Raw genomic sequence first — 121587 nt, forward strand, 5'->3', positions numbered from 1 at the left:
AACTAGGCTCATTAGATCCGGCTCGCAAAGTTACATCCATCTATAAAAAATTTTACAAATAAATTTCATTTAGTACTCCATGCATCCAAGATTTTTTTTCGTAAAATTAACCAAACATGGCGCTGATATCAATTGGCCCAAAAAGTAACAAAACTGGATATCATGATGACGTGTGCAAAAGTGAGGAGGAGGCCCTCTAGAACTTTAGACCTTTCCGTTGATATTGTTCTCCCAAAAGAGGTACTACCACTAGCTTTCTTTAAAAAAAAAGGGGGCACGCGTGTCGAGCCCGCCCGCACGCGAAGATGATTCTACAGTCAACCGTGAGTTTCTAAACTCACGGTCGACTCCACGGTCGACTCCAAGTGATCCGACTCCTCCTTCCTCGTCTCTTTTTTTTTTTCCCACCACTCGCTGCTCCTTCTCCTCTTCCTTTTTTTTTCTCTTCACTTCTCCTCCCCGCGCGCCTGCCGCCTGGGCTCGGCCGCCCCCGCCGCACGCCGCCTGGGCCCGGCCGCCCCCGCCGCACCCTCCCCAACCTCCGCGCGCCGCCCCTCCTGCCTCCCTCCGGCGGCACGACGGCCGGCTCTGCAGCGGCGCCGGATCCGCGCCGGAGCGGTGCTCCCGGGCGGGGCCGCGGTGGCGGAGCATGCGAGCGGCGCGCGGCGGGGGAAGCGGCGCCGGATCCGTGCAGGAGCGGTGCTCCCGGGCGGGGGCCGCGGTGGCGGAGCATGCGGAGCGGCGCGCGGCGGTTGAAGCGACGGCAGATCCGCGGCGGCGGTAGCTGCGGAGCGGCCGGCGACGCTGGATCTGCGGCGGCGGTAGCGGGGGAGCGGCGTGCGGCGACCGGCGACGGCAGATCCGCGCCGCTCCGGAGGCGCGCGGCGGATCCGCCGTCGCCATCACTAGTTTTTTTCTTTTTTCTGATACAAGTTTTTTACCTGAGCTTTTTAATTTTTTTTTCTTTTTTTAAATATTTTTATGTAAAATTTTTTCCTCAAATTTTTCTCTCTAAAATTTTTCTCTCTAAAATTTTTCTCGTCAAATTTTTTTTTCTCAAAATTTTTTTATTGTAAAAATTTCTTGAAATCAGAAAACGACAAAAAACTTACTAAAATAGAAAAAAACCAACAGTCGGGAAATCGACCACACGGAGCTCCTCCGTGTGGTTGACTGTAAACTAGCGACACCCCCGCCCGCATCGGAGCATCATGACGAGCAGAGGCCCGGAAAGGCAAGGCCGCGGCATCAGTCGTGGCTTCTGATTGGACCTCAACGATCACGGATCTCTCCAACACTGACCGACCGCCCCTTTCTATTGACCCCCCGTGCTGTGTCGGGGGCCATTATTTAGGGATCGTGCGTCGCGGCAGCATTGCAGCGAACGAGCGCAGCAACTAGAAAGTAATGTTCGTGCACCAATATTTATAGTAGTGAATACACATTTAACTTGCTTTGGTAGGAAACACACCCTTGGCAGTACCTTAATTAATTCATCTCTAGTTCTGTGCTCAGGCTTCTACTCTTTCTTCTACTTTATTCTTTTCTCTCTTTCGGGACAGCGGGTGTGTGGGTGAGTGAATGGGTGGGGGGTTTCACATCCATATGCATGTAGAACTAATAAAACTGAGAAATAAAAATAAAAATATAATAAGATTTAATAAAAAAGGAAGATGTGAAACAATTCTTTAGTTTCATAATATAGGAGGATAAATAAAAAATAGATTGGCTATCGTTCTCTAACGTAGAATAAATTGCATCTTCATTCACATAATCGAATGGTAATACCTCAAAAAATTGAAAATGAGAAAAATTATAACCCTTTTGCTCAACTTATATAATCGGTTTAAAAAAACAGAAAGATATGCATTGAAAAACTTGCATGCATGTTTGGTATTTTTTGTTTCTACAAGGGTGTCATACTTTTTGTTGCATGGGTATGTCAATAGATAGTAGGATATGCATTCATACATGGTTCTGTCAGTAGGTAGTAGAATATGCATTCAGGCAGTGGTTTTGCATCTTCCTTAGGAAAAAGATATTTGTATTCAAAATACTGTTGTACATAAAAAAAATTGGAAATAAAAAGAAAAAGAGAATGCAAATGCACTATGAATATTGGAGCTTTGTATTTCTAAATATAAAACCTTGTTATTTTACACTGTATGTTTAGATACAAAAATATTTACAATTTCTAGTCCTTTAAATCTAAAAAATTAACTTTATACTAGCACATTAATAACTTTGTAGTTGTAAAGAACTTTCAAATCTGAAAATTGCGAAACTTTGTACTGGCACGTTAATAACTTTGTAGTTCTAAGAAACTATCAAATCTAAAAAATTATAAACTTTGTACTACAATAATAATTTATTGGTTCCAAATCTTTCGAACCTGATGCTATGAACTTTCAATATCACATTAATAAACTTTATTAGCTCCAAAAATCTGCTATTATTCCATTTTAAATTTTGTACTCCCAAATCCAAAACTTTAATTCAAATCTTGCACTCTAAAATTCAGAAACTTTCTACTAATATATTTTCAAACTTTCTACACCGGACTCCATAACTTTGTAAATCCAAAACTTCGTACACTAAATTTTAGAACTTTTTACAATTAAATTTAAAAAACTATACTACTAGATACAAAACTTTATACATAGATGTTTGAAACCTTTTACAAATAGATATAGAACTTTCTACATAAAAACTTTCTACTGAAATAAAAATTAACACTAAGTTCGATAACTTTGGTCTTTTCAAAAATATTTTAGTAAAATAAACTCTGAACTTTGCAACCCAAATTAGAAAACTCTCTACTAGCATGTTATAAACTTTGTACTCTCGTGAATCCAACTTTACTCTTCAAAAAATCTAGAACTTTGTGATAAAACATTTTTGTACTTTTGGATTTAATCCTCATAATTAAAAAACTTTGCATTCCCATGTTGGGAACTTTATCATAGCCTATCATAAACTTTGTATCTCTTGGTTCTAAAACTTTATTTGAAAAAACTTTACATCCTTGAACATTAGAACATCTGAACTTCAGAAATATAACATTCTAATTTTATACTCTAAACTCTAAAATTTTGTAATTCGGACCGTCCACTCCGTTCACGACTCGATCATGTAGATCCTTACAAATTAACACACGGGCACCAATACGTATATGATATTTATACCAACTTTATCTGTAGCAATGCATGAGCATAATTGCCTAGTTACAATAAATTTAACATCTAAATTTAGGAACTTCATACCATTGTATTTTGAAACACATATGTATATAATTTTTTCACAGCAATCAATGTGTCTTGATCTCACCTGAATGCTTATGAAGTGTTGTGGTCAAAAGTCTTGTTTCAGAGCTATCAATGAACCTTGGCCAAACCTGTGCAAAATGGGAGTTTAGTAAGCTTCTTGTTAATGTGGACACATCATGGTCACAAAACTCACAAAAATGAATTCACCATGGTTTAGTCAAAACAAAAAAGACCCACTGTTAGTGTTTAACTGCCAAGCTCTCTGATGTATACCCCGAGGAGATTGATTGTAGGCAGAGACTCGTCGGGATCAGAACGCGTTGGTGCAAGGAACACAAAGATTTAGACAGACCACTGGAGCGTAATACCTTACGTCCTGTGTGGTGGTTTGTATTGCCTTAAGTGTTGTTCGATATGTATTGTCTGCTTTGGAGGGGTCCCTGCCCGCCCTTATATAAAAAAGTTAATTATTCTTAACTTTCAAGATATATGCATGAGACTTTATAATTGGATCTAAAAAGCTAAAATGGCAATTAAATATTAGGATATTCAAAAAATCCTAAATGAAAACCATTTATACTTGAAACTAAAAGGAACCTCATATCTTTCAATCAACATATCAAACACTTTGTACATGGAACTAGAACTTTGTACACATCTAGCTTTCGAATTCACATATTGAAAATATTTAGACTTAAAGTTAAAAAACATTCAAATTATGTTTAAAACTTCTAACAATCCAACTTTCAAAGTCGCATGTCAAATTTTATGCTCCAAAAACTTGAAAATCATATAATTTTAAAATTTTGTACATATCGACTTTCAAGTAGCATTCTAAAATCTTTATATTTGGAAGTGAAAAAAATTTAAACTATATTTTCAAAGCTTTATAGATATCCAGATTTTAAAATTGCATGTCATAAAATTGCATTCCAAAAATTAAACAAATGAACATTTTTAGAAACAAGCCCGGAATTTTGGACTCAAAATTTAGGGAGTTCTTACTAGCATATTTCAAACATGGTATTTCAAAGATGCACACTTTGTAATTTAAAACTTTGCACACCAAATTTATAAACTTTGTACACCAAGCTCCGAATTCCAAACTTTGCAAACTTTGTGTGACCACATTTCAAATTTATACTCCTAGATCAAAAACTTTAAGTCAGACATTAATATCTATTAATTTTATACCAACAGATTACTTCTAGACACAGAACTTTGTTCTCCAAAACCAGAAAATTTTTAACTAAAAATTTTGCATTCTGAAACTGGGAACTTTGTACTAGCCTATTATAAACTTTTTAATCTCATATCTATAACTTTGAATACACATATAGAAACTCTCATATTGCAGACTAGCAAGAAATAAAATGTGTGCCTAGCGTCGTTGGTGGGTGTTGGAGAAAATGAAATGGATAATGGAAAAGAAAGAAGAGAAACGAGCTTATCTATTAGTTGACGCGTGTCCGTTCGCTGCTAATTGCTAGCAGCGCATGCGCGCCCAATAAGAAAACTGTGCTGTGTCGCTTGCGAATCACACACACACTGCATCTCAGCGGCTTTACTGCAAAGTAGAAGCGGCGCTGCTGGCTGATGCGCTAGCTGGGCGGAGCTAGCTGAACACGGGGATGGATCATGGATGGATGTGGCGTGGCCTGCGGTTAGCTCGATGCGTGTACGACGGCACTGCAGCCGACCGAAGGAAAGATTTGGGCCGGCCCCGGATCGCATGCCATGCACAGTTCTCCGAAGGAGATGGCCACTGTTAGCGGCGGATCACGTCGTTCTCCGGGGGATCTCGTACGTATCGCCGGGCAGGCAGGATTTCCGCGTCAGGAAATCCCGAGAAAACGATCGCACGTACTGCGTGAGGATCCCACGCAGAGATTCTTGGGTGACGGCCTGATCCTGATGGGGAGTGGAGTGAAGGTGGAGGGGCGAAAGGAGACGGGGTCGAATCGACCTCCATGGCTCCATCCAGTAGCACTTGCACACAGCACACCCGAGAGATCTTACGAGGACATGGAGCGCACGCGCCACGCAGCTTTCGGACCGATGGGTACTGTAACATAGCATACACTTGCTCCCTCGTCCTCTTCCCAGCATCCGGTGGCCCGGTCGTCACTTGAACAGAGAAGAGTCACGGCCGTGTATTCAAGGGACAGGCTTCTCCGCCACTCGGCGGCGACGTGGGTCCGTGCCGAGACCCTGACCCTGTGGAGGTGCGTGCGTGTGTCCATGATCCGCCGTGCTCAGGAGTGGCGGTCGAGAGTCCAGGCGGGGGACAGATGGCCGCTCGCTGGCGCCACCCGGCGGCACCCCGTGGGGATCGGAGGAGCGCGGTATTCGGCGAGCCGAACAAATTCCAAATCTGCGATGCTGGCTGGCGCTTGGCAGGGGGGGACGGGTGTGGGGCAGGGGCTTGAGCGCCGGGAGATCTCGGCGAGATCCTCGATGGAGCGGAGCGGGCTGGATGGTCCGGGGCGGCCGTCCTGCGCGCGCGGAACGCGGACACGTCGTCACGGGCCTCGTCGATTCGCTCGCTTCTGGTCGTCTCTGTCTTCTCGCGCGCGCGCTCGCCGGACCACTAGGGACCAACCCCGGCCGCCGAGGTTTCCCTCTCGCGTCACGGGGGCTCAGCGGTCAGTTTCCAGGTTGGACCCCGGCCCGGTCGTCGGATCGTAGCCAAGCAAAGGTCGCCCACCCTCGTCTTCTAGAATGGGCGCGACGTGAGGCGTGTTGATGCTGGCTCTCGGCTTAGTGACTTGTTACTGGGCAGTACTCCAGTTATTGTGCGTGCCTAATCAACGGTGCGGGCGACAAGGAGTACTGCAAGCAAAACTGTTACCGGTAGTACTCCTCCGCTGGCGGCTCAAACTTTGAGGCCCCGGTTCTGGTCTGACACAAGGAGTACTGCAAGCAAGCTGCATGTCACTTCCTCCCCCCGTGTGTCAGACCAAAACCGTGCCGTGCCGTGTGCCGCCCGGCCGCGGCGTACCCCCCCCCCCCCCCCCCCCCCCGGCGGCGGAGGAAGCCGAGGCCAGCCGGCTGCTTCACCCCGACCACCGCGCCCGCCCGTTCCGGCCCTCGGAAGAGCACGTACGCGGGAGCACGGTTCCCGCCATCAACCGCAACCGCGAGCAGGTACGCGTGCACGGCGCAGGCCAGCGCCTCGGAAGAGCACGTACGCGGGCGCACGGTTCCCGCCATCAACCGCAACCGCGAGCAGGTACGCGTGCACGGCGCAGGCCAGCGCCTCGGAAGAGCACGTACGCGGGCGCACGGTTCCCGCCATCAACCGCAACCGCGAGCAGGTACGCGTGCACGGCGCAGGCCAGCGCCTCGGAAGAGCACGTACGCGGGCGCACGGTTCCCGCCATCAACCGCAACCGCGAGCAGGTACGCGTGCACGGCGCCGGCCAGCGCCGCGCCGGCCGTGCTCGCGGCGACCATAGCGGCCGGATGGAGAGGCGGCCGTTCCCGTTACCCGCGCCGGATCCCCTGGCCGGTCGATCCTCTCCTGCAGATGTGCCCCCAGGGCCAGGCGGCCAGGCCACGCGCGCGCATTGAAGCGCCAAAAAAAGGGGTCTCGGGTGGGCCACCGACTGCCCGGGATCCGGCGGTACGGTCCGGCCGGCGTCGACCAGCGTACGGTCGCGGGGGGCGTACGCGTACAGGCACAAGCAGCCAGAGCGCTGGGGGCGACCAGACCAGACCAGCGTACGAGCGGGCACGGAAGCGGAGGTTGGGTGGGGGTGGGTCGGCGCGTCGTGGTCGGGCGGATCCCCGAGGCGATCCGAGGGCAGGCGCACGCATCGGATCCGTGACGCGTGCGGGCACGGTGGCGCGCGCGCGGCAGCTTTGTTGGGTTCTCCTCCCTGCGCCCTTGGCCTGCTGCTCCGGGCATGGGGTCCACGAGATCTACTTGGCAGAATAATGGCAGTACGGACCTGGCGAAGCGATGGCGCAACGAGCATGGGAACCTGCGCGGTGAAGTTCAGTGCAGTGGTGCCCGGCGGCCTGCATCCATCGATCGCGTCAACATGCGCGGCAGTGGTGCCCCGCTCCACTTCATTGATGTCGCCCGGCCAGTCGCGCGCAGGATATCCGGCGAGAGATCGCCAATTCAAGTAAAAAAAAGCTGCCAATGAGGCAACGAAGGGCATCTCAAAAGGAGAGAGAGATGTTTTACATATTTACCATTATAACAGATGTCACTTATCAGAATATCACTCTTACGATGACATCTAAAAATTTACCATTCTTATCTCGCGCCTCTTACATTTTTACCACATTTACCTATGTGGCACGCCACGGCAGCCTGACACGCTAGCGTACAGTCTGAAATGTCGTGATTGCCCTCGATCTTCTCCTCTCTTCTCCCTTCTCCACAGGTGGGTCCCACAGCTTCTCTCACTATGGGCCCCATCTGGCAGTGAGAGAAGCTGTGGGACCCACCTGTCGGGAAGGGAGAGGAGAAGATCATGAGCAATCACGATAGTTCGCATGCGTTGCTGATGGTACGCCAGCGTGTTAGGCCGCCGTGGCGTGCCACATAGCCAAATATAGTAAAAATATAAGAGGCGTGAGATAAGAATGGTAAATTTATAGGTGTTATCGTAAGAGTGATATTCCGATGAGTGACCTCTGTTATAATGATAAATGATAAATATGTAAAAAATCTCTCTCTCTCATTTTGAGATGCCCTTCGTTGCCTCATTGGCAGCTTTTTTTACTTGAATTGGCGATCTCTCGCCGGATATCCTGCGCGCGACTGGCCGGGCGACATCAATGAAGTGGAGCGGGGCACCACTGCCGCGCATGTTGACGCGATCGATGGATGCAGGCCGCCGGGCACCACTGCACTGAACTTCACCGCGCAGGTTCCCATGCTCGATACGGCACTGCTAAGATTTTGCCCTTAAAAAGATGTATACCCGGGTGCACGGCGTGAGTCTTCCCTCTCTCTTTTTGAAACAAAAATAAGACACAAAACACATCGTGATCCAGCACTGAATCTTGGGATTAATTGAAAACATCGACATTATCATCAAAAGTGGATGATAAAGTGCCCTTGCTTTTTTTTCTGATCTGGGGTGTGTTTAGATCTCACAAAAACTCCAAACTTTCCATCACATCGAAATCACATCGAAACATTAAATATAGCAAATGACTCATGCATGGAGTACTAAATATAAGTAATTAAAAAAACTAATTGTATAGTTTTGATGTACGTTGCGAGACGAATCTTTTGAGCCTAGTTAGGTCATGATAGGACAATATTTACCACAAACAAACGAAATGTGCTACAATGTCCGATGTGACTTTTTCTACCCGTTTTCCAGGGATCTAAGACTGACTTCAACGGAGCTCATGCAAATGGATATGCAGCTATATAATATAATAAAATGCATGGCGCTCGTAACTTTGCATTGCCAAATCGTTCTCCAACAGAGAATGCATATCTGACACACATTTTGCACTTGCGGAGAGAGGAAATGTAAAAATACGTTCTCTCTCTCCTCAAACGTATCTCTGCTCGCACGAACCGTCAAGAAGCAGAAGGCGACTCCGGCCTGGCGAAGTGAGTGAAGCTAGTTCGCTCCGAGGAGACTAGGAAGTACGGCGCGGTTGTCCGATGGCCGGCGACGAGATCAACCACCAGTGCAGCTGCTGCAGCTTCGGCGGATCTTGAAGAACACAGGTACACTGCTTTCGATTCCCAATCATGGAGCAAAATAGATCCATGGGTTGCAGGCATGTGCATGTCGAATCGTATTTGGGGAAGGACGGAAGTAGGATTTAGGGGACCAGAAAGATATGTCGCTAGATTTCCTATTATTTCAGTTCGCCATTGTTTTAGATCTAGACACTCATTTTTTTTGTGTGTGTGATTTGAGGATTGGTTAATGGTGCTGCTTTTCCTGCAATATCGAGCATGACAGAGCGCTTCTATTGCTGCTTCTGCAACTTTAGTACTTGTTTAGTACTTAAAATCTTAATTGTGTCCCAACTGATGTTTCTGCATATATGTAATTTACAGTATGGAACGTCAGTATCTCAATTTCGGAGGACAAAGCTCTCAGAGACAACCGTTTTATGTTTCTGATCAATTTCTACATCAGTTTGCTACATCCCAACAGAATTATGAGTACCCTAGCAGTCAGGAGGTGCAAAATTCTTCACAGTACAATTTTGTTATGCCAACACAACCATTGCCATCCCCTACACAAGCATATTCTAGGACTACTGGAGGTGATGATCAGGACATAGAGGAAGTTCGCCGTCCAACAACCAAAAGAAAGGGCAAGGAGAAGGAAGTTCCTCGGAGGGGTAGTAATTTTTCCAAGGAAGAGGATGTTGTCTTATGCTCTGCATGGCTGAACGTCAGCATAGATCCCATAATAGGTGACATTATTAGTTTATTTAATAAATCTTCCTAATTGATTTTGTACCTAACAAGTAACGTCTTTGAATGAGCAGGAGCTGGACAGAGTCAAGGAGGTTTCTACAAAAGGATGCATGAGTACTTCAATGCGAACAAGCCACAAGGTAGCACAAGAAGTCAAAATGCTATACAAAACAGATGGCTGTTGATCCAGAAATGTGTTAACAAGTTCTGTGGCATAAAGTCTGCTATTGATCGGAGGCATGAGAGTGGTAAGAACGAGGCAGACAGGGTATGTGACTCATTTCCCAAATGTAAACAATTTTCCAACGAGTTCTTTTTATTTTTGTGACCTATGAAATTTTGGACCTTGAATGTATTTTTAGATTGAGGATGCAATCAACATGTACGAAAGGAAGGAACCATTCCAGTTCCTTCACTGCTTGAAAATTTTGAGAGACCAAGCAAAATGGAACGACAAGCTACTGGAGCTCAACAATAATGGAGGGAAAAACAATGAAGACAATGTGGCTGAACTAGGTTGCGAGGGCGAACTTCCATCTGAAAACAATGTGCATGATAGGCCAGAGGGTCGAGATACTGCCAAACGTAGAAGCAGAAGGGATTCTAAATCATCTGCCAGCACTGCATTTGAAGTCCTACAGTGCATACATGACAACAGGGAGAAGAGCCAGCTGAAAGAAGAGGAACAACTACAACAAATTTTGAATAGGAAAGATGAGAAGTTGAACCTACAAAGAGCGGTGCTCAAAGTCCAGATGGACGCCATAGAGTTGAAAAAGCAAGCAAGAGAGGAGGGCGTGGAACGAAGTAATCAGCCATTAATCTTTTGTCTGCCCCAGCTCTGTCACGTTTATATACTCTGTGTCCCGGAACAGAGCCTCCCCACTTGCGCTTTCGTGCAACCAGCGACAGAGCAACGGCGGCGGAGATCTCATCGTCATCATCCCTTGGATCAGCATTACTTCCATAACACGAAAGGCGAATGTACCTCGAGGCCATCCCTGAGACAACCTAAGTAAAAAACATTTGTTTGATCCTATGCTTAAGATAATGACCTATTGCCGGGACTAATCTGATGGAGGGAGTCTATGGGACTAACTTGCTGCACGCTATGTTGTATCGTTGCCGGAGCTAATGACTTGTTGGGACTGCGAGCAGTTCGCCGGAGCCCACTTTTGTCGTCGCAGCTGGTTGGAGAGGGGACGGGGATGTTCGTGCACGCAGGTCAAAGCATAGAGATATATCGGAAAGTGCACGAGCGCCGGGTCAATTTTCCCGCTATTCTATATTTACTTCGCCCACTTCCCGCCAATCAACCAGGGTGAGTTTATTTTTATGCGGGAGTCAACTGTCGGAGCCTATGCATGTCTGGATGCGTGCTTCCGTTGGAGTATCTCATTTTTACATGCCTCATGCAACCACTGTACACGGTGCGCACAGTGCCTTTTGCAAATGCATTTGCATGAGCTCCGTTGAAGTCAGTCTAAACACAGCCCTGATTTACGGCGCTTGACAGCCTTTTCCTTTGCACTAGGTGTGATCGATCTTTTGCCGGATGGCTTTGAGCACCAGGGAAGAGGCGTACGTACATGGCGGCAGTTGGCGGTGTCAATGAAGGTTGGTAGCTGCTGCTGCTGGCTGCGCGACCGCTAGCACCAGGACGCGCGCGGCCGGTGAACTTGCTGGCTCACCATTTCATCTGTACTGTGCGTTTGTAATTAAGTGAGATTTGCCCAGCATAATTATGCTACAGGTTATTCATTAAAAAAATATGAAACTGGTTAGTTTATCTGCACAACGCCAGCCGGGTTAGTAGTATTCACTTGCGAAACAGTGGTTTTGTTTGTAGGTTGTTCATTACAGTACTCGACTAACATCATTTGAAGAAAGATTGCTAGGTAAAGGCTCTGTTTAATGTTTGGAAGTAGTCCCGGTTGCTACTTGACTTGCTAGTACTCTACTATTTGTTAGTGCTGCAGCCTAGTGCGGCTAGGGAAGGTTCTTTTGCTTGGTTGTCTGCCCTGGCGTGGAAGGCAAGGCAAGCAAGCAAAGCAATGCGCTGCCTCCCGGTAGTACCAAGTTATCAGAAATCTTCTCACAGAGCAGATGCACTCACGTCTCACGGCCACGTAGAAGCTAGCAACACAAATGCCCACTTTTCACATGAGAGAGAGAACAAGGCCACAGACAATACCAAAGCTCAAACATTCTCCGCAGACACAGAATCTAACTCGACAGTGTAAACTACTAAAGTGATGAAGATTGAAGAGCATCCCATTGAGAAAAAGTTGCCATTATTAGTGCCATTGGCATGCTGATGCACTCCACAGACACAGAGAGAAGAAGAGAAAGAAAATAAAAACAAAAGGGCATGGTCCACCGACAGCGATGGGTTTCTAAAAAAAAAGCGGGCTTTTCTGGCAGCAGGTGAGACACCACATGCCGGGATACACAGGGGAAGCAAGCATCATGGTGTCTCCCTTGCCACTGCTCGCACCCTTTCTGTTCGCGTCTGGGGGCTGCCTCGTGCCCTCGCATGGGCCACTGCCGTGTGAGCCAGACGATGTTTGGGTTGTTAGGTCGGGGTAGATGCCACCGCCGTCGCCGTCGAAGGATCCCGGCGAATTTCCGGGGATCCCGGTGATCTTTAGAGATCGTGGGCATGTGACAGCAACAAATACGATGTCGTCTCTCGCCGGCACGCGGACAGCCGATCCGTTCGCCCTGGCCCTGCAAGCAACGGCGTTTTCGTGACAGATAAGGTTTCAGACTTTCAGTTTCGACCTGCGTGACGACGACTGCATGTTTCTACTTGGAAATCAACATGCTAAATTTGACAACTGCGCATCAAAGAAGTGTCATCCAGGCTATTTGCACGAGGTAACAAATTTGACGCTGACGTAAAGTTCAGAATTCAGTGCCCTCTGCTGAAGAAGTTACGAGTGCGTTGGAGGACTACTGCTGAAAAATTCAGTGAGCACGCACCGCAAAAGTCCGCTTAATAGCCGATCGGGTGTCAGCTCTTTACAGCGGACGCAATCTTGTTCGGTGATTTAAAGAATTCTGAGTGCTCCAGAAGAGGCAAAAGGACGAACAAACGGATTACGCTGGATCCGTCCCCGACAACAGCGTAATTTTTTTCCCGTGCCTACAGTAGAATAATGGACGGCATGGATGTGCTCGTGTTGTCTCTCATAGTTTGCTTGTTCTTCTCTACATTCGTGGCTGAAACGATGAATGTTGGTCTATGTTGTTTTGGCACTTTCAGCCCATTAAGCCTTCCGATCTTTCTTCTGAAAGAAAAGGAGAGAAAAGAAACGCCAATATCAGTTGCCCACTTCCACTTGTGTTTCTTCGGGGGAAAAAAAATCAGCTGACCACTTGTCCCTCAAACCACTGATATTGTTCTCCAAGCCACAAGCTCCCAAAGCATGCAGATCGTTTCTTTTCTCTCCTTTTTCTCTGCATTATATTCTTCTCCACTGGAACGTACTATGCAAAGGGGGGGGGGGGGGGGGGAGGGAGATCCTTTAGACCTTTCCATTGATAGTTCTCCACAAAAAGGTGCCCTAAACCTAATAGATGGCACATGGACGCTGCGTGCATGCGTGCCAAGAGCCCTGCTGCATCGGGGCATCATAACGAGCAGGCACGTACAGGACCTAAAAGGGCACCTCTGTCCTCTGCGACTGCAGAGCATCGAAGCCTTTGCCGCTTTTGAGATCTCGCCGTTTGACCCGAGCACAATCTGCAGAGATCTCGAAACTGACCCTGACCGACCCCTCCTTCTTTCGACCAACGTCGATTGTGAAACCTGACGTGCTGCAACGACTATACGCTGGTGGATGGGTTTGATGAGGCTGAACGGGAAGCATAGGATGCAACGGCGATTGGTAGCAGCCTCTAAGAGTGATGGTGGCACGCACTGGGCTATATTCCTTACTAGTACTTGGAAATTTACAACGGGGCTTTCAGAGTTGAGAGTTTCGGATCAGCGGAACAAGGTGGCGTGGACGCCGGGCGCCGGCACACTGCCCCGCATCCGCGGCCGTGCCCATATCCGCCGTCACGTAGGCGGCAGCGGGCGCACGGCTCGCCCATAAAAACCTCGGCCACGTACGCGCGCGTACTGGTCGGCGGCACCGCACGGGCCGTGGCGCCGCCGTGCGCGCGGCGACCAGGCAGAGCCCGCAGGGCAGGGGGGGCGGGAGCCCGGGACGCCGGGTGGAGAGCGCATTGAAGCGCCGGAAAAAACGGTCGGGGGTGAGGGCCATCTTTACTCTCCCCGGGATCCGGCGCTGCGACGGCACGCGACGCTGACCGGCGGCCGGCAGCGGCAGGGCCGGCGGGGGGCGTAGCGGCTGCGGGGGAGGTTGCCGCGTCCGGTCCGGGTCGCCGGATCCCCCGGCGCCGGGCGGATCGCGAGAAGGATCCGGCGGCGATCTACCTGCTTGGGGCCGGGGCGGCACTGCGACGGTTCAGCTTTGTGGGGGTCCACAGGATCTACTCGCAGGATGGGGATGGCAGTTCCTCCTTTTCCTTTTTCTTCACAGGCCACGATCTTTCGCCGGATCCTGCAACCGCGGCGCCGGCAGGCGCGCCGTGGCGATCGATGATGCAATGGCCGTGCTGGCCGTGGCCGAGACGCTCAGCAGGCGCGCGCAGCATCAGGCCGACGATCCCGCGACCGGCTGGGTGATCGAAAGAAGCAAGCGCTCAGCGCTGCGCGGCACGGGGTGGGGTGGGGTACCACCGAGACCGTACGCTCATCCTTGTTCGTACGCTCGCCATGGAGTAAGTATTTTTCTACCGCGGCTGATGCATGAAGGGCCCGGAAGCTTTTTACTGGCAATACTTTTTTTTTGTTTGTTTCGGAAACTACTCCAGACCTCCAGTTACATCGTGGTCGAGCACTTGACCTCGAGGTAAACATTTTGGACATTCAGGTGCCGGTACACGGTTATGATTGTCATGTAATAAAAGAGTAGAATTGCAAAGAATATAGCTCTGTTTGTCATATAGAACAATATATTGAAATATATATTTTTAACCAAAAAAAAGTGTTGGTCAAGGTAGGTTGGATGTAATTATAGTTTTGAATGGTGGAAATGTACTAATGATAACGATCCCTAGAAAAATCCTAATAACATACTCAATATATTCAGCAGAACTTTGAAGGAAATGCACTAATGATTTTTTAAACAAAGAAATGTACTAATGGTAACGATCCCTAGGAAAATCCTGCAGTAGGTTCAAACTGGAAGTGAGGAGAAAGGGCGTGTTTAGTTCCATTTTCCAAAAAATTTGGAAACAGAATCTTGCCATTTAGAAGTACTAAATGAAATCTATTTATAAAACTTTTTACACGGATGGGACGAAGCGTTAGACTACTTTAAAATCTATAAAGCTGAAGTTGAGAATCAACTAAAGAGAAAGATCAAGCGTCTAAGGTCAGATCGTGGTGGCGAGTATTTTCCCAAAATAATTGATGAATTCTGTGAGGAGTACGGAATTATTCATGAGAGGACGCCTCCCTATTCTCCCGAATCAAACGGGATTGCCGAGAGGAAAAACCGCACGATGACTGACTTGGTTAACTCCATGTTAGACACTGCTGGTCTTTCTAAGGTATGGTGGGGGGAGGCTGTATTGACTTCGTGTCATGTCTTGAATAAAGTTCCAAACAAGAATCAAGATCAAACTCCATATGAGATGTGGAATGGGAAAAAACCATCACTTTCTTATCTGCGCACGTGGGGGTGCTTAGCGAAAGTTAATGTGTCTATTCCAAATAAGCGCAAGTTGGGACCTAAGACAGTGGATTGTGTCTTTCTAGGATATGCTCAGAGGAGCATTGCTTATAGATTCTTAGTGGTTAAATCTGAGATACCAGATGTGCATATTGATACTATTATGGAATCTCGTGATGCAATATTATTTGAAGATATTTTTCCTATGAAAGATATGCATAGCAATTCTAGAGAAGGATCCGATGAACATGAGCATGTCCTAGAGAAGGATGACAGTGAAACTCCTAGAAGGAGCAAGAGACAAAGGATTGTAAAATCTTTTGGTGACGATTTCACTGTGTACCTTGTGGACAATACTCCTACGTCCATTGCAGAGGCATATGCATCTTCAGATACAGATGATTGGAAAGAAGCAGTCCAAAGTGAGATGGACTCGATTCTTTCTAATGGAACATGGGAGCTCACTGAACGCCCATATGGTTGCAAGCCAGTAGGATGTAAGTGGATATTCAAGAAGAAGCTTAAGCCTGACGGTACTATTGACAAGTACAAGGCACGGCTTGTTGCTAAAGGGTACGCACAAAAGGAAGGCGAAGACTTCTTTGATACTTATTCACCTGTCGCTAGATTGACCACTATTCGAGCATTAATTTCCTTGGCTGCCTCATATGGTCTTATCATTCATCAGATGGATGTTAAGACAGCTTTCCTAAATGGAGAGTTGGATGAGGAGATCTACATGGATCAGCCTGATGGATTTGTAATGAAAGGTCAAGAAAACAAGGTGTGTAAGCTTTTGAAGTCTTTGTATGGGTTGAAATAAGCACCTAAGCAATGGCATGAGAAGTTCGACAGAACTTTAAATTCTGCGGGCTTTGTCATTAATGAGGCTGATAGATGTGTGTACTATCGCTATGGTGGGGGTGGAGGAGTGATATTATGCTTGTATGTGGACGACATACTGATCTTTGGCACAAACATTGATGTGATCAATGAGGTCAAGTCCTTTCTTTCAAAGAGCTTTGATATGAAGGATCTAGGAGAAGCTGATGTTATCCTTAACATCAAGCTTATTAAGGTTGAGAATGTGATTACTCTTTCACAATCCCATTATGTGGAAAAGGTCTTGAGCCGTTTTGACTATATCGACAGCAACCATTCTCCAACACCTTATGACCCTAGTGTGATGTTGAGAAAGAACAGAAAAATTGCCAAAGATCAACTGAGATATTCGCAGATTATTGGTTCACTCATGTACTTAGCTAGCGCAACGAGACCCGACATATCTTTTGCTGTGAGCAAATTGAGCAGGTTCATGTCAAACCCGGGTACTGATCATTGGCATGCACTTGAAAGGGTTATGCGCTATCTAGCGGGTACTATGAGTTATGGGATTCACTATTCTGGGCACCCTGCTGTGCTTGAGGGATATAGTGATTCAAACTGGATATCTGACGCTGATGAGCTATATGCCACGAGTGGGTATGTGTTTACCCTTAGAGGTGGTGCGATATCATGGAGGTCTTGCAAACAGACCATTTTGACGCGGTCAACCATGGAAGCAGAACTTACTGCTTTGGATACAACCACTGTTGAGGCAGAGTGGCTGCGTGAGCTCTTGATGGACTTGCCTGTGGTTGAGAAACTGCAGAGTCATAAGTGTGACTTATATTCAAACAGACAAAAACCTGGCACATCCCTTTACAAAAGAATTATCATGGAATGTGATAGATAGTGCATCAAGGGAGATGGGTATGAGACCCGTATAAGTTGCCACAGTGGTAACCCAATGTGAATTAGGACTTGGGGAGAACAAGCTGATGGTGAACTGAGGAGAGTAATGGTTAAACCCTCTCTAAGAAAAGATGCAATACTCTCAGTTGCTGTAAGGCAGGTTGGGTATTTGCCTTAATGTGTTTTTGTTGGCTCTAATGAGCAAAGGTGCTGTCCTACAGAGCATTCTTGAAAGAACACACCTATATGAGTCTGACTGTCTAACGTCGCAGTCTGTGAGATTTGGGTGATCTCTAGTAAGCTCATGAAGAGAACAGGGAGTACGACGTATATGCTCCACCCGCGGAGAAGGCTATTGGCAGCCATGTACTGGTTATGACTTTGAGTGAAACTTGTTCGCACCAAACTTGCAATTCAAGGCGTAGTCTATTGTTCAAATTATGGATAAGTGTAGCTTGGAGCTCTAGGTGAGAGTTCAACTTAACAGTCCTCGCTAAAACACTGGTATATCAACACAGTAGTGAGAAACAGGCAAAATCTATAAATGAGTATTTGAGATCTGGTGGGGGTTGTTAGATTTATGGGCTTGGCCCATATAAATAATCCTAATAAATCTCAAAGGCCCATTAGCGCTAAGAGGAGGTACACCATCTATTAGTCTCATATTGCTAATGGACGAGGGTGTAAGGGGTTTTTCTCCCTTAAATACGGACCACCTCCATCATGAAAAAAGTGCATTATAGATCGTTATACGTGGTGTCCCCTAGGTTTGGGAATTCATAAGACGTTGTAATCGAGTTAGGGTTTTGCCTCTCCTCGCTGCTGCGCCGCCTTCGTAGTTGCTCCATCCCGAACGCCGGCGTGCACCGGCGAACGGGAGAGCAGGTCTCCGGAACCGCTCACTCTTGTGATCCTGCACCGGGAGAGGGCGAATAAGGTTTTTGGGAAGCGCCAAGCGCGACTGCTCATCTTCTTCGTCACGACTCGTCATCTGTCCAAGTCAGGAGCTGCGGCATACCGTCGTCTGCATCGCCGGTTGCTGCGCTCCGTTCGAAGGACCATCTTCGTCTCGTCTGCGCCTTTCGTCTTCCCGGCGGCTCCCGCACAGTACGTATTTTGTGATCAGATCTCTTTCATAATCATGTTTTCTGAGATCATGTTTATGATATACGTACTGTCTAGTATGTTAGAGTCATGCATGCTAAGTTTAATTCTCGTCATGATAAATCTAGTTCGGAATTTAAACTTACACAATTGTCTATTTCTCCAACCGTTCCGATCCTTCGCATGCCGTTGATAACCAGGTTAACCTCTCCAGTGTAACACCCCGGGTGTTTACACAGTATTTTAATTTGGTACCTGCACAGTAATGGTGTAGGTTTGCTATGCATCATGTGCTTGAATTACTTAAAAAGGATCTTTTTGTAATTATGAAAGGTTATATGTGTAATTATGATTTTATGCAAGATCCTTTATATAGTTAATTGTGTTTATAGCTTTTATGGAGGGTGTTTGTGCAAAATTTCAGTGCATTTATTGCATGGCAACCAATTTTGCTTGTAAGTCTATGTTTGTAGTGAATTTACGTTGAAAAAGACAAATTTCCTAGATTTCAAAATCCCTTCAATGATTTTAATTTTATCTCTTGAATCTTTGGCCAAATAAATTTTTGCACAACATCAAAGTTGTAGATCTTGAAAAGTTGAACAACTTTCATGTTGGGCACTTTTTCATTTGAGCTTTAGTTCAAAAGTTATTGCTTGTTTACAGAAAGGTCCCTGGAACTTTTGGAAATTGCAAAATCGTCCTTATGACCATCTCCCCTCCCTGCTCTGCTTCTCGCCGCCGGCCACCGACAGCGCCGCCCGCCGATGATTTCCCGGCCTTCCCGGCCATCAATTCGCCGCGCGCTGGCGCCCACGCGTCGCGGACGAGCTCCTCCCCCGCCTGTTGCCTCGCGCTGGCGCCTCCACCCCTCGCCACGCCGCCCCGCCGCGCCCAGAACCTCCCCGCGGGCTGCCACCTCGCCGCCGCCGTGGAGAGCCCAAACCAGAGGCCCAGCTCTCGATCTTTCGCGCGCCTGAGCACTACAAGAAGCCCCGCGCTCTTTTCCCCTCATCTTTTCGCCAGTTCCCTAACCCCACGCCCCAGAACGCCGCCGCCGCTCACCCCGAACGCCGGTGAGCTTCACCCCGCCGCGGAGCCGCCACCCCAGACCCGCTCCACCCCTACAGCCCCCACCTTTAGCACCGCCTCGACCTCGCTCAGCTCCCAGGCCACTTCCCCTCGCCTGAACCTCACCGGAGCACCCTCGCCGTCGCTTGCCTCCGCCGCCGACCCGCCCTGCTCCGCCGAGCCGCCGCTTCCGAGCCCCTCCGCGCAACCCTAGGCCACCCAGAGGTGCGCCTTGCACCCGTGAAGCTCACGCACCCCTCCACTCTCGCCGCCGGTGAGCCCCTCGCCGGGAAACGGCCGGTCAACCGCCGCCTCCCCTCTCTGACCCGGCCCAGGGACCTCGGGTTGAAAGGAAAGAAAACCCAGGGGGTTATTTGCATAGGCATAGACTCAGATGAATAGTGCCAGTAGGGGCTGCTTTGTAATATTTTCAGTGAACTTTGAAATTCTAGATCAATTCGTAGAAAATTCGTAAAATAGCAAATCTTGATGTTTTGGAATCCTCTTGAAGAGCTCTATGCAGTAGAACCAGAATATGTTAGGCCTTAGTTGCAAGTTTTTGCTGTAGATGTTGTTTTGTGTTACTAGGTGTATAACTACTTGTTCTTTAATCTTTTTCTTAACTGATGCTTGAAAGCTTGTATTGCTTTGAAATTTTGGTGGTAGTTTACTCATGTTACACTAGCTTTGCTATAAAAATATCATGATCAGTTCTTTGTTGTAGCTATTTATTTGATTTAATCTTTGTTTAATAGACTTTATTCATGGTAAATAGTTTCTGTTCTTAATAAATCATGAAAATATTCATGAGTGTTCTTCTGGAGTATGTTAGCTTGTCCAGGAAGTTTGAGCTTTAGTTCATGTCTAGAACAGGAGCAAAAATTAAATCTTGCTAAACTGATGTCTGTTTAGTTTAATTTATCTGAATTAATTCCTTGCAGATAAAATCATGAAAAATTCACAGTAGCTAGATCATCCCTGTTTAGATCTCATGTTAAATTTTGAGCTTCTGATCTTCTTTAGTTTGACCTGTGTAATTCTTGCTTGTTCTAGATGTTATCTGAGTAAATGATTTATTGTGATTAAATGATTACATGTATTGACATGATTTTTGTAGGGTAGATTACTTTATTCATGTTCTGTTTAGAGTAATTTTGGTAGATTTTATTACTGTTTGTACTTTGATTTGTTGATTTATTTACAAACCATGACTTATTTGTATAGGAAATCGCCACCACTCTTTTTATGAAGTTAGTTAACTTCTTTTGTGCTTTTGATCATGATGCCTTGTGTAGTTAAATTTGTTATTTAACTACTCTATAAACGATTGCCCATGTTTGTTTATAATGTTGTTCTTGCATTACATATAGATACGACTACTTTGTCAGACGGGACGTACGAGTTGATTCCGGAGTCTGACGGAGGTGATCTCGAAGCTCAAGTGAACACTGCGGAACTAACTGAAGCCCCGAACCAAAGTTCGGAAGAGCCTAGCGCTGAAATAGTTAGCAATTACCGAGAAGGCAAGCCCTGGACATAACCTATATTTCAAATTATTATCATTTACTGTTATTACTTACTTGTGCATTTACAGTTCTTAGGATTTGAATTGAAACCCTAGATGCATGATCCTAGGAACCTATGTACTGAACACTAGACCTGAGTTCGACTATCTGCTAAGCTTATAGGAACGGTAAAAGTCGAGTGATTGCCTGTCACTCGCGAGCTTTATAGGAATTGCTTGTTTACTTTCTGTTAACAATATAAGGACGACGGACGGGGTTGTGTTCGATATCATGTCCTATGTGAGACCCCGTCTGTGTTGATGAACTTGCTAAGGTCGCGGTGTGTGGTAGTGCTGGTTAAGTTTTTGAAAGTACTAGTCACATGCCGTAAATATGGTACGCGGCAAGCCTAGTAGCCGATTGGACCGGGGAGTGGATATACCTCCCACTCTCTCAGTAGGGATAGGTTTTATTTTATGTTGCGCAACACTACGACTTCTAGGGACAAGGTTCGGCCTTGGAGCCCTGTAGTCGGGGAGAGTGGCACTATCCACAAGCCGGAAAGAAAGGTTAACGGTTGTTTGGGAATGACCCGACGGTATTCCAGACGTGTGTGCTAGGTTACCCTTGCAAGGTTGAATTTCGATTCAGAATCGTCCGCCTCTCACGATGAAATGAGACTGCTTGATCTCTTTGCCACACAGAGTAATAAGAGCAACAATATTCTTATTAATCTTGATGTTTGCTTAGAAGTTTCACCATGAATGGTTAGTAGATGCTTACATAGAATGGTTAATCAACTAGAATCTTGCAGCTGAAACTTGAAAGTAAGGACCTACTCTTTATTGCTTTTCAGCAAAGGAAAACCAGAGCCTTACAAAGCCTTGCATAGTCTAGCTAAGGTGGGCTGCTTATACCCGTTGTCGGTTAAGTCTTGCTGAGTATTAGAATACTCAGCCTTGCTGTTGAAACCCTTTTTCAGGTATGACTTTTGAGGATCAGGTCGCTAGCTTGACCTATCCTTGCTCGTTGCCTCCTGGCTGGTCCGTAGAATGGGATACGTCTTCGGTCGGCAATGACTATGACGAGTGATACCCGGCTTGGGCTAGCTTGGTATACTTTTGGCGACGTGTTGTAGAGATCGTGTTTCATCTTCCGCTGTTTAGACTCTGAACTTATAATCATGGCTTGTATAACTGTTTTACTTAAGTTGGTTTTGTAATAATGGTTTGAACTATTTTGTAATCACTACTGAACTTGCCTGTGTTGTAAATTTTGTGGTTGTAATATCTCTGGACTCGCCTTCGTGCGAGGTATGCTTGTTCGATCCGAGAATCGGTGGTTGTATCGGGACGTTACCCGACAGACCAAAAATTGTTCCGTTTGAAGTGCGTTTAAGCTAATGTTGCCTTTATGGTGATGGTTTACGCACTTGAGCCGGGATAATTTAGGCGGTTCTGCCACAGCTGGCATCAGAGCTACAAGCATATACCAGAGGTGTTGGAACCTTAAAAATCGATTTCCATATAAAATTGGAACCATAAAGAATTTCGGAAAACTACGTTGGATTCGTTAAGAGTTGTGCTTAGAACGTAAAGTCCTAGGGAATTTATGGGAATTACTAGGTGGTTATTTCTGTATGGTTTATGTTTTCTGACTTCCAGCACTTTACATTTTGTCAAACCATACTCACAAGCAACTCTTATTATTGTAACGACGCACCTACGTGAGGTAAGATGGTAAGGATCCTCAGTCAGCTGAGAGAGTCTGACCTTTCCGTCGGTGATGCGAGCCGAACGCTGCCCTCAGGCAGTGGCTTACTTGAGGTGCTCCCAATATACCAACGATTAGTTGACTATATTGGAAGTAAAGTGTGCTCAGTCAGCTGAGGGAGTCTGACCTTCCCGTCGGTGATGCGAACCGAACACTGCGCTCAAGCAGTGACTTACTTGAGCTGCTGCCAATATACCGATCTCGGTCGACTATATTGGGAGTAAAGGAACTCGTGAATACGCCACTAAGTAGCGTATGTTAACGTTGGCCATACGGCGGAAATTGTATGGCTGCCGCTTCTATAGTGAGCGGTAATGTCTGGGAACGCTTTCATGAGTGCTGGCATGAAAGGTTCATTGGATATATATATATATATATGTTTTGTCAATCTTCTGCAGGTACACTAACCACGATTCGATAAGTTAAGAACGGTTAGAATGTATCGACTAGTTATATAGGGAGAGCCGTATTTATGTATGCCACCGTGCTAACCACGTAAGTCCAACGATAGTTGGCAATTGTTTATCTTGTGAGGACGGTTAGGACGTGCATGCATATTGGTTGATGTTTACTTTGGTTCCTAGTCTGTGAAGTTGATACATAAGCTTTGTAAGGAATTTCTAGTATGAATCCTCCTAGATAAGTGTTAGTGTGCTTAAAACATGAGTGAGTGAAACTCTGATTTTAGTAGCATGTTTGTAAAATGCTTAGGTTTCCTTAGATGAAAAATATGGTTTCGAGTCATGCCTTCCTCCTAAGCCCCATCTTGTTGTTATAAGGATCTTTTCATTCCTTAGAATCTCAAATGATGAACCAGTACCGATTGTGGTTTATTATTCTTTGAGTTTCGAATCATATCATCTTGTGAATTAGAATCACATTTGTTTTACCGCAGTCTTCTTAAAGCTTTAATTGAGAAGTCTTGAGATAATTGTATTACTCACATTTGAATCCTTTTTGATTCAGATGGCGACTTGTTCCCAGATCTTTTGGGATGAGGAGGGAAATGCTCATACCGATTGTCTGTACTGGGAGGGTTTTCCGAGGATTCTTTGGGATTCACTTCGTATCTTCCACTACCCAGATCCACCCCAGTACACGGGACGCCAGTTCTCGGAGGATGGAATTAAGAAGAACAGAGTTAAGATGACCATTCCTCAGCACCCCACCTTGGAGTGGCCACCGATTGAGATCGAGGTGATTGGGTATCGTCTTGTGGATGCGTTTGAGAAAGCAGCTCTCAACGCTATCACCACTTTTTGTGAGCACCATCCCGAGGAGGTAGCAGCATATCCTATTGGTTTGTTTCCAGCAGTCAGTGCTGGCAATGCAGAGTGGCTGTTCAGGGTCACACATTTTGGGCACTTGATTGGTGATGTAGCGGATGAGACTATCGAGGCAGTAGTCAGATATATGAATGCCCAGTCTCACTACCAGATACTTCAGCAACGACACATGGACCAGGTGATAGACTTGGCCCAGAGTTTTCAGCGAGGCCTTCGTCTGAAGGATATTCAGATTGGGGGACTTCAGGATGCCGTTGCTGGGAGGGACACTGCTATTGCACAGTTTGAGCATCAGGCTATGGAGTATGGTGCTGAGATAGAGCAGCGCAACACAGTTATCGGTTTTCTTCAGGCGCAGGTGAATGAGTTGCAAGCAGATTGGGCTGATGCTTTAGCACATGTTGGTATGCTCCAGGAGCAACTAGATGCCCCAGCTGAGCCGGCAGCAGCAGAGGAAGACCCAGAGGAGATTGAGGGAGTATCTGACTTAGATTCAGAGCACGCACTTGCTGAGCCTAACTCTCAGCCGGACGACTCTTCTTCCGGCAGTGCCTCTTCTGTGGGCAACCTCGACGACTTCTAGGCGTCTTAGACTTGTCCTAGATAGTTGTGTTCTCTTGTTGTATCATATGTATATAGGGAAGATGTTATTGTAAAATAGCCTTAGGGAGGAGTACCACTTGCTGTATTATATGTGGTAAGGTTAAGCGATGTTAGGTTGTAAGAACAAGGCTGCTTTGATGTAATATAAGTAGCGACTACCAGTTTGGAAATCATAATCTTTCTACTTAGCAAATCTCTTTATTTGTGCATCTTCACGCCGTTTGATGAATACAAGAGGTTGCAAATTTTGTGGCATATGTGCTCATCAAATGTTAGCATGTTGAATCTGTGAGACTAAATTTTAGTCCAACCCCTTCTATGATCTCTGTTGTTTAGCAACATAGTACATAGCGATGAAGGGCGAATTGATAGATTATTTTCTTTACTCTTTGCTCTCAGCATGGAGTCTCTATACGATGAAGCATGAAGCTATCTAGCCGCTGACCAGTTTTGAATTTTTGTGGGTTGCACATTTATGTGTTGTGCACATTGTGCTACACCGCATCTAGTCACATTTTTGCTGATTTTGTTTTATCCAAATGTATGATCATTATGCGTACCATTGATTTTGGAAGCGAGAAATATGTATCTAATGGATGTCTTCCATGATTACAGATGGTTGGTCATACACGCGGAACTCCTGATGGCTTCGGTTGTGAAAATGGCAGTGGATCTCAGCAACCACCGCCACCCCCGTCAAATCTGGCCGAGTTAATGGCCATGCAAACAGAACTGCTTCGCCAGCTAGTCCATGGGCAACAAAATCAGCCACGCCAACAGTATGGAGGAAGGGAGGCACAACCAGCGGGTTACCAGGAATTCTTTGGTACCCAACCTCCACTTTTCAGCAAAGCTGATGACCCATTGGATGCCGATGCTTGGCTTCGTACAATCAATTCCAAGTTTGCTTTGTTAGCGGTACCATGTATTGATGCGAACAAGGCCCCCTTTGCCGCCCAACAGCTTCGCGGTCCTGCACGTATATGGTGGGATAATTATTGTGAAATGCAGCCTGCTGAACATATCATATCTTGGGAGGAATTCAGAACTGCATTCAGATCACATCATATTCCGGATGGACTAATGGAAAGAAAGTTGAATGAATTCTTGGCTCTAGATCAGGGAACCCGCACTGTTCTTCAATATGCACAGACCTTCAATCATCTGTGCCAATATGCGGGTCATCATGCTGATACTGATGCCAAGAAACGTGATCGTTTCCGTCGTGGCCTCAATACTAAGCTCAAAGAACGTTTAAACTTGGTTCAGCCCAATACCTATAATGAGCTGGTTAATATGGCCATTACACAGGAAGATTGTATTGCTGCACATCGTGCTGAGAAAAAGCGGAAGGCACCAACAGGACCCTCGAGTGCCCAGCCACCGAGGTATCGCTTGGTACAAAATACTCCACCTAGGCCTCCCCAAAGAAATGCCCCAGTGGGTAGGTTTGTCTTTAGGCCGCCTCAGCAACAAGGAGGATTCAGACCTCCAGTGCCCCAGCAACAGCAACAGCAGCAGTTTAGCCCAAGGTCGAATGCCCCACAGTTCAATAGTGGGAATAGTAATAATCGATGCTTCAACTGCGGCAGTGCTTCTCATTTTGCCAAGAATTGTCCACAACCCAGAAGGAATAATCCAGGGCAAAACTCTAATCAGAACAACAACAACAACAACAACAACAACAAGGGCAAGGGCAAGAGGCAAATGGTGCAAGTCCGGCAAGGGCGAGTTAATTTCACTACTCTTGCAGACCTTCCAGCAGGAGCACCAGTAATGACGGGTACTTTCTCTATCCACAATAAACCCGCAGTCATATTATTTGATTCTGGTGCAACGCATAGTTTTATAAGTGCCAAATTTGGAGCAAGATTAGGATTGGATTTTTGTCATACTAAGGGATCTTTTATGATAACAACCCCTGGTGGGAAGATAGCTTCCAATCAAATCACTAGATGTGTGCCAATTAAGCTGGGTAGCAAATTGATAAAGACAGACTTGATCTTGCTGAATTTAGAAGGCATGGATGTTATTCTAGGTGTGAATTGGATGACTACACATAAAGTACTACTAGATATCTCTTCCCGAGCTATCGAGATAGATTCACCACATCAAGGAGCCACCATACTCTATCTGCCGCAACGAGAGTGCATTAACTCTTGTGCTTATGCCACAAAAGAAATTAAACTTGAAGATATCCCTATCGTGTGGGAGTATGCGGATGTATTTCCAGATGATTTACCTGGAATGCCTCCTGATAGAGACATCGAGTTTGTTATCGAACTTCAACCCGGTACCGCCCCTATTTCTAAGAGGTCGTACCGAATGCCTCCAAATGAATTAGCAGAATTGAAAGTCCAACTCCAAGACCTTCTTGACAAAGGTTTTATACGTCCAAGTTCTTCACCCTGGGGATGTCCAGCCCTGTTTGTGAAGAAGAAAGACGATAGTTTGAGGCTATGTGTTGATTATCGACCACTCAATGCGGTCACTATTAAAAACAAGTATCCTCTTCCCCGCATTGATATTCTGTTTGATCAGTTAGCTGGAGCTAAGGTTTTCTCTAAGATTGATCTTCGTTCTGGCTACCATCAAATAAAGATCAAGCCTTGTGATATTCCAAAGACTGCTTTCTCTACCAGATATGGACTATATGAATATTTGGTTATGTCTTTTGGTCTTACCAACGCCCCAGCATATTTTATGTACTTGATGAATTCAGTCTTCATGCCGGAGCTGGATAAATTCGTCGTGGTTTTCATTGACGATATCTTAATCTACTCCAAGAATGAAGAAGATCATGCTGAACATTTGCGTATCGTTCTTCAACGATTACGAGATCATCATCTTTATGCCAAATTCTCCAAGTGTGAATTTTGGTTGGACAGTGTGAAATTCTTAGGTCACACTATCTCCAGTGATGGTATATCTGTTGATCCAACTAAAGTACAAGAAGTGATGGATTGGGAATCTCCTATTTCAGTTCATCAAATTCGCAGTTTTCTTGGTTTAGCTGGATATTATCGTCGATTCATTACTGATTTCTCCAGAATAGCCAAGCCTATGATGGAGTTATTGAAGAAGGGAGTAAAGTTTGTTTGGAATGATAAGTGTGAAGAAGCTTTCCAAACCCTCAAAGCAAGATTAACTACCACTCCAGTATTGTCTACACCGGACAGTACCAAACCTTTTGATGTATATTGTGATGCTTCGGGTACGGGACTTGATTGTGTGCTTATGCAGGACAACCGGGTTATCTCTTATGCATCAAGAGCTCTCCGGGATCATGAGAAGAATTATCCAACCCATGATCTGGAATTAGCAGCTGTCATTCACGCTCTTAAGATTTGGAGACAATATCTTATGGGAACTCACTGTAATATTTACACTGACCATAAGAGCCTCAAATATATCTTTACTCAAGCTGATCTCAACATGAGGCAGAGACGCTGGCTAGAGTTGATAAAGGATTATGATTTAGAAGTGCACTATCATCCAGGAAAGGCTAATGTGGTTGCGGATGCACTCAGCCGCAAGTCACAATGCCATTGTCTATCTGTAGAACCATTCAATAAAACTCTATGCCAGGAAATGATGAAGTTAAACCTAGAAATGGTACCTCAAGGAAGTTTGAACCATATATCCCTTGAGCCTACACTTCATGATAGCATCATCATGTGGCAATTACATGATGAGGGTATCAAGGTCATCAAGGAAAAGTTATCACAAGGTGAAGCAAAGTATAAATGTTTTAGAGTGGATCATAGAGGAGTTTTATGGTTTGAATCTCGACTAGTTGTACCCAAGAATCATGAGCTTAGAAAGCAAATCCTTGATGAAGCACATCTTTCGAAATTTTCAATTCATCCCGGTGGCACCAAGATGTACCATGATCTCAAACAAAATTTCTGGTGGACTCGAATGAAAAGAGAGATCGCCAGATATGTTTCTGAGTGTGATGTCTGTCAAAGAGTTAAAGCTAGTCATTTGAAAGTAGCTGGTACTCTCCAACCTTTATCTATTCCATCCTGGAAATGGGAGGACATCAGTATGGATTTTATCGTTGGTTTACCCACTACTCCTCATAAGCATGATTCTGTTTGGGTAGTCGTTGATAGACTCACCAAGACCGCTCATTTTATTCCAGTACACACCACTTATTCTGCCAAGAAGTACGCAGAAATTTATCTCGATCAGATTGTTCGTTTACATGGCATTCCAAAGACGATTATTTCTGATCGTGGGCCTCAGTTTATAGCACGTTTCTGGGAGCAAATGCAAGAATCCCTTGGAACAAAACTGATTCGTAGTTCAGCTTATCATCCACAAACAGATGGGCAAACTGAACGAATCAATCAAATCCTTGAAGACATGTTGAGGGCATGTGTTATTCAATATGGCAAGAATTGGGTTAAGTGCTTAGCACTGGCAGAGTTTTCATACAATAACAGTTATCAATCTAGCTTGCAAATGGCCCCATTTGAAGCATTATACGGTCGAAGGTGTCGAACTCCTTTGAATTGGTCGCAAGCTGGGGAACGCAAAATTTTTGGGCCAGATTTAGTCTCTGAGGCAGAGGAGCAAGTCAGAGTTATCCAGGTTAATCTTAAAGCAGCCCAATCAAGACAGAAAAGTTATGCAGACAAAAGAAGAGATCCTTTACAATTCGAGGTAGGAGACTTTGTATATTTGCGAGTATCTCCTACTAAAGGTGTTCAACGCTTTGGCTTAAAAGGGAAATTAGCACCCCGATATATCGGACCATTTGAAATTATCGAAACTTGTGGACCTGTTGCCTACCGACTCCGTCTTTCATCTCAATTGGCCGCCGTTCATGATGTCTTCCATGTCTCACAACTTCGGAAGTGCACCAGGGTACCTACTGAAATCCTTGAACCACAAGATATCGAAATTGAATCCGATCTATCTTATACGGAGTATCCAATCAAGATTCTTGACACAAAAGAAAGAAGTACTAGAAGGGAGAAAGTTAAAATGTACAAAATCCAGTGGAATCAGCATACGGTAGAAGAAGCTACTTGGGAAACTGAAAATTTTCTCCAAAGAAACTTTCCCGACTTTCTTAGAACCAATCCAGGTACCAAATCGTTGCACCCTTTTCTTTCTATAATCTCGGGACGAGATTCCTTTTAGGGGGGAAGGCTGTAACACCCCGGGTGTTTACACAGTATTTTAATTTGGTACCTGCACAGTAATGGTGTAGGTTTGCTATGCATCATGTGCTTGAATTACTTAAAAAGGATCTTTTTGTAATTATGAAAGGTTATATGTGTAATTATGATTTTATGCAAGATCCTTTATATAGTTAATTGTGTTTATAGCTTTTATGGAGGGTGTTTGTGCAAAATTTCAGTGCATTTATTGCATGGCAACCAATTTTGCTTGTAAGTCTATGTTTGTAGTGAATTTACGTTGAAAAAGACAAATTTCCTAGATTTCAAAATCCCTTCAATGATTTTAATTTTATCTCTTGAATCTTTGTCAAATAAATTTTTGCACAACATCAAAGTTGTAGATCTTGAAAAGTTGAACAACTTTCATGTTGGGCACTTTTTCATTTGAGCTTTAGTTCAAAAGTTATTGCTTGTTTACAGAAAGGTCCCTGGAACTTTTGGAAATTGCAAAATCGTCCTTATGACCATCTCCCCTCCCTGCTCTGCTTCTCGCCGCCGGCCACCGACAGCGCCGCCCGCCGACGATTTCCCGGCCTTCCCGGCCATCAATTCGCCGCGCGCTGGCGCCCACGCGTCGCGGACGAGCTCCTCCCCCGCCTGTTGCCTCGCGCTGGCGCCTCCACCCCTCGCCACGCCGCCCCGCCGCGCCCAGAACCTCCCCGCCGGCTGCCACCTCGCCGCCGCCGTGGAGAGCCCAAACCAGAGGCCCAGCTCTCGATCTTTCGCGCGCCTGAGCACTACAAGAAGCCCCGCGCTCTTTTCCCCTCATCTTTTCGCCAGTTCCCTAACCCCACGCCCCAGAACGCCGCCGCCGCTCACCCCGAACGCCGGTGAGCTTCACCCCGCCGCGGAGCCGCCACCCCAGACCCGCTCCACCCCTACAGCCCCCACCTTTAGCACCGCCTCGACCTCGCTCAGCTCCCAGGCCACTTCCCCTCGCCTGAACCTCACCGGAGCACCCTCGCCGTCGCTTGCCTCCGCCGCCGACCCGCCCTGCTCCGCCGAGCCGCCGCTTCCGAGCCCCTCCGCGCAACCCTAGGCCACCCAGAGGTGCGCCTTGCACCCGTGAAGCTCACGCACCCCTCCACTCTCGCCGCCGGTGAGCCCCTCGCCGGGAAACGGCCGGTCAACCGCCGCCTCCCCTCTCTGACCCGGCCCAGGGACCTCGGGTTGAAAGGAAAGAAAACCCAGGGGGTTATTTGCATAGGCATAGACTCAGATGAATAGTGCCAGTAGGGGCTGCTTTGTAATATTTTCAGTGAACTTTGAAATTCTAGATCAATTCGTAGAAAATTCGTAAAATAGCAAATCTTGATGTTTTGGAATCCTCTTGAAGAGCTCTATGCAGTAGAACCAGAATATGTTAGGCCTTAGTTGCAAGTTTTTGCTGTAGATGTTGTTTTGTGTTACTAGGTGTATAACTACTTGTTCTTTAATCTTTTTCTTAACTGATGCTTGAAAGCTTGTATTGCTTTGAAATTTTGGTGGTAGTTTACTCATGTTACACTAGCTTTGCTATAAAAATTTCATGATCAGTTCTTTGTTGTAGCTATTTATTTGATTTAATCTTTGTTTAATAGACTTTATTCATGGTAAATAGTTTCTGTTCTTAATAAATCATGAAAATATTCATGAGTGTTCTTCTGGAGTATGTTAGCTTGTCCAGGAAGTTTGAGCTTTAGTTCATGTCTAGAACAGGAGCAAAAATTAAATCTTGCTAAACTGATGTCTGTTTAGTTTAATTTATCTGAATTAATTCCGTGCAGATAAAATCATGAAAAATTCACAGTAGCTAGATCATCCCTGTTTAGATCTCATGTTAAATTTTGAGCTTCTGATCTTCTTTAGTTTGACCTGTGTAATTCTTGCTTGTTCTAGATGTTATCTGAGTAAATGATTTATTGTGATTAAATGATTACATGTATTGACATGATTTTTGTAGGGTAGATTACTTTATTCATGTTCTGTTTAGAGTAATTTTGGTAGATTTTATTACTGTTTGTACTTTGATTTGTTGATTTATTTACAAACCATGACTTATTTGTATAGGAAATCGCCACCACTCTTTTTATGAAGTTAGTTAACTTCTTTTGTGCTTTTGATCATGATGCCTTGTGTAGTTAAATTTGTTATTTAACTACTCTATAAACGATTGCCCATGTTTGTTTATAATGTTGTTCTTGCATTACATATAGATACGACTACTTTGTCAGACGGGACGTACGAGTTGATTCCGGAGTCTGACGGAGGTGATCTCGAAGCTCAAGTGAACACTGCGGAACTAACTGAAGCCCCGAACCAAAGTTCGGAAGAGCCTAGCGCTGAAATAGTTAGCAATTACCGAGAAGGCAAGCCCTGGACATAACCTATATTTCAAATTATTATCATTTACTGTTATTACTTACTTGTGCATTTACAGTTCTTAGGATTTGAATTGAAACCCTAGATGCATGATCCTAGGAACCTATGTACTGAACACTAGACCTGAGTTCGACTATCTGCTAAGCTTATAGGAACGGTAAAAGTCGAGTGATTGCCTGTCACTCGCGAGCTTTATAGGAATTGCTTGTTTACTTTCTGTTAACAATATAAGGACGACGGACGGGGTTGTGTTCGATATCATGTCCTATGTGAGACCCCGTCTGTGTTGATGAACTTGCTAAGGTCGCGGTGTGTGGTAGTGCTGGTTAAGTTTTTGAAAGTACTAGTCACATGCCGTAAATATGGTACGCGGCAAGCCTAGTAGCCGATTGGACCGGGGAGTGGATATACCTCCCACTCTCTCAGTAGGGATAGGTTTTATTTTATGTTGCGCAACACTACGACTTCTAGGGACAAGGTTCGGCCTTGGAGCCCTGTAGTCGGGGAGAGTGGCACTATCCACAAGCCGGAAAGAAAGGTTAACGGTTGTTTGGGAATGACCCGACGGTATTCCAGACGTGTGTGCTAGGTTACCCTTGCAAGGTTGAATTTCGATTCAGAATCGTCCGCCTCTCACGATGAAATGAGACTGCTTGATCTCTTTGCCACACAGAGTAATAAGAGCAACAATATTCTTATTAATCTTGATGTTTGCTTAGAAGTTTCACCATGAATGGTTAGTAGATGCTTACATAGAATGGTTAATCAACTAGAATCTTGCAGCTGAAACTTGAAAGTAAGGACCTACTCTTTATTGCTTTTCAGCAAAGGAAAACCAGAGCCTTACAAAGCCTTGCATAGTCTAGCTAAGGTGGGCTGCTTATACCCGTTGTCGGTTAAGTCTTGCTGAGTATTAGAATACTCAGCCTTGCTGTTGAAACCCTTTTTCAGGTATGACTTTTGAGGATCAGGTCGCTAGCTTGACCTATCCTTGCTCGTTGCCTCCTGGCTGGTCCGTAGAATGGGATACGTCTTCGGTCGGCAATGACTATGACGAGTGATACCCGGCTTGGGCTAGCTTGGTATACTTTTGGCGACGTGTTGTAGAGATCGTGTTTCATCTTCCGCTGTTTAGACTCTGAACTTATAATCATGGCTTGTATAACTGTTTTACTTAAGTTGGTTTTGTAATAATGGTTTGAACTATTTTGTAATCACTACTGAACTTGCCTGTGTTGTAAATTTTGTGGTTGTAATATCTCTGGACTCGCCTTCGTGCGAGGTATGCTTGTTCGATCCGAGAATCGGTGGTTGTATCGGGACGTTACCCGACAGACCAAAAATTGTTCCGTTTGAAGTGCGTTTAAGCTAATGTTGCCTTTATGGTGATGGTTTACGCACTTGAGCCGGGATAATTTAGGCGGTTCTGCCACATCCAGCACGTGCATGCATGGCCCGTGTTGCCCGGCCGGTCTTCTTCTACGAGGTTGTGTTCACTTCCAAAATTTCTCTCTCCAAATTTCACTATTCACTTACCACATCAAATCTTTTACCTCATGCATGGAGTATTAATTATAGATAAACAAGAAAACTAATTGTATAATTTTGATGTACACGACGAGACGAATCTTTTAAGCCTAGTTAGGTCGTGGTAGGACAACAATTACCACAAACAAATGAAAAGTGTTACAGTGTGCCACAGTGTCCGATATGACCCTTTTTACCCGTATTTTACGGATCTAAACAACCCCGAGTAGGGGAAACGTATTACTAGTAGTACTCCCTGCAATGCAGTGACGCTCTCGGCCTAAACTCGCCTTTACTTCCTGTCACCTGCACACGCGCAGTGAACGGTCTTGGTAATCAGACGATACGGTCAGCAATGAAGGAGCAGAAAACAAAAATCGTACGTGTACGATGGTAGTACGCGGAGGTCGTGCACTTGCGAGCTCGTCTTCCTCCGGTGGCTGGCGCGAATCAAACTCTCAGTGGAACCACTGAACCAGCTACACTCCTCCCCTGTCACGCCGCCAATGGACGCGTCCGAGTCGCCGCCGGATCCCGCTTGCCATTCGCGAGGAGGATCCGGCGATCCGTGGACAGCAGGCGCACTACCAGGCCCGTGTTTAGATGTAAAAAATCAAAATTTCAAAAAAAATTTCCGGCACTTGCATGGAGACTTAAATCTAGACAAAATAAAAAACACATTGCGACTGCTGCCTGTAAATCGCGAGACGAATCTAATGAACCTAATTAAGCTGTAATCAGACGCTAAATTGCTACAGTAAATAAACTCTAATGACAGATTAATTAGGCTCATTAGATTCGTCTCACGATTTACAGGCGAGTTCTGTAATTATTTTTGTGATTAGTCTATATTTAGTACTTCAAATGTAGAAAGATGTCTTTTTAAAATTTTTACAACGTGCAATCAAACGGGGCCCAGGCCGCTGGGCTGCTGCTAGGCCCAGCACGGCGCTGCAGACTGGGATCCGGTTCCTCTGAAGTAATTTACAGCTACCTCAGAGAGACGTAAATGGAAAAAATACTGTAGCACGACGTTGTCGAATCACGACCTAATTAGGTTTAAAAGATTCGTCTCGAAATTACACTTGGGGTTATGAAATGGATTTTGTCAGTTATCCACACTTAAGACTTCTGATTAGTAGTCAAACATGCCGCCGGAAATTTTGTGGAATTTTAAAGAGAACTAAACAGGGCCAAAGTGGAAAAGGAGTAATAATATCCTACTGACCAGATGCTCCTGATAGGGCCTATGCATGGGTATCAGCTCCTGATAGGGCCTATGCATGGGTATCAGCTCCAACTCGAGGACAACAAACTACCCTGCCGGATCTTTTGCTTGGTTGTTGTCTGCCCTCGCGTGGAAGGCAAGCAGAGCAATGCTGCCGCCTCCCTGATATATCAACATATCATCCGCGAAAATCTTCTCAACGTGATGTGAGCCTGACCCAATGGGCACAAAACATGGTCAAAGGTCAGAGCCTCTCTAGACACTACAAGTTTCTCATGCTGGTGCGTTCCGGATAAGAGAAAAAGAAAAAAAAAGTAAAAAAAAAAACAGAGGAAAGGCATGGCCATGATGGGTTTCTCGGCGAAAAAGATGGTATTTTGGCAGGCGAGATACCGCATGCCGGAATATACAGTAGCAGCATCATGGCGTCGTCTACGGTCTGCCCCTGCCACTGTTCCCAGCCCCCATTCCTGCCCGTGTCCTGGGCCACTGGCATGTGGGGCCGCGTGTTGCTGTGGAATGTGGTGGTTGGATCGGTGGGTGCCCGTGCCACCGCCGTCGCTGTCGACGGATCCCGGCGAATTCCCGGGGATCTTGAGAGAGATTGTGGTCATGTGACAGCAACAAATACGATGTTTCTTGCCCGCCTTGTGGACAGGGACAGCCGATCCGCAAGCAACGACATTTTTTGGGACAGATGTCTTCCATCTACCCTCTGTACGGACACGCTTGCATCTTTTCTTTCTTTTTTTTTGAAAAACTACGCCTGCATTTTTAGTCTCTGTTTAGCTGAAACGCAAATTTTTTTTTCGAAAGAATCTTACTAATTTGAAGTACTAAATGAAATCTATTTATAAAACTTTTTGTACAGATGGATTGTAAATCGCGAGACGAATCTAATGATGCTAATTAATCCATAATTAGCTAATGGTTACTATAGCATCACTGTTGCAAATCATAGATTAAGTAGGCTCATTAGATTCGTCTCGCGATTTACAGCCCATCTATGCAAAAAAAATTGTAAATAGACTTCATTTAGTATTCCATGTATGTGTCAAAACATTTGATGTGATGTTTTTTTTATATTTACGGGATTTATGGGGCGGGAACTAAACAAGGCATTACTAGCTTGCAAAAAGACATGTTCACATACGCACAACAAAGAAGTAAACAGAGGAGAAATCGAAAATATGTGCACAAGAGAACAAATTTTACAGTGAGTCAGTGATAGATGACTGATGGCTGCATAGCACACGAAAGGAACAGCTGAACACAACATTAGAGTACACTGCAGGATTTTTGTTTGAAGTTCCACGCCGGCGTGAACAACAAACATCCACTCAATTGCTGATTGGGTAATCCACACAATAGTTACACTTACACAGCTAGCTAGTACAGGCCAGCAACTACAACTACAAGGCAGCAGCAAACAAAACATGACGCTGAACGCCTTCCTCAATGTGACTTGTGGAGATCTGCGAGCGGTCCATGAGTATGCTCTGGAATGAAACCGTGCCCCGTCAGGATTCCAATGCAAACAATGGGAGGTCTCTGTAATGCAAAAGAAAGAAATTAGTTACAGGCACAGATTTATTTGTCAGAAAGCATGAATAAGTTATGCAACAAACTCAAGAGAATGCCCAGCGCTGCAATGTTTTGGTCACTGGAGTAAGACGTGGAGGAAGGGAGCTCACCTCTGGGATCTTCGGCACAACCAAGTGACCAACACGGTGCCTTCATCCTCATGTTCTCGAAAAGGAGGTCATTCTTCGTAACCACTGCGTATGCTTGAGGTATCTTGTTCTTGGATGAAATCTCTGCAGCACGAAGCCAGCTCCCACTGTTTTTTCACCGTCTCATTCACGAAGCCCTTGCCCTTCAGCGAAACAGCACGGCACGGCACCATTGCTGCTGCTCAGGGTCAGGGCTCAGGCGCATCACAGGGAGAGCGAGCGGCCGCCGCCGGACGACCATCTGTGCAGGATCTGGCCCAGGCACAGCACGGCGCACACCAGCAGGACGAGCTTGACGAGCAGCGGCAAGTACTGCGAGAGCTCCACGCTCGACGAGTGCAGGACCTGCAGCGACAGCAGCAAAGCGCATGATGAAGATTTTGCCTTCTCGATTTTCTTCTGCAAGTGCGGGCGCCGGTGGCGGCGTACGTACCATCGCGACTCCGGCGAAATGTCCCCGCCGCACCGACGCCGACGCGGCGGCGGCGTGGTGTTGGTCGGAGGGCGGCGGCGGCGGCGGCGGCATTGGCGTCGTCCTCTTGGCCACGGCCTCGCGCGGCGCGGAGCCCTTGTTGGGCCTGGCGGTGGAGCAGCTCCGGAGGCGCTGCACGTCCTTGCTCTGCAGGGGCTTCACGATGAAGTCCTCGGCGCCGGCGTTCAAGCATCTGTTGTTGTCAGTAACAGAGAGTTAAGAGCTCGCCACGATCAAGCATCGCCGGCCGGGTTGTATCACAAAATCAATGGTCAAGATTCTGTATGAATGCACAAATGAGAACTCGTAATTAGAGAAATGCAGGCCCAGGACTGCAGTCAGGGGCTGACTGAATTTTGTACATCTGATGATGTATCACTGCCAAGATTACTGCCGAGCGTTTTTCAAGCAGGCATTCAGAGAGAACAGAAAGGCGGCTTTTTCCTCTCTGTTTAACCGCATCAACTCTGCACAAAAACAGGTACTGAAAAAAAAAGAGAAAGAAATTGAAAAGGAAGGGCACCTGCTGATCCGCTGGGGCTCGTTCTCTGACGACATGACGACCACCGGTATCGGCTTCAGGGGGGTCAGCGCCTGGAAAACACCCATGAAATTTGCCGCGTGAGGATGACTGGATGAGACGAGATGAAATACAAGCGCAAATGAACTGACCGACGCGTGTCAGAAAATGCAGCGGTTGGTATTGTATGCAGGTGTGGTGGTGTACCTTGATGGCCTTGAGCAGGTCGTAGCCGGTCATCTCGGGCATGGAGTAGTCGGTGAGCACCATGTCGACGGCCTGCCCCTGCGAAAAACGCCCGGTATTTTAAACCACCGTTGGAAGCACTGGCACTGAAGTAGAGGGGACGCAGAAAAGAAAAACGGAGAAGAACAGGATCCCGTTGGAGCCTACAGCACTGTCCCTTACTAGTTACTCTACTCCCCCATCCGGTGCTGAGCTTTTGCAGGACATGGAGGCGAGATGCTACTGAGGCACTAATGACCCAGGCCAGCTCCCCCTAATGCAGCACTAACACTATCTTAGTCATGACAATTTTTTTTACTACTATATATTAGGGCAGTGGTGCTACGCTGGAGGCTGGACAGCTTTTCTCAGGCTGCTGTGAGACGGCCCCTTTTGGACGCCATGAAAAGTGGCGACCAGTGTGTGTGGGAGAGAGAGAAGTGGTGAACAGAAGCCGTCACGCGTACGGTACGGCGAGGCACCATGCGCTCGCTCATCAGTGTGTGGCGTGGAGTGAACTGTAAACCAGCACGGGATGCCATGCTTGCTGCAAGTCACAGCACGGCTGAATTCCTTATTCCTCCTCGCATCAGCTAGAGAGAGATGCATGATCCCCGAAACTTGGCAGTGATGAGAGGAGGGGCCTTTACCTGGCCGCCCTTGAGGCCGAGGAACTCCATGGCCTTCTTCGCGCTGTCGACGGCGATCACTGGAACAAAATCGGAGCTAGTCAGACCTCAGCAGCAGCAGCAGCAGCGTGAACAAGATAATTCGATCGGCTCTGTAGTCTGGGATCAGAGTCAGAGAAGAGCAAGGAAAAGTAGCGGAGTGCCACCGCGAGGTTCGTGCTGACCGTGGAAGGAGCCTGCGCAGGAGCCGCCGCTGAGCAGGAGCTGCGCCACCCGGCGGTCGACGGGGGAGTCGTCCACCACCAGCACCCTCGTCACCCCCTCCGCCGCCCCCGCTCCACCAACAACCTCCATGGCTCTCTTTCTCGGTTATCTAGTATACAATCGAAGCGGGCAAGCGGCGGCGGAAAAAGCTTCTAGTCGTCGTGGTAGAGAAAGAGGGGTCGCCGGCCGGTTGCTCTTCTTATAAGCGCGCGCGACGCCGCGCCAGCGCCACCAAGGCATGAAGAAGGAAAGGCGAGGAAGGAGGAGGACGGGAGCGTGCGGGCCCCACACCCGGGGGAACAGGACCCTCTGAACACACAAGTCGCCGTGACGTCCTCTCACCGACAACAGGGCCCACAGGTGGGGGCCCGCATGTCGGCTGCGGCGGGACGTCTCGCGTGCGTGGCACGGAGAGGGGAAGTGTGCCTTTTGCTCTAAATTTTGCTGTCGGGGAATCTCCTCCCGAGTCCACGCTTTCAAATCATTCTCGTCTCCTTTCTTTTCTTTTCTTCGGTATCGCCAACAAACAGGAAAAAAAATTCGAATGTTAATTGAATATAAAACTAGCTGACGGTGAGTGAGTACTGCCTGCAGGGATTCCGGGGAATCCCCGTTTAGAGATTTGGCTAGGGGTGTAACACGCAGCGAGATCTTCCTGTGGGAAGGTTTGTAAGAAGGTGGTTTAGACAGATTAAGGCCGCCGTTCGAGGCGTAATACTCTACGTCATGTGTTCTTGAGTTCTTGGGATTATTATTCTTGCTCCTGTGTGTTCGATATTTGGGATTAGGAGCCGATCCCCTTACATGTCGTGGGTCCTTCCTATTTATAGAATACAACCGGTACTGGGCATATTTTCCCTTGGGTGTGAACGCTCCACGCCTGGGGCGGGTGCCGTCCACCAACTTGTTCCGCTTCTTGTCAGCCGGGAGGCCAGTCTGTCGGGCCCACCTAGAACCGTCCGGGGTGCACCCCGGAGAGACGCGGCACCCCGAGAGCCCCGGGGTGTGGCTCGAGGCGTCGCGGGCGTCCCGGGGTGGCCTTCTCCTGACCTGTGCTGGGCCCGCCTTTCACTCGGGGTGACCTGAGTCAACCCCGGGCAGGCGGCCGGGGTCGAGCGAGGAGTTACCACGACGGGACGCGTAGTAAATGGGGCGAGCTCCAGCCACCGCCCACTTACCCTTGATGTGACACAGCTCAGAGATAAGCCTATCCAGCCGGCTCACCGCTGCACGGCTCCTCCGTAATCATGATGTTTTTACGGGGAAGTCGCACCCTCCTTCGGGCTTCGTGCAGGTGCGGTGCTGTAATCCAGAGGGGTGCCCGCACGGTAAAATTTTTTCTACCGGGTGGGTGTCTTCGTCGAGAAGGAAAAGGATCCTTCGCGGACCGCCACGAGAGGCTCGGGCTCGATCCAGCCCGAGCGGACGTGGGGTCCGCCTGGAAGACCCGCTCGGGCTCCTCATTGTGTGTTTTTTCCCGGCGAGTGAGACCCCCCATCCCACTGACACTGACTGAATATAAAACTAATTGCATAAATTGTAATTGATATAAAACTAATTGCATAAGTTGTAATTGGGCTCTAAACAAATATATTAAGTATAATTAATGCACATCTAGTGGACGGTTACTGTAGCAATTAATGGTCAAATTATAGATTAATTAGACTTAATAGATTCGTCTCGTGATTAAGTCACGGTTTATGAAATTAGTTTTGTAATAAATCTATATTTAAATGTGTAAACATGTGATGTGACGGAAGTTAGACTTAAACCGGAAAAAAATCAAACAAGACCTTCATATTCTCTGCACTAATGATGCCACATGCCGGGGCCGCATCAAAGCCGCACTGCACAGGAACAGGGCCCGAAAAGGCTCTCCGATCCGCAAAGGTTCGTTCCACTGCTTTGAGATCGAGCGAGAACAGCGTTGCAGATCTCCCCAACACCGACTCTGACCCTCCCTTGGACCGGACCCCGTCGATTGATCAGAATCTCCACAGCCCACACAGTGACCGGCCGCCGTACGATCAGCCCTGTTGCTTGAGAATCACACCACATCTCGTGGCTTTAATGAAAAAGAAAGAAAAACCATGGCCTGAAGGGTTCTTTCTTTCTCTGATGATGATTGCGAGGGGGGGGGGGGGGGGGGGGGTTGGAAGAACGCGTGGGCGGCTGGGCCTGGGCGGGTGTCATCGTCACCAGGGGTGGGGTCTGGGCTGGGCTAAACGCCGGCCGGCAGTGGCGAAGCCACATCTTGTCATTGGGGTCAGTCGATCCCGACAAAAGTCCAGCAATTCCATATAAATTCACTGTTCATCACTGTTTTTTATGTTAATGACCCCGTTGCAAAAAACTAAAGACCCCGGTGACCATCATCGCTAGCTTCGCCCCGGCCGGCCGGGAGGTCTCGGCAAGATCCTCGATGGAATAGTAATGGAGCTGGTTGGAGTCCGGGCAGCGTGGATGGCGGACACGTCGTCACGGATTGGATGGATCTGCCTGTTCCGATCCTTCGCATGCCGTTGATAACCAGGTTAAGCTCTCCAGCACGTGCATGCATGGCCCGTGTTGGCCGGCCGGTCTTCTTCTACGAGTAGGGAAAACGTATTACTTATAGTTTTCCATCAGGCCCATGGGCCGTGGGCCGGCCCGAAGCACGAGAATTGGGCCCGGTACACGGCCCGGCCCGGCACGGAGGTAAACGGGCCCGGGCCGGCCCGGCACGGGCGTCGTGCCGTGCCTGGGCCGCGCCGCAGGCACGTGGGCCGGCCCGGCCCGGCACGGTTAGCGGCCGGCCCGACTCGGCACGTGGGCCGGCCCGTGAGCACGAAGCCCACGAAGCCCGCCAGCACGAGTCGGCCGGCCACATAAGGGGGAGGGGGCGGCCGCGGGCGCCGTTAACCCTAGCCCCCCTCCATTCCCCGCCCTGGCTCCTCCGCGGCTCCGCCTCGTCTCCTCCTCCGCCCTCCGCCTCCCCCGCTCCTCGCCAGATCCGCTCCACGCGGCCACGCCTTCACCCCGAGTCCCCGACCTCCACCGTCCACCCCACCTCTCCGGCCCCTCCATTCCCGCCCGCCTGGCCGCCGCCTCGTCTCCTCCGCCTCCCCCGCTCCTCGCCAGATCCGCTCCACCCCGACCTCCACCACACCTCTCCGGCGTAGATCCGCCGCTCTCCGACCTCCTCCTGTCGCACGGATCGCCGGTAACCCTAGCCCCCTCCATTCCCCGCCCGCCTGGCCGCCGCCTCGTCTCCTCCGCCTCCCCCGCTCCTCGCCAGATCCGCTCCACCCCGACCTGCACCCCACCTGTCCGGCGTAGATCTGCCGCTCTCCGACCTCCTCCGCCTTTCCTCGGCCAGATCCGCCGCTCCAGTGGACCTCCTCCGACTCTGCTCGGTCAGATCCGCCGCTCCCCTCAGGCCCTCACCTCCTTCCCTCTCCTTTCTTCTACTTCTTCCTCACGAATCCTCCTGTCCCCTCTTTGCGAGTCTGTGTGGCCTGCAACTCCGGTGAGGGCGTCGACGGCAACTTCGGTCTTCGGTGCTCCGGCAAAAGGTAAGTCAGAACTCGCCTTTCTTCTCATTCTTCCTCACGAATCCCCCTCACAGTCTCTCCTCCTTGTGCAGGCCGTGAGGGACCGAAGATCGGCGATGGCCGCCGACGACTCCTACAACAATGAGTTGCGGTCGATGGGCTTTCGCGGAGATGATGAGGATGACCTGTCTGCGGATGCCGCTGAGTTGTTTGGGAGCAATGCTGCCATCGACCTGGATCCAGAAGGACTTCCTCAGGGGACGGCCGCTGGATCTGGCACTGGCAGCGCGAGCACCGCCGCTGCCACTGAATCTGGCTCGACCAGGAAGAGGAGGGCGTCCACCTCCAAGGTCTGGAAAGACTTTGATGAGATCTATGAGGTAATTGATGGTAAGGAACGTCGAACTGGTGCTAGATGCAAGCATTGCAAGAAAAACCTCACTGGTAAATCAACCCATGGTACTGGTCACTTGAAGCGGCACATTCCTATATGCCCTGTTTTGAAATCTCGTAATGCCATGACTCAAACTCAACTTAAGTTTAATCCTGATGGCTCTGTGCACCTTTGGGAGTACAAACCAGAAGTAGCTCGTACTGAGTTGTGTAGGTTAATTGCTCGTCTTGACCTGCCTATTTGCATTGGTGAGTCTGATGCTTTTGAAGAGTACATTACTACTGCTCATAATCCTAAATTTGCTAAGGTGTCTAGGCAAACAACCACTAGAGATTTTGCCAAGTACTTCACTGAACGTCGTGCTCAGCTTGTTGAGTGCTTGAAGTCTGTATCCTCTGTTGCTCTTACTTCTGATATCTGGTCTGGCAATGCTAAGGAGGATTACCTTAGTGTGGTTGCTCATTTTGTGAATGCTGATTGGCAACTAGAGAAAAGGATCTTAGGTCTCAGGTTGATTGATGTGTCTCACAATGCTGAGAATATTGCTGAGCGTATTACTTCTGTTATTGCTGATTATGGGTTAACTGATAAAATCTTTGCTGTTACACTGGACAATGCTGCTGCTAACACTAGGGCTATTAATCAACTTAATCATGTTTTGTCTGGTTATGTTGGTAGCTTGTTCCTGCATCAAAGATGTGCTTGTCATATCATAAATCTTATTGTTAAGGCTGGTCTTGAAGTGTTTAAGCCAATGCTTGGTGCATTTAGATCTGCTATATCATTTCTAAACTCATCTAACCAGCGCATTGCTGCATATAAGTCATATTGCATTGCTGTTGGTGAAAGACCTCGCAAGTTTGGCTTGGATATGGATGTGAGATGGAATTCTACCTATCTTATGTTAAAACATCTCCTGCCCCATAAGGCCACATTCTCTGTTTTCATCACTACTCAGCATCCTTTGGTTGATGGTCAGCCACTCCTGACAGACCAGCATTGGTATGTTGCTGAAAAAAATTTTGAATTCCTTGAACAGTTCTATGATTCCACTGTTGTTATGTCTGGTGTTTATTACCCCACATCTCCATTAATATTGCATCATGTTCTTGAGATAGCTAGCCATCTAAATAATTATGAAAATGATAGAGACTTAAGATCAGTTGTGGTTCCTATGAAAGATAAGTTCTTGCAATACTGGTGTGACATACCCATGCTCTACTCCTTTGCATTTATACTAGACCCTAGGGCTAAGCTGAAAGGTTTCACCAATGTTCTTAGACTTCTATCTCAGCTTAATGGTAATGATTACTCATGCTACTTGACTGAGGTAAGGGCTGAGTTGTCTGTTATTTTTGCTAAGTATGATGAGAAGTTTGGTGGTGTAAGGTTGCAAAGGGCTGCCCAACCAGGCCCTACAGGTAAGAGAAAAACTGCTTGGGGAAGAATCTTTGGTGGTGAGTCTTCTTCTTCTGGTTCTAGTTTGTCTGGTACTACTCTTGGTTCTGTTACTAGTCTTGGTTCTGGTTCTACTTCCTCCTTGCATAGAAGAACCTCTGCTAGTGCTCTGTTGCAAGCTGCAACTTCTGGTGCTTCTCTATCATCTGGTTCTGAATTGTCTGCCTACCTGGACAGTGATACTGTTAACCAGTATGATGATGATTTCAATATCTTGAACTGGTGGCATGAGCATAAGCTATCATATCCTGTTCTTTCAATTCTAGCTAGAGATGTAATGACTGTTCCTGTTTCAACAATATCATCAGAATCTGCATTTAGTATGACTGGCAGGATTATCGAGGAGCGACGACGCCGTCTGGGCCCTGAGGTCGTGGAGATGTTGGCTCTGATCAAGGACTGGGAGCAAGCCGATGCAAGACTTCAGCATCTCATAGAGGATGAAGAACTTGAAGAATCATTTGAAAACTTATATCTAGATGTTGAATCTGTATAACTATGTAGTGTGGACTGTGGACTGTGGACTTGAACTTGTGATGAACATTTGAACATTTAGAGCTGGCTGTACTCTTTTCCTTTGTAGGGTTTTGTCCTCACGAGGTGTGGGGTTTTACCTACAAAGGTTTTTAACGAGGCAGCACCCAAAACAGCTCAATAAATTTGTTATCATGAAATGTGCTTCTGTTTTGTGATCTTTTGTGAATTTGAATCTTAGATTTGAAATCTTGAAATCATTCTGAGTTGAGGGAGTGGCAGCCTGGTGCAGATGGCTAGCCGGGCTCGGGCTGGCACGGCCCACGAAGCCCGCCTGGCATATCGGGCCGGCCCGGCACGCCAAACAGGCCCCCGTGCCGTGCTCGTGCACAGAGCTGGGCACGTGGGCCGGCCCGGCCCGGCACGATTAGTTATCCGGGCTAATCGTGCCGGGCCGGATCGTGCCGGGCCGGATCGGGCCCGTGCCGGGTCGGGCCGGGCTCGGCCCATTGGACATCTATAGTATTACTAGTAGTACTCCCTGCAATGCAGTGACGCTCTCGGCCTAAACTCGCCTTTACTTCCTGTCACCTGCACACGCGCAGTGAACGGTCTTGGTAATCAGACGATACGGTCAGCAATGAAGGAGCAGAAAACAAAAATCGTACGTGTACGATGGTAGTACGCGGAGGTCGTGCACTTGCGAGCTCGTCTTCCTCCGGTGGCTGGCGCGAATCAAACTCTCAGTCTCAGGGGAACCACTGAACCAGCTACACTCCTCCCCTGTCACGCCGCCAATGGACGCGTCCGAGTCGCCGCCGGATCCCGCTTGCCAGGCGGGGCGGATCGCGAGGAGGATCCGGCGATCCGTGGACAGCAGGCGCACTACCAGGCCGCTGGCTGCTGCTAGGCGCTGCAGACTGGGATCCGGTTCCTCTGAAGTAATTTACAGCTACCTCAGAGAGACGTAAATGGCTCCTGACCACACATTCAGCATCCAACGGCATATCTGACAAACAAGGGATTTGGTCCAAGCCCATGTTGGTTATCGGCCCATAAAGAGACAGCCCAAACTGCTATTCGAGTCTGTTTGCTACAAAAAAAAAAATGATGCTGATGCTAGGTGTCTTCTCGCCGCCGCCACAACACCTAGCTCCCTCGCCGCCGCCACAACACCTAGCTCCCTCGCCGCCGTCCACCGTTGCGGAGCGACGCACCCTGCTCTTCGCGGTTCATGGACGCCCAGTGCTGCAGCTCTCACTCCTATTGTTCGATCCCGCCATCCGTCATCGCGAAATGGTTAGGAACTGATACGCCGCCGCCGCCGCCGCCGCCGCGAAGAAGCTCGTACACGGCCGGAGCCCGGAGGGGGTTTGCCTGCCCAGGTTCCGTACCACCAACAGGAGCACATCCGGTGCTGCCATTTCCCACCATCGCAAGAGGAAGGCAACCCTTTGCACATGACCTGTCTCACTCTGCAAGGAAAAAACAAAAGTTCAGAAGCCAAGCTTCAGAGTAGCAGGAAACAATAGCATCACACGTTATACGAAAGTTCAGAAGCCAGTCTTCAGAGTAGCAGGAAGCCAACCTTTGCTCCACGAGTATTTTGCTTGCAAAATGACTATGCTCCAGAACTGAACATTTGGTTGCTTGCTTGGAAACCCATAAAGCAGTAGAAAGGCTACAAAAGCTGCTTGCTTGCAAAATGGCAAAATTTCAGCTAAACACATATATCCATTTCTTCATGATCTGTTATACCAAAAGTGAAGTCCCACAACTTCAGAGATTGCAAAAGGTCTGCTTGCATACTGCTTCTTTTGTTGCTCACCAAAAACATAAGAACTTCACCTGACCCAAAAACTGAAGTACTTCACCCAAACCGAGTGAAGACATCATCAGTCAATGGTTCCTGTAAATTAAATAAATAAGTTTTTTATAAAAAAATCATCAATAAATTCTCAATTATATCATCTCGAGATTAAATAAAGAAGTAGGTTACCATCAACATTTGAGTGAAACTAATATTGTCCTTGTAACCTTGAGACTCCTTGACTTTGTCCCTAGAAACAATATCATGTGCAACTTGTTCTTGTGCTTGTGCACCACCACTGTCTGCCTCTTCCCAAACCTGTGGTGTAGCTGTATTTTGTCTCTTTTTCCTAAACTTCTTTTTCTTATCGAGCCAGGTTCTTGTTCTTTTTGAACTTCTGGTTTCAACCTCTTTTTTCTTTAGGTGGGCAGTACTCAAGGAGTCATTTAATGGACTAGTATTTGTGGGAGCTGTACATGGATAACTAGAGGTGCTTGCACATGCATTGATTTTCTCTTCAATTTGCTTACCAAGGATGTCAAGTGTGTTGTCTACTAACATGGTGCATTCTGGAAAATTTGCTGCTCGCTGTGCCAAATTGAGAAATTTGTGAGACATATACCTGCAGCGAAGTATAGCATCCATATTTGGATTTTTGATTATATTTCTTCCCCGGTGGTCTTGTATAGTTCCACTCCGTGCTTCTCGTGTCCATCGCTTTAACACATATTGTGGCGGTAGTAACTTAATATTCATCAAATCAAGAACTTTAAGAGCATGGCCACATAATATCCCAATTCTATCAAATTGTTGGCAGATGCACTCAACTGTTTGCTTCAAAGGATCACCTGTAACTTTATACTCCTCTTCGAAGATAAAATCGCCTACAAGATACTCATTATTACCATCCAATGGCTTGATCCATGCTGCCAAGGATGTTTCATATTCACCTTGAAAAGCATCAAATATAGGCGGTGTATACAATTTGCCAGCCTGCATCAACATATGTGGTGGGGTCCTCATAAAGATTTTAGGCAACTTTTTTCTTGAATCAAATTCTGAATCCAACTTTTTTCTTGAATCAAATTCAATTTGTATATACTATCCAGCCAAGTTTGCTTGGTCACTTTTTGCCTGATGAGGTTAAAATTTGACTCAAATTCTGCAATTTCTTCATACTCAAACATGCATGCACTAAAATCAGATAGAATACTTGCATCTTCATATTCCTCTTCATTGATCTCCTTGCTTCATCAAACACTTCTCCGACTGCCTTTCCCATTGCAGCATCTTGATCTGTATAAAATGTTTTAGGCTGCTGTCAATTATGAGCTTTTAGAAAGGTCTCAAACAACCACTTGAAGGAATCAAAAGTTTTATCATACAAGAGAGCAGCACCAAACACTACAGTTTCTCTAAAATGGTTGAATTCAACAAAGACACCAAAAGGCCTCCTCTCCTTGTTTGTTCCAAAAGTAGTGTCAAAACTAACAACATCACCAAAATGTGCATAATCCATGATCATTTTGGCATCAGCCCAGAATATGGTTGCAATTTGTTCATCACAATCCATTTGCAATGCATATTGAAACGATGGGTTTTCAGCAATTGTATCTTGAAAATACTTAAGCATGCTCCCAGCTTGGCCATATCCCATCTTTCGTTGCCGCTTGGAATGCAAATAGTTCTTGTGATCACGAAGGGTGTAGCTAAGATTGAGTGGTCCACCAACTTGACGACTAGCCAACTCATGCGCAGCTTTTGGCCCAATTCCCGCATCATCTGCCGTTTCAATTTCAAAAGCTTGTAAATCTGTAATTTTCCTTTGGGAGACCATTAAGTGCAATGTTTCTGGTAAGTGTAGTCCGTGGTTGTGTTCCAAAACCAGCTCTGACACTTTCAGGATTTCTTTCTTCCGATCCATTTTAAGATTCATGTAGACCTGACTTTCAGTTCTAGTTTCAGCTCGAGGGCACTTTGTTAAATGATCCCTTTTGTCCTGCGATCGACGACCCTCTTTTGCACAAATAAATCTGCATGATGTTATTTTACTATCAGATGCCCTTTTGTTTGTATACTTTTTTCTAACCTCGAATCCTTTCTGTCCACCATAGCCAAGCCAAAATGCCCAAGCCTCATCTGATGTTCTAAATTCCATGCCAACTTGAGGTACCAAAGCAAGCAGTATAGTTCTGCAATTGGAACATAACATGAGCAGGGGACTCATGCAAGTGCAGAGAAAATATTGGACTAAAATCCATATTAAGTCACGTGAGATTAATAAGGTGGGTTGTATTACTTACGTATTGGAGTCATGGTGTGCATTGCTGGCCTCTTGTTTGTTAGCCTCTTCTTCCATTTCAGAAGTATTGAAAAAAAATTTCATCAGGTAGCTTCTTCCATGAGAAAAGGGGAAGGTTGAGCGGGAATAAAAACAGCCTGACAGCGACAAAATGAGCCATGAGAAAAGGGATCCGAGAAAATATGCCTCACAGGAGAAGAAGATAACTCAGACTTACACACGAGATTGAAGTGCAGAGAAGTCCGGCGAGGTGTCCGGCGGGGCGTCCGGCGAGGCGACAGGCGCTCCTCCCGCCCTTTTCCGTCACTCTCGCGCCAGTTTGGTCGTCCTGCCGCGTTTTCCATTAGTCTCGCGCGAATTTACCCGCCGGATTGATCAGCAAACGGGCCAAAGCAAGCAGGCCGAACATCTTGCTTCTGGGCCAAACTGGTGCAGAGCTCCTTCGTGTGTGCTGCCGTTGGATGCAGATTGAATGGTTCTGCAACGCCGACGTGCCCCTGAGGTAGATGTTGCAACTTCAGAGGAACCGGATCCGCAGACTGGGAGTCCGCCGAGATTTAATTGGCACCGGTGGGCAGTTTCTATCTTTGTCTTTGAAGAGCAAGGTTAATAATCTAGTCGGCTGTTGGCTATAATTTTTTTTTAGCTTTTTCTCAGCTCATTGATATAGTAGTTGGGCTCTACACTGTTAATGAATGGTCCACTTATCCCTCTCACAAATTTTTTTAATTCTTTTGCATAAACAGACTATAAAATTGTAGTCCACCTCTATTTTTTTCCTCTCTTCACTCCTCCACCTCAGTATTTTGAGCTCGTCCGAGCAGCAGGCGTACTCCAACAATTCCCACGCGGCGGGCCTCGATCGATCAAGAGTAGGATACGGTGTTCGGTCGGGGATCGATGGCAGGACCGCTGCCCACAGGAGTAGGAGGAAACACAACGGCTTTTAAACAACTTTTGTCAAGAGAAATCACGTCCCTCCTCTAACCGCTTTTTTTTTAAAAAAAAATACATACATAGACACTCACGAACAACGGACTCACCTCTATAAATACACATACGCAATCCTATCTCTTATAAGCACCTCCAAAAACTTAATCGGTAGATCCTTGAGATTGACGAAGTCACCACTGTTGCCTCGCTATCGACAGGCACATCGTCCCACCATTGAAAGAATAGCGCACTGCTGTCGAGTCAAGGACTCAAACCCTGGTGGGCAGATTCCACCACAAGAAACCTTACCAGCTGAGCTACGCTCAATTCACCCCTCCACAGTCTTTTGGCCATGTTTATTTCCTATTATAATCAGCAGCTTGTTGGTGGAAATAAGTGATAATTCTACCTATTTTCACTTTTTGTTGTGATCGACTTTAGATATTTAAACTACAAGAAGCGGAGAAAATCTCGCTTAGCTTATAATCCAAGTGTGTCTGAAAAAACGAAAACAAATAGGGTCTTATCTTGTGCTACTACCGCCCCTTCCCCCTAGATAAGATCATGTTGTTAATCCCGTCTACAAGAGGATTGAGGGGAATTAGAAGGGATTTTGACTTATTGGGGATTTAATTCTGCCAACTCCCTGTAACCTCTTCAATTCCCTTATAACTGAACAAGGCCTAAAACGTTGTGGTGTCGGTTGCTGAAGAGCAAAATATTTTGTAGTAATTATTTTTAAAAATTTAGTTAAATAGAATAAAAATCGAGTTCTCATAATCAGCTATTTCATGGTATCACAGTGCAAAACGGTAAAGAAAGTGCTTTTCACGACTAAGCTAATGCTGCCGTCGTCATCACCTTCTTCATTTTTTTTCCTTAAAAAAACTTTATGATGGTAGCATCAGGGGGCCACAGATAGTATTACGTTGAACTAAACTTTTACGCAGTCAATAGTCTTATAGTCATGTAGGGTTATATATGTGGTACAACACTAAGAAAGTACGAATAACAAATAATCGCTTTTTTTGATGTGGAACAATCTTGTGAAATTTACTTTTGCAAATAAAAACTCGCGGCATCACTAAAAGTTGGGTTTCAGTGGAAGAACTTAAACCGTTTTTTTTAAAGGAAGTGTAGTACTCATAATCTCATATACTTCCTTCATGTAGGAAATAGATGATGTTTTGGACAAGATTTGAGTTAAACATTGAGAATATAAATCATGAATAATTTTTAAGTCATTGAGTTTGAAAAAGTGAAAATTATATGAATAGATTTGTCTCAAAAAATATTTTCATAAAAATATAAAAATATCACTTTTCAATAAATATTTTTGTAAAAATAAACAGTCAAATCTATGTTTTGAAGACCGTGTCGCTATCCTAAATATCATCTATTTTCTATATAGAGGGAGTATAGTGTTTCCTAAATTCCTAGCTAGTATAGTACTCCCTCTATTCACTTTTGATAGCTATATTTTAAAAACTTAAATGTTCAAAAATGATAGCTATATTTACTATTAGCATGGGTATTGGCAATAAATAGCACTAGTTACAAGGAGTTCCTAGTTAAAACATTGGAGGACCAACAAAAAAGTATGTGACATTTATTAGATTGATAAGCACACTTGTGGTGTCCTTGGTCATTGTGTCATATGAAAATATATCTATCAAAACTGAATGTAGGGAGTAGATTTCTAGCACAGTAGTGTTTGGTTGCTACCTCCTAGTTTCTACAAGACTACAACTAGGCTAGGAGGTCAGCTCTAGGACAAGAAACAGCAAGGATCTTTTGCTTGCCTCCTGCCCTCGCGTGAAAGGCAAGGCAAAGGATTTTATGTTGCCTCCATATGAACATGTCATCATCAACAAAAATCTTCTCGCAGAGTAGCTGCAGACATGCTGGTGTGGTGTAGGATGTTGGAGCTTACTGGGCAGTCTCAGGCTCTCAGCATGATGCCCTAGTCCTGTTTGCTCACATGGGCTGTAACCATGCAACTGAACCAGCAGCCATCAGCCCATAACACAAAGGCACAATGGATACAGAGCAAACCAAATCAAAGCCCAAAAAGTCACTGCAGAGACAAAATCTCCATCCAATAATTAAAAACTACTGGAGTCTGGAGCTGATTAAGAGTTTGTAATCGGCATGCTTTGCAAGATGCAACCCACACAGAAAACACCAAATAAGGACATGGCTGGTCCATGACGAAAGGCGAGTGATGAGTTTCTCCAAAAAAAAAAAACCGGCATTTTGGGCAGCTGAGACGCCACGTGCCAGAATATACATGGGCAGCATCATGGTGCCCACCTGTCACTGTCCTCAGGCCCCCATTCTGTTCGAGTCCTGGGCCACTGGCATGTGGGCCCGCGTGATTGCTTTCGTAGTCGATAGATACTGTAGGTAGGAGCCACCGGCGTCGCTGTGGAAGGATCCTGGCGAATTTCCGGGGATCTTGAGAGATCGGAGACGTGATAACAACAAATACATGTCTCTCGCCGGCATGTCGACAGCCGATCCGTTTGCTCAACATGCAACAGCATTTTTGTGACAGATACTTTAACTCTGGAGATCAACGTGTCAGTTAACATGCACAACGAAGTACTTAAACTCTGAATTTTGTGCACAAAAAAGACTAACAGAATTTGACAGAGTTCGTCTTAAAAAAAAAGAATTTGACAGAGTTGTAAGGGGGCAGAACAAAGGAAGGGCCGGTCCTCAGCTCCGTGCAGGAGCGTGAGAAGCACACAGCTATATTGCCAGGTTATTGTTGAAAATCTACAATTGATGGGCTGCAAAAATCCATTCAATTGCTGGTGTGGGGGATCAGCTCTTTACAACGAAAACAATATTATTCCACGGTTTTAAGATTTTGGAGTACTCTGTAATAAATACAAAAGGGCAAACAAAATGCCAGTTGGGGGCACCAAATTGCACAAGGCAGCTTTCTCTGCATACAGCTAAGCTACAAGGCAAGAAATAGCAAACAAACATCAACTGAATACTTGCTCAGTGTGACTTGTGGAGATTCGGGAACAGCTCGTGAATGTGCTCCGGCATGAAATCGTGCCTCGTCAGGATTCCAACGATAGGTGGTCTCTGCAATGATACAATATTGAAATTAGTTACCGGCGCAAGTTTGACGAAAAAATGTGACGGGTTGTGCTACAGCATGGACACAAATGTCACGCCCTTCCAATTTTTGGCAGTCAAGAGTGAAGCTTAAGAGAAAGAGAGCTCACCCCTGGGGTCTTTGGCACAACCAACAGGTGTCTCAATCCTAGTGCCCTAAAAAGGACCGCAGCCTTCGCAAGTGACATGGTCTCAACCACTGTGTACGGCGAGGTATTTGTAATTGGATGGAGATCAACATACATATCCATTTCCTCATCTGTGAAATCCAGGTCCTCAATCTTCGGACCTTTTCCAGACCCAGCCTTGGCAAAATCAAAGGCACCAAACTTTTTCAGCACGAAGCTACCACTGGTTTTCACCTTATCTTTCATGAAGCCCTTGCCTTTCAGTAGGACCAGCAGATGGGACCTAAGCACGAGTCCAACGAGCTCTGGAGCCTCTGATAGAGGTGGTTCATCCACCACTGGAAATCCATTGTGGCCTGTGATCCTCAACGCCTGAACAATGTTCCCCACTCTCTCAACGCCTGAAAAGGAGATCAGTGGCCCAGATACAACATCACCAGCAACCAAGTGCCTCATGTATGGTTCGGCATGAGCCTCCAGGAACGGCATGCCTTTCATCACTATGATCTGGTCATAAACTCCTTTGTTGAAGCTGTCGGCTATAGTCTTCGATATTAGAAGAACGAGCATGACCAATGGGAGCATAAGGAGGTCATTTGTGAGCTCTAGAAGTATCACGCAAACTGAGACGGTCATCCTCATTGTTCCACCAAGGAAAGATGCCGCACCGAGAAGTGCAAAGAGTCCAGGATCAAGGTCTGATATTGGACCAAGCAGTGTCCCCACTATGCGCCCATATGTAGCCCCAGCAAGTATAACAGGGATGAAAAGACCGGATGGGACAGCAATACCGTATGTCACAAGACCAAGGCAGTAAATGGCAGTGAAAAATACAAAAAGAGTGGACATGTGGAATTCTTTCTCGGTACCACTGCTGAACAGATTGCGGATGGCATCATCATTTGTGTTGAAGAAAAGTGATGCAAGACCATTGTAGTGACCTGGTGGGCACTGAAAATTCTTATAATTCCCAGAGCGTCCGATGGTTGGGCATTGCTCCACGGCATCAGCTGGGCATGGAGTGCATGGAGCGAGCCAAGGGAGCCCATAGGAGCATGCTGATGTGATAATCGATATTGTGATTGTAAGAAGGATCTTGTATGGAGCACCTTTCCTGCAGGCAGACAAGCAGTGAGAATAATGTAAATGAATAATGTAAATGACATTGCATCTTGAAGGAAAATTTGAGAGTGTAGACTAAATGCACACGATGGATCCATACTCATTGATAAAACTGTAGGCGCGGAGAATCCTATCCAAGAGAAAGTTGAACAGGCCTCCAAAGACCCCTCCAATGATCCCAAGAACAATAATTGCAACGATATCTTGGGTACTGTAACTAGGTATGGTTGCGCTAAGATCAAACATAATCAACCCCCCTTGACCAAAGAGACCACATTTTCCACTACGGCAGAACCCGATCAAGCCCCTCAATACAACAGCAACAACAGCAGTTGTAAAGAATGTTCTCCACAGGAGAGCACTTCGCCACCTGAAAAATGGAGGAGAAAGCCCTTTAGACAAGGGGAAAAGCTGGATAAGAAAATGCAGCAAAATAATATCCACATCACCCATCTACTGCAGTTGCAAACAGATTCATCCATTCTCAAACAGTTCTCCAGTCACTGTATTAACCCAATGTAATCTATGATGATTCCTACCTAGAAGAGTAGAAGATGTGCCAATATAGTGGAAGTCATATCTAAGGGATACAGCTACTGCATTTGTGATCAAGATCTGCATTTTTTTTCTTGGTCCTCGGTCAGTGATGAGGTTCTTATAAATCCAAGGAATATTATAGTTCCTGCTAAAATATGAGTTAACAGTTCCAACAAGAGAAAAGAGGTTATACCATGATGCTGCTTCCTCAAGAGCAAAGAGCACACCACCAACAGGTGCACGGAATGCTGCTGCAACACCAGCAGCAGACCCACAAGTAATCAAATCCCGCCTATCTCTGTCATTCTTAAAATATCTAAGCCAGTTACATGTAAGATGATACTTGCGTGACCCCCCCTGACCAAGCAAGTTGGCAATGCATGCTCCTGTATGTACCATCGGACCTTCCTTTCCAAGTACAAATCCAGCTGAAACTCCAAGTATTGAACCAAATATCTGCAGAGCAATAGAAGTTTTCAGAAACTAGTTCTATTCTAACAACAATTAGAAAACCATGGGCTCATGACTCATCATAGAACTAGTACGTGTCACCTACAAACACAATAATCTGAAGACGCTATCAGGCATAAACACTACAAGCTGTCCTAAATTCTAATTGAAAATTTTCGGCCTAAGCATAACAAAATAGTTAACTGTCCCAAGTAACAGAGTCCATTTGGCAACACATATCTAAAGAAATACTAACAGTGACACTCTTTTGAATTTGTTGTAGCTCAAGGTAGTATGGCTGCTCTCCAAGGAAAAAATAATTTTCCTGTCGATTCAGCTTCATAATGGCCTAGTAGTCCTTGAATTGGGAGTTCTACAATATCTTTCAAGGGCGCTTCAGGTGATATAATGCGAATGATAGAAAATAGTAATTCAAGTTTGCCCTAAAAGTTAATATAGGAAAGAAATGATCAGAGATTAAGAAATCAAACACAAATGATTAGAGAGTAAGGAATCAAACATTGTTTCCATGTAAAAAATGTCCAACATGGCTGCATGTATTTCATGCTGAGTTGGGCTTTACCTTCACAAAGAGTGTACTAGGAGCTAGTATAGCGTAAGCATCAATTCCATTAAGGTATGCTTTAACTTCAGGGATACCAGACCCAGCAGCAGCAGGAGCTATGTAAGCGCAGATTGCTGCAGCACTGGCCGCCAAGACTAAATTGCAGCCTCCATATGCCAAAAAGGCTGTGAAGTACCTGCACTGGAAGCAACAAACAGTTCACGCTTCACATTATTTAAATGAACCCCTTATTTATTAATATAAATCTGGCAAATCTCCTGCCATACGTTTCCAAAAAACATATGATGTAAGCCAGATAAACCTTATGCAAATTGGTCACTGTGTTTTGCATTGAATTGGTGACAAGTTATGTAGAGCAGATGGGGGAACCAACTAACTTTTTTTTTCAGCGATCAAATTAACTTCTAGTAAAATGTAAAATGCAAAAGCACCAGAGTGAAGCTTTACCTCTTCTGGAGCATTAGATCACCTGTGAGCAACAGTTTGAACCCAGCAATGTTTTCAACTGCAAGGTTGTTGAAGAAGCCAACAAGTCCCGTACACAAGCCAATGAGAAGAACTAAGGACCATTTCAGAACAATATACTGGAATATTTGCTTCTTCTTTCTTGATCGCCAATCTTGCTTGATAAGGTCGTTTTCCACAATTCTAAAACATGCAGTTGAAAGAACTCTAGATGGTAAGTAATAATCTTGCTAAAGTTTAGACTTCTTCTAGGAAGCTACAGTCTGCAATTTGAACTTTTGCCAGTTATAAACCGAGGAACTTTAGCAGTCGACATCTTCTCAATTTATTACTCCCTCCATCCTAAATTATTAGTCGTTTTAATTTTTCTAAATCCATAGACTTTGCTACACACCTAAACATAATATATATATACTCTAGATACATAGCAAAAGCTATGAATCTAGAAAAGCCACGACGACTAATGATTTGGGACCACGGGAGTAGCAGATATCCTACTTATGCATGCTGCAGCCCGATCTAAAAGCATATAAGCTCTTTAATACTAATTCATACCGTATACCACATGATTGAAACGTGTTGTTTGTGTGTATATTTGTCGAAATTCAAAAACCACTGGAGCAGAGCACGGTTCATAACCCAAATAGTTAGTTTATTTCTTCGTCAAAAATCCCAGATTACAGAACGTGGGCGTGCCAAACAATAAATTAAGAGTACTCGTAAATTAATAACAACGATCCCTCATCAAGATCACCACCATGGTCCACGAAACAATCTGGAAAGGTCTAGAGGAGCCGAGAATAGGAACGGAAGGGGATACAGAGAGGAGAGAGTTTGCGGGGGTAATGAACGTACTCGTAGTCGAGGCTCTCGATGGGGCAGACGTTGGCGCCGACGATGGCGATCTGGGAGGTAGTGTTCGTGGTGCGCTTCCGCAGCAGCGGCTCCCGCGTGCCGTCGTCGTCATACCGCATCAGCGCCTCCGACGCCGTGTGCGCGCCGCGCCATGCGGCGTCCGTGCTCTCGATGTCGTAGTTGAAGCTGCCGCGCCGCTCCGGCTGCGCCGGCGGCGATTGGTGGGAGGGCGGCAAGTGGTGGCCGTCCATTACTGCCGTCCGCGTGGGTGGTGGCGTCGCTAACGCTACCTCTTCCTTCTCCTGCGCCTATGCCTGCAGTACGTTAGGTGTGCAGAGGAAACCAAAATGGTCAGGAAACAAGTTAGACGAATAAAAAAAGGAAATGGGAAATGGAATCACGTCGAATTGTTTGAGCACAAATTACCCTTGCCACAGCAGTGAACAATTACTTGATTTTTTTAATAAAGAGTTACTTGCCTAGTTATGGGGCGGTTTGCATCTAATCATCAGGATTCAATCCTAACTTAATTTGAATCGTCAATACAGTGCAAATCTAATTTGACATAACCTTTTCTGAATTCTTGGAGTCGTGTTAGTAAGCATTTCTAGCTCTAGAGCTGTTAACTCATCAAGCACCTATAGGGATCAAAACACGGGTGGAACTGCTCAACTGCATGAAGTTTTTGTGGCGAACTGGCATTCGTTCGAGTTTCAGACACCCCAGAGGGGACCGGAGTAGAAGAATCCGGAAACCGGGAGCAAAGTTTTTGTGGCGAACTGGCATGAAGATGCGTCAACGCGACAATCAGAGCGCGCTAGCGCACCCGTGCGGGGTCGACCCCCGCCTACCACCTGCCGCCACTTGTCACAGTCAGGCCACTGAGCGGGCGTGGACTTTCGCTTCCAGTGGTCGCAAAGCGAAGGGAGGGAGTCGATTGCCTTCTGCGACCGCGAGAACAGCCGTGACCGTGAGCTTTTCGCGTGCACCCCCGGGTTGCCATGCTCCCCTGCCCTTATGTACATCACTTTCATGAAGGTACTGGGTACACGTTCACTTTTATTCCGACCAGAATACCCCCACCCCCACCACCACAAGGTGTTCTCCGGAAAGTGAGAAACAAAACAGAATGTCTGACGCCTCCGGACCGTCGTCGCCGGCGGAAATGGTGCCTGATTAGTGGTGGCCTGGTGGGAGACTGGGAGTGGGGCAGAGCGAGCCCGGCGCCGCTTTTTTGCAGGCTCCTGATCGGGAAACGTTTGGGGGCGGCACAGAGATGTGGTACAGTGCCGGACCCCGCGTATTTCACGTGCCTTGTCGAGTTGTCGTGATGCCAGCGGCCGCAGTGATCATGGATGGAAAGAGCAGTGACGCGGACGCGCACGTCTCAGCTGAGAATCAGTAGCATGGCGCGGCGGAGGAACCTGCAACCCTCTTCCCTCCGCTTCTTGCCAAGGCAAAAGGCAAATTGCTTTGGTCCAGCGCGGCAGCGCCTACACATTTAGACTGATTCCAACAAGGCGTTGCAATTTTGAATGGCAAAATTTGCCTCGCGTGCACAGTCGAGCGGAGCGAAGGCAAAAAAATGCTGTCTCCAACAGACGATGTTTTTCCCCTTTTCCCCACCTCCCGCTCGCCGCACCGCTGTTCGCCGTCCTCGTCCCACTCCCTCTCCTCCGGTCCTCCCTCAGCGGCAGCGACCGACGGCGGCGCGGGGCAGCTCCGCGGCGGGAGAGGGCGCCGAGGGCGGCGGCAGCGGTTGGCGCGGCCGCAGCGGAGGGGCAGGCGATGCGACGGCCAGCTCCCTGCTCGGCCCGCGGCTTGCCTCTGCTCCCCAGCCGGCGGGACCTCCTCGTGGCGGCGGAGGACGGCGAGCCTGGGCGAGCAGGGCGCAGATCGATCGCCGCCATCGCTGGCCTCTGCTCCCCAGCCTGGTGCGCCCCCTCCCGCCCTGGCCGGCGGGACCTCCTCGTGGCCGGCCTCGCCCCTCCTCCCTCTCCCTCCCATGCGGCGGTCTCGAGCTCGGAGGCGGCGGACCTCAGACCCGCTGCCGATGGCCGCTCCTCACCTGGCCCCGCAGGCTCGTATGCCTTCAAGGAGAGAGGCGATGCAATTTTGCATCCCCTCTCTCCTCCAAAGACAATCTGCCTTGCCCTTTGCCTCCAATGTTGGAGGATGAACCACGGTGGCGCAGTAGCGAACGGGAGGTAAAAATGCTTTTGCCTCCCTGTTGAAGTCAGCCTTACCGTGCAACAACTGGACCAAATCCTCCGTTGATTCTAGCCCAAACCACCCGCGGCTTTCCGGCGCCGGCAGCTCGCCCTCATCCACCGAATTAAAAAAAAAAATTGATTCGAAACGCAACCCCGGCACTCCGCAACCACTCCCCGGTCCCCGCCCAATCCGATGATCCGGACCACGTGTAAAGTCGATGGATTCCTCACGCTCCCGCGGGACAACTAATCCGAGAGCCCACATGGCGCGGCGGCAGGCAGCCTCCCGTCCGCCTCCACGGCCACTTTTGCCGGTGCCATTTCCCTCACGGCTCGTCGTCGCTGGCCTGATCCTGAACCCGATCCCACTTGGCTTTTCGATTAGTAGTAGTAGTACTAAATAAATTAGCTTGGCCTCTCGGAAAGGGCCTATTAATTCGGACTCCCATGACTAATCGGCCAGCTGATCTTCTCCTTCCCACAAGTGGGCTAGAGGACAAGAGCGGAGGGCTGCCGCGGGGAAAAGGGCACCTCCTAGTTTGCTCCAGAAAATGGTTTAGGCCGTGTTTGGTTAAAATTCACGAAATTACTGTAGCACCTTTGACCACTAATTTAGAGCAGTAAACGAAGTCTAATTACAAAACCACCTCCACAACCCCCGTGTAAATCGCGAGACGAATCTAATGAGGCCTTTGACCGCGTGATTTAAGGATGGTTACTGTAGCAAATCATCGATTAATTACCGTCATTAGATTCGTCTCGGAAAGTTACACTCATCCCTGAAAAGGTTTTGCAAATAGACTTCATTTAGTACTCCATGCATGCGAGATTCTCTTCTCGGGAATCGTGCCAGTAAAAAACCAAACACGGCCTTATTTATCACGCCCGACGCCAGGCCACGTGCTATCTCTTCTTCCATCCCTCCCGGCTCCCTCCCTCTTTCTCTCTCTCCAGTCACCACCAGGGTTCACCAAACTGGTGGGAACCGGTCCGATTTGACCGATTACCGGTTAAACCGGTCCGGCCCGATTTCGGTTTAGACCGGTAACAAATTGGCCCAAATTCAAAATTCAAATTTAAATTTAAAAATAAAAAATTTCCAAAAAATTCCTAAAAATACTTCAAGGTGCGACGAATCTAATGATGTCAAATTTTCTCAAAAATTCGTTCGTTTAGTATAGTTTGCGGGGATTTGAAGTTAAACAAAAAAACGTGCATATAAAAGTATACAAATACAATGTAAAAGTAGTACAAAAGAGGGTTGGAAGGTTCATTTAAACTAAAATATGTTATACAAATATTTATTTAGTATACTTTGCGGGCATTTGAATTTAAACCAAAAAAGAAAAAAATTTGAATTTGACCGGTTACCAGTCAAACCGACCGGTAAACCGGTCACACCGACCGATAAGCCGGTCGGAACCGGTTGAACATGTGATTTTGAATTTGAATTTAACTAGTTTCCACCGGTTTCCGACCAAACCGGTCCAGTATACCAGTACTGGAGCCCGCCGGTTTGACCGGACCGGTCGTTAACGTAAACCCTGGTCACCACTGGTTTTCGGGTGTGATCAGTGAGATGCTACTCGGATCAGAACGCGAGCATGATCCCTTGCCCTTTCCCTGGTGTGATAGCAGTGCCCGTGCCGTCTCACGTTTCCGCACCAACTCACATGAACGCCATGAGGCGGCGAAGGGAAACCAACCCAACCGAACCCAGTTTTTTTTTTTTTTTTGATGATGATGATGAAAGGCAGCCAGACCTGGTTAGTTGCTCAGCAAATCAACATTTCACTAGTTACCTCCTTATTCCTTAATGACGTTGGCGATAGACCCAGTTGTTCAGCAAATCAACATTTCACTAGTTGTTCAGCAAACCCAGTTGGCCGCTGTGCATGATTGCCAATAGCCTGTGCGCACCTCGGGTCCAGCGCTCCAGCTTGGCCTGTTTGCGGCCTGCCTGCCGGGAACGATCGAAACAGCAGGAAATGGAAGGGGACGGGAGGTGCTGCACTCAAAATCTGGCTACCTTATCACTTGATTTTTTCTCTCTAAATTATCAGGTTAGGAATTCACTAATCCATTTCCACGACTGCAGCATCAAGTTCAGCGCCTTCCCAATTGTATATTCCACCGCCCTAGTTAAGGTCAACTAGTAGTACTCTACAGCATGGTCGTCTGAGTTTTGGAAAGGAAAATGAAAATTGGCTGCGATAATCCTGCCGCTACACGAACAGAACAGCATGCAGGCCGAAACAAGCGCGCGCGAGCGGCTCGGAGCGGTGATTTCGAACGATGGAGCAGCGGGAGTTGAGCGCGCACCTTAGCAGCGGCGGCGATCCCGGCTCGACGGACGAACTGGCCCGGCCGCCACGGGCATGGAGGGAGGGAGGTCGAGGGATCAACCAACCACCCGGCCCCGGCCGCGCGCGCGCGGGCGGCTCCTCGCTCCCCGGGCGACTTCCCCCGATCGATCCGGTAGCTCCGCCACCCGCTCGCCCGGCCCGCTCCCGGCTCCTCCTCCGGTCGAGCCCGCGCGGCGGCGCCTCGTGACCAGGGCGCGGCGCGCGGGGCTTGGCCTGAAACCGCCTGGCCCGGGGCGGGTGGAGAAGCTTCCAAAGCGAAGGGGGAGAGGGGGGAAGAAGCGGACGAGTGGTTGGAGAGACGGGGGCCGAGGCCGCCCACGCCTCCCTCGCATTAAATGAGCCGACGACGCGACGCCCCCCCCCCCCAATCCGGCCTCGAGCACGTCTCGTCTCATCTCGTCTGGCCCTTGGGCCGGACGGCGGGGTCACGCGCCCAGGCCCACCTGCCAGCGGGACGTGCGCGCGCCAGCGGGCTACTGATGGCGACGAGGCCACGCGTGGCTCCGGACCGGGGGGGACACGTGGGGCGCGCCAGGTGACATTGCCAATCGGACGGCAGCCGTGACAGCAACGGCGAACCAGCTGGTTTCTCCTCTTCTTGTTTTTTTTTTCTTTTTGTCTGTCCAGCGCTTCTTATCCCAACGACTAACTACTGGTAGGGATAAAAGGGGAAAAACACACGCTTCTTTTAGTTTATCGGTTCATTTTTTTTTGCGACTGGCCGGATGGGATACCACGGTAGCTCGATCAAAGATCATGCGCTCTTTTTTTTTTTTGATGGCAAGATCATGCGCTTGATCGCCCCTGTGCTGGCCAGCCAGCCGACCCCACCCGATCCTTAGACGAGGGGCGGCATCATTCGACGTGCATCATGTGATCCTGATGCAAGGCGCGGCAGCGTGCATCCCGGGGAGGCTTCAACTGTCCGAGCTGGCGCTGACAGCGACGACTCCTGAACGGCGAAAAGAAATGATGAGTGGGTGTGTTATAAAGGGATCTACCGTGGCACGCATGGTGTGGATGTTCAACGCTCTAACGAGGTAATCCGAGGCGAACCAATCACCGCAGAAGATACCGGATACCGACATGAGCGTTAGATAATGGCGGAGCCACACATCTTGACATCAGTTAAACAAATATGATTCTTCCTTCAACGATGCTGTTATATATGAGAGGTACGGCTAACTATAATAATGATGATGCTTCGGTGTCCTCGTTCCCCTGACACACAACGATTATTGGCAGCGGATGCTGTTACCGGTTCCATGAAGAAGAAGAAGAAGAAAAATCTTCTGAGGAACAAGGTGCTTGGGTTAGATCCATGTGGTGCAGATGGCAAGATGGTTGACGGACTTATTAGATATGTCTCGAATACGCAGGAGATCTACGCATCATTGTACTAAGAAGAAGATAAATAAAAAGTTTGCAATACAATCAGGGCGCGGAGACAAGGGGAGCGGGCAGGGGCCTGGCCCCCCTAATGATTCCGTAGCACCATTATAGCACTATTATCAAAAGTGGAACTTACCCCTGCGGCAGCCTGCGGCGAGACTGTTGGCCCCCCAATCACTGCTTGCCCCCCATCAAATCCTGGCTCCGACCCTGAATACAATTCGCGGAGCCATGTCTCACGCGGACACATTAGGCACAAAGATGCACTAAGAGCAAACAAGACAGGACAAGATGACACTCAAACTTACTACTCGCGTCTAAGACAACCTAGCCGTAGAGCCCCAGCTTCAATCCATAGGGAAAGCGTCAACCTTTGCGCGCGGGCCATAAGCTCGAGCAACTAGCTTGAATGGCCATCAAAGAGCCTTGCGTTCCGTTCCTTTCAGAGTACCCAGATTATAAGCATGAACAGCGAATCCTGACCCTTCCTCCGTTCCTTGGGGTTGATGTGCGTTTTGAAGTGAGCTTCTTTTTATAGCAGTGTATCTTGGGGCATATCTGAAGTTTTCCGATAGGAGGATTCCCGTGTGCCAATGGCATTCTGCATTGTCTCCTCCGAGGCACCATGGAAGAGGTTCTAACAGATTATTATTACATAAAGAGTCTCCAAAGTTTTTCTAACGGATTTTCTTTTATTTTTTTCGGCTTATTCTTCATATAATCCAAGAAGAATATTAATTTATGTCTAACAGAACTCTCTTCCATTCGGTTATAAAAAGAACACAGCTACACAAATCTCACTCCATTGTCCGAGACCGTGCCGGGCGCAGGGCCTCGATGGCGCGGCGCGCGCAGGTGCATGGAGAGCTGAACAGGGACAGGGTGCGCCGCTGCACATGGGCCCGTCCGTAGATGGGCCTTGTTTGATTAGGGGTGCCCCTTGACCACTGATTAGAGGTCTTAAATGAAATCTAATTATAAAACAACTTTCACAATTATGATACTGTAATATGTGCTGTAGCTAAGAAGGTCTTTGACCACATGATTAGAGGATGATTAGGGACGGTTACGATTACTGTAGCATCACTATAGCCAATTATGGTGGAACTTGACTCATTAGATTCGTCTCGAAAAGTTATACCCATCCGTAAAAAAATTTCACAAATAAATTCCATTTAGTACTCTATTTATACATTCATCTTTTGTGAAAAAATTTTAGGGCCTAACCAAACACAGCCGTAGCTGCTGCACCACCCCCGACGCCTGCTAGGCGATCCCAGATCCATCGGCATCGGCACATGACTACATGAGACGCCCATGTGACGTGACGCCCAAGATGCGCGCGCGTACGCACTCCTAGGATCCTACTAGCTGATTTGACCAGCTTGTTGCAGTTGCAAGTAAACGTGCGCCGGTTGATCATGTTACTAGCAACTAGCTATAGGTCTTGTTTAGATTCAAATTTCAAAATTCCAAAAAATTTATAAAATATCTGCATGATGTACCAAATATAGTTGAAAAAATCGCATTACATAAATGGACTGTAAATCGCGAGACGAATCTAATGAACCTAATTAGGTCGTGATTAGACACTAAATTGCTACAGTAAAGCTACAATAAACATATGCTAATGACAGATTAATTAGACTCATTAGATTCGTCTCGTAATTTATAGATGAGTTCTGTAATTAATTTTTTAATTAGTCTATATTTAATACTTCAAATGTGAAAAGATTTTTTTTTCAAAATTTCAAAAGAGAGGAACTAAACACACCCATAGTATCTACACACATGTTCTTTGTTTGGGTTTTTCTTTCTCTTTTATTATCCCCTTTGAACCGGAGCTTTTGGAAGGCCGGAGAAGTTGGTATATATCGAGCACGGTAATTCACTCTGCGAAATTGTTACCGAGAGTTTCGAGGAAATTGTTGGAGAAACAAAAATGATACAAAGACGTGCCACGTGTCTCCGTAGTTGTGGTCGTGCGTTTCTTCTCTAGCAACCAAAGCCCACAAGATGTTTCGAGGCGCCATCAAGGCCCAAGCTATATTACTACTAGGCTTCTGGTGGGCCCGGATCAGCTTTGGACGTGGTTAACGTTCCAAACGGACACCGGGTTTTATTATACAGGCACCATGTGTAATTAGTCCCGTATCGGACGCTGAACAACCAACGGGGTGGACGCGCTGGCCATATATGCAACCCATGGTGCGGCGTTGAAACATACTTACCTGGACGGGGTCTATGGGCGATCAAGGAGGCTCATGGCCTAGATCAATGGCTTGCATTGCACTTGGCAGGCGTGTTGGTCTACCATCTCCCCAAGCGGAAGAGTGGACGTCATAATTTGTGGAAGAGGGGTACGCGTTCGCGCGGCCTCTACCTATTCAATTCAAATTTAAAATAAAATAATAAATTTTAATTATTAATTGTTAATTATTGTTAATTATTAATTTTACACATGCACAATATACAAAATACAATACAATATTTAGGATTTGTTGAAAGTTAGATATTGCTGGTCCCTCGTTTTGGGGCTCCAGTCGAGCAGGAATATCCCACGAGTGCATGACCATGGAATATGGAGGGCCATATGTGCGTGTTGTTAAACAAGGATATATGTACAAAGGATGTCTTGGTGAAGGTTGAGTGTCATGCACGATCTCTCTGTGCCATATTGCAACCGAAAAAATGATAACATTAATCCTACAGATGTGTGTATAGATACCATTGTCATTCTGTCGTCTGACCCGGTGCCTCCAGAGGATAAGGTAAGCTTCCGTTTGGAGAGGCGGGATAAGTTAAAAGATCTAGAATTCTAGATAACTTTTCCATTGCAAGAAAAAGAAAGAAAACAAAACAATGATTGGTTGTCATGTGTTGTGCTAAGTGCTAACTTGCAAGGCTGGCGCGGGCCGAGGGCTGACCAGGCGCTATTTCGTGTGCCACCGCGGTTGGGCCGGCGCACCCAAACCGCAGCGGAACAGCCGAACAGGAGCTCACAACCACGCGCTCCTGTGGCAGCCGGAGTACCACACCATCTCTGACACTGACAAGGACCGGATCCTGATGTTTTTGCCAAATCCAGGATCTCCGTGCAGCAGATGATCAGGATAATGGAGCTGGAGAAGTGTGTCGAGCTCGGGAACCTGCCTTTCACCGAGAAGCGAGAAGGATGTGAAGTGTGAACGAACCTCACGCAGTCCTTCAGGAAGGTCGATCATGAGGACGACGACAGCGTCGATCTGCTTGGGATGTGCAAGAATTTCAAGTTTGAATCCACCAAAGACGCAAACAATCATCTGCGGGACATTATATTGCCCGGACGAATGCGGCTTCGGTTCAGTCCTACAAGATATTTGGTGATGTCGTTGCGATTGACACCACTCATCGGTTATCTTCAACTGCAATCGACATGTCCCCCCAGCAATCGACAACAATCCAACCACGGAATGCCTTTCTTCTTTGTTTGCGTGCTTCGAAGAGAATTAGGAATCATTCGAACGGGAATTTTAGATAAGAGTTCAGGCTGAAAACTCAAGTGTTTGGCCGCTGTCGTTGCTTCTCGGGCGGATGCTTAGCCGCCGTTTTCCGTGCTTTTAGGTCTTAGACGGATGCTTTGCCGTCTAGGTGGATGCTTTGCCACCTTAGTTGTAGTTTGGTCGTTTAGTAATTCGCCGTAGACATTCAAGATCACGATGTATCTTTTTTGTAGGGATGAATGTTGGTCATTTCTAGGTTCGTTAGGTTGGGTGGCTTCCCTTCCTTTTCTTTCTTTCTTTTTGCTTTAGCTCACTTTCGGTCGTTGCCACTTGCTTGATGGTCTTGTATGCCTGCGCTACGAGGGTTCTCTTGTAGCAGCGTCGTTGTAATTCTCCTCCTCTTAATGAAATACGTGCTCAGGCATGTTCACGAAAAAAAACTCAAGTGTTTGGCACCTAGCACTGCTTCCCGAACCCGAGATGGGGACGAGCGGCCCGGTGAAAACGAGAAGATGCTCATAGGAGTATGTTTTGCGTATGTGAGTTCATATGGGTGAGCGTGGGTGCATTGTGAATATTTGAATTGTACCGTATAATAATTAAAATAGTTATACTGAAATACAAAACTTAAATAATTATCCATAGAGAGAACATTTTGCAGATATAGAATTTTAAAATCTTCAGTCGCAAGTGTTGAAGTTTTAGTATTTCAGATATTGTTGAAACACATAGATCTTTAAAGAAACAAAATTCTCCAGTATATAATTATCTTAAAGAGTAATCCTTAAAAAATGTTGGAGTGGAACAAAATTAGTAAGATTGAGCAAAAATTAAGAGTAATAAAAAAGACAATAATTTAGTATTTTGTTTTAGTGGGACATTTTATTAATGCCTGTGGAACATAAAATTTAATTATCCGGAACAAATAAACCTCAGGACCGAGGAGTTCATTAATTGTTCCAAGAACAAATAATAAAAATGAACTTTAAACAATTAAATAAACATAAATGTTGTTATAAAACATTATTTTCAGAATTTAAACAATGTTTAAGGAAATGTTGGAGTAGAACAGTGTTATAAAACAATGCTGTAGTTTTTAAACCAAGGTTAAGGAGGAAATGTTGGAGTCTAAAAAATTAGTAAAATAGAGCAGAAAATTTAGGGGAGCTAAAATCAGATGATGCTTTAGTATTTTATTTTATTAGAATATTATATTAAAGTCCGTGGAATAAAAAAATAAAATTATCAAGAACAAATTACCTCAAGTTCAAGGAGTTTATTAATTTTTTTCCATTAGAAGAAATACTAAATGTTGACAATAAACCCATTAAATAAATATAATTTTTTTACAAAACAATATTTTTAAAAATATGTTGGAGTAGAACAAAATTAGTAAAATATAGCAAAAATTTAAGGGGAACAAAAAATATTATGTTTTAGTATTTTGTTCTATTAGAACAATATACTAAAGCTTGTGGAACAAAAATAGAATTATCCGAAACAAATAACCTAAAGCAAAAAATTAAGGGGAACAAAAAAATTATGTTTTAGTATTTTGTTTTATTAGAACATTATATTAAAACTTGCGGAACAAAATAGAATTATCCAGAACAAATAACCTAAAGTCCGAGGAGTTTATTAAATTGTTACTTTAGAACAAATACTAAATATTGAAAATAAACCCATTAAATAAACAAAATTTCTTTAATAAAGCAATATTTTGAAGAAGCTGGATTAGAACAAAATTGGTAAAATAGAGCATAAAATTAAGATGAATAAAAATTGCGAGTATTTTTATTTTATTAGAATATTATATTAAATCATGTGGAATAAAAAATTATTAAAACCCAAGTCACTAGCATCAACGAAAATGACCATATTACCTGAAAAAAATTACTGGTTAAAACACTAATAAAAAACTTTGTCTTACCATATTAGCATAAATATTAAAATATAAAAGGTTTCGAAACTAGAAATAGAAGTTTGATAAGGCAGAGAATAAAAGGTAACAATAAATAGAGCATTTTAATCAATACCATTGAAAAAGAAAGTAATATAGATATATTACTGAAAAATTGAAGCATGAAATCAGATTATAACCCTTGAATAGACTAATATATATCACTAGGCAAATATGCCCGTACGTGCTATGGAAAAGTGGTATAAGTATCGGGTACATATAGTTGCTCCTGCATTAATCTACGTGATTGTGTCGAGGATGGAGAACTAGTCCGACTCACATACAAAATAGATTAGGACTCATCTGTCAATACCACGAGGTGGACCAAACTAATAATTTCGATGGAAACATTACATGCTTTAAAAATATGTGTAGATCAGACACATACTCCATCCGTCCTGAAATATATGCCATTCTAAGGTTTGAAATTTATCCTCAAATGTATGCCATTTTAGGTTGAGAGTAAATCCAATGATCTTAATTGTACATCGTTTTCGGATCTTTCGCAATAGAAATATGTGCATGCAACCATATAGAGGGAGGTACATGTGGGGGAGGTGCATGAGAAAAGGCATGTTAGTTTAATTAGCACATTCTCAATGCTTAATAATTAGGGGCAAGAGAGTCTTTTCTACACAACCATAATATATCCTAAAAATTCTAGAATAACATATTTAAGGACGGAGGGAGTACATAACTAGAGTATAATGGGACCATGAGGCAATAAAGATACCTAAAAGTACGTTCCTATTTCTATAGCTATCAGTGCAATAAGATTAACTTTGCTACACGTCGAAGTGCTAGAAGTTTAAACAGACCGAAACGAGTCGTGGGTGGAGATACAAATCGCGAGGCCACGAAACCTTGCTTCTACCGAAGCTAAGAAGGCTCGAGGAAACCTTGCTTCTACCGAATCTAAGAAGGCTCGAGCTTTTGTCACTGGTGGCAGAACCGGGACATAAGTGGCAGAATCAAGACAAAATGTCTCTGACGCTAAAAAATTTTTTCACTCCGTGAGATTCGATCCTAAGACCTTTTGTCTAGTGTATGGTTTTCTTGCCAACTCATCTAAGTAGTACATGTGACTCAGAATAGAATAACTTACTTTTGAACTATCACGTGGAGGGGTCTTTTGTCCGGGTAACCAGGACAAAAGGGGCATTTTGTCCTGAGTGAAGCCACCAACCGAGACAAAAGGTCACCCTTTAGTCCGGGTTGGTGTTACCAACCGGGGTGGAGCCACCAACCGGGACAAAAAGGGGATTTTTGTCCCGGTTGGTGGCTCCACCCGGGACAAAATACCCCTATCTCCCCCGCTGGCCCGGCTAGCCGTTGGACCCGGGACAAAAGGTATCTTTTGTCTCGATCCCAAAGACAATCAGGATAAATGACGTGGAACAAATGACTGTTCTGTAGTGTAGTAGTGGATCGGAGTAACGCGCGTTAACATTTGCGCAGCGCTATTCAGCTATTCCCTACCCCCCGACGCCGCCAGCGCGGCCGCCGCCGAGATGCAATTCCTCAGCCCTATTCTACGTCTCCTCCGATATCCTACCGTCGGCACTCTGCTGCTCCGGTGCACGGCCTCTCCTCCCCCTCGCGATTTCTCTTCTCTTTCGCGGCATCTGCAACGATTCGCTGGTGGCCACCAGCGCTTGCGCGAAGATGTTCCCCTCTCACGGTGTCTCCCAACCCACCTGTCAGTTGTGTTTTCCGGTGTGCTCGTTTTCTTGACCTGATGCTAAAGTTGCGCCTTTACTTGGTTGCTACAGTTTGGATGTGGATCGCGGCAACCTTTGTTTTCATTTATTTATTTATCCTTCTTATGTTGATTTACCCTTGCTGTGTTGGTTTTTGAAGGCAAATGGCGATTTTTTTTCTTAGCCAATCCCATTACTCCCGAAACAGAGAGCATAGAGACTGAAAAAATAGGGGTCGAGTTCAGGCTTAGATAATTTTATATTACGCTTTCAATGCTGACTGATCATATATCTTATTTATGTCAGATGCTGAGATTACTTTTTTTCTCTCTCTGTGATGATAGACTTCCCTGCGGACCTCGAAACATGGCCACTGTTAGTCGAGTAAAAGATGATGAATCCAGCAAACTATACAGGAGGCTGCCCATATATTCTGCCGACGTTAATAGTCTCCCCCTGGACAACATTGAGACAAGGGGAGCAATCTCGGGGGCTATAGCTGGAGATGACACCAGTGATGAAGATGCTTGTCGGAACACCTCGGAGGTTATATATGTTGAAAATGATACATGGGGGCAAATTGTGAAGTACACTGGTTCTGAGGAGGATGAAAGGAACACAACTGAAGATCACAAGGGGAAAATCGTCGTAAGTGATGATGAAGTATATTGCGTGAATGATATACTTGCAAAAAGTAGACACCGTGATGGTTCTATATATGGGGCCATGGATATATGGTGAAAAAAAGCATATCTTATTGCGGACCGTAATGAGAGTAAGTGAAAAAAACTTTCTTTTCCTCTTTTTATTCGTTTACTTAGACACAGCGTATGTCTTTCCATATCCTACAGCTGTACATGTTTTATTGTGATCCTGGAGCTCATGGAGATCATTTTGATATAAGGAGCCAAGCACTGCCAGCCATGTGCACACATTCCTCTTCTTGCACTCTCAGTTATGAGATAATTGAACTGGAGGTCCTGAAACTTGGATGATAGTTAGCACTTCCACACAAACCTTGCACTTTGCAGGCCCTTCCACTTGGCACCATTTGTACTCATAGCAATTTGCTATGTTACCTGACGTTGAAAACTCAGAGTTTTGATGACATGGATTAGGACCTTGTTCCATGCTATGTAATTGCATAAATGACCAAATTCCCATTTGAAGTTGAATAAGTAGTGCTTTCTCCCTGAAATTTGCTTCCATATCAAACCCTACCGCAACACTGTGACAGCCTTTGAGCGTGTATTTGAACCAGAATACACTGGAAAATGACAGATAGGTGCAAATAACGATCTGAAAATGGGCAGTAACACTGATGTACTTACATTATTAAGTTTTAAAGTCTGTACACTTAATACTTGCAGCTGCAATCTGCCAATAATAATACAAAATCTTCAAGTCTGCGGGCAGCAAGACACTAGCAATAGCACAAGTCCCAAGGCAGTTCACATGCTCAATACTGTCACTGGAAGTAGCCAATAAGCTTTGAGGTAATGCTTTCTTTGGGTGTTTCTAAAGAACTCTCAAGGTAGCACAATTCCTAGTAAAAAGAACATAGATTGTTTCTACTTAGTAGATGTAAAGGAAAATTTCCCAATAGGGCCATGTAATCCTCAAACAGCTTATTTACTTTTCGAATATCAATTATTTTTTACTGCATTAATTTCCAACAGACTTACAATATAACTTTACTTTTTATGAAGCTCGGTTGGAAGCAATGGCATTATCAGATCCCACAAATTGTATCACTCATGATGGAATTTGCATTCAACATCATCCTGGGCGCATGCTGCAAATTTTGTTATTAAAGTTGGATAAAATTTCTGTGGATGGTGACTTAGTAGAGTTATATGAATACATAGCAGTGCGGGATGATGTGGATCCATTGCTCAATTATGTCGTCAATTTTAGCAGGGATGAACCCATCACTGTGGAGCAGGTGCACATGATCACATCCAAGGATAAGTCTACATAACCTTAGTCAAATTATATGCATGTTTAATGTACAAAAGCTGCATCAGTAGATTGATCTTCAAATTACTTTCCAAACATGCCTTAATGGAGGGATTGCCATATTATGAGATGGTGTTTACTATGATCACAGATTAAAATTTTGAAACTAAGAGATTATCACATATTCGGAACAAAATCATATTGATTAGTTTTGGACTCTGGTTGCTGCTTAGTACACTACAAAAGTTGGTTTTCTTTTGTTTATAGGCGTATGATGCATATCATTAATGATCCCATCGCCACTGAAATCGTTCTCATATCTTTTTTCATTTCACACCGGCTCATGTAAATACTTGGGATTTGAAACAAAAGCATATGAATAATGGGGGGCTGATTTCCCTGCTCTCTAACCATCGTGTGCTTTGTAAGCATTTTGGTTGATATGTGACAACATCTTAGTTCTCAGTTGTAAGATATTCCTTTTAAATAAATGCTGTTACAAGTGGAACATCATAAAGAAAAGCATTTAACTTTATATATTTCTTACTTTAATATGAAGAGCTATTGAATATAATGATTTTGTAGGGTTCTCTCATCAACATGGCTGGCCCTAAGCGAGGGATAGACATGATGGACTTTACACTAATTGAATATGACATGAGGATCAAGACAGGCAAACAAGAAAAGGATGACCTACAACTGATTGATGGTGCATCAATAATAGGCCCTGCAGGCATATGGAATTGTCCATTTACAATTCGCATCCCTGGTGACTGTGGTGCAGTTAACATAACTTTATCACGTATTGAAGATGCAGTTGAGGCGACTGTAGAGGTCCTCATATTGGAAGTGGAGAGAAGTTTCAATTTATCTCTTGGTTGTTTAACCAGTGGGTTGAATAACGAAATCCGGCTCTTTGATGGTGCCATAGCTGAGTCATGTGGCGTAAAGAGGTCTGTGGTTGCTGTAGTGAGGGATTCTTCGATAGATTTGAAGTTCAAATTAACCTCACTGTTATCCAGTTCCAGCCAACATTGCTGTTCCTTCAAGTCAAAAACCCATGGGCATGGTACTCAGGAAATAAATACTGATTTTGCATTAATCTCAGTGAAGGTTACTTGGTCGACTTTGCCTGACGGGGCACTCTGGTAACTTTTCTGTGTCTGTAACATGTGGGCAGACTAAGAACTTAGGCAGTAGTCGTGGACTTGTAGCAATCAAACATTTTCATGACTCATCAACTTAGGTGTGGTAAACTTGTATTGTAAACTATTCTGATAAGCAAGTCTCTGTACTTTCTTTTTTACATCGGTTCAGCACCATGGGGGCATCAGTCTTGCAGTGCAGTTATTTCACATTATGCATCTTCTCTCCATTATTATAGCTCTAGGGGTTATATACAAAGATGGACGAATTTCCCAGCCATTCCTAGAATGATTAATGTAATTTCCTCTTATGATATCGAGTATTTATTAGGGGTGCAAATGGGTAACCTTTAGGTGCACCTCCAGCCTTTTTTAGTGCAAAATATTGTACTAGTTTTTCAAAATCCATTTTGGAGAAATAGTATAAAATTTTGAACTAAAGAGAGTTGGAGGTGCCTCTAAGGATCACCCATTTGCATTTCTTGATCAGAAACAATACTTAATCTTTTCAGATGTTAGTGCTATTAAAATGCAATGGTATGCTCGTTTACGTGTGGCTCCACCGACATCTTCCTTAATCATAAGGTGGCCGGTGGCCCAATAATTAAAATTCCAATATAATGAGTTACGGCGGTTTGTTCATGTCAATTATTCGTAATGTTGTATCCATGGTCTTACACAACAACAAAAACAAAGATCCATGCTCCCTTTAGTGGTGACACTAACACTGCCTTGTTTAATTCTCCAAAGAGATGGTGGCACTATTTTCATTCAGTTGTAAAACCTTAAAGCCATTTCCCGACCAGGCCGAAGCAAACACTGCTCCATGCGCGCGTCGAAATCTTAAGTCAATAGAGAAGACTGCTTTCATGTGTCATGCGTGGGGGAGGAGACGGGGCGTAGAGCTCTGGCCCTCTACTATTGCGGTATTGCCCGGACTTGAGCTCACGCTGTCTGTCGCCTTGTGGCAAAGCAAAGCAACGACCGAATCATGCAACCAAGGCAATCTTCAGTTGCTGTAGTCTCTCCCTCATCAAATCCGTGGGCCGTGGCTGCCCACTGTCAAAAGATGCAAACACAAATCGAATATGTTAATGTATGTACATCTTCCTAATTTTCTTTTCCTGAATTATTTTTCATGGTTTGGTGGTTGGTCTGAACTTTTCATGCTGCATTTACCTACGTAAATATATGCTGTTGACAAACTCTTGAAGTGGGTATGTTGTGAGCACAGCTTACATTGAACCATTATATACGCCGCGCCACCCATCCAAATTGTATTATACACATAAAGATTGAAGTGACTCAGAGGGTCATTTGTAAGGGAAAACTAAACCAACTGAAGTCATTTCACAAAATGCTATAAGCTGAAGTATACTGAAATTGACAATGTTCTATAACTTGTAGGTGCTCTGCCGAGCATGTCAGCAAATGCAGAACTAAATGTCCATGGACAGAACATATGACAAAAACAGAGCCAGCAGGTACAGAGTAGCACACATGATGCCGCCGATATTGTGTGTTCATTGCCTACCTATCACTCTTTTTGTTCAGTAGATCGAGAGCAACAATACATTGATGCCGCCGGTGCTGCGCGAGCGCGCCTCTACCTGTGAGCTGTGAACCTGCCCGTGGCGCATTGGCAACATCATGGATTTCTCAACATCATGAATAGGAAAGCTCCTCGGACGGTTGTCAAAATGTGTGTCTCAAGGAAGCAATTGAAAAGGAAGTTCCTAGCACAAAGCCTGCCCTCTGCATATGGCTACTTGCAGCCAGGTTCTCATCTCGGTTTAATGCAAATCTTGGGGAGTGTTACAACGACTGGAAAAATGAATTCGATAGGTTGTATAACATGGACAGCACAGCGGCCTTTGATCTTGGGTGCAATGATATGCTGGACTGATCTAATAATCAGCTACTCTCTATTTACTGCAATGAAAGCGAATCTTTGCATTTGTGCCATTTTGGAGTGAACCTTTTGTGCTGTGTGTCTATTTACTTTTACAAGGGTTGTTGAGTTTCTGAAAAAGCATACATCGCACTAGCCGTCTTAGCTCAGTCGGTAGAGCGCACGGCTTTTAACCGTGTGGTCGTGGGTTCGAATCCCACAGACGGCGTTCTATATTTTTTTTCATTTAAGTTTACGTTATTTTTTTTTCAGCACCCCAGCATTTAGTACAGGTACTTTTTTGAAGCCGTTGGTACATTGTCACTCTCTGATGCTTGGGTGGTTGCATTACAAGTCAACGGACAGAATAAGATGCTCCTGAAATTAGTTTAGCTATTCTTTTCTTCTTGAGTGATTTGTATTTTGTTTTACTTATCTGTAAATTTTAATTTTTGCCGGATTTGAGTTGAGATGTACTAGTATTGATTTCTGTTGGCAAAGACAAAAAGGCATCTGCAGGCTGCATGGCAGGAGAAACTTAATTTTTTGAAGGTGTTTCCTCGCGAAAGAGGAACAAATAGTCCCAATAAAAATGCAATCTGTTGCCTGCTGACTACTCGCCAGCATACAAAAGAGAAATTGTAGCATGAACACAACCTTCGCCTAAATCCTAACAAATCGCGAGCAGCTGACTACTCTACCAGAGGCAGCGAAGCATCGACCGCCAATCCGGCGAGGCACCGGGGGCTTGACTTGAACCCGACGACCGGGAACGACTTGGTGATGGGCCCGATGTGGACGGCGACCTCGCCGCCGGCCACCTCGACGCCGGTGATGGGCACCCAAACGAACAGGGCGCGCACGCGCACGCCCACGAGCCCCGTGACCGCCCCGCGGTACACGGTGCCGGAGAGCTTGACGTCGTAGCCGACGCGGTAGCCGGCCGCCTCGACCACGCAGCCGTCGTCGAGGAAGAGCTCGAAGGTGCCGTCGTTGTGGAGGAGGTACCGCCGGGCGGTCTCCGGGAGGAGCGCGCGCGGGAGGCCGAACCGCTCCATCAGCTCCGGCACGGTCGGCGGGTGGTACGGCGCCGCGGACGAGGTGGAGGCGGCGGGTCCGAGCAGCAGCAGGAGGAGGAGGGCGGAGGCTGCGGCAGCCGTGGCCATGTTGACCAATTGGGGTAGTGGTGGTGGTTCTTGGTTTTGGGCGTTGCCTCTTGGAAGGATGGGAGAGGTCCAGAACAGCTCTTGTGTACAACTGTACTAGTTGCGTTTTAGAAGAGGGAACCACGATGAGGAAAATTGAGTTGCGTTTTAGAAGAGGGAACAAAGATGAGGAATATTGAGCATATCCTATTAGGTTGAGTGAAGAGTGAGACATGCAATACAATACAATGCAACCTTGATGTAGTACTCGAGGTCTTTTCTTTCAGAAAAAAAAAGATGTACCAATTCATTGGTCCTACTAAGGCTAGAGTTGTAGGCCATGTTTTGTTTCTCTCATACAGGATTTTGACCCGTAAAAAAAAGGTTCGACCAACAAACTCTATTAATTTGTCATTTTATGATATATACACTCTTAATCATAAATAACTAATTTTGGATATGAATCTGACAATTAATGTTCGGGGCCTGCTAATTAGCGGGCGCTCGCTAGAAGCGGCACCAGCGAGCGATTCAGGATAACAACAGACTTTCCACTTTTAGAAAGTTTTTTATTTCCACAACTTTCTATATTTAGTATATGATAATTTGTGTATACAACTTTGATATATAACTCGTTAGTAACATTTTTGTTACAGACTATAATTTTAGCATAACTTTCAAGACATACAATTTATACACGTAACTTATACATACAACTTCTAAACATCAGTTGATTTATATGTATAATTATTTCCTCCTAACTTGTTACATAATAATTTTGTAGCACGATTTTATGACGAATATAAATTATACATATAGCTTTTGGTATGACTTGGATAAGAATTTTATTAGTCAACTTATGTATATAGATTATGCACATAAAGAATCCACATGAATACAAATAATATTAAATATTACTATGACAAAAAGAACTAATTGAATGAAAAGTGAAAAAAAAGAAAAGAAAAGAAAATCGAGTGCGTACCTGTGCTGCCACGGTGCAGGGTGGGTCAGTGGGTGCGACGTGCCGCGTTCGGCACGTGGACCGCTCGTCCATCGCGCGCTAGCGGCGCTGGCGGCGAGCGTCCGCACAATTGGATTTCATTCCAAGCTAGGGATGTAGCACGCTTGTCCAAAATATGATACGTCTTCCGAAGTAAAGCACGTTGTAGGGCCGTTTGTGCCATGTGACTCTCACGCACTTGTAAAAATGTCGCAAAACTTTCACATGATGAATTAATTTCAGTTCTTCACTTGAGTTTGAATAATAGGACCCGAGTTGCACATGGGTCCCTATGGACAACTTGAACTGAACAAAGTCAACTCCATTCATTTTCCAAGCATTCATAATCTTCATGTGGCATTATGTAAGTAATAACCTATAAGCCGCTGGACCTGTCACCGAATGGCGTCCTTGCAACAAACACGCTAAAAAAAGAAAGAAGGTAGCAGTTTTACAAATGGCCCCCTTTATCTTCCATCAAATTGTTTCGCAATGGAAGAGCACGATCTTAATTCCTTTTTGAGCAAACTTCGTACACGATCGGGTAACTCATTCTACCATCTGGCAGTGACCGTACGTAACGGTAATTTCTTCCTCCCCATCTAACCAGCAGTAAGATACATGGTTCAGCGATCGTCGATGTGGTCAGCGGTCAGCCGTCAAGCCGGCTTAGATCTTCTTGTAGGCGCCCGCGAGGTAGGCGAGGCAGCCGACGAGGGGCGCGTTGGTGTACGTGGTCGGCTCGGACCGCGCGTAGTCGCCGCGGTCGTCCGGGAACGCGTCGTTCTCGTCGGGCCCGCCGACGATGGCGCCCGTGTGCACGTTGGGGTTGGCGGCGCCGGAGTAGAAGTAGCTCTGGAACCCCTCCTGGCACCCGATGCGGCCCGGGTGGCTCGCCACCGACGGCAGCGACGACGCCCGGTGGTGGATCCGCCGCGGCCACCGCGCGCCGAAGCCCACCATGTACGACATGCCCTGCGGGTTCGCGCCCAGGATGTAGTCCACCTGCTGCCTGGCGAGGGCCCGGAGGGACCTGGGGGTGACGGCGGCGGCGAGGCCCTCCTGGCAGGAGAAGGTGTGCCTGGAGACGGCCATGTACTTGGCGTAGGTGGCGAGCAGGAAGCTGGCCGACGCCACGTACTGCAGGTTGGAGTAGCCGGACTTGTGCATCAGGCCGCCGGACGTGTACCGCGTCGTGGAGGACGGCGAGCCGGGCAGGATCCGGCAGAAGAAGTCCTCGGCCTGCTGCCGGAACGGCTCCAGCGACGTGTCCCCGTTCACCAGGGCTCTCTGCATGCGCTCGTGCATACAATGCTGTTACTGAGCAGATGAGCAAGACGCAGCAGCAGCTTATTTACGTGTTCGACCCATGTCCGTGTGCAGACACTGTTGGTGGCCGGCCAGTGTGGTTTGGCCTTGGCCCTGGACCGGCCGTGCTACTGCTACGTACCCGTGACAGGAGCACGCGCGCTCCGGCGAGCTTGTTGTCCCAGCTGAACATGTCGACGCTGTCGCTGTCGCCCAGGGAGTAGAGGTAGCCGAGGTACGAGGAGTTCTTCGTCGCCCAGAGCAGCCACGCCGACCCCCACAAGAGCTCGTCCTGCGCCACCACGCGTTCGGTTAGCTGATCACGTGCACGAACAGATACGGTGCCACGTGCGCACTGTGTATTTAATCAACCTTGTAGCCGGAGTAGGACGGGTAGTAGGCGCCGATGTCGCCGCCGCCGACGTCGCTGTACTTCCCCTGGTACCGCACGGCGAGCTCCATCACGTCCCGCGCCGCGGCGAGGAGCCTCCGGGAGCAGTGGCGGAGCCCTGCCGCTGCCGGCGGAAGCCAGCCCGATGGCTGCCCTCGATGTGCTGAAGCCAGCTTGACATCCTAGCACAGCGGAAGGTTGGGTGCTCGTTTGGACGAGCACGGAGCGTGGAGAAGGGCGGTCGTTCGCCGGCTTCGCCTTGGTGCTGGCACAGGGCCCCCGCGCCTTGCCATGGAGGCTGACGCCTGTCTGCAGCAGCTCCAAGGGTGGCTTGAGCCAGGCGAGGGAGAAGGCGACAGACATCCTTCCGGCTCTAGGCTCCATCTTGAGAAGAAACCTCGAGCCGATGTCGTGCCGCCGTAGGAGACCCCAGGTGGTTGTTTGAGAGAAAACCTTGAGCCGACACTAAGGTGTCGCAGGGTGACGGGAAGCAGGCGTCACCCCCGCGCGCCACCGCGTCGGCTCTGAGGTGTCGTAGTGGTGACGCACAGCAGGCGCCGCTGCCGTGTGCCACCGCACCGAGGACATTGCTGCCTCGGTATCGGGGCATGCGGCGCAGGTGGTGCCGTGCCCCTCTTCATCTTCTTCGTCGTTGTTGCAGAGGATGAGCTCAACCCCGGAGACGAGGAAGTGAGCGGAGATCTGACCGACGCTTGCGCGCTCCCCCAGAACGGCGCCAGATGTCGTGGCTCTAGAAAGGAGGGCCACAGCCGGGTGGCGTAGCGCACCCGCCTAACCCAAGAGGGTGGATACCCAGGGAGGAGCAAGCAATTCTTCAGATCTACTCATGGAGCAAGAACACAAGAACACTCGGGATTTAGAGTGGTTCGGGCCGCCGGAGCGTAATACCCTACATCCACTGGGAGTTGTATTGTTCTTGGGTCTGTGGATGAGTCTATCCTCTGCCTCCAGGTCCCCTGCTGGACCTGTGTCTTTCTCTAACGGGCGTCTCCCTTTTATAGAGCAAGAGGGACGCGTACACAGGCGTTGGACCCCGACAGCTGGGCCCAACAGGGATGTATACTATACTAAATAGACACTAATGGTACTACAGTGATGGAGAATCCTTTGCCGGATACACTTCATCGTCCTGTAGTCTCTTTGACCAAGGGGGTCCTCTCCTGTCCCATCGGCGAGGCACCCGTTGAGGCAGTGTAGGTTGCGGCGTAGACTGTTGGGTCTACCGCGTAGGCGTTATGATACTCCGTCGCCGAGTTGTCGTGTCTAACTGGCGTAGCAGACTGACACGCGTGGCATGAGTGGCGCCAGCGGCTGTACTGTGCAGCTTGGTAACGCGCAACCAACAGTACAGCCTGGCGAAAGTCTCCTCGGGCTCTGCTATGGCAGAGAGCCCTTAACATCTCCCGCATTGAATGCGGTAGGTGGGCAAGTCTTTCCGAGGAAGCTTGGCAGCCGCGCACGTACCTGCGCCTGTGGATACGTGGCGGCTCCGGACCTCCCCAGGCGGGGTGTCTGTTTCCTCCCTGCTGAGGGGTCCGGATAGTATATGGGGGTCCGGGACCCGGCGGGGGGTCCGGGGCCTCCGGATGTTTTGGCTGAGTGCTCCCTTCTCCGGGACACGTGGTGACACCGGACCCATCCGCGAGCAGGATGCGGGTCCGGGACCATTGGTCCGGTGAGATGGAGCCGGACCCCAGGGGTCCGGCTGCTCAGCACCTTTGGACGTAGTTACGGATAACTACACGAGTCTTGACACAGTAAGAGGGGGTACCCTAGTCCAGAGATACCGACAGTGGCCCCCGGGCCCACCTCGGGAGAGGTACGAACCCGTAGGTGGGGCCATTATCGTGACGCAATGCTGATTGCGTTGGCGTGCTCATGTCGAGAGCGGGTGCTCCGAACCCCTGCAAGGCCGTAGCACTTGTTGCCAGGTTAAGGTACTAGAGCGCTCTCCGAAGGGCGGCGAAGGTGCAGGCTTAGGGTACGGAACTGAGCTAAGCGGCTGCACGGACCTTGAACCGCCCAGGGAGCAAGCACTACTTCCCCGGTCCTGGCTTCAGGCGACCGTGGCGAGCGGTCTCCGCCGGAGCGGGCCACCGGAGTGGACTTGGAGCGACCGTGGCGAGCGGTCTCCGCCGGAGCGGGCCACCGGAGTGGACTTGAGTCGACCGTGGCGAGCGGTCTCCGCCGGAGCGGGCCACCGGAGTGGACTTGGAGCGACCGTGGCGAGCGGTCTCCGCCGGAGCGGGCCACCGGAGTGGACTTGAGTCGACCGTGGCGAGCGGTCTCCGCCGGAGCGGGCCACCGGAGTGGACTTGGAGCGACTGTGGCGAGCGGTCTCCGCCGGAGCGGGCCACCGGAGTGGACTTGGAGCGACCGTGGCGAGCGGTCTCCGCCGGAGCGGGCCACCGGAGTGGACTTGAGTCGACCGTGGCGAGCGGTCTCCGCCGGAGCGGGCCACCGGAGTGGACTTGGAGCGACTGTGGCGAGCGGTCTCCGCCGGAGCGGGCCACCGGAGTGGACTTGGAGCGACCGTGGCAAGCGGTCTCCGCCGGAGCGGGCCACGGGAGTGGACTTGAGTCGTTGCTGACGATCCCATGAATTACGCCACCGGGCCTTGCAGCAAGGTGTAGGAAACCAGGCCTTATACTAGAAAGGAGCCCGGGACCTCTAGGGACAGCAGTCTCGGATACTAGAGGACTCGTAACAGGGCAGTGAAGTACGTAGGCTTAGGGTACATTACCAGGCTAAGCTACGCAGAACTTCTCTACCCCAGGATACGGGCACCACTTCTCCTGAGCAGGTCCTTAGGGGTCCGAACTGTCTTCCAACTAGAAGGGGTGTCCCCACCTGACCACAAGCCAGCAACTCAATTTGGATTGTTAGCAACAAAATAAAAAATTCCGTGCGGGAGAAAGAAACATGCAAGCTGAACGGACAAGCGCTATTAGGTTAACGTAAAGATTGGACTGAGAAAGCAAATCTCCTTCATTACTTGATTTGTGGTGTACATCAGATGTCGGGATTACGAGGGCGGACCTCTACCGCTCTGGACCACTTGTTGGTGTCGCATGTTTGTGCGATGAAGCCAGAGGTCGGGTTTACAAGGGCGAACCTTTACCGCTCTGGACCACACGTAGGCACCATATCATTACAAAGGAGAAACTAACTCAATCCTATCTAGTGGTAGCCCACAGCCGCAGCTTCATAAGGCATGCATGTTCCCGGCTGGAGTGGAACCGCCACCTTGGCGACTCCTCAGTTGTTGGGGGCGGAGGCGCCCTGGACGTGCATATACAGCATCATCCATCATCACCTCGGGAGCTTGCAGGGTCCTCCTTTGCACAAGAATTGTTTCATGCTTAGTTTGCATGAGAACAAATTCTTTGGCTTTGAATGGGAGTGGCCCTGCCGCTGCCGGCGGAAGCCAGCCCGATGGCTGCCCTCGATGTGCTGAAGCCAGCTTGACGTCCTGGCACAGCGGAAGGTTGGGTGCTCGTTTGGACGAGCACGGAGCGTGGAGAAGGGCGGTCGTTCGCCGGCTTCGCCTTGGTGCTGGCACAGGGCCCCCGCGCCTTGCCATGGAGGCTGACGCCTGTCTGCAGCAGCTCCAAGGGTGGCTTGAGCCAGGCGAGGGAGAAGGCGACAGACATCCTTCCGGCTCTAGGCTCCATCTTGAGAAGAAACCTCGAGCCGACGCCGTGCCGCCGCAGGAGACCCCAGGTGGTTGCTTGAGAGAAAACCTCTTGCCGACACTAAGGTTTCGCAGGGTGACGGGAAGCAGGCGTCACCCCCGCGCGCCACCGCGCCGGCTCTGAGGTGTCGTAGTGGTGACGCACAGCAGCCGCCGCTGCCGTGCGCCACCGCACCGAGGACATTGCTGCCTCGGTATCGGGGCATGCGGCGCAGGTGGTGCCGTGCCCCTCTTCATCTTCTTCGTCGTTGTTGCAGAGGATGAGCTCAACCCCGGAGACGAGGAAGGGAGCGGAGATCTGACCGACGCTTGTGCGCTCCCCCAGAACGGCGCCAGATGTCGTGGCTCTAGAAAGGAGGGCCACAGCCGGGTGGCGTAGCGCACCCGCCTAACCCCAGAGGGTGGATACCCAGGGAGGAGCAAGCAATTCTTCAGATCTACTCATGGAGCAAGAACACAAGAACACTCGGGATTTAGAGTGGTTCGGGCCGCCGGAGCATAATACCCTACATCCACTGGGAGTTGTATTGTTCTTGGGTCTGTGGATGAGTCTATCCTCTGCCTCCAGGTCCCCTGCTGGACCTGTGTCTTTCTCTAACGGGCGTCTCCCTTTTATAGAGCAAGAGGGACGCGTACACAGGCGTTGGACCCCGACAGCTAGGCCCAACAGGGATGTATACTATACTAAATAGACACTAATGGTGCTACAGTGATGGAGAATCCTTTGCCGGATACACTTCATCGTCCTGTAGACTCTCTGACAAGGGGGTCCTCTCCTGTCCCATCGGCGAGGCACCCGTTGAGGTAGTGTAGGTTGCGGCGTAGACTGTTGGGTCTACCGCGTAGGCGTTATGATACTCCGTCGCCGAGTTGTCGTGTCTAACTGGCGTAGCAGACTGACGCGCGTGGCGTGAGTGGCGCCAGCGGCTGTACTGTGCACCTTGGTAACGCGCAACCAACAGTACAGCCTGGCGAAAGTCTCCTCGGGCTCTGCTGTGGCAGAGCGCCCTTAACGTCTCCCGCATTGAATGTGGTAGGTGGGCAAGTCTTTCCGAGGAAGCTTGGCAGCCGCGCACGTACCTGCGCCTGTGGACACGTGGCGGCTCCGGACCTCCCCAGGCGGGGTGTCTGTTTCCTCCCTGCTGAGGGGTCCGGATAGTATATGGGGGTCCAGGACCCGGCGGGGGGTCCGGGCCCCCCGGCTGTTTTGGCTGAGTGCTCCCTTCTACGGGACACGTGGTGACACCGGACCCGTCCGCGAGCAGGATGCTGGTCCGGGACCGTTGGTCCGGTGAGATGGAGCCGGACCCCAGGGGTCCGGCTGCTCAGCACCTTTGGACGTAGTTACGGATAACTACACGAGTCTTGACACAGCAAGAGGGGGTACCCTAGTCCAGAGGTACCGACAATACCCCTGCATGCACAGTAAATGAGGGGCATTTGCTTTCCGCTGCCGGAGGGGCCGTTCGCCGGCGCCGGAGGCCGGGCCGCCGCCGCCGACTCGCCGGAGAGGGAGGCCGCACGCGCTCGCCCCTGCTACGGCCGCACGGGCGCGCCGCCTCCGTCCCGCGCAGGAGGAGCCGGCGGCGAGGGATGCGCAGGCGGCGGAGAGGAAGCCTGGGAGAAGTCGAAGTCGCCGGTGTCGGTGTCGATTCGCCGGTGATGGGAGGCCGCTTGGGGGAAGAAATCAAACGTGTCGTCCTCGTTGCCCGCCATGGTGGACGCGCGGGTCGCCACGCCGGGATGCGCGGCCGCCAGGGGATGAGCGGGCGGCGGCGGGAGAAGCGAGCTGGGGTCGCCTTGTGCGGGCTTCGGCGAGATCCGCGGTCATAGGCGGGTCAAGCGGGTAGAGAGGCGGGGGGATGCGTGGGCGGCGGCGAGGCCTTGCGCGGGCGGCGGCGGGGCTTAAGCGGGCGGCGGCGGAGGAGATCTACGGCGGCGGAGGGGCACGAGTAGGGGAGAGGATGGGGGAGCGACAGGTTGCGGATGAGGGGAGCGTCGGGGTAGGGCTAGGGGAATGTGGACCAGTAGGGTTAGGAGGGGCAGTAGGTGGAAACATAGGCTAAAAGTCTCAAAACGCTCTTCAAGAGGGTCTTATTTAAAAAAAAGTATTTATCCTGAAAAAGTCTCTAAAAGTACCAAGTCCTAGGGACTTCTACAAAAATCCCTCAAACCAAACAGGGCCTGATGCAACAGGAAGTATCATTTCAGAGGAGTGTGCAGTGCACGGCATTGCGACAGCTGCTTAGGCCAACGAACGTACGTTCGCCGCCGAGCCGTCGGAGAGGCCAGAGTTGGACCTCCACGTGACGGCCTGGTCCGGCGGGAGCTGGCTGGACCTCTGCCCCTGGAAGAAGAGAATCGCCTTGCCGAGCGCGTCGGCGTAATCGGGGTGCCCGCCGGCGGCGACATGGCTGCAGCCGGAAAGGAGGGAGACGACGAGGCCGGCGACAAGCACGAGGGTCCGCGGCGATGGCCGCGCTGCCATTGCCGCTCGGTTCGACGAGGCGGAACTCATCGCCATCTTCTCCTCCACTGTCTAGTGCGCTGCGACGCATGCCAATTTATACGGCGTGCTTGCTGCATGCGGCGAGGTGTGACGGCTTTGTTAATGTTATCTCGAGACCGAGCCTGCTCCGGGACGCGCGCGGGTCAGAGCGGCCGATGGCTGGGGGAGCACGATCCAAGATTGGGTCCAAGTAATCCACGGGGCCTGCCTATCATGATGGCGCCTGGATAACTCTGCTGTTTGGAGTATTGTTCTGAAGCTAATCATGCTGCAAGCGAGCTCTGCTGGTATAAGCTGCTGCTGCTGCTGCTAAGATCGGGGCATCCGGAATTTTTCGAAGGACGATAATGCGAGAATAGTGCTGTAGCATTTAAACGGATGATCTCGTTCGGCGCGCGAGACCTCCGCCTCTCGGATCGGGATGGTGCCTCGGGGTTCGTGGCCTCCGCAGGCGCTCCGGACCTCCGGTGATGGTTGCTTACTTGCTTGAGAACCACTTAAAGGTGCAGCCGTGCAGGGCAATGGTGGAATCAGGCTATCAGGCATCGGCAGTTATAGTTACTGGCGATCAGATGGATGAGTCAGTCAGGTGTAGGTATGTTGTCGTTCCGGTGCTGTGAAGATGGGAGCGTGAAATCGGGCAGGCTTTGAGTGATACCGCAAGATAGGGGGCGCCAAGTTGGGTGTTGTGTGGGTTCGCCGTAGATTGAAGATCGATGGAGAGGCTGATCATGCATATGAACGAGAACGAGAGTTGAAGAGAAGGAAGAAACTCGACATCAGGAAACTCACACCTGACATCTACCTTGATCTGACGTCAGGTTTCCCAATGCATTTTCTTCTGCCTGCCTGACGGTACAGCTATCACTGAAAATGGAAACACAACTGTGGAACCAAAAAAAAACCAGTTAAAAAAACGTGGACGGTAGGATTCGAGAACCTACGCGGGCGAAACCCACATGATTTCTAGTCATGCCCAATAACCACTCTGGCACGTCCACGAACTTGCTTAATCTTTCGATATTGGCAAATTTATCGCTTTAGGAAACACAATGTTTTCTTTTGAGGTAAAGCAAACACAATGTTAGCCAGAAAACGGGCGGGACTGGCCTGTGAGGATGCGAATCGCCGACGTCCAAAGCCGTCCTCGCCGTACGTGTGCAGGGCCCCGTCCGGAGCCCCGGGCGCATCAGGAGGAAGCGACACGCGCGCGGCCTACTGCTGGCTAGAGCTGGGATTGGACCGTGCCATTTTTGAACGGACCGTGGCACGATCATTTGGCACAATTCAAAACACGGCACGGCACGAAATATTTTGGACCGTGCCGACACGATACGAACACGAAGGCCGTGCCGTGCCTAAAATCTCAGCACGACGGGTTGTATGGCACGACCCGTATTTTAGACCGTGCTTGGGCCGGCACGGCACGAAAACAGCCCATCGACCAGTAGGTAGCCCCTTGTTCTATTATGACAATTAATTTTACTTTCTAATTAACAAAAATCATGGAAGAAAATATTATTTATTTAAAAAAATTATGTAATTTTCATACCATCGATAGTTTATGTGTTTTCTAATTGCGATAGTAATATTTATGTATCGATGCATATAAATCCAATTGCAAGTATCCGGAGGGCCGTGTTTGGGCCAGCACGGCACGCCGGAGGGCCGTGTTTGGGCCAGCACGGCACGAAGGCGTGCCGGCGTGCTATGGACCGTGCTTGGACTTAATAATAGACTTGTCGTGCCAGCACGGCACGATGTGCCGATCGGACCTAAAAATCTAAACCCGATACGGCACGAAGCACGAGAGGACCGGGTCGGACCGGCACGGCATGGCCCAAGTCCCAGCTCTACTGCTGGCAGTGACCCCCACGCGCACGGACGCGCAGGCCAACCGCGGCTGACGTCTACACGGCGCTGCGTCTGACGTCCCACATCCGTCACGCGCACGGCACTTGCCTACGGAAACCCAGGAAACGAAACGAAGAACGCGGCCGTGTGGAAAACCGCCTACGTGCGGAGAAAGCATACTCCACTTCAGAATCGCCCTTCCCGTCTTCCCCATCGGCCACCGCCACCTACTCCGCCGGTCTGGCTCCGGCTCCAGGCCCCGCCGTCTGACGTCCCACATCCGTCACGCGCACGGCACTTGCCTACGGAAACCCAGGAAACGAAACGAAGAACGCGGCCGTGCGGAAAACCGCCTACGTGCGGAGAAAGCGTACTCCACTTCAGAATCGCCCTTCCCGTCTTCCCCTCGCCTCCTCCTGCTCCGTTTCCCTCCGTCACCTCGCCCCCTGCCATCGTGTTCCGTTTCCCCCTCTCACGGCGGAACGAGATTGTAACATCCCTTAATTAGGAGTGCTAAACATGATTTGAAGATTCAAACTTGGTCAAAAATATCAAGCCCACGTGTAGCTTGCTCCCTCTCTCCCGTGCGTGCTCACCGTGGCCAATTTGGCCACGGCGCCGCTCGCGCACGCCACAACGACGCGTCGCACGAAGTTTCTCCCCTGCTCACGCGAGAGCCGAGCCCTAGCCCTTTTCCCCTGCTGCCAGAGCGCGCCTCGTCGCCCGCCATGGCTGCCGCCGGCCTTGCACACCGTGCTCCCACCTCCGGCCTTCCTCCACCCAAGCCAGCCACCGAAATAGCTTCTCCACCTCCTACTGATTCTCCACGGCCCAACCCCGCTTGCCCAGCCACGCCGGAACGCCGCCGCAACGGCACAGTACCACTGCCGGCCGCCGCCCGCCATGGAACCGCCACCACGGACCACCTCCTCGCGCTCCAAGGCCACCTACAGGTCCGCGCCGATCTCCTCTCGCTCCTCCACCCCTCCCTCGCCGCCGGCCAGCCCTCCCATGGCCGGAATCACCGTTTCCCTTTCACCCCTCCCCTGTTTTTCGCGACCAGGGACTCCAGACAGCAATAGAAAGAATCCCAGGGTGTTTTCTGCGAAGTCCATGACTCAGATGAATAGTGCTTTAAGGACTTCTTTGTAATTTCTAGCTGTAAACTTTGAAATTCAATATCAATTCGTAGAAAATTCATAAAATAGAAAATCTTGTTGTTTTGGAATCCTCTTGAAGATATCTATGCAGTAGAACCATAATATGGTAGGTGTTAGTTGCAAGTTTTTGCTGTAGAATTGGATTTGTGTTACTAGTGCATAAATATTGGTTGATTTTATCTTTTTCTTAACTACTGTTTGAAGCTAGGTATTGCAGTGAAACTTTTATGGTAGTTTGTTCTTATAACACTAGTATTGCTATAAAAATTTCATGATTAGTTCTTTGGTGTAGATATTTATTTGATTTAATCCTTGTTTAGTAGACTTTAATTATGGTAAATAGTTTATGTTCGTAATAAATCATGAAAATATTTCTGCATGTTCTTTTTGAGTATCTTAGCTTGTCCAAAAAGTTTGAGCCTCAGTTAATGACAAGAACAGGAGCTAAAAATGAATCTTGCTAATCTACTATCGGTTTTGTTTATTTTCTCAGAATTAATTGTGTGTAGATAAAATCATGAAAAATTCACAGTATCTAATTCATCCCTGTGTAGACCTCCTATTAAATTTTCAGCTTCTGTTTTGCTCTGGTCTGACCTGTATAATTCAATCTTGTTCTAGGAGTTGTCTGAATGAATGAATTGTTCAGATTAAATGGATGCACGAAATGACATGATTTTTACGGAGTAGATTGCTCTTTGTCCCTTATGTTTAGAATAGTTTTTGCTGACATTGTTGTTGTTTATGTACTGAGTTATCTAATTATTAGCAAGCCATGATCTGCATGTTATAGGAATCAACTACTGTTTGTTTGTGCAGTTAGTGAACTTCTTTTGTGCTGTTGATGATGATGCCATGGGTAGTTAGAATTGTAGTTAACTACTCTATAAATGATTGCCCATGTGATATGATTGTTTGTTACTTGTTAGACTACAACTTTATCGTGAAGGAAAAATAGTAACATCTATATTGTTGAGCAACTCGGAACTTTGCATTTATACATATGCATTGCTGTATTTCATTTAGGTACGATAGATGAACCACGTGAGGGATGTCACGTTGAAGCCAGGACAGAAGACGGTGAATGGTGGACACATCTAGAAGATGGATGGATGGATCCCGATGTGCATGACCGAAGGCAGATGCTCGCCAAACGAGTATCATCTAACTAACACTGATTTAGTGTTAATCCCAGGCAAGCCCCGGTGCATGTCCTAGTATTTTGAAATTATGACATCCATATATGTTGCTATTACTTATGCATTACGTTTTAGGAGTTGATTTGAAACCTAGTTGCATGATCCTTATTTCCTTGAGTCGTACTAGTATGTATAGGGCGATAGAAACGCTATGCTGAATAAGTATCGATAGAAGTCGAGTGACTGCTTGTCACTCGCGAGATATAGGATGTTTAGAAGACGAGTAATTTCCAGTTACTCGCGAGATATAAGTTATATGTATAGTTATGTTACAGTATCTGAGTTATTGAAAGTGATATGGAATTATGAGACCGGGCGGGGAGTGATGGTGTTTAGTTATGGCAGCAGGACAGGGTTCCTGGTTGTCTTAGCCCCGCCCGTGTCGATCAAGGACCGGTCGTTGTGGCAGTGCTGATCGGGGATTGAATTGTACTAACCGCATGCCGGGAGTAGGAGGTAGTCGAAACCGGTAAGCCGAGTACTGCCTTGTTTCGAAAGTACAGAACTTCATCACCACCCCTTAGGGCGAGTCGGGTAGTCGCGGAGAATCGGGATGCATATGTTTACTTTTGGTGGTCTCACGTTGAGCCCGGCTGACTATATGTAGGTGGGGAGGTTCTGTAGTTCGAGGCGGGGAGGGGAATGGTTGGTTTGTATTGTCCGACGGGGCAAATACGTGCCGTGTTGGTTAGGTCCACCTTGCAAGGTTAAATCGGATCGATTCGCCGTGTCTCGCGGTTATGAGGGCCTTGGTCTCTTTGTCACACCGTAGCAAAAATGTAGAATGTGAGTTAGGTATGTTTATATAAAATATTGGTCTCATTGAATTATTTTGCTTGCATCACCATGATTGCTAAAGTAGGTCTATGCAAATATTAGATGAGAGTTAATTTATATAGAACCTGGAGCTAAAATAATGAAAGTAAGGAATTACCTTAGTTGCTTTTTCTGCAAAATAAACCACCAGCCAAATGCCTTGCATGTCTAGATATGTGGGCTAAGTTATATCCACTGGTCGGGTAAGTCTTGCTGAGTATTAGTATACTCAGGGTTTGTTGTTTACCCTGTTTCAGGTATAAAAGCTAACCAGGATTCGCATCAGTGGGCACGATGTGACGTCCTCACGTGTTCATAGTTATCGTTTTGTTTTATTGGTTCTCAATCAAATTTCCTTCTCTCAGATCATATTCTCTTCCGCTGCTGTCATTTATTTTATGTAAATTCTAAATTTGAAGTTGTTTTGTAAATATTTATGTTATTATCTATTTTGTGAAAATATATTATGCTGGTACCGTCTGTGCTCGCCGTCGCGCGAGACTTCTGGTGTGTTTCGGTCGGCCTGTGGGTTGGAAACAGGCTGTCAAGTTATACTTAATTAAGCTAATGCGCCTGATGCGTTCAAATGATGGCCATTACGCTTAATTAAGCCTTTTAACTTGGCGGTTCTGTCACAGCTGGTATCAGAGCTGAAATGCACCAGGGAGGGTACTAGCATGATTATTTTAGTGTTTTCAAAATTTAAAAATGAGTTTTAGAAAAATACGTTTCTTTGCGCCTAAGGAATTAGGGAAGATTAGTACGTAAGCCCTATATAGTGTAAGTTATATCAGGTGGCTCTATATAATATCAACTAATTTCCAGCACATTATATTTATGTCAAAACTTACTTTCTTGCATAACCTTTATTTAATATTGTAACGACGCATCTACGCTAAGGTAAGCAAGGTAAGCATTCTTGGTAGTCCCTTATAATAGCCCACGTGTTTTATACGTGCGCGGATCCCGTATGATGAGCATACGAGGAGGTGATAAGACTCCATTCAAATGAGCCTGTCGCTATCTGCCGCCTGATATGGAGTGCGGACTTCTCGCCGTGTGATTGCAATCACGGCCATCTCGTAAGGCAATGTTACGAGATGTAAATCTGTCATGCGATTGGCCATGATCGTGTACCTCGGGACACGTTTACCCTTGGGTGTCCCGTAAGGCGATTTGTACGGGAAGTGAATACGTTGCCTCGGTAACGTATGCAGCACTGTCCATGCAGCGTTGAACGCATGGGCGCCATCTCTATAGTGGATGGTGATGTATGTGTGAATATGTGGGCAACTGCATATGCGTTACCCATGTGGCGTAGGACACATGGGGGCCGTTCGTGTGTGCTAGCACGAAGGGTCCAGTCGTGGATATATATGTGTATCATGTGATTTTCTGCAGGTACACTAATAAACGATTGCGTGAGTTAGAATGAGTACAAAACGACTAGATATATAATAGGAAGAGTACGTAAGTATGCCACCGAATGTCCACGTATATTGCCATATAATTATGTTGGCAAAATTTTGGCGAGAACGTATAGGTCGTACATGCATGCATTATATCGTGCATACTATTATGTATTGACTGTTTGTTAGTATTTCTGTATAAATTTCTTTGTACCATGTACATCTCACTTTCGGTAATTTCAGGCCTTATGTCGTTAGGGAAGTAAAAAAAAAAAAAAAAATAAATGCGTGTGTTTGAACAAAACCTATCTACTGGTTCAAACAATAGACGTGCGAAGTGAGCCTAGTAGTATGGTCGGTGTTTCTCGTTCCTAAGATTAGAATCTTTTGACCGATTTTGTCCTCCTTGATAGTTAAAGTAGGAATGTTAACGTTAAATGAAATTCTCGGTTGGTTTTCTTCGTATACCTTTTATCTCGTAATCAGCCAATCTTATTCTATCCGTGACTCAATGACCATTCCAGTTAATCCAAATATCGATGCTTTCTACTATGGATCAATGTTCAGTTCAAAATCATATATCCTCATCTCTAGGCCATTCGTTCCTATGCCCAACGATAATCCATTCCAGCCCTCCTTGATAACTAAAGACATTCTATTGTTCTTCTAGTATTGATATCTTTTATTCTTAATCATTTTGATTCCTACCTTTAATATGGGTTCACTTGCATTCTAGCTCGCATCAATGTGAATAAGTTAAAGATTTTAATCACCTGCATTATAGCCATCTTGCATGAATAGGAATGCAATATTGTTGCATGGCATAATTATACATTGCTAAGTATGGGGCTGACAAGGTGAAACCCGGGTGACAGGCTAACTAACGTTATGTGTCCCGTATGTTTACATAGAATTTTTGATGTTTTTTTTTGAAATCTGAAAAACCTCTCTGAATTTGTGATGTTTGGATTGCTCTCTATGATTTATCTTTCGTAGCGGTGATTGTCTTTTGAACTATAGTGCCGCGACGAGACTTAGTGCCTCGTATGGACGCATACGATTGTGCCGCTGAGTGCGCGCTGGCGCTTAAGTACGAAGGGACATGAACTGTTACGATTGTCTTTTTATGCAATCCATAAAATAATTTTTTTTTCTACTTCGTTCTTTTTAAGGGGGTAGGCCCTAGACGAATAACAGTGCGTACGGGTTGTTTAGGTTTGAGTTTCTGGGTATTGTCCACTAACTGGCATGGCATCATGTGCATCCTCAACTCATATATGCGTGCATCATACTCATGCATCTTATGGCGAGCATCACTCAAGAGCATCATTAATATGCATCATGATGTATGCATCATTGAGTTGATATCATGGCAAATGCATCATGTCATATGCACCATTTTGTTGGTGCATGGAACATCCATCATGGCACTACACTGGCATTGCATTGGTATAAATGAACATATTTTACAACTAGCATCATGCAAATCATTCAGCTAATAAACTCTGGGCAGGGATGTTCCAAACACCACTCCTGAATCAATCTCTCGTACTATCCTCTCTTACTATCCATAAGTCTTGTGATGAATCTCGCCGACATTTGTTTTCCTCATGTTGTGATCTTAGCTCTATGAGAACTTGATCACCTTGTCTCATCATCATTCTTTGATTTGTTTGATCTTTTCTTCTTGATCGGAAAACCTTACATTACTCAGTTATCCAATCTAGTTGAAGAGCCGTGCAAGAATCAAGTTCAGGTGTTTGCTTAAAAGCATCATTGTCATACTGATGCGTCCCTATCTACTTGCAAGTGGAAGCTCCTTCCTCCCTAATAGAAAATCCTGGTTTCAAAATGTGTGTGTATCCTTTTCAGTCCTATAAATGACCCTGATCAAGGTTTGGAGCTATAAACTCTTATATGCAGTGCTAGTTATAGTTGTTTGTGCTGCAAAAATCAGAATTTATGCATAATGTAGACCTTTTGTTGACTCGCTAATCCCAACTAAGTTTTCTCAATAATTGCTTATGTCTTGTACCTGCTGGACAAAATCATATCTGACATTCACTGTTGAACCTCTCTGTTGCTTATCTTAAAGATGATCTAGTGTAATGTTAATCTCTTTTTCTATAATGGCCTCAGCATCTTTTCCTTGTAACTCATGTCATTGCTCTGTCAGCCAAGTCTTTGGATAGTATATCGGTTTTGTTCCATGTATCCTGCTTGTTCGTTTATAGTTCTCTAAGGTTCCTGAATGGTTATCGGTCTTAATCTCCTGTTGCTGCCCAGCCGGACTGAATTTCATGTTGATTGTTAATCCGGTAATCTTGTCGGTGGACGCAAGCTGTGTGTGAAACTTAAGCAAGAGTCTTATTTCCTGCAGTCTGTGATAGTCTCTGTTTCTCTCATGTCATGCCTCCGTTTTTAGATCACCTCCTTGCTATCTCTCATTCTCATAATGCTTATCCATGCATGACCTAACTATGCTACATGAGGATTCTCGTCGTATGCTCGGTAATGGTGTTTTGATTAACGATTGATGGTGATTGTGTCCACATATATTATCTACAGTCATTCACAGCAAAAGCTGAAGCCCTGGAGCTTTTTAGTGTGGAAAGACAATTGATTAGTTCACACTATGGCACGATTAATCTTCAGTTAGGTAATGACAGTATGGTTGCTATGCAACTTAGGTTTTCCAGAACCATATCAAGCAAGAGATTAGCAAATCAGCTGGCAATATTTATACCATTAAAATCAGCTATATTGATTAATCTAGAAACTAGCACCACATCGGCCGATCCTTGTCCCTGAGTTTATCGATTGTTCTCCTTTACTGCCTCTCTCTTTAAATCTCGGGACGAGATTTCTTTAAGGGGGTAGGATTGTAACATCCCTTAATTAGGAGTGCTAAACATGATTTGAAGATTCAAACTTGGTCAAAAATATCAAGCCCACGTGTAGCTTGCTCCCTCTCTCCCGTGCGTGCTCACCGTGGCCAATTTGGCCACGGCGCCGCTCGCGCACGCCACAACGACGCGTCGCACGAAGTTTCTCCCCTGCTCACGCGAGAGCCGAGCCCTAGCCCTTTTCCCCTGCTGCCAGAGCGCGCCTCGTCGCCCGCCATGGCTGCCGCCGGCCTTGCACGCCGTGCTCCCACCTCCGGCCTTCCTCCACCCAAGCCAGCCACCGAAATAGCTTCTCCACCTCCTACTGATTCTCCACGGCCCAACCCCGCTTGCCCAGCCACGCCGGAACGCCGCCGCAGCGGCACAGTACCACTGCCGGCCGCCGCCCGCCATGGAACCGCCACCACGGACCACCTCCTCGCGCTCCAAGGCCACCTACAGGTCCGCGCCGATCTCCTCTCGCTCCTCCACCCCTCCCTCGCCGCCGGCCAGCCCTCCCATGGCCGGAATCACCGTTTCCCTTTCACCCCTCCCCTGTTTTTCGCGACCAGGGACTCCAGACAGCAATAGAAAGAATCCCAGGGTGTTTTCTGCGAAGTCCATGACTCAGATGAATAGTGCTTTAAGGACTTCTTTGTAATTTCTAGCTGTAAACTTTGAAATTCAATATCAATTCGTAGAAAATTCATAAAATAGAAAATCTTGTTGTTTTGGAATCCTCTTGAAGAGATCTATGCAGTAGAACCATAATATGGTAGGTGTTAGTTGCAAGTTTTTGCTGTAGAATTGGATTTGTGTTACTAGTGCATAAATATTGGTTGATTTTATCTTTTTCTTAACTACTGTTTGAAGCTAGGTATTGCAGTGAAACTTTTATGGTAGTTTGTTCTTATAACACTAGTATTGCTATAAAAATTTCATGATTAGTTCTTTGGTGTAGATATTTATTTGATTTAATCCTTGTTTAGTAGACTTTAATTATGGTAAATAGTTTATGTTCGTAATAAATCATGAAAATATTTCTGCATGTTCTTTTTGAGTATCTTAGCTTTTCCAAAAAGTTTGAGCCTCAGTTCATGACAAGAACAGGAGCTAAAAATGAATCTTGCTAATCTACTATCGGTTTTGTTTATTTTCTCAGAATTAATTGTGTGTAGATAAAATCATGAAAAATTCACAGTATCTAATTCATCCCTGTGTAGACCTCCTATTAAATTTTCAGCTTCTGTTTTGCTCTGGTCTGACCTGTATAATTCAATCTTGTTCTAGGAGTTGTCTGAATGAATGAATTGTTCAGATTAAATGGATGCACGAAATGACATGATTTTTACGGAGTAGATTGCTCTTTGTCCCTTCTGTTTAGAATAGTTTTTGCTGACATTGTTGTTGTTTATGTACTGAGTTATCTAATTATTAGCAAGCCATGATCTGCATGTTATAGGAATCAACTACTGTTTGTTTGTGCAGTTAGTGAACTTCTTTTGTGCTGTTGATGATGATGCCATGGATAGTTAGAAATGTAGTTAACTACTCTATAAATGATTGCCCATGTGATATGATTGTTTGTTACTTGTTAGACTACAACTTTATCGTGAAGGAAAAATAGTAACATCTATATTGTTGAGCAACTCGGAACTTTGCATTTATACATATGCATTGCTGTATTTCATTTAGGTACGATAGATGAACCACGTGAGGGATGTCACGTTGAAGCCAGGACAGAAGACGGTGAATGGTGGACACATCTAGAAGATGGATGGATGGATCCCGATGTGCATGACCGAAGGCAGATGCTCGCCAAACGAGTATCATCTAACTAACACTGATTTAGTGTTAATCCCAGGCAAGCCCCGGTGCATGTCCTAGTATTTTGAAATTATGACATCCATATATGTTGCTATTACTTATGCATTACGTTTTAGGAGTTGATTTGAAACCTAGTTGCATGATCCTTATTTCCTTGAGTCGTACTAGTATGTATAGGGCGATAGAAACGCTATGCTGAATAAGTATCGATAGAAGTCGAGTGACTGCTTGTCACTCGCGAGATATAGGATGTTTAGAAGACGAGTAATTTCCAGTTACTCGCGAGATATAAGTTATATGTATAGTTATGTTACAGTATCTGAGTTATTGAAAGTGATATGGAATTATGAGACCGGGCGGGGAGTGATGGTGTTTAGTTATGGCAGCAGGACAGGGTTCCTGGTTGTCTTAGCCCCGCCCGTGTCGATCAAGGACCGGTCGTTGTGGCAGTGCTGATCGGGGATTGAATTGTACTAACCGCATGCCGGGAGTAGGAGGTAGTCGAAACCGGTAAGCCGAGTACTGCCTTGTTTCGAAAGTACAGAACTTCATCACCACCCCTTAGGGCGAGTCGGGTAGTCGCGGAGAATCGGGATGCATATGTTTACTTTTGGTGGTCTCACGTTGAGCCCGGCTGACTATATGTAGGTGGGGAGGTTCTGTAGTTCGAGGCGGGGAGGGGAATGGTTGGTTTGTATTGTCCGACGGGGCAAATACGTGCCGTGTTGGTTAGGTCCACCTTGCAAGGTTAAATCGGATCGATTCGCCGTGTCTCGCGGTTATGAGGGCCTTGGTCTCTTTGTCACACCGTAGCAAAAATGTAGAATGTGAGTTAGGTATGTTTATATAAAATATTGGTCTCATTGAATTATTTTGCTTGCATCACCATGATTGCTAAAGTAGGTCTATGCAAATATTAGATGAGAGTTAATTTATATAGAACCTGGAGCTAAAATAATGAAAGTAAGGAATTACCTTAGTTGCTTTTTCTGCAAAATAAACCACCAGCCAAATGCCTTGCATGTCTAGATATGTGGGCTAAGTTATATCCACTGGTCGGGTAAGTCTTGCTGAGTATTAGTATACTCAGGGTTTGTTGTTTACCCTGTTTCAGGTATAAAAGCTAACCAGGATTCGCATCAGTGGGCACGATGTGACGTCCTCACGTGTTCATAGTTATCGTTTTGTTTTATTGGTTCTCAATCAAATTTCCTTCTCTCAGATCATATTCTCTTCCGCTGCTGTCATTTATTTTATGTAAATTCTAAATTTGAAGTTGTTTTGTAAATATTTATGTTATTATCTATTTTGTGAAAATATATTATGCTGGTACCGTCTGTGCTCGCCGTCGCGCGAGACTTCTGGTGTGTTTCGGTCGGCCTGTGGGTTGGAAACAGGCTGTCAAGTTATACTTAATTAAGCTAATGCGCCTGATGCGTTCAAATGATGGCCATTACGCTTAATTAAGCCTTTTAACTTGGCGGTTCTGTCACAGAGATCCTCTGCAGTCGATCTCCATGACTGCTCCCGGCAGTCGCTGCATCGGAGCCGTTCACTGCCATCCAACAGAGCAGCTGAGCCCAGGCACTCTACCTCATTCCCACCTTGTTCGGCCCAACAACACGGCCTGCTTAGCGTTGCCGCCGTCTTCTGCTTAAGCGCCGTCGCCATCTTCCGCTCGAGCGCCGTCGCCATCCTTTGCCCGGAGCCACGCCGTCGCCATCCGCTCGCCCAGAGCCGCGCCGTCGCTTCCCTTCGCTGCGAGTTGCATTGTTGCCGCTCCCATGCCGAGCGTCTCGCCGTCGCCATCCCTTCGCTGCGGGCTGCGGCATCGTTGCGTATGAAAGGGCGTGCTGGTGTTAGGATTAGTGCTCCAGCTAGTGCTCTTGGACTCCACGCCATGTAAGCACACATCCAAGCATAGTGCGGCAACGACAAGGTAAGGGAAGCAGAAGAACAAGAACGAGATTGGGCCGCCCATGGATTGGATTGGAATTTCAGAGAAACAAAGGAAGGCAGATGCTTTCCTTGCCATGCGGCGGCAACTAGCTTAGCTCATCTTGTGGCTGCTGCCTGGTTATCCAAGCGCATGATCGCATACCAAGGAAGTAATCCTTTACAATTGCTCTGTTTTCGCATTGAGATGGACAAAAAAGAGGAACTCTAGCTAGCTATGCGAGCTGGTCGAATTTCTGCTCGGTCGGGTCACCTGGCGTCGCCCCGCCGGTGCTACTGAACCTGATATTGTGGCGCTGAAGCTCATCGACGGCCGCGCCGCCGGCACGAACGGCGGGTCCGACTCGCCGCTCAGCGTCACGAACAGCAGCTCCGGCTCTGGGCTCGAGCACGCCAGCCCCACCAGCAGCGCCCGCGCACCTCGCCGTCGTCCAACTCGCCGCCCAGCCGGGGGTCCACGGGACCACGGCGTCCAGGATGCGGGCCTCGCCGTGGAGGCTCCACACCCACTCTGGGCAAGGGGATGGTGACGACGCTCGAGCTGACGGCGTGACGCTTGAGCAGAAAACGGCGGCAGCGCAGGCCGTGTTGTTGGGCCGCACAAGACGCGAACGAGGTAGAGTGCCTGGGCTCAGCTGCTCCGTTGGATGGCACTGAACGGCTCCGATGCAGCGACTGCCGGGAGCAGTCACGGAGACTGACTGCAGAGGATCTCGTTCCACGGCGGCTTCTCCTCGCGAACGAACACCACCACCGGGCACCAGCCTATTCGCCAGCGCAGCCGCAGCGCGCCGTCCATGGAGCCCGCGCCGCTCTCGTCGCTGCAGGAGGAAGGGGAGGGGGAGCCCGCCGGGGAGGACTCGTCCGCCTTCTCCGCCGCCGCCGTCCCGCCCCGCCCGGCCACGCAGTAAGCCACCCGCCCGCCCCTCCCCCAAACTTCTCCTGCACCTCCCGAATGGCCGAATCTCCATCTCTTTCCCCCCTGTCCCCTGACCCGGTGCCTCCGCAGCAGCCACTCGCTCCACAAGTACGCGCCGCTGGACTGGTCCGCCTACTTCGACGAGGAGCGCCGCGTTGCCATCCCCGGCACCGACGATGTGCGTGCGCTTGACGACTAAGAATCTCAGGGTGGCTTTTTTTACTCCGCTGTCCTGCCGATGCGATCTAAATGCTGGGCCGTTTGTTTTTGTTTCTCTTCCCTGTTTTGGGTTTTCTTCCAGGTCTTCAATGTGTACACGGCCGGATCGGAGGGCCCCGTCGTGTTCTGCCTGCACGGAGGAGGCTACTCGGGGTAAGCCTGCGCGGCTGCGCCACGGTTTATTTTCTGCGAATCCTCTACATGTTGTTGTTGCTGAATTGCGCTAACACTCATGCCTTGGGGCCTTGCTGGAAATGCGTAGCACTGAGGGTGATTGAACTGGGTGTACCCTAAGTGGTAGTGTTTACTTTTACACTGTAAAGGTACCAGTGAGGATATATCATAAACGATTTTTTTTAACAACAACTGCTATCTGTAACATTCAAATTTGTGGGAGTGAAAAGCTTGTGCTTCAGGGCTACTTTTGAATAACCCAGGTGTGGAATGCTTGCTTTGTCTAATGAAGGGTCGCACACTTGCATCTTTCTGACTTCTGAGCCTTCTGGAGTTTTTTTCTCTCTCTCTCCTGGGTGCCACTGAAAATATAGCAATAGCATTGTCTGCTGCAGTTGTGAAAGGTTTTTGTTAAATTTCGTTTTTGATTAATGATTAGTAGGTTTAATGGTGAAATGCTGCAATCAAATTGCTTTTGTTCCTGAAAATGTACGCAATTGATCTTGATTGATGGGAAGGTTCTAATCTCTAAATAGCTATAGGTGCCACTATAGGTGCTGTTGCGTATTTTGGCGCCTTGCCACTGTAAAGGCTATTTAAAACCTTGCTTGGTAGGGAAGCACGCGAAGACAAAATTTGTCTTGTATTTTTGCTAATCTTGTAACGCCTGCATTAATAGCTTGACCTTCTTATGCAATTTTACCATAGCAAAATTGTTTATTAAACAAAGATGTGCTTACGTTACTGTGATTATTCTTTCATCTCTTAGGCTTTCATTTGCTGTAGCTGCACGTCAAATGAAGGACAAGGCCCGTGTTGTCGCCATGGATCTACGGGGACATGGAAAGTCAACAACAAGCGATGATTTGGATTTGTCCATTGATGTATGCAACTTGTTTGTTATAATTGATTGTTACAGTCTCATACGTACGAGTTGATTGATGGTTGTACTTCAATTATGGAAGCTGTTTCATGACTTGTTGCCCACTGCTGGACACAATTTCAGTCTTTAAAAATGTTTTTTCACCACTGCAGACTCTTACTAACGATGTCATAGCCGTTATACGTACCATGTATGGAGATTTACCACCAGCAATTATACTTGTTGGACATAGGTGAGTCAGGACCATGCATTTTCCTCTCTTTATTTTCTTCTGTGCATGCATTCCAGGTTAACTGAAAGTTGTAGCTTGGTATAGCTGTGGCTTTCTGAAAGATAATATCAGCTGAGGAGGCAATGATCCTGAAAAGTTACTTTTCATCGTTTTGAAACAACCACCGAAACATCATGCTCTTGATCATTTCCAGCTTCATTTACTATTATTCTGCTTTATAGAATGCCTCTTTTGTCTTTTAGCTGTTTGTTTATAATATTTCGATTGATATCCCTAAGTATTGATAAACCTTTACTATGGAATGCTCGAACTTCCTTTTTAGCATGGGTGGTTCAGTGGCTGTACATGTGGCTTCAAGAAGAGAGATTCGAAATCTTCATGGGCTTGTTGTCATTGATGTTGTTGAGGTTTGTAACAGTTTTTTCCTTATGTAGCATCTTTTGTTTCTGTATAAAAATCTTAATCATTGCTGATTTTGGGCACATTTCCTATTTAAGCAGGGAACAGCGATGGCTTCACTGGTTCATATGCAGAAGATCTTATCCAATCGGGCACAGCATTTCCCTAGCATTGAAAAAGCAGTACGTTAATTTCATACTACATTGTTTCTGTAGTCCTTTCTGGTAACATCAAATCAGCTTTAAATATATATAATTGCTCGTTACTCTTAGCATCTGAAAATATATCCTGTTCATCTCCTTAAGCTGAAATGAGTTGCAAACAGATAATTGGAGCTGTGCATGGCATCACAACAAATGTGCAAAGAATGAACAAAGATGAAGAGCAATTGTTGGATGAAACTAAATTCAATTTTGAATCAATTTCATGCTTATTAAGCCATGTGATCATAACCATTCTTACTAAGGATGAAGTAGTTATTAAGCCTTGCGATTACAATTGTTCTTACTAAGGCAGCAGATATTGCTAAATTTATCCCCCTACATTGTTTCTTATTGGATCAATTTTGAAATTATGCAGATTGAATGGAGTGTCAAAGGTGGGCCTTTAAGAAACATCGAGTCTGCTCGTGTGTCCATTCCGTCTACCTTGAAATATGATGAATCACGGGAATGGTGAGCGATAAGTTGCATAGTGTATGTTTGTAGAATTGTGCCTTTCAGGTTTGTGCTTCAAATGTAGTATTGGTTATTTAAGTATGCCGTTGTACTTTGTTTCAGCTATACATATCGCACTCCTCTTGAGCAAACAGAAAAGTACTGGAAAGGATGGTATGCTTTCAATCTGATGATTTTTTTTTAAAAAATGTGTCTTTCATTTTAGTAAAATCATTTTATTCTTCTGATGCCTTTTATTTTCTTTTTACTAACTACTCTAATGTTTTTTTGTTAGGTATGAAGGCCTTTCAGACAAGTTCTTATCTTGTCCAGTGCAAAAGATCCTGTTATTAGCTGGCACTGACAGACTGGACAGGTTTGTTATGCCTGAGTATGCGGAATTCTCTGTTTTCTATTCCATGTCCATGAGTTTTGCCGAACTTCTAAATATCATCACGTTTTGCTACTGACGTAACTTAGTGTCATTCATATTTTGCTGCTTCTCAATTGCAAGTCGCATCAGGATTGGTTTGCTAAGCGAGCTCGTGGCATATTTTATGGTTTATAATCTGTTTATTTAAAGAGATTGCATTAGTAATGAAACTATCATGATTATGACTGGCAAAATACAGAAATTTCTTGCCAGGCTTGGTCGCTAGCTAGAGCTTTGAATGGCAAATCGGATGGTGCTAATCAACTACCGAAATGCTGCTTTCATTGAAACCAAATATATTGTAAATTGTTTGCCATGTTCTGAAATGCTGCTTTCATTGAACGCCCAATCCTAATATCCTATCACCTTCATAGTACTGTTGTGTAATGTGAAAGTGTGAAACACCTCCTATAACTCCATGATACATTATGGAGGACAAATGTTGTAATGTATTGGTTAATACATTTTGCAGAGCTTTAACAATTGGTCAAATGCAAGGAAAGTTTCAAATGGTGGTGGTTCGGCACACTGGGCATGCCATACAGGTTAGCTCTCAAGACGTTCAAATTAAGATATTTTTTGAAAAGAGCAAATTAAGATATTTTAATATGAGTCGCTTGGCATTAATTCTTTTATGCTAGGAGCTTTTGCGCCATTCTCGCCAGTGGTTATTTCTAGAGCTTATGATGATCCTGCTCTGCCTTGATGCTAGGGCCACTTAAAGAAATTTCACAGATTTTCTGACATGTAGCTATAACAGGAATTAGCAGCCAAAGGTTCATTTGCTGAGCGCTGTTGTGTTGTGCTATAGTTTGTCAACTTCTTAACTTTAGGAAGCATTGGTTTTGGCAGTATAGTTTTAATCAACGAATTACAAACCTTTACGAGTTTCAATACTCAAATCATTATTTTCAGGAAGATGTACCTGAAGAATTTGCATCGCACATACTGAACTTTATATCTCGCAACAAAATAGGACCTAATGGTGTTGAGGTCAGTAATTAACCCTTCCATAGTCTCTCATCCTATATTTGATATGTGTACAATTTCTCCTCTATCTGTTCCCTTTCTCCATGCCTTAACCAAATGTTTGGTACTTTTCTTTTTCTCAGATACCTGGCCTTATTAAAAAATGGGGACACTAGATTGGATGCAAACGGAACTGTTCCAGTATTGACAATATTTAGGAAAATGATGAGTAGATGTAGGTCCGTGGTGATCATGCAGGCGAGAGCAATCAATCGTTGGTTTCATCATGTGGTGGCGACTCCAGCGTCGCACGAATTGTTTCTTTTTTTGTGACATGTTTTTGCGACGTGTGTGCCTTTTGTACAAGGTTTCTTATAGTAAGTAAAGCTGAGTGCATTATTATGCTTTCCATGAAGTTTCACTCGTACCAAGAGACTCCAGCGTCGCACGAATTGTTTTTTTTTGTGACATGTTTTTGCGACGTGTGCCTTTTGTACAAGGTTTCTTATAGTATGTAAGTAAAGCTGAGTGCATTATTATGCTTTCGATGAAGTTTCACTCGTACCAAGAGGATAAGCTCATAACATGAATCTTAGTAGGAATAATTTGTGCGGTGATAAAAAAAAAGGAATAATCTGTGCCAATGGGGTAAAATCCAAATGAAAACATCGACGCCACGGTGAGCAGTTGATTAGCTGAAGATAGCCCAAAATGCAAACGAGTTTTACTGATGATATATGTTCGAGTCTTTATAGAAAAAAAAGCTGGGTATGTCTATCATCCAGTATGCTTAAACATTACTGATTACTCCCTCCGTCCCAAATTACTAATAATTTGGAATAGTCCAAATGACTAATAATTTGAAATAGAGGGAGTACATGGTTAACAATTCAGCTACAAGGTACGAGGTCTACGAACAGCCAAGGCTCTACTTTTCTGCATTTCTGCTCCGTGAAACTAATCGGCCTGAACATAGTGCATATGCAAAACTTAAATAGGCGAATTACTAATATGCGAACTAGATTTATTGTTGATGATAGACTTCAGCTGCCGGAAACAATGCCAAGTAATTGTAAATACTGAAGCATATTTAAGCTAGAAAATCAAATGGATGCGCAGGAAACATCTCTTATCTGCCAAAATTGTAGATATCGCTCTAAAAGGATATAAGCTCAGTCATATTCACCGTGTTCGGCAGGCTGGAGCTGGAGTGGTGTGAGAGAAAAACACTGTTACCTGGCTGGAGGCTGGAGCTGGAGTGGTGTGAGAGGAAATTACTGTAGGGCTGGAGCCCTACCCACTAGCCGAATACGGTGATTAACTGCCAAAATGGTGTACTTCGCTAGGATATAAGCTCAGTCGAGAGGCTGATAGTACAAGGTTTACCTCAATGTACAAAGTAAACTCACTAAGGAACTATTTTACAGGAGCTCTCATGCTACATGAAGATGAGGGGGAATGTAAATACGAGAATGCCATCCCTACTTTAATCTGTTCTATCTCAACAAAATTCCGGATTAAAGTCACAGCTGTAGTGACTAAATATGGCCACAGCCAAGGGAAGCAGAATGGGAAACCCACTCAGTTAGTCCTTGAACAAAAGGCTGAACATTAAGTCAAAAGGCTATCATAGGATCATGTCACGACTTGCTTGCATCTCAATATGCTCCTGATCACCTATGGCAAAGGTATCAGCAACCGGAAAATAGACCAGAATAACAATACCGACCATGGCAGCAAGCATCAGCACAAGGAAGGAGGCAAACACAAGAGCCTCATGGACTTCACCAGGCCAAGGAAGAACTGTTAACCCAAGAAGTGTCGCCCGGGGAAGTAATATTCCAGTGGCGACAATCAGCATATATATCCTTCGTCGTAGTCCCTTGTTGATCACCAGCGATAGCATTTGACCACCGACAAGCATGACATAGACAGTCAAAATGGTGTAGAACGCCCCAAGGAATATGCTGCTCAACAATGGGTATGTGCACGTAATATCGCCGTTGTGGATTGCAGAGGCAGAATACCAGTACTTTGCAATCTTTGATGGTTGACCATCATCTGAAGAAATATAAGCACCAACGAAAATAACACAAGCCTCCCAGATGATACAAGGTGAGCATAGAATGAATGCTGCACGTATGGTCTTCCGATTCCATTTCCGGTTCAAGGTACCAAGCTCTTGCTTCTGCAAAGCTGCGCTAAGAAGGAAAGAGAGCAAGAGGAACAATCCTGGTTCTGCAAACCCCAGATTTGAGATGATGTAGAATTTGCACACATTCACTTGCCATGCCTGGTCAGAAATTAGCCTCCCCTCCCCGTTTATAAAGGTGAGCCGGAGTACCTCACCAATACCCCACCAGAATGCAACAAGCATCAATGCTATCCGAGTCAGCCATGGCCCGTTGAAGTAGCTAAGCCTCTGGTAACCTCTTCTTTTGATCCACAGCTGGAAGTACACCGAGCGGCAGAGGCAGATCAGGCCCAAGATGGAGACTATGGAGATGAGAGCAATGGTCACCACACCAATGATATTGGTGAAATATGTGATCAAGTGCATCACATAAAGCACCGCAACTTGAGACCTCCAAGCATTCTCACTTTTATCATCAACACAGGGGCTGTTCTAACATCCTACAAACCGAACAAAACACTAAGACAGGAAACCTGCAAGGAATGGGGAGCAAGTCAAATTATCAACAGATGTAACTTGGAAAATATGCACAGGTAGGTGCCAGCAACGCTGTACTTATACGCAACAATAGATGAAAGACAATACTTGTCAACGGTAGACTTCAAATGGACAATACAAACAAATGAAGCTTCCAATCTACTTCGTGCTTATCTTCCACATGGCTCCATTCAACAAAATATTGGACGTGTTCAGCATCACACATTCACATAGGTCCAATTACAGTTTTGCTACATCCCTTTTAGTTGTCCAGCAATGCTTCGCCTCACTTCCCACCCACAGATGACTTTTATAAACATCCAAAAATGACTTTCATAAACAGAACTCTCCAGATCCACCAACTATTGCGTCATGATTAGGTGATCATCGCCCATTACCTAATCACATATGCAACAACAACACGATAGGGAAAAAGAGAAGAAGCCGACAAGGACTCCAACAAGAAAACTTATGCAGATTGACGCAGGAATGCTGACCAATTCAGAGAGATAAATCAACTACATGATCTCAACCTAAAGCTCACGGCCATATAGAGGCGAAATTCCCGAATATCACTGCAGAACTAAAACCGAATTATAAAGCACAGAATCTACAGCTTACCATACTATCCCCAATTTTTAGCAGAAAAAAATCATCATACAGTCCGCAAAAATTAAGCCCTAACCGTACGGATTGGAAAAAAATTCAACTAATGCTAATAAATTGAATCTCTAGGTCATCAATCAATAACCATACATCGGAATTAATTCGAGAGAGTAAAAGAAGCTGGATGGTAATTTACCAACCGAATTTTCGAGATTGAGCAGCCACGGAAGCGCCGGTTGAGCCGAGCCGCCGAACAATGCGCCGGAGAGCCGAGGCGGAGCAGCGGGCGACCAGCGGGGGGCGGTAGCGCGAGCCCCCCCAGCCCCCGGCGTTTCGGCCGGCCGGCGATCGGCGACAGGGCGCAAGCCGCGCGGGTGCACCGTGCCGCCGCTGGGATCGGTCTCTGCGTCCTCCTCCCGCAACTAGGCTCGATGTCTGTCCTCGTGGGAATCAGAATTGCAACGGAAAAGGAGGAGACGGAGGCGGGGGAGAGGTGGTTGGCCGAAAGAGGACAATTGCTTATACAGCTGTATTTTATTTTGTTTTCTAACAAATATATTTTTTTTGCGGAAACGGTAGAATTTCGTTCCTAGGGTCATAAAGAAAACCCGAAAGATATTTCGCGAGTTCCAATATCTAACTTTTTATTTCATACTTTTTATAATTATAAATATGGCCGGGTTTAGATGCACCGTGTAAAATTTTTAAAATGAAATCTTTGCATATTTGAAGTATTAAACATAGATTAATTACAAAACTAATTACAGAATTTGTCTATAAACTATAAGATGAATTTATTAAGACTAATTAATTTAGTATTAGCACATGTTTACTGTAGCTTTATGTAATAATTTATTGTCTAATCATGGCTTAATTATACTCATTAGATTCGTCTCGTAATTTACAAGCAAACTATGCAATTAGTTTTATTTTTTTCTAGATTTAATACTTCATGTATGTGCCGCAAGATAGTTTTGAAATTTTGAATTTTACATCTAAATAAGGCCATGTGAAATTCAGTACCGATCGTCACAAAGGCCCCAATATTAATATTTATAAAGTTGTTGGCTGGCGTTGCATCAGTGCTAACGAGGCCGTCCAACTTAGCTGTTATTGCCTTTCCGAGTATCGTTCGTACTAACTGTTGATATAGAATTTTTTTCCGGATTGTACAACCAGTTACGGTACTAAATCCAGAATCCTAACAAACCGATTTGTTGGCAACTATACATTATTTCTAAAAAGAGAGAAAAATGTTTATCCCTTTTCACTATGTAAAGGATGGGTGAAAGACTGTTTGAAACTTCTCATGTACTCGTATTCCCTTTCTTACATCCCCTGCTAGTCCAAAGATTTGATATGTTTTGCCACTTGCAAGATTAGATCGAAGTCGAGGAAGGATGGGCAGCTAGAATCCTGACGAGCAGCAACCTAGTTCTCTATATATCTAGCATCTTCAAGGCTCCCTTTCTCACTAGTTTTTTGACCGGAGGGTGAGCCAACCTAGCAGAGTAGCAGTAATCTAGAAAACTCCAATCTAAATCACTAACACTATCAAAGTGAGACGATACATGTTACCAGATAAGATGACGAAAATTAGAGGGGGGTACGTTTTATGCAACTATATTTTGAACCCAACCAAACAGCTAGCTGTGCTGACTATTTGATCAATTTTCAGAGTTGGATGAGCTTTTGTCGAATATCCCACGCCTCATTCGCATAAATTGTACATGGCCCCTTCTGTCCACAACACTGTACAACCACCAGCCCCAAGAACATGCGCAGGACTCAGGTCAACGCTACATAGCAGAGCCACCGCCCCAGCGTCACAGCTCTGCACATCACGGGTTGTGAAATGCACGTTGACTCCTCGTATCAGCATAACACCCATCGTGAGTTGGCTGAACATGTATGTTACCTTGTTGATTTGAGTTTTGGGTAACCAGTTTTTATGGCTGCTTTTTTTTTTTTTCAAAACAGAACGTCTCTGTCCCTTTTTCCCTTGAAAGTCTGTCCCTTCCGGATACTGCTCCTCCGTGCCTATGCTTTTCATTGCGGGCAGTTCTTTTCCTGTACCAATTCAGAATTCAGAAGCAATTCTTTTCCTGTACCAAAAGTAGTCCGTGCCATTGTGGGCAAGAAACCTTTTGCTGTCCTGTATTCTGATGTGGGTAGTACGGCACGGACCAGGAAACGGAAGCAGATAATCATAGTGATTTATTTGGCTATCATCTCGAAAAAGAGCCGTTTTGGATATCAGTTCTATTAGCATAATACACTGACAAAAACACCATCATAAGATAGTAAACAGCCTATACATGTAGCATCACTCATCTGCGACTTGGGGCGAGTACTACATGCATGGTCACCTCCAATGTGATCGGCAACGCAGAGCTAGTACAAATGCAAGAACATAAATCAAACCATAAATATAATTGGTATCTTTGACCAATGACCAAGATTCACTGTGTTCGGCAGCCAGCTCCAGCCCCAGTCCAATAATATTTTTCTCTCACACCACTCCAGCCAGCCCAACAGTATTTTTCTCTCACACCATTTCAGCTCCAGCCTTCGGCTCCAGCCTGCCAAACGCAGTGATTGTCATCATTTGCCTAATACACAGCTAAATAGCACCAACCAAAACGGCAAGCCCAGCAGCAGAAAGCGAAGACACACAGGAGGATTAAGCAATCAAGACGCTCTCGCAGTGGCACACACCAAAAGCACTGTGACACTTGTGAGGTTAGCAGCGTCTAGTGGCCATGGCCAAGGCCAAACACTCGCAGCCAAGCCAAATTGATGATGAGCAGCTAGCCGGCCGAGGGTGAGGGAGAGGTAGCTTCAGAAGCTTAGCAGCCTAGCAGGCGTCCCACAGGGAGCCGTGCGACCAGCACTGGGCCACCTCCGCGTCGCCGACGCCCGTGGCCCAGCCCGGCGGGTCCAGGAGCATGGCCTCCGCCATCTCGGCCCACAGCCTGGGCGAGTCGAGGTCCAGCTCGAACTCCTCATCGCTCCCGCCGAGGAGCTGCCCGGCGGCCCCGACGAGGTCGAGGTCGAGCTCGTCGTGGCGGCACCGCGCCGCGGCCGCCTGCTGCTGCAGCAGCAGGAGCGCCGGGTCGCAGCGCACCCGGTCGGCGGCCGCGGCGGCGGCGGCGCGCACGTCGCCCGGGCGCGTGGTGGCGGGGCGCGGCAGCCAGGCGACGCAGGCCGGGAAGTTGAGCTGCGCGTCGCGGCCCCGCAGGCGCAGCGCGGCCACGTCGTGCGCCACCGCCGCCATCTCGGCCGACTCGAAGCTGCCCAGCCAGATGCGCGTCTTGGTGCCCGGCTGCCGGATCTCCGACACCCACTTGCCCCACTTCCGCTTCCGCACGCCCCTGTACTGCTGCTGCTGTGACGACGAGCTGCTGCTGCTGCTCGTCATCGGAGGCATCTGCAGCTGCTCGCCCATTCGGTCCATCGTCGTCATCATATATGCACGAAAAACTTCTTGAAAATTAGCAAAGAATGTGTGCGATTGAAGAACGATGAGGAATTGGGTATGATCGTGATGATCACGGCGCCCGCCTTATATATAGGCCGCGCACGCGCGATGGGGTACACCGGCCGGCCGGTTCGCAGCTAGCAAGTCGCTTCAAGAGGCCAGCTACTATGTTAAGCTCATGATTTGATCCATGATTGGGGGGGCGCAATAATGCCCGCCCGCGCGCGCGCGTCCTGGGGCGCGGCACTGTGCGCGCGCAGTTGCTGTGGCCTGTGGGCGCTTCGCGGCTGTAGGCTCGTGCACCGCTACGATCGATCCGAGCTCTAGGCGAGGCCATACACTACTACTACTGTTTGGACGAACAGCAAAGGACACATAATGGAGAGCTAGCACTGCAAGTGTATGCGTCCTATCATCCTTTTGTCTCATTGATTTGTCAACAAGGATCGGAGAATGATGAAGACGTACTCTACAGTATTGTGGAAATCAAGCGCCAACTATTGACTAGATATAGGTCCAATTTCTTGGAGCTAGAAGTACGTGTGTTCACTTTGAGATCGCTCTCGCATGTGTATTGCTATCTATCTTCTCGTTTGCTGATTTGCACGTTTGGTTTCTCCAGTACCGTACTACCTTCTCCAAATTCAGTGTGCTTTTCTAGGGAGGACGAAGGAGAGGGCTTTGGTCGCTGGTGGCCCTGGCCCTGGCCCATGCATTCTCTCCATTGTGGGCATGGGGTCTAGTACCAGCCTGGACCTGGACTGTTCCTGACTCCTGAGATTGAGAGAGACGCGCATGGCTCGGGAGAGGACGGAGAAGCTGGCGACGAACAGTGCCGGGATCTCTCGCCTCGATCTGAACTCTGAAGGCACAGTGATGGCTCTGCACACGCGCGTACGGTTGGAGAGGCACGCCGCAGCAGCAGCACATGATAAAGGCTCTAGCTAGCTAGTAGCATGGAGCCATCACACACGCAGGGACGACGACGATGCCCTGGATGATTGGATCTTTTGTTGAAGACGGGTCGAGTCCCAAATCGGGGAAGGAGGGCATGTATCCGTGTGGGCGCCACCGCGGTAGGGCGCCACGTGTCGGTTCGGGGACGTACGTACGGTACGGAGGGGCAAGGGGCCGTACGCCCGTACCCACCATGCCCTACCAATCATGTCTCTGTGCTCACTGCGGCGAGTGTAATCAACTAATCATGCATGCATCAAGCGCATCCAGCCCACAGCTCGATCGATCGGTCTGGAGATTTTACTTTTTCTATCCTTTGATGAATTCGCTCCCAGTCCCAGTGGTGCAGAGCTACACTGAAATGAATTTTCGAAAAAAAAGAGCAACACTGAAATGTTCTGCTTATTCTCGCCTGGACAGGGGCCGGGGCATGTTGATCACTTGATCGTATACTCACAACTGGGCATTCGGTTCCTTGGTTTTCGAAGAAATTCGGTTCCTAGAAAATAGGAACCGATCGGTTCCAAGAAATTTCAGGAACCGAGTATTTCGGTTCGGTTTCGGTTCTAACCGAACTAACCGAATTTTTTTACCGAAAGCTAAGATAACAAGAAAAATATACATGTTCTATAGCAAATTTAGACAATACTTCCTCTACTTTAGAGAATAATAATTGAGAAGAGAACAATAACAATATAGTAAGAGAAATACATGGCAATTGAAGTATGATACATCACATGTAAACTAAATATACTCTTACAAAATGCAAAGTTTATGTAATTCGGTTCTTTCGGTTAATTCGGTTACCCGAGGGTAGGAACCGAATTTTTTTCGGTTATTTCGGTTCTTCAATATCTGGAACCGAACAAGGAACCGAATTTTTCGGTTCCGGTTATTTCGGTTTCGGTTCCGGTTCTTTCGGTTCGGTTTTTCAGTTTCGGTTAAATTTGCCCACCCCCTGAGCACAAGTGCAAGCAGAAAGATTGGCACGGAAAAGACCTTGAAGTTGTTGAGCAGTGTGTGGCTGTTTGCATTGCAGCTGGGAGCTAAGCTACCAGTAGCTATTAGCAGGCACTCGCATTCGTTTCGAAAAGGCTAGCTACTACTAGCACCCAATCATGTAATCGTGATCTGCAGCAGGCTACACAAGGGCTCCGTTTGGATCACTCCTATCACAAAAAAAAGAATCTTTCATGTATAGTGTACTAAATGAAGTTTATTTGTAAAATCTTTTCACGGATGAGTGTAACTTTTCGTAACGAATCTAATGGTAATAATTAATTGATGATTGACTACAATAATGCTACAATAACTAACATCTAATCGTGCGGTCAAAGATCTCATTAGATTCGTCTCGCGAAGTAGAGTAAGGTTGTGAAATTAATTTTATAAATTATCTTTATTTAGTACTCCTAATTATTGATCAAAATTTGCGATACTTAACAAACCAAACAGGGTCAAGAGAGGGGAAAAAATTCTGCTGAAGTCAAGTAGAATAATGAAAGATAAGAGCAAAATATGCAGTCAAAATATCTAGGAGCAGTGAAGCACGAACAGTGCGTGAACAGTGACGAGGATGAGGCTTACGGCTACTTGACGAGCGCAGTGGATCCCCACGCGCGGCTGTCGCGAGTGGAATGGCATTTTCTAGTATGCTACGTACCGCCGTACAGGGATCTTGCAATCATTGTCCGAGGCCCGGTTGGCAAAAAGTTTACTAAACCGTTCCATCAAATTTTCGGACACATATATTAAGCATTAAATATAGATAAAAATAATTAATTACACAATCTAACTAATTAGCACGAGAAGAATATTTTAAACCTAATTAATTCATGATTGAACATTATTTGTTAAATAACAACGAAATATGCTACAGTAACTTTTCACCCTAAAATCGCGAACTGAACTGTTGTCGCACGGTGGTTGGCTGCTCCTCGTAACCTTGCGTTTGGCGCGGCAACAACGACACACACACACACACCAAACCGTGCATCCACCAGTGCACGATTACAAGTCCAACCTAGCGTAGTGCGCGCGCTATGAGAGGTATACAAATCGTAGCTCCATTTTCAGATCAACTAAGCGTGGTCAATTGGTCGCCAGCCGTACGTGCGCGCGAAGCCCGGGCATGTCGGCCGAAAGAGAGCCACACACGGGTGGCGGCAGCCGCGCTTGTGGCCGCGGCGCCCGCTGCGTCACCACCCCGCCTCCGCCCCCGGGCTCCCCGGGGCCCCGCCGTCGACCCTCCCGACCTGACCTCGGTCGGATTTGACCGGTCGGCCCGCGCGCCTCGCCGGGAGGAGCGCATGCATGCATGCACCGCGCTGCGCCGCGCTGCACGGCCGCCGGCGGGCCAGCAGGGCGCACGACGCCACCGCCAGCCGCGCCCGTGCGCACCGGCGGCGACGCGAGGCCGGCCTATCTGCAGCTGCGGATGGAATGATGGATGCATGGCATCAGGGATTCAGGGGGCGGTGGGTGGGTGGGTGGGTGGGTGGGTGCGGCTTGTTGCCTGTTCGTGGTACGGGCTCTCCGTGCGCGCGGGATCTATCGGAGAGCGTACGAGATCTCGAGCGTGAGCTGCCCGACCTTAACGCCGCCTTGATTCCGGCGGCCCGCGGCGGAATCAATCATGGGTGCGCGTACAGCGCCGGGACGTGACCGACGACGGACCGGCCGGCGGCCGGTCAAGGAAAGGGATCGGCCGGAGGGCCGCCGCGCGCGCGCGCGAGCGAGCCAGCCAGCACATCGGAGGCGTCCCATCAGAGTATACCAGACTACCGGTACGTACGTTGATCGCCCGCCCCCTTTCTCTCCTGGTCTACACCTTTTCGGTTTGCCTGTACTAACTTGCTTTGTACCTGCACACGATGTCACGGTCCGAGGTGGCCGCCTTACATGCGCGCCGCAGCGGAAATGGATCAGCCGCAGGCCTAGCTCGATCGAGCCTTTACATGCAGGGTTTATTCCGCGGCTTCAAAGCTTCACCTGTTTTACGGAAATCCAGAAACTGCAGAGCATGGATTTGTTTCGAAAGCTTATGGCCGTGTTTGGTTTTCTTCGCGATATTTTTTCACGAGAGAATCTTGCATGCATGAAGTGCTAAACGAAGTTTATTTGTAAAACTTTTTCTTACAAATGAGTGCAGTTTAGCGCGACGGATCTAATGAGTCTAATCAATCCATGATTAGATACAGTAATGCTACAGTAATCATGCTCTAATCATCCTCCGATCATGCAGTCAAAGGCCTCATTAGCTACAGTACCATGCTTGTGGAGGTGATTTTGTAATTAGGCTTCATTTAATACCTCTAATTATTGGTCAAAGTTGCAAAAAGTTTTCGCGATATTTTTCTCACCCTAAACCAAACACAGCCATAAGCTTTTGAAACAAATCGGCTAAAATGAAGTAGAAGTTTGGTGGAATTAGTTTTGTCGTGGTGCTGCAAACCACAGCCGGGTGGCGAAAGGCACCCGCCCTAGCCCAGAGGGTGTGTACTCGGGGGTTAGCTAGTCCTAGTTCGATCTCACTCAAGAACACGATGAACACAGTAGGATTTAGAGTGGTTCGGGCCGCCAGAGCGTAATACCCTACGTCCACTGTGTGTTGTATTGCCTTCCCACGAGAGTGAGGGAGTTCGCGAGAGCTTGTGTCTGTCTGGAGATGTCCCTGTGCACAGCGAACGCCTCCCTTTTATATCTCAAGGGGGCGCGTACACAGCTGTTGGGTCCCCGACAGGTGGGTCCAACGATGTAGTATAAAATAACATACTATTCATACATTATGGCGTTGCAGGCAAAGGAGATCTCTCTCCTGGATTCCTTTGCCTGCTCCCGGAGCCCTTCGTTCATCATGTCCTGGCGCTGTCTTGTCGGGACAATGCCAGATAAAGCCAGTGGCGTCGCCTGCCACGCAGCTTAAGCGGGCTGTGTAGCTTGCGGCGTAGGCGGCATGATGGAAAAGTGCCGTGCCGTCGTATCCATTTAATGCGGCAGACGGGCTCTGCGTGGGTGCGGCACAGGCGGCTGCACTGTGCACCTTGGTAATACGCGGTGCACTGCGAGGCCTGACAAATGCTGTCTCGCGTACCGCGGCGGCAGAGCACGCCTTGTCCTTCTGCATTAAATGCAGTGGGTGGGCGAGTCTTGCAGCGGAAGGCTCGCGTTTCGCCCCGTGTTCCCAGGACACGCGGCGGCTCCGGACCTCCACGCAGGATGGGAGGTCCGGATGGACGCAGGAGGTCCCGGACCCCTGCGGGAGGTCCGAGGCCTCGGCTGTCGATATGGAGCTTCCCTTTCTTAGGGGCATGTGGCGTCTCCGGACCCATCCCCAGGCGGGGAACGGGTCCGGGGCCGTTGGTCTGGTGAGGAATGGGCCTAGCCCGTGGGCCTGGCTGCTCCATCCTTTGCGCGTAGTTTCGAATAACTACGCGGGTCCTGCCTTGCTGCAGTAGGAGTGGGTATCCCTGCTACAGGGTACCGACAGTGGCCCCCGGGCCCACCTCGGGGGAGGTACGAACCCGCAGGTGGGGCCACTACTGTGTTTTGCCTCTGCATAGCTTGAAGCTTCCTTTTGCAGGGGACTTGACTGGCTTTGACCATCTATCGGGTTGTTTGCTACCTCATCGCATCGCAACGGCTTGCTGACTCATGGTCCCCACGCTTAGTGGTTCACTTAGTCATGCGCGCGACGCTCAGCATTGTTGCGGCCGGAGTAACCGGAATTTTTACCACCGGCGCAGTCCCCGAAAATTTCCGCCTCGCTTCACGCGCGCGGGCGACGGTTCGGATCCCGCCTTTTCACACCTCTGTTGGTTACCCGCTCTCCCTGACAGGTGGGCCTGGGCCCCCTTGCATGGACTGGGCGGTTAACTCTAGGTGTGGGCGTCGCTTGGGTTCCAGCGACGGTTTCGGGGCGTGCTGGTTGAGTTAGGCTTTATAATGGGGCGTACCGCATTCCGCGGTTACTTTCCCGCATTCGTCTTCTTCCTCCCAGCCTTTGCGCCCCTTTGCCTCCGAGCTTTCCTTGCCCTTCTCTCCCCTACGCCGGCTGCTCCTCACTCCACCAAGAGATGGCATCCCTTGTTCATCCCCGCCGCTTCCAGACCGAGGGAGAGTTGAACACAGTGCGCCGCCTGCTTGGGTGGAGTGCTCAGGAGACCGGCTGGGGGGTGCGAACAGGCTTGGTTCCCCTCGGTAACCTCCGCACCGGGGAGTTTGTGCTATTCACCTCGCACATCTCCGCCGGCGTGGGACTACCGATTTCTTCGTTCCTGCTGCTGCTGCTGGAAGACTTCGGCCTCCAACTTCAGCATCTGACGCCCCACTCCCTCCTCCTGACGTCCATCTTCGTGCACTTATGCGAGATGTTCGTGGGAGTGCGCCCCTGCGTCATCCTCTTCCGCTACTTCTTCATTCTGGTGAGGTCCAGAAGGAGCAAGGATGAAGTGGGGGGGGGTACTACTTCCAGATAAGGAGCGACCTGCCGACTCCGTACATTCCTGGCCTTGCTGGCGGAAGGTGGGAGGAGTGGCACAGGGATTGGGTGATCGCCACCACCGAAGCCAACGAGCGCCTCACCCTGCCGACCGAGGGGCCTGCCTCCGACAAAGCATCCTGGAGGGCCAAGCCGTCCCTGCAGCCGGAGTTCGACTCCGTGCTGGACAAGATCAGGTCGCTGGCGGAGAGCGGCCTCACCTCATGGCACGTGCTCGGAGACTTCGTGAAGCGCCGGATCGCCCCCCTGAAGCAGCGGCCACGACCGGCGTGGAGCTTCACCGGCCTCAACGATTGCAGCAGGACCCACCGCGGGGAGGGGAGCGACCTGACCCAGGAAGCCTTGGAGGTCCTGGTGAGGACGGTGACGGGAGACGCCTTCATCCCGGAGAACCTGATCCTCCCGCAGAGCATAGTCCCCCTCTGCGAGGACCCCGCGAGGGTGGCGGTGCTGGCTACCCTGCCTACTCTGGACGACGGGGGTCTGGCCCCACGCCAGACCGGAGGCGACTCGAACCGCGGGCTCTGGATCCCTGGCGCATCCGGGGATCAAGCTACACTGAGCACCGCGGGGTCCGGCGCCACCACTAAGGGGAAGCAGACCGCTGCCAGCAGCGCAGCCACGGCCGGCTCCAGCCGGGCACAGAGCAGCTCTGGTGCACCGTCGGGGGGCGCAGGCCGGCGCAGGCTACTCAGGGGCGACGGGACCCTGGTCTCGGAGCCCGCCGCAAAGCCCCAGAGGTCTTCTGAGGGCGCGGGCCAGGGTAGCTCCCGGGTTGCCGGCCCTCACGCGTCCTCTGGGGCGACTGCACCACCACCATCGCCGCCGAGGAATTCCTCCTGCCGGCAGCAACAGCAGCAGTAGCAGCCGCAAGAGCAGCGGCAGCAGCAGGATCAGGTGCAACCCCAGGTCGCGCCCGTGCCGCAGCCACGGGGACAGCAGCAGCAGGAGCAAGCCCGGGTTGCGCCTGCATCGCAGCTGCAAGGGCAACAGCAGCAACGCCAGCAGTCGCAGGAGAAAAAGCTGGGGCTCCGAGGACGCTGGGTACCCGGTACTTCTGGGTTAGTGTTATCCTGCTCTCTTCCCTTGCGCCGGTGCTCTGCTTTTTTCCTGAAGGCCTCTCCGCTTTGTTACCAGGGCTTCTCGCCCCAGCGGTTCTTCTACCATCACCGGCTCGTCGGCTGGTGCCCAGGCGACCACGGCCTCGGCGTCGACAGCGACGGCAACAGCGAGTGCGGGACCCTCAGGTATAGAGACCTCTGCCGACCCAGTGGTGCCTGATGCTGCGCTGATAGGTGCGTCATTACCAGACTCAGCGGTTTCTAATGCTGCAGCGACAGGGGCGCCTGCAGTGGGCGCGGCAGACGCAACGGCGGCAGAGGCGCCGGTGCTGGGTGCAGCCGCACCCGACGCGGCGACGGCGGAGGCACCGGTGCTGGGCGCAGTCGCACCCGACACAGCGACGGCGGAGGCACCGGTGCTGGGCGCAGCCACACCCGACGCGGCGACGGTGGAGGCGCCGGTGCTGGGCGCAGCCGCACCCGACGCGGCAACGGTGGAGGCGCCGGTGTTGGGCGCAGCTGCTCCCGACGCAGCGGCGGCGGAGGCGCCGGTACTGGGCGCAGCCGCACCCAACGCAGTGACGGTGGAGGCGCCGGTGCTGGGCGCAGCTGCTCCCGACGCAGCGGCGGCGGAGGCGCCGGTGCGGGGCGCAGCCGCACCTGACGCAGCAGCGGCGGAGACACCGGAGACAAGTGCTGCAGCAGAAGCCCCCACCTCCAGCTCCGGTCCTGTTGCAGAGGAGGAGTTGGAGGTGGTCTTCGGCAGGCGGCTTCTACAGCTCCAACTCCCGGAGGAGGAAGTAACTCCCCTTCCCCAGGTGCTGTTTCAGGTCCGGCGGTCGATCGAGGAGGCAACCTCTTCTGCCGAGGCGGCCTTCCAGCGGGAGTGGTCTGCTCTGGAGAGCGAGCGTCAGCGCCTCTCCGACTGGCACACCCGCCTAGAAGCGCACACGAAGGCTGAGGCCTCCCGCGCTGCAGAAGCCCGGTCGAAGCTCAAGGCGGACCAAGAGGCCTACCGAGCCAACCTTAAGAAGGTGTTTGACCGGGAGTTCACAGTGTCGAACCGGGAAAAAACCGTGGCGCAGCAGGAGAAGGATTTCGCCATGGAGGTTGTTGGCTTCGCAACTCAGCGGTCCGACCTCGAGACTCGCCTCGCGGCTCAGCAGTCCGAGCTGGAGACTCGCAGCGAGGGCCTCAAGGTCCGGAGGCAGGAGCTCGACGTCTTCTCTGCTACTCTGCGGGGATTGCGCGAGCAACGGCAGGAGAGAGTAGGCGAGCTGACTGACGCCGAGGCGAAGTTGGAGGAGGACCGGAAGTCCCTCTATACCCGGGAGGCCCACGTCACCGGCTTAGAGAAGGAACTTGGCCGCCAGCTAGACTCGCTCAAGAGGCTGAAGGAGTCGGCGGAGCGGAAGGAGGCCAAGCTCGAGGAGAGGTCCCGCGAGCTCGAGGAGAGGTCCCGCGAGGTGGAGGTGGCCAAGGCAGCGCTGGACACTAGGGTGCAAGAGGCGGTACAGGAGGCGGTCCGGAAGCACCAGGAGGACCAGCGTGTGGAGGCCCAGCGGATCGCCGACTGGGCGACTGAAGCAAGCTTGGCACTGGTGCCACTTGGATTGAGCCCAATCCAGGTGGCGGAGCCGCCAGCTTCGATAGCTGACTCCCTCCCAGTGCTGAGCTCTGCTTCGGATAGGCTCCAGCGTCTGGGGCCGGTCCTTGCTGGCCAGCTCGAAGCCGTGGGTCGTGAGCTGATCCGGATGGTGGCGGAGCACATCCTGACCTGCCTCCGGAGCCACGACCCGGCCATCTCGCTGGCGCCCGTGGTCAATGGCCCTGTAGCGGAGACAGAGGCCGCCGCTCGGGACAGCGTGCGGGAGGTCGTCGACTTCGTTGCCGCCTACTTCAAGCGGGAACCTGCAGACCCTTGAGCTGGGCATTGTATCTTTGTATTTTTGGATTATGTAACAAACATTGTATTTGTTGAAATTTTTTGAAATAGAAGAAAACTTCAACTTAGCTGTTTGTCAGTTGCTGATTTGCGGTATGCAGTACCCGGGCGCCCTGGCCCCCTGGCGGATAGGTTCAGTTGTTTGGACCTGTCTGCCACCTGAGCTGTAGGAGATGCTTCGGACCTCCTTGGGCATAGGTGCCGCATAGTTCGCAGGCTGAGCGAGCAGAGAATTCTACAGAAGGAAGAATCAAGTTGCTCGCATATTAGAAATGGTACTGCGACTTAGCTGTTTGACGTATGCAGATATAGTGGCATAAAGCGGATGCCCTGGCCCCCTGGGAGATAGTCTCAGTTGTTTTTGAGTCTGTCTTCCATCGAGACTGGACCTTGGTCTGCATTAAAACTTTAAAGCGGATGCCGGGACCCCCTGGTAGGCAGGCTCAATGGTTGAGGTTGGCTACCACCACTCAAGGTTTAGCCTGTGTACCACTTCAAAGTTACAGCTTAGTAGCAGGCCCGCGGGGCTCATCGCTGACTGTTCCCAGGTTGGTACCAGGTCCGGGGTTCTAGATGCGCAGGTCCAGGTAGCTCTGTGCTGGTTACAGAGTGGTGGAGTGCGTAGGCTTAGGGTATGGAACCAGGCTAAGGCGCTACATAGGGCTCCGGACCACTCCAAGAAACAGCACGACCTTTCCGGACCTGGCTCCATCATCCTAGACCCTTCGCAGCAGTGGGTGAGGTCACTTTGTTGTACTTGATCCTTTGAGATATAGAGCTGGACATGCCGTGTTGGACTTAGGAAGCCAACTCTTGAGCCGGAACGAGGTCCGGGCCCCTAATTACCCGGCTCCAGGTACTAGAGCACTTGTTACAGGGTGGTGGAGTGTGTAGGCTTTTGGGTACGAAACCAGATAAGCGGCTACACAGGGCTCCTGACCACCCCAGGAAATAAGCACCCGCCCTCCAGAGTGGGTTCTTAGGGGTCCGGACCCCTCTCCGACAGCAAGAGGGTCCGGATCTGCACGGCAGTCCAGCAGCTCAATGCAGATCTAGTTGTAGCAACAAGAACGAGGTCCCCGCGGGGGTTAGAAAAGCGAAGTCTTCGAGAATCGAAATGCGTAACTTAACTTTGACACAAAGACAGAACTAGGAAAAAATCTTTCCTTTGCAATCTTGATGTACATGGCTTGCGCGATGAATGCCAGAGGTCGGGTTCACGAGGTCGGACCTCTACCGCTCTGAGCCGCGCGTTAGCCGACGGTGCGATGGATGCCAGAGGTCGGGTTTACGAGGGTGGCCCCCAACCGCTCTGGGCCGCACGCTAACTTTATCTTATTACAAAGGAAAAGTTTATTTCCCAGCTCTGCCTAGGTGTAAAACTTACACAGATACTCTATGTTCCATGGGTTGGGCAGCGGTACTCCATCTTCTGTGGTGAGGCGAACGCATCCAGGCCGGCATACCTCTGTAACCTTGAAGGGCCCCTCCAAGCTGGGGGAAAGTTTGTGGAGCCCTGCTCGGTTCAGGATCCGTCTGAGGACGAGGTCGCCAGCCCGGAGCTCCCTATTGTGCACGAACCGTTGGTGATAGCGCCGGAGCGCCTGGTTGTAGCGTGCATTTTGGATTGCTGCTCGCCATCTTTGTTCATCAACGAAGTCCATGTCCTCACGCCGCAGCTGCTCCTGCATGGATTCATCAAAGGCCTGGACCCGTGGTGAGCCCAGGTGAATTTCTGGGGGAAGGCATGCTTCAGCCCCGTAGACCAGGAAGAATGGAGTCTCCCCGGTGGCTCGGCTAGGTGTGGTCCGGTTGCCCCATAGTACGCACGGAAGCTCGTCAACCCATTTGGCACCATGCTTCTTCAAGCAGTTGTAGGTGCGGGTCTTGAGTCCCCTGAGGATCTCTGCATTCGCTCTCTCAACCTGTCCATTGCTGCAGGGATGTGCTACGGACGCAAAGCATAGCTGGATGCCGATGTCCTCACAGTACTCTTGGAAGAGTCTGCTTTTGAATTGGGTCCCGTTGTCCGCAATGATGCGGTTTGGGACGCCAAATCTGCACACAATGGACCTGAGGAATGCGACTGCTGATTTCTTAGTGATATTCACCACAGGGGTAACCTCCGGCCACTTGGTGAACTTGTCGATGGCGACATAGAGGAACCGGTACCCGCCGACAGCCCGGGGTAATGGCCCCAGGATATCCACACCCCACACGGCAAATGGCCATAAGGGCGGAATCATTTGCAGAGCTTGAGCCGGGGTGTGTATTTGCTTTGCATGGAATTGGCATACTTTGCAGGACCTTACCAGCTCAGCCGCATCCTGGAGTGCTGTTGGCCAGTAGAAGCC

At 47.8% G+C, this 121587-nt stretch overlaps 9 protein-coding genes, 2 long non-coding RNA genes, 3 other non-coding genes and 1 pseudogene across 19 annotated transcripts; 7 read left to right on the plus strand and 8 right to left on the minus strand.

Annotated features, from left to right (window-relative positions):
* The first annotated feature begins 9118 nt into the window (after window positions 1–9118).
* On the plus strand, window positions 9119–10651 carry LOC120640153 (glutathione S-transferase T3-like). The gene is made up of 4 exons (XM_039916028.1): window positions 9119–9677; window positions 9753–9949; window positions 10044–10488; window positions 10557–10651. Exons 1-4 carry the CDS (start codon window positions 9314–9316, stop codon window positions 10649–10651), a joined length of 1101 nt encoding a protein of 366 aa, XP_039771962.1. The 5' UTR covers window positions 9119–9313.
* A 25334-nt stretch (window positions 10652–35985) lies between these two features.
* Window positions 35986–38877, minus strand: LOC120641085 (two-component response regulator ORR1-like). The gene is made up of 7 exons (XM_039917044.1): window positions 38622–38877; window positions 38419–38477; window positions 37751–37828; window positions 37547–37617; window positions 36985–37216; window positions 36513–36896; window positions 35986–36369 (listed from the first exon to the last, which is right to left on the minus strand). The coding sequence occupies exons 1-6, from the start codon at window positions 38749–38751 to the stop codon at window positions 36756–36758; spliced, it is 711 nt and encodes a 236-aa protein (XP_039772978.1). The 5' UTR covers window positions 38752–38877; the 3' UTR covers window positions 35986–36369; window positions 36513–36755.
* An 8539-nt stretch (window positions 38878–47416) lies between these two features.
* Window positions 47417–48948, minus strand: LOC120641086 (protein FAR1-RELATED SEQUENCE 5-like). Its single transcript, XM_039917045.1, has 3 exons — window positions 48850–48948; window positions 48634–48769; window positions 47417–48522 (listed from the first exon to the last, which is right to left on the minus strand). The coding sequence occupies exons 2-3, from the start codon at window positions 48714–48716 to the stop codon at window positions 47652–47654; spliced, it is 954 nt and encodes a 317-aa protein (XP_039772979.1). The 5' UTR covers window positions 48717–48769; window positions 48850–48948; the 3' UTR covers window positions 47417–47651.
* A 3410-nt stretch (window positions 48949–52358) lies between these two features.
* Window positions 52359–61734, minus strand: LOC120641087 (chloride channel protein CLC-c-like). Of its 2 annotated transcripts, XM_039917047.1 has the most exons (9): window positions 61517–61731; window positions 61379–61395; window positions 56844–57157; window positions 55971–56171; window positions 55521–55698; window positions 54681–54943; window positions 54051–54320; window positions 52811–53942; window positions 52359–52667 (listed from the first exon to the last, which is right to left on the minus strand). In XM_039917047.1, the coding sequence occupies exons 3-9, from the start codon at window positions 57092–57094 to the stop codon at window positions 52578–52580; spliced, it is 2385 nt and encodes a 794-aa protein (XP_039772981.1). In that variant the 5' UTR covers window positions 57095–57157; window positions 61379–61395; window positions 61517–61731; the 3' UTR covers window positions 52359–52577. The 2 variants fall into 2 exon arrangements, with proteins under 2 accessions (XP_039772981.1, XP_039772980.1); XM_039917046.1 differs by having other exon boundaries at window positions 61379–61734.
* Window positions 61735–63651: 1917 nt separating this feature from the next.
* Window positions 63652–73221, plus strand: LOC120640154 (annotated as a pseudogene).
* On the plus strand, window positions 65038–65197 carry LOC120643271. The gene has a single exon (XR_005662951.1). It is a non-coding gene; the product is annotated as a U1 spliceosomal RNA (small nuclear RNA).
* Window positions 73222–75107: 1886 nt separating the features above from the next.
* Window positions 75108–75180, plus strand: TRNAK-UUU. Its single transcript has one exon. It is a non-coding gene; the product is annotated as a tRNA-Lys (tRNA).
* Window positions 75181–75465: 285 nt separating this feature from the next.
* Window positions 75466–76291, minus strand: LOC120643042. The gene has a single exon (XM_039919576.1). The coding sequence runs from the start codon at window positions 76115–76117 to the stop codon at window positions 75644–75646; it is 474 nt and encodes a 157-aa protein (XP_039775510.1). The 5' UTR covers window positions 76118–76291; the 3' UTR covers window positions 75466–75643.
* Window positions 76292–77768: 1477 nt separating this feature from the next.
* Window positions 77769–85001, minus strand: LOC120640155 (endoglucanase 11-like). Its single transcript, XM_039916030.1, has 4 exons — window positions 84777–85001; window positions 78780–78899; window positions 78550–78699; window positions 77769–78389 (listed from the first exon to the last, which is right to left on the minus strand). The coding sequence occupies exons 1-4, from the start codon at window positions 84999–85001 to the stop codon at window positions 77769–77771; spliced, it is 1116 nt and encodes a 371-aa protein (XP_039771964.1).
* A 938-nt stretch (window positions 85002–85939) lies between these two features.
* Window positions 85940–86023, minus strand: TRNAS-AGA. Its single transcript has one exon. It is a non-coding gene; the product is annotated as a tRNA-Ser (tRNA).
* A 1362-nt stretch (window positions 86024–87385) lies between these two features.
* LOC120641088 lies at window positions 87386–89512 on the plus strand. The gene is made up of 2 exons (XR_005662140.1): window positions 87386–87829; window positions 89063–89512. It is a non-coding gene; the product is annotated as an uncharacterized LOC120641088 (long non-coding RNA).
* A 1821-nt stretch (window positions 89513–91333) lies between these two features.
* On the plus strand, window positions 91334–96490 carry LOC120641089. The gene is made up of 2 exons (XR_005662141.1): window positions 91334–94807; window positions 96041–96490. It is a non-coding gene; the product is annotated as an uncharacterized LOC120641089 (long non-coding RNA).
* A 2289-nt stretch (window positions 96491–98779) lies between these two features.
* On the plus strand, window positions 98780–103427 carry LOC120641090 (protein phosphatase methylesterase 1-like). Of its 4 annotated transcripts, none has more exons than XM_039917049.1 (13): window positions 98780–99035; window positions 99138–99225; window positions 99349–99419; window positions 100227–100324; window positions 100476–100555; window positions 100878–100962; window positions 101056–101136; window positions 101534–101628; window positions 101734–101784; window positions 101906–101986; window positions 102516–102588; window positions 102959–103036; window positions 103156–103427. In XM_039917049.1, exons 1-13 carry the CDS (start codon window positions 98795–98797, stop codon window positions 103186–103188), a joined length of 1155 nt encoding a protein of 384 aa, XP_039772983.1. In that variant the 5' UTR covers window positions 98780–98794; the 3' UTR covers window positions 103189–103427. The 4 variants fall into 4 exon arrangements, with proteins under 4 accessions (XP_039772983.1, XP_039772984.1, XP_039772985.1 ...); XM_039917050.1 differs by having other exon boundaries at window positions 99141–99225; XM_039917051.1 differs by having other exon boundaries at window positions 98865–99035; window positions 100210–100324.
* Window positions 103428–104328: 901 nt separating this feature from the next.
* LOC120641091 lies at window positions 104329–106779 on the minus strand. 2 transcript variants are annotated; one of them, XM_039917053.1, is made up of 2 exons: window positions 106490–106779; window positions 104329–105679 (listed from the first exon to the last, which is right to left on the minus strand). In XM_039917053.1, the coding sequence occupies exon 2, from the start codon at window positions 105570–105572 to the stop codon at window positions 104640–104642; it is 933 nt and encodes a 310-aa protein (XP_039772987.1). In that variant the 5' UTR covers window positions 105573–105679; window positions 106490–106779; the 3' UTR covers window positions 104329–104639. The 2 variants fall into 2 exon arrangements, with proteins under 2 accessions (XP_039772987.1, XP_039772988.1); XM_039917054.1 differs by having other exon boundaries at window positions 106486–106775.
* Window positions 106780–108522: 1743 nt separating this feature from the next.
* Window positions 108523–109966, minus strand: LOC120641092 (ethylene-responsive transcription factor ERF027-like). The gene has a single exon (XM_039917055.1). It carries the CDS (start codon window positions 109756–109758, stop codon window positions 109147–109149), a length of 612 nt encoding a protein of 203 aa, XP_039772989.1. The 5' UTR covers window positions 109759–109966; the 3' UTR covers window positions 108523–109146.
* Window positions 109967–121587: the final 11621 nt, after the last annotated feature.

The sequence above is a fragment of the Panicum virgatum genome, chromosome 7K (genome assembly GCF_016808335.1).
Source record: "Panicum virgatum strain AP13 chromosome 7K, P.virgatum_v5, whole genome shotgun sequence".
Taxonomy (NCBI): Eukaryota; Viridiplantae; Streptophyta; class Magnoliopsida; order Poales; family Poaceae; genus Panicum; species Panicum virgatum.

Excerpts from the sequence above, each read along its gene's own strand:
- LOC120641091 (XM_039917053.1), bottom strand. The coding sequence starts at position 105,572 with ATGCACTTGATCACATATTTCACCAATATCATTGGTGTGGTGACCATT.
- LOC120641092 (XM_039917055.1), bottom strand. The coding sequence starts at position 109,758 with ATGATGACGACGATGGACCGAATGGGCGAGCAGCTGCAGATGCCTCCG.
- LOC120641085 (XM_039917044.1), bottom strand. The coding sequence starts at position 38,751 with ATGGAGGTTGTTGGTGGAGCGGGGGCGGCGGAGGGGGTGACGAGGGTG. Across the intron at positions 37,217-37,546 it reads GAGCCCCAGCGGATCAGCAG|ATGCTTGAACGCCGGCGCCG; the intron begins GTGCCCTTCCTT and ends TGACAACAACAG. Across the intron at positions 36,897-36,984 it reads ATTTCGCCGGAGTCGCGATG|GTCCTGCACTCGTCGAGCGT; the intron begins GTACGTACGCCG and ends CTGTCGCTGCAG.
- LOC120643042 (XM_039919576.1), bottom strand. The coding sequence starts at position 76,117 with ATGGCCACGGCTGCCGCAGCCTCCGCCCTCCTCCTCCTGCTGCTGCTC.
- LOC120640153 (XM_039916028.1), top strand. The coding sequence starts at position 9,314 with ATGGAACGTCAGTATCTCAATTTCGGAGGACAAAGCTCTCAGAGACAA. Across the intron at positions 9,678-9,752 it reads CAGCATAGATCCCATAATAG|GAGCTGGACAGAGTCAAGGA; the intron begins GTGACATTATTA and ends TTGAATGAGCAG. Across the intron at positions 9,950-10,043 it reads GTAAGAACGAGGCAGACAGG|ATTGAGGATGCAATCAACAT; the intron begins GTATGTGACTCA and ends ATGTATTTTTAG.
- LOC120641087 (XM_039917046.1), bottom strand. The coding sequence starts at position 57,094 with ATGGACGGCCACCACTTGCCGCCCTCCCACCAATCGCCGCCGGCGCAG. Across the intron at positions 56,172-56,843 it reads ATCGAGAGCCTCGACTACGA|AATTGTGGAAAACGACCTTA; the intron begins GTACGTTCATTA and ends TGCATGTTTTAG. Across the intron at positions 54,944-55,520 it reads CTAGTACACTCTTTGTGAAG|ATATTTGGTTCAATACTTGG; the intron begins GTAAAGCCCAAC and ends ATTGCTCTGCAG.
- LOC120641090 (XM_039917049.1), top strand. The coding sequence starts at position 98,795 with ATGCAGCGACTGCCGGGAGCAGTCACGGAGACTGACTGCAGAGGATCT. Across the intron at positions 99,036-99,137 it reads CCGCCCCGCCCGGCCACGCA|CAGCCACTCGCTCCACAAGT; the intron begins GTAAGCCACCCG and ends GTGCCTCCGCAG. Across the intron at positions 99,226-99,348 it reads CCATCCCCGGCACCGACGAT|GTCTTCAATGTGTACACGGC; the intron begins GTGCGTGCGCTT and ends GTTTTCTTCCAG.
- LOC120640155 (XM_039916030.1), bottom strand. The coding sequence starts at position 85,001 with ATGGCAGCGCGGCCATCGCCGCGGACCCTCGTGCTTGTCGCCGGCCTC. Across the intron at positions 78,900-84,776 it reads CCGACGGCTCGGCGGCGAAC|CGGAGGCTCCTCGCCGCGGC; the intron begins GTACGTTCGTTG and ends CGCCACTGCTCC. Across the intron at positions 78,390-78,549 it reads CGCGCGTGCTCCTGTCACGG|AGAGCCCTGGTGAACGGGGA; the intron begins GTACGTAGCAGT and ends GAGCGCATGCAG.
- LOC120641086 (XM_039917045.1), bottom strand. The coding sequence starts at position 48,716 with ATGAAATTTTTTTTCAATACTTCTGAAATGGAAGAAGAGGCTAACAAA. Across the intron at positions 48,523-48,633 it reads GCACACCATGACTCCAATAC|AACTATACTGCTTGCTTTGG; the intron begins GTAAGTAATACA and ends TTCCAATTGCAG.